Source organism: Schistocerca gregaria, chromosome X (assembly GCF_023897955.1).
Source record: "Schistocerca gregaria isolate iqSchGreg1 chromosome X, iqSchGreg1.2, whole genome shotgun sequence".
NCBI lineage: Eukaryota > Metazoa > Arthropoda > Insecta > Orthoptera > Acrididae > Schistocerca > Schistocerca gregaria.
The window spans coordinates 785,849,401-785,986,374 of record NC_064931.1 but is presented as its reverse complement, the minus strand read 5'-3'; the positions used below and the strand labels follow the sequence as shown (position 1 = coordinate 785,986,374).

The 136,974-nt window shown below is 38.8% G+C and overlaps 2 protein-coding genes and 2 non-coding genes across 5 annotated transcripts; all 4 read left to right on the top strand.

Moving 5' to 3' along the window:
• Positions 1 to 21,378: 21,378 nt before the first annotated feature.
• LOC126298537 (uncharacterized) lies at positions 21,379 to 127,697 on the top strand. Of its 2 annotated transcripts, none has more exons than XM_049989898.1 (3): positions 21,379 to 21,512; positions 124,319 to 124,417; positions 127,380 to 127,697. In XM_049989898.1, the coding sequence occupies exons 1-3, from the start codon at positions 21,489 to 21,491 to the stop codon at positions 127,671 to 127,673; spliced, it is 417 nt and encodes a 138-aa protein (XP_049845855.1). In that variant the 5' UTR covers positions 21,379 to 21,488; the 3' UTR covers positions 127,674 to 127,697. The 2 variants fall into 2 exon arrangements, with proteins under 2 accessions (XP_049845855.1, XP_049845854.1); XM_049989897.1 differs by lacking the exon at positions 21,379 to 21,512 and adding an exon at positions 124,107 to 124,240.
• LOC126298541 (uncharacterized) lies at positions 59,666 to 80,294 on the top strand. Its single transcript, XM_049989902.1, has 3 exons — positions 59,666 to 59,755; positions 59,835 to 59,930; positions 80,054 to 80,294. Exons 1-3 carry the CDS (start codon positions 59,732 to 59,734, stop codon positions 80,159 to 80,161), a joined length of 228 nt encoding a protein of 75 aa, XP_049845859.1. The 5' UTR covers positions 59,666 to 59,731; the 3' UTR covers positions 80,162 to 80,294.
• A 1,211-nt stretch (positions 127,698 to 128,908) lies between the features above and the next one.
• On the top strand, positions 128,909 to 128,980 carry Trnat-agu (transfer RNA threonine (anticodon AGU)). The gene has a single exon. It is a non-coding gene; the product is annotated as a tRNA-Thr (tRNA).
• Positions 128,981 to 129,250: 270 nt separating this feature from the next.
• Trnat-agu (transfer RNA threonine (anticodon AGU)) lies at positions 129,251 to 129,322 on the top strand. The gene has a single exon. It is a non-coding gene; the product is annotated as a tRNA-Thr (tRNA).
• The last annotated feature ends 7,652 nt before the right edge of the window (positions 129,323 to 136,974 follow it).

The window sequence follows — 136,974 nt, the reverse complement described above, 5'->3', positions numbered from 1 at the left end:
AGAAGTGAGAGGTGCTTCTGAGGTCACTGCATGATAAAGATAATATCTACAGAAGTTTGCCATGCCCAGAAAATGGAGTAGCTGTTTGAATGTATCCAGAATAGGTACAGACTGAATCGTATTTAGTTTGTGCTCTTAAGGTGTGATGCCAGAAGGTATAACCAAACAACCTGAGAATTCCATTTCTGTCTCCATGAGAACACGTCCTTGTTGATCTGTAACCCATTCTTTAAAACTCTATCAAAAATCATTTTTAGATGCCTGTCACGTTATGACGGAGGTTTTGAGAAAACTAGCATGTCATCCAAATATGAAACTCAGCAGGGCAGACCACAAAGTACTTCACTGATGAAGTGTTGTCACATCTGGGCAATATTCACAAGACCAAATGGCATCCTGATGTACTCAAATAGTCCTAATGGTGTAATGGTGGCTTTTTTCAGTATGTGTGCAGGTGCCACAGTAATATGGTGGTAGTCAGTCTTAAAATCAAACACCCTGAATATATGGGCACCTGCTCATGCCCCTGTAAAGTTCTCTATGTGAGGCACAGGGTAACAGTCTGGAGCTGTAAATGTATTCAGAGCATGGTAGTCGCAGCAAAGCTGCCAGGATCTGTCCTTTTTTCTGTTGGATAAATCTGTATGTCAATAAACAGTCTTACCATCCCTGTGAATCTGAGCTTTCCAGATGGAAACATCAGTGTTAAAATGGTGCAAAAAATCAGCACTGAGACTGGGCTCAGTGACATCACAAGTCAGGAAAGTCTGCTGAAATTGTTTCTTGACATTAAAATTCACCACTTCATTGTATTTGCAAAAAGTAGAAATTTTTGCCTTCCCCATGGGCCTTGCCATTGGTGGGGAGGCTTGAATGCCTCATGGATCCAGATGGCCGTACCGTAGGTGCAACCACAATGGAGGGGTATCTGTTGAGAGGTCAGACAAACATGTCGTTCCTGATGAGGGGCAGCGGTCTTTTCAGTAGTTTCAGGGGAAACAGTCTGGATGATTGACTGACCTGGCCTTGCAACATTAACCAAACGGCCTTGCTGTGCTGGTACTTTGAACAGCTGAAAGCAAGGGGAAACTACGGCCGTAATTTTTCCCAAGGCCATGCAGCTTTACTGTATGGATAAATGATGATGGCGTCCTCTTGGGTAAAATATTCCGGAGGTAAAATAGACCCCATTCGGATCACCGGGTGGGGACTACTCAAGAGGACGTCATTATCAGGAGAAAGAAAACTGGCATTCTATGGATCGGAGCTTGGAATGTCAGATCCCTTAACCGGGCAGGTAGATTAAAAAATTTAAAAAGGGAAATGGATAGTTTAAAGTAAGATATAGTGGGAATTAGTGAAGTTTGGTGGCAGGAGGAACAAGAATTTTGGTCAGCTGAATACAGGGTTATAAACACAAAATCAAATAGGGGTAATGCAGGAGTAGGTTTAATAATGAATAAAAAAATAGGAATGCAGGTAAGCTACTACAAACAGCATAGTGAACGCATTATTGTGACCAAGATAGACATGAAGCCCACACCTACTACAGTAGTACAAGTTTATATGCCAACTAGCTCTGCAGATGAGGAATAAATTGAAGAAATGTATGATGAGATAAAGGAAATTATTCAGGTAGTGAAGGGAGACAAAAAATTAATAGTCATGGGTGACTGGAATTCGGTAGTAGGAAAAGGGAGAGAAGGAAACATAGTACGTGAATATGGATTGGGCCTAAGAAATGAAAGAGGAAGCCGCCTGATAGAGTTTTGCGCAAAGAATAACTTAATCATAGCTAACACTTGGTTCAAGAATCATGAAAGAAAGTTGTATACATGGAAGAATCCTGGAGGCACTAGAAGGTATCAGATAAATTATATAATGGTAAGACAGAGATTTAGGAACCAGGTTTTAAATTGTAAGACATTTCCAGGGGCAGATGTGGACTCTGACCACAATCTATTGGTTATGAACTGTAGATTAAAACTGAAGAAACTGCAAAAAGGTGGCAATTTAAGGAGATGGGACCTGGATAAACTGAAAGAACCAGTGGTTGTAGAGAGTTTCAGGGAGAGCATACAGGAAGAATTGACAGGAATGGGGGAAAGAAGTACAGTAGAAGAAGAATGGGCAGCTCTGAGGGATGAGGTAGTGAAATCAGCAGAGGATCAAGTAAGTAAAAAAGACGAGGGCTAGTAGAACTCCTTGGGTAACAGAAGAAATATTGAACTTAATTGACGAAAGGAGAACATATAAAAATAGAGTAAATGAAGCAGGCAAAAAGGAATACAGACGTCTCAAAAATGAGATCGACAGGAAGTGCAAAATAGCTAAGCAGGGATGACTAGAGGACAAATGTAAGAATGTAGAGGCTTGCCTCACTAGGGGTAAGATAGATACTGCCTACAGGAAAATTAAAGAGACTCTTGGAGAAAAGAGAACCACTTGTATGAATATCAAGAGCTCAGACGGAAACCCAGTTCTAAGCAAAGAAGGGAAAGCAGAAAGGTGGAAGGAGTATATAGAGGGTCTATATAAGGGTGATGTACTTGAGGACATGTTATAGAAATGGAAGAGGATGTAGATGGAGATGAAATGGGAGATATGATACCGCTTGAAGAGTTTGACAGAGCACTGAAAGACCTGAGTCGAAACAAGGCCCTGGGAGTAGACAACATTCCATTAGAACTACTGATGGCTTTGGGAGAGCCAGTCCTGACAAAAGTCTACCATCTGGTGAGCAAGATGTATGAGACAGGCGAAATACCCTCAGACTTCAAGAAGAATATAATAATTCCAATCCCAAAGAAAGTAGGGGATGACAGATGTGAAACTTACCGAACTATCAGTTTAATAAGTCACAGCTGCAAAATACTAACGAGAATTCTTTACAGATGAATGGAAAAACTGGTAGAAGCCAACCTCAGGGAAGATAAGTTTGGATTCCGTAGAAATGCTGGAACACGTGAGGCAATACTAACCTTATGACTTATCTTAGAACAAAGATTAAGGAAACCTACGTTTCTAGCATTTGTAGACATAGAGAAAGTTTTTGTCAATGTTGACTGGAATACTCTCTTTCAAATTCTAAACATGGCAGGGGTAAAATACAGGGAGCGAAAGGCTATTTACAATTTGTACAGAAACCAGATGGCAGGGAAGCAGTGATTGGGAAGGGAGTGAGACAGGGTTGTAGCCTCTCCTCGATGTTATTCAATCTGTATATTGAGCAAGTAGTAAAGAAAACAAAAGAAAAATTCAGAGTAGGTATTAAAATCCATGGAGAAGAAATAAAACCTTTGAGGTTCGCTGATGACATTGTAATTCTATCAGAGACAGCAAAGGACTTGGAAGAGCAGTTGAACGGAATGGACAGTGTCTTGAAAGGAGGATATAAAATGAACATCAACAAAAGCAAAACGAGGATAATGGAATGTAGTCGAATTAAGTCGAGTGATGTTGAGGGCATTAGATTAGGAAATGAGACACTTAAATTAGTAAAGGAGTTTTGCTATTTGGGGAGCAAAATAACTGATGATGGTCGAAGTAGAGAGGATATAAAATGTAGACTGCCAATGGCAAGGAAAGCGTTTCTGAAGAAGAGACATTTGTTAACATCAAGTATTGATTTAAGTGTCAGGAAGTCGTTTCTGAATGTATTTGTATGGAGTGTAGCCATGTATGGAAGTGAAACATGGACGATAAATAGTTTGGGCAAGAAGAGAATAGAAGCTTTCTAAATGAGGTGCTACAGAAGAATGCTGAAGATTAGATGGGTAGATCACATAACTAATGAGGAAGTATTGAATAGAATTGGGGAGAAGAGGAATCTGTGGCACAACCTGACAAAAAGAAGGGACCGGTTAGTAGGACATGTTCTGAGGCATCAAGGGATCACAAATTTAGCATTGGAGGGCAGCGTGGAGGGTAAAAATCGTAGAGGGAGACCAAGAGATGAATACACTAAGCAGGTTCAGAAGGATGTGGGTTGCAATAAGTAGTGGGAGATGAAGAACCTTGCACAGGATAGGGTAGCATGGAGAGCTGCATCAAACCAGTCTCAGGACTGAAGACCACAACAACAACAAACAGGAATTTTTGAGTTATTATCTGCAATGGGACAGGAAGTAATTGATCAGTTTTCTAGTTTTGCGAGCAGAAATCTGACATCTGATCCGGAATTTATGAAATAAATTTGCAAAACACAAGTGTTCTTGGCATACAAGGGAGATAGCCCACCAAGACTGCTCATAACAGACCTTTGATTCAAGATGTCTTCTGTGAGTTGACACTATTTTTGTAGTATGATTGAACTGTTTCTGGGGAGAGCATTCAGATCATGCTGGAATGAGTGAATTCATTTGGATAGTGAGAGCTGTTGCCCTCCAATTGTGTCTGAAGTAACTAAACCTGTGTTGCCATTACCAGTTTGTGGTCCCCCAACTTCATCAACATGTAACAAAATTGGTCTGCTTTCAGCAACTTGGAATCCAAGTCCACAGTGTTATTTTAAATCAAAGAACTTTTTATAGCAAAAGGCCACTGGCTGTGCCACACTTGGTTTTACATGGCCTCAGTAACTTTAGATTCAGTGACTGGTGTCAGAACTCAAATGGTGATTTATAACAAACAACCTTGGCTTGTGTGATTTGTTAAACACTTAGGTCTCTTGATTTGCAGATGTGGCAAAGCATGTGGTCTTAAAGGTGTATGTACATGAACACAGAATGCTTGTAATGCTGTGTCTGACTGATAGCAAAAGAGGTTGAGTGTTTAAAGAACAACTTGTAGATTTTCATCACATACACCATGGGCAGCAAACAAAGAAGATATGATGCACTAATCAGTAAATATTCTATTCCCAAATGATGGATAACTGCATGTAATACAGTGCACTACACATAATTACCCATCATTTGGGAACAATGAAGGAATGGGAGTTAAAGCCACTTACTCTGTTTGCATAATATCTGCTCAGACATGTTGGCATCTGTTGTGGCATAGCATCTTCACAGTTAATGTGTTTCTCATGATCCATGGCTTTCTGCATAGTCACTACTTTTGGGAAACATCAATCAACAATGATAAAATATTCTCGGGTTGACTGCCAAGTCAATGTGTTGTTCTCCAGCAACGTTTCAGCAAGTTTCTTACTTGCCATCTTCAGGCGAAGTGTTGGATTCACGCCTTGTCCAGATCTTTATAGCCACTGGACCACAGGCTTGTCTGCATCCTTGGTGCCAGTCACGCCAATCAGGAGCGAGTGGAATTGGTGTGGCATCGCCTGGTGAGGGGGAGCTGTGGGTCCTCACATCACATCTTGGTGTGGCCTGTTTATTCCATTTGCTGCCACCGACCTGCCTCCATCGGTGCACTCTTCTCTTATTCTTGATAATGTTGTGTTCCATGCAGATGAATGGATACACCAAAATGCAGATTAGATGTGCTCTCAAGATGAGCAAGAAGAGGGAGGAGGAGGAGGAGGAGGAGGAGGAGGAGGAGGAGGACCTTCAGGAAGAAGAGAACAACAGTGGTCTGGCGTTCCTCCATACGCAGGGCCACCCTCAGCCAAGATTGCCAGGATACTGGAGAAGAACAAGATAAAAACGATCTTCCATCCTCCAGCAAAAATCAGAAATATGCTGGGCTAAATGAAGGACAACTTGGGTCTTAGCACAACAGGTGTCTATAGTATTTCCTATGAATGTGGGAAACAATATATTGGACAGATGCAGTGTTGCATAACACAAAGCATCTCTGAACATGTTAGAAGTGTTCAACTCAGACAAAAAGAAAAATCCGCAGTAGTGGAGCACATCCTCCGTGAAGAACATACATTTCAATTTAAAGACACCGAGAGACTGTGTAGAGCAAAAGGTTTCTGGGACTCTATTATTAAAGAGGCAGTGGAGATAACAGGTCAGTGATAACCTGGTCAATTGAGATAGTGGCTTCCAACTCAGCACCGCGTGGAACACAACATTATCAAGAATAAGAGAAGAGTGCACCAATTGAGACAGGTCAGTGGCAGCAGTTGGAATAAACAGGCCACATCGAGATGTGCCGCAAGGACCCAGCACTTGCGGCTGCCTCCCACCATGTGACGCCGTGCCAATTCCTCTCGCTCCTCATTGGCATGATCAGTGCCAAGGATGAAGAGAAGCCCATGGTCCAGTAGCTATAAAGATCCAGATGAGATGTGAAACCAACACTTTGCCTGAAGATAGCAAGTAAGAAACTAGCTCAAACGTTCCTGGAGAAAAGTGCATTGACTCGGCTTTCAAATCAAGAAGGTTTTATCATCGAGATTTGCTGAGAAAGCCTGCATTCTTATATATGAACCAACAAGTAAAGTAAGGACTCATTGATATTGAAGACACATACATTACTAGCACCAAATGAAAAATACGTTAAACAGTCCAACAGAAATTACTCAAATGAAATTTGCCAAGAAACAAGGTGGTGAGACAGAGAGTCTAAAAACAAAGATATTTTACACATGATTGTTTCTTAGACTGTTTTTGACTAATTGTGTCACCACATTCTTAGGTAGCTGCATTAAACTAGAAGAAAACTGGTTAAGATTCTGATGGTTCAAAAGTTTTCTTCCCTAACATTGGGCCAACAAGAGGAGGAGAGTAATAATCCAACTTTTTGACCAGAAATTTGGCTCTGTTCAAACAGAGTAACTTATGAGCAAGCAAAATGTTTCATCCTCACTTTTCTCAACACCATGAACAACAATAACAACATGGTCATAATGCTACACTATTTCAAAAATTATTTGCTGGCAGCAAATTCTTTGCCATCAGCTGTATTAGGTATAGGTGTACTATCTGTAGGTAACATGTGCAGCTTTTTTCTGGTGTGACTTAAACCTTGATCTCCCACTTATCATGAGTCATCACCCTAACCACTTCAGCTGCTGTGTACATACTCTGGACTGACCCAAGACTCCATAAATCACAATGTGTTCTTCCTATGAAAACATAGGCCCTGTATTTATCACCCAATGCATATCAGCACTATGAACTGGATCCCCAGACAGGGAGAATAAGACTATATGGAATCAATACCACTATTGCCATTGTTATATAGCCATCTAGGCTTGTAATACTTCACTTGCATGTCTGTAAGAATGGACATTATAATGTTGGTGAACATTAGGTGCTGAATATATGAGTATGGCATAAGATGTAGACTAGGTGAAGCATTGAGGCTTAAGTGAGTTCAGGGATAATGCACAGATAGCCGAAGTTGTTAAGGCAACTGCTCGTGATAGCTTATAAATCTGGATTCGAGTACTGGTTCAGCACAAATTTTTATATGCCAGTAATAGGTGGAACACCTATACCTAATACATCTGATGCTGAAGAATTCCCATTCAGTGCAGAAATTTAGAATTATCTCAGATTGCTGTGGATCATCAATAATGTCTGGTTCTTCAGACACCCAAGTAAGGCATTACAAGTGTAGACTGGTACATGACAATAATAACATTCATCATGATTCCTTGCAGTTTCATTCTCCCTGAGTGGGAATAAAGTTCATAATGTTGGCAAGCATTAGGTGATAAATATAGAGGACTATGGCATGGAATATACACAGAGTTATACATGGAGACTTAGGTCAGTGTGGGGAAAACACATGAATAGCTGAAATGATTATGGCAACCACTCGCGATAAGTGGGAAGTCCAGGTCTGAGTAATGGTCCATTACAAATTTTGATATGTCACTAATAGTTAGTATATCTATACCCAATACAGCTGATGTTAAAGAATTCAATTCAGCAAATTAATTTGGAGTTATCTCACACAGCTGCAGATTGTCTTGTATGTTCTTTCAGGTATGTATGTAAATTATTGCAAGCCTAGACTAGTATTCAATGATAACAGTGGTCTCGATTCCTTGTAGTCTCAATCTCTCTATGCAGCAATCAAATTCCTAATGTTGGTGAGCATTACATGATAAATATAGGGACTATTGTGTATGGGGGGCGCCACAATCAGGATTGCATACGACCGAGGCACACAGGGCCAACACCCGGCATCATGGTGTGGGGAGCGATCTCCTACACTGGCCGTACACCTCTGGTGATCGTCGAGGGGACACTGAATAGTGCACAGTACATCCAAACCGTCATCGAACCCATCGTTCTACCATTCCTAGACCGGCAAGAGAACTTGCTGTTCCAACAGGACATTGCACGTCTGCATGTATCCCGTGCCACCCAACGTGCTCTAGAAGGTGTAAGTCAACTACCCTGGCCAGCAAGATCTCCGGATCTGTCCCCCATTGAGCATGTTTGGGACTGGATGAAGCGTCATCTCACGCGGTCTGCACGTCCAGCACGAATGCTGGTCCAACTGAGGCGCCAGGTGGAAATGGCATGGCAAGCCGTTCCACAGGACTACATCCAGCATCTCTACGATCGTCTCCATGGGAGAATAGCAGCCTGCATTGCTGCGAAAGGTGGATATATACTGTACTAGTGCCGACATTGTGCATGCTCTGTTGCCTGTGTCTATGTGCCTGTGGTTCTGTCAGTGTGATCATGTGATGTATCTGACCCCAGGAATGTGTCAATAAAGTTTCCCCTTCCTGGGACAATGAATTCACGGTGTTCTTATTTCAATTTCCAGGAGTGTATTTTCAAATAATGATATGAATTTATCATGGACTAGATTAAATTTTAGCATTTGTTTCATTATAAATTTCATTCCAGGCTATTCCTTGTAAACTAGTCTTAAAATTATGTTCTCTGGAGCCATTAATTATTCTTATTGTTCTCCACTGAAGAGTATTCATACTGTAAGGCAGCATGTTGTTTATTACAACTAACTTTGTAGTACAGTCAGAGAGAGCATTTGTTACTGGATAAACAGCTATTTTCTTCCTTTGATCTCCACAAAAGAAAACATTATCAGCTAGGAATATTCTGTCTTTATACACCCATGTTGGAAAGTTAATTCCTGAGGTGGAATTGTAGGATCCAAATAAGGTTTTCAGATCATTTTTCTAATTCTAATAGTAAAAAATTCTTCAAGCCAGTAACTTATTTGTGAAGACACTCACTGTGGCAGCATACTGGTTATCAGTCACTAATATGGTGCAGTATCAAATGTATTTTAGGAATCTGAATTTAACAGTTCTTCTGTTTCTGCTGTCCACAAGATGAGGTGTATGAATAAAGCAAGTTGGATTATGCACTGAGATGACAAAACTCATGGGACAGCAATATGCACATATACAGATGGTGGTGGTATCACATACACAAGGTATAAAAGAGCAGCGCATTGGCAGAGCTCTCACATGTACTCAGGTCATTCATGTGAAAAGGTTTCCGATGTGATTGTGGCTGCACAGTGAAAATTAACAGATTCTGCACGTGGAATGGTAATTGGACTAGATGTACAATACATTACATTTAGGAAGTTGTTAGGGAATTCAATATACCAAGATACACAGCGCCAAGAGTGCACTGAGAATACAAAATTTTAGGCATTACATCTAACCACAGATTACACAGTGGCCAACAGCCTTCACTTAACAATCAAAAGCAGTGGCATTAAAAACGAGTTTTCAGTGCTAACAGACAAGCAGAACTGCATGAAATAACCACAGAAATCAATGTGTAATGTGAGATGAACATATCCATTAGGACAGTGCAGCAAAATGGGGCATTAATGGACTATGGAAGCAGATGAATCACATGAGTGCCTTTGCTGATAGCATCACATCACCTGCAGCGCCTCTGCTGGACACTAGATGATTGGAAAACCATGGCCTGGTCAGGTCAGTCCTGATTTCAGTTGGTAAGAGCTGATGGTAGGGTTCAAGTGTAGTGCACACCCCATGAAGCCATGGAGCCAAGTTGTCGAAAGGCACTGTGCAAGCTGGTGGTGGCTCCATAACAATAGGGGCTGTGTGTATATAAAATGGACTGAATCCTCTGGTACAATTAAACTGCTACTTGTCTGTAAATAATTATGTTAAGGAACCTGAAGACTATTTGCAGCCATTCATGGATTTCATGGTCCTAAATAATGATGTCATATGACCAGGCCACAGTTGTTTGCAGTTGGTTTGAAGAACATTCTGCTCAGTTTGAGAGAAATGTTTGTCCACCAAGATTGCCTGACATGAATCCCATTGAACATTTATGGATCATAATCAAGTAGTCAGTTTGTGCACAAAATCGTGCAGCAGCAACCCTTTCACAATTGTGAACAGCTATATATGCAGCCTGGCTAAACATTTCTGCAGGGGACTTCCAACAATTAGTTGAGTTGATGCCACATAGAGTTACTGCACTATTCCAGGCGAAAGATGGTTTGATGCTATATTAGGTGGCATCCCATGACTTCTGTCACCTCAGTGTACATGTGTGTTATTTTTTCTTAATCTATGCTGATTCCTTGGGGTAAGTTTAATTATTACCAGGAGTGTCATAATGTTTGAATATGAATTTGCTCTAGGATCTTGTTACAGAAAGGCACTAGTGATAGTGGTTTGCAGCTCTGGGCATCCATTCATGTACTCTTATTGTAAGCAGGAATGACCCTCACTCTTTTTTAGTCATGTTGGACCATTAGGGGTATGAGAGGTTTCTGACAAATACGAGGAAGGAAAGGGGCAAATTAACAGAATACTTAATATTAAGTCTAATAGTGCAATATATGTCATTAGTGATCTTCAGCAGAGGATAGAATATATAGTTTCCTCACACTGGGTCACTTTGATGTGGTTAAATATTGTATTGGATTATCAAGCAAACTTATTTTGCCCCACTTAAGCATTTATGTACTATGTCATATAATGTAATCTCTTTGTTTCGGCATATTAAAATTTCCTATGATTAATATTTCATTTAAAATCCTTTGACTGTACTGCAAATGACTTCTCTTTCATTTGCAAATATCACAAATATGATTAAGTTTAATTCTGAATGGTCATTCAATTTGGTTTTCCATTTCCAGTTAGAGTGATGTGAAAAAATGAATGTATTAATATATTCATCCCAGTATTTCTTTGACAATCTCTAGAATTGATATCTATGTGTCATTTATTTCCATGTAAATCTTTTAATAAGCATACACTCATGTCATTTAACTGTGTTTCATGATTAACTTTGGTTTAATGAAAATTTAATTGTCCTTCAAGTCTCAAAGATACTCACAGCAAAGATTAAAAAATAATTACGCAGATTGTTCTTTTCATCAAATAATCTTGGTATAAAAGGTAAATATGACAGGAAGGGGATACCCTGACACCAAAGGCTTGCACATATCAACTGTACAACCTTGTCACAAGGCCAAATAGGTTTAATCAAACTATAGCAGGCACTATGATAACACAGATTAGCAACAGTTTACAATAATTTATTAATATAAATTATATGTCATATTACTTGGATAAGGATGATGTCCGGCAATATAGCTTAAGAGTCACTTGTCCTGACCAACTTTTGAACACTTATCTTGTCCTGAATGCAGCGAACAATAACTAATATTGCTCGTAGAATGACCAGTTAGGCTCTTTAGGGTGATGACTGTAGACAAATCCTGATGTTGTCATGAGGCATGGTGCTAGTACTGCCAAACTAATTGTTGATACATTCTGAGTGGAGTTGTGCACCCATGTATCCAGCATTTCATGGATAGATGTTTACTTGGGAACTATTTGCATGACATAAGGTGAAGCATAAGATAGCCGATGTTCTGTGTGGCCTCTGTGGCATCTGACAATAACTATGTTATGCCTCTCTGTGAATGGCTGTGTCTTTTGGCTTCTGGCGAACATGGCATCCCTCCCCTGGGGGAAGCAGGGGGGCAGCTGATGATGTTTTCTTTATTAGCTTCATGCTTCCTAGTTTTTGCTGATGTGCTGTTTGTGATAAGTACACTGATGCTGCATCCAAGGAAAACCATACCTAAAACCTGGTCAAGGAATTGGTCAGTCAAGCTAATCTGCCATGTCAAGTCCATATATTCATCTGTAGGGTGAGACATGACGTCCACCTCCAGCTGGGTTTCCTCAGTTTACTGCAACTGAAACCCACTTCTAGCAGAGAAGATGGGGATGACTTCTGGCAGCAACTGCAGATCTCCATGATGGCTGGCTGCATTGGAGTCATGTAAGCCTGGTTAAGGAAACAGCCTAAGAAATCTGTCTATATATGCCTGTGTGTGGTGCAATTTCCTTTGGTTTCTGTGTCACATTGTTACACCATTATTAGTTTGGACTTTGGACGTTATGTTTCCAAGCTGTTACATTACTTTAGCTGGTATCCATGCTTTTCTCCATTTTTGTACATGGTAATATGTGCTTGACCATTGACTTTTAAAAGCTTTGTTGTTGACTGTTGTCAGTGCTCAGTCTGTGGATGCACAAGTGGCTTATAATTGACATCAGCATACAATATGGTCTCCATACAATATTTTACACTGGAAATTTTGCACCATGGGGAGTGGTTCTGTACTGGCAAAGAAAAATTAATAATGCATTATCATTACTGTACCACAATGTTAGCTTTATCATATGAGACATGAATGTCCATACAAAATGAGTCAAATTACTTCACGGTGAAACAGTGTCATTTTGAAATGAGGTCTGCCATAGCATTCACAGAAAAGTTTGCACTTCTGTGATGCAAATTGAGTATTACCGTCTGCAACTACTGATTTTTGCAACTGTTTGACTGAGGAAATACTTGCCAGAGTTTGCACTGTTTTCATAAAGGTTATAGACAGCATTTGTATCACATACTGATATTTAGAAAATGTGTCTACAACACTCAACCATTAACTTCCTAAAAGTGGCCCAACACAGTCTACGTGTAAATATGACCAGGGTTGAAGCCTGTGACCATGGAAAATATTGCCATGTGGCAACATAGTGGTATTTCTGGCACAAGTGGCATTTAGTCAGCGCCAAATTCATGTCTTTATCATTGTTTTTCCAATAGGAATACTCTCTGGTAACGTGTTTGATATGGACTGTACACCAGGGTCATTGACGTAGCATTTGAAACACTTTGTATTTGACACTTTAGGAATCACCACTCCTGTCTTTCCTGATACTGAATGTATCAGAATGACATGTTTGTGGACAGTGAGAGCATGTCTCATATGTCAGTATGATTTAATTTTTTGTTTAACTTTTTATCTGAAGGCCATTCCCATTGAATGTATTCTTTTAATTTGGATAACACAGGCTCCTTTGACACATGTTTTGGCATCAAGCTGACATTTTATGGAAATTTTCAACAGTGTATTGACTAATTATAGCCAAAATGAAGTATATCAAGAGAAGAATTGATATTTTTATCCTGCCAGATTCATAATATCGATAGAAAGTTTGCATTTGTATCTTGAGATGTAGTCCTGCAAATTATATCATAATCAAAGTTTCAGAAAAGTAGTGTTCATGGTCATAAGCACTGAGCTGTTCAGGGAGGAACATTACTATTGGGTCCAAATATAGCCACCAATGCCTTGTACTCACTAAACTTTTGATACCAAAAATAATAGAAAGAGATTCCTTTTCAGTTTCACTATAATTCTTCTAAGCAATCATTAGTGTTTTGGATGTGGACATGATCAACTTTTCTAAACCATGCTGCCTATATGACAAGTCTATCTGAGTTCATATTCAGAAGCATCAGTTAAAATTGTAGTAGGACTGTGTGTTGGGAAATATTCAACATCCAGTAAACTTTGCTTCAGTTTTTCTAATTTGCATTGGCCCTAATTGTTCTGGATTCATTTTGTTACTTTCCATAGTTGTGGTTCATGTATGGATATGATGCACAGAATGAATTTTATATAGTAATTAATTTGGCCTAGAATAGTGTGTAATTGGTAAAGATCTTTGGGAGCCAGAACATTCTTAATTACTTCAGTATGTTGTGGCCTAATGCCTTGTTGTGGCGGAATGTGCCCTAAATATTGAACTTATCATTGGAAAGATATGAAATTTTCCTTGATACACATTAAACTTGCTACTTGCAAGATCTAAGATATACATTTCCATGCCTGAGGCAGGATTTGAACCTGCGACCATAGCAGTAGCGTGGGATTCGAAACTGTGACCGTAGCGGTAGCGTGGTTCCAGACTGAAGTACCTACAACCGCTCAGCCATACTGTCAGCCAGAAATATTGTTCTTGTTTTTGTTGTTGAGGTCTTCAGTCCAGAGACTCATCTGATGAACCTCTCCATGATAATCTAACCTGGAAAAGCTTCTTTCACTCCAAGTAACTACTGCAAACTACAACATTCTGAATCTAGTTTGTGTATTCATCTCTTGGTCTCCCTTTACGATTTTTAGCCTCCATACTTCCCTCCAGTACTAAATTGGTGATCCCTTGATGACTCAAGACATGTCCCACGAACCAATCCTTCTTCTAGTCAAGCTGTGCCACAAATTCCTCTTCACAAATTCCTCTTCTCCCCAATTCTATTCAGTACCTCCTCATTAGTTATGTGACCTACCAATATGATCTTCAGCATTCTTCTGTAGCATCACATATTGAAAGCTTCAATTCTCTTTTTGCCTAAATTATTTATCATCCATGTTTCACTGCCATACATGGCTACACTCCATGCAAATACTTTCAGAAAAGACTTCCTGAAACTCAAATCTATGCTCGATGTTAACAAATTTCTGTTCTTCAGAAACGTTTTCCTTTCCATTGCCAGTCTACATTTTATATCCTCTCTACTTCAACCATCATCAGTTAATTTTCTCCCCAAATAGCTAAACACATCTACCACTTTAAATGTCTCACTTCCTTATCTAATTCACTCAGCATCACCTGATTTAATTCAACTACATTCCATTATCGTAGTTTTGCTTTTGTTGATGTTCATCTTATATCCTCCTTTCAAGACACTATCCATTCCCTTCAACTGCTTTTCCAGGTCCTCTGTTGTCTCTGACAGAATTACAATGTCATCGACAAATCTCAAAGTTTTTATTTCTTATCCTTGGATTTTAATACCTACTCCAAATTTTTCTCTTGTTTCCTGTGCTAATTGCTCAATATACAGATTGAATAACATCGGGGATAGGCTACAAACCTGTCTCCCACCCTTCTCAACCACTGCCTCCCTTTCATGCCCCACCTGGTGTCTGTAGATATTGTAGATAGCCTTTCGTTCCCTGTATTTTACCTCTCCCACTTTCAGAATTCGAAAGAGAGTATTCCAATCAACTCTGACAAAGCTTTCTCTAAGTCTACAAATGCTAGAAACATTGGTTTGCCTTTCCTTAAAAAATCTTCCAAGAAGCGTTGTAGGGTCAGTATTGCCTCACATGTTCCTACATTTCTATGGAATTCAAACTGATCTACCCTGAGCTTGGCTTCTTTGGGACTGGAATTATTATCTTCTTGAAGCCTGAATATATTTCACCTGTCTTGCACATCTTAGAGGTTTGTCATGGCTGGCTCTCCAAAGGCTATCAGTAGTTCTAACGGAATGTTGTCTACTGCCGGGCCTTATTTCTACTTAGGTCTTTCAGTGCTCTTTCAAATTCTTCTCGCAGTATCATATTTCCCATTTTGTCTTCATTTATGTCCTCTTCTATTTCCATACTATTGCCCTCAAGTACATCACCCTTGTACAGACCATCTATATATTTCTCCACCTTTCTGCTTTCCCTTCTTTTCTTTGGACTGCTTTTCCATCTAAGTTTTTGATATTCATACAGGTGATTCTCTTTTCATCAAAGATCACTTTAATTTTCCTGTAGGCTGCATCTATCTTACGCTCCATTATATATGCTTCTACATCCTTACATTTGTCCTCTAGCCACCCTTGCTTAGCCATTTTGCACTTCCTGTGGAGCTCATTCTTGAGACGTTTCTATTTCTTTTTCCCTACATCATTTACTGCATTTTTATATTTACTCTTTTCATCAATCAAATTCAGTGTATCTTCTGTTACACAAGGATATCTACTAGCCCTCGTCTTTTTACGTACTGGATCCTTTGGTGCCCTAACTATTTCATCTATCAAAGCTACCCATTCTTATTCTACTGTATTTCTTTCTGCTGTTCTGTCAATCATTCCCTGATGTTCTCTTTGAAACTCTCCACAACCTCTGGTTTAGTCAGTTTATCCAGGTCCCATCTCCTTAAATTCCTACCTCTTTACAATTTCTTCAGTTTTAATCTACAGTTCATAACCAATAAACTGTGGTCAGAGTCCACATCTGCCCCATGGAAATGGCATACAATTTAAAACCTGGTTTCTAAATTTCTGTCTTATCAGTGTATAATCTATCTGAAACCTTCTAGTGTCTTGTGGCCTATTCCACATATACAACTTCCTGTTATGGGTCATAAGCCAAGTGTCAGCTATGATTAAGTAATGCTCTGTGTAAAATTCTACCAGGGTGCTTGCTCTTTCATTCCTTACTGCCAGTCCATATTCACCTACTAAGTTTCCTTCTCTTCCTTTTCCTACTATCAAATTCTAGCGCCAGATGACTATTATATTTTCATCCCCTTCAGTATCTGAATAATTTCTCTTATCACATTATACAGTTCTTCAATCTCTTCATCATCTGTGGAGCGAGCTGGTATATAAACATGTACTACTGTGGTAGTCATGGGCTTCATGTCTATCTTGGCCACAATAATGCTTTCACTATACCATTTGCCGCATCTTACCTGCACTCCTATTTTCTTATTCATTATTAAACGTACTCCTGCATTACCCCTATTTGATTTTGTGTTTATAACCCTGTATTCACCTGACCAGAAGTCTTGTTCCCCCGCCACCAAACTTCACTAATTCCCATGATGTTTAACTTTAACCTATCCATTTCCCTTTTTAAATTTTCTTACCTAACTGTCTGATTAAGGGATCTAACATTCCACACTCTGGTCCATAGAAGAACCTTATTATGCGGAAAAAGGTCATCCACATAATGACAAGTCAAAAGAGGCGTACCACCTGTAGACCAAAATTCAAATAACTGAACATCCTATCAGTTCTGATTGCTTACTGCTGAATTGTTACATAATGATACCCTGATCTGAATTACCTGTAGTGAGATTCTTCCTCTCCAGTACATACAGAGCCCTTTTTCTCACCAAGTTTCACAGGGGGTAGGGGAGGGGTGTTGCTGGGGAGAGCTGAGGGATTTCCTAGAGGATTAGGTGTAATTAATTTATCGATTTAATTACTTAGTCAATTAATTTGATATCAAAGGTTCCTGTAGGCTTGTGGAGGAGGGAGGGGGGGGGGGGGAGGGTTTATCAAAAGGTCAAATTGTCTCCAACGATCATAAATCAATCAACAGAACAATAGGTTGAAGAGATGGGTCATAATTCAATCAAGTTTTCCCCTGAATGTATGCAACCAACACTAACAAAAAGCCTCAGCAAAGGCTTTGCCCCTTTACTTTTGTCGCCCATATGCTGCAATTCTGTGTACTGATGTGTCCTTGGAGATGGAAATACGCTTCATCTGTCTGTCCAATATTCCATGGCTATTCATTATCCATTTCCATGTGAGCAAGAAATTCAAGAGCAAACATTTGTCTGATTGGCAGGTCAGCATGAAGCAGCTCTTGAAACTAGGTAATTTTGTATGGATAGCAACACAGGATGTTATATAGAATTGTATGAACTGTGCTCACAGTTATTTCCAAAAGTTCAAGCAACTCCTGGTGCACTGCATGTATGTGCAGCTCCACTCAACCCCCCTCCCCCTACCCAAATGCTGTGGCCATGTCTTCTAATGGTGTCTAATCATTTTTTTCCTCATTCTGAGACATTGCACTTGAAAAGAAACCTGTCTTTTCGAACTTCATTATCATTTTCTCCAGACCCTTTGCAGACATTGGTCCAACGCCTTTTTTCATAGTCACCAGCAGCACTCAATCCTGCATTGATACAGTCAACGTGAAGCACCTCAGACACAAGCACAGGAACAGCCATGTATTTTGCATCTTTTATTTAGCGTATTCTGCCGCTTACAGTGCCATATAGTGGTGCTCCAAATCTGTTAACAACTGTCTGCAAATAACATTCAGAGTTGGGTGGATTCAGAACCGGTTTATCGGTAGTGAGAGCACTTGAAAACATTGTTTTCATTTTTATTTTTATCGTTGGAATCCAGGTTGTCCGAAAACATACTGGGTGTGGATTTCAAGAAGGCACTTTACTCTGTCAGACACATAATTCTGCTACAAAATCTACTGCTATGGTTTTAGAGACTCAGAGATGTCTTTAATGAGATCATACCTAAGTGAGAGAAACAAATTTTGCAGTCTAACAATATCAGATCAAATATTTCGATGGCACATGGTTTGTGCCGGCTGGTTCTGTATTTCGACATTTACTCTTCGAATTGTATATAGATGATTTTCCTAAAAGTTATAATTCGCATGTCCACACTCTATGGAGATTATAGATTACAGTACAGGTATTCCAGCTGTGCAAATCGTAGGAAAACTGAAGTATCATAGTAGGTATCGTCTCAGAGTGCTATTTTGAAGTCATTGAACTGTGTGTTAAAACTTAAATATTTTTTAAATTGATCTGTTACTGATGATAACAACGACTTTGCTCCTGCTAAATTTCTTGGTATTCGTCTCTCTAAAACCGTAAAGATGAAGCCTGCTATTCCTATCATGAACTACAGTAAAGTTAAAAATATTCATCATTTGTTAATGTGACGAGATTCAGTACATCCTCTGTACTGAAAATTAGTTTTGCTTCCGCATGTTGAGAGAATATCTTTCGATTAAAAATATTTATTACGTTTGGATCTTAGTGAAATAAATTTATTCACACAGATTAATTGTGCACAAAGATAAGGCAGTTTTATTTCACATAATCTATTCATGATCTACCGTTACATTTCGTGGCAAATCGGAAAATTTCAACAATGGGACTAGAAGCTGTTGCAATGTAGTACTTAAAAATATACGCCAACTGCTTTTCCGTCTTAGCTTTGATCCTAGTAATTGATCCCTTCGACCTTCCCTAATACCAAACGTTTATGCATGTTCGGACAACTTGGACACACTCTCTTTATCCTTACACCAATATATTATAATGAAGTATGTTCTTGTTGCTGTTACGGTTGATCCACACGGTAGCTCCCGAGCTATCGTATTGTTAACTTATGTGCATGGGCTTTAAGATAGGATGCTTCAGATATATCATGTATCTTGTTTGGTGATGAAGCCACATTTATGAATCATGACCAGGTAAACCGCTGAAACATCCACTGTTGGTCTGCTGACAATCCACGTTGGCTTCGTCCGGTGGAACGTCAGCGTCCATGGAGTGTAGGCTTGTGGTGTGGGATAGTGAACCATTAGACCTCTCTTCATAGACACCACAGTGAACGTGCAGAAGTATTGCAGCCTCCCAACAGACTTTCTTCCACGAATGCTATAAGACGTTCCTCTGCAGACTAGTTGCTACCTGTGGTACAAATATGATGGCTATCCAGCCGATACTGCACGAAATGCTACAGCATTTCTTCTCGAATTGTTTACAAGTCATTGGACTGGATGCAGCACACCTGTATCTTGGTCGACCCATTCCCCGGATATAACGCCTGTAGACTTTTTCTATGGGGAAAGCTGGAAAATGCTGTCTTCAATGACATACCAATTACACATGATGATATGCAAGACGTGTTACTGCAACCTACTTGAACATCTTCACTGAAATGCTAGCAGCAGACGTTCCATAGCCAGACTCTAAACACGTATTGTTGTTGCCGGTAGTCATTTTGAACACAATCTATCACGATCAGTTGTCTCGTTGCTGGTCAGAATCCACATAACTTGTGTATGCACTTGTGTGCTTCCATAGATATTGCACAAGTGTCAATGTGGGAACTTTTCAAAATGGGATATCTCGTAAACGACTCGCACTAAATCCTAAAACACAAACCACTGACAATCTAATTTACCCTACTTTTAGTTAGTTAATAGTAGGAGGCATTGTTCCATTTCAAAAAGGGTATGTTTGCACAAAAAATACAATTTCTAATTATTATTACAATTTACTGATTGGCTTACAATGTGAGTCATGATTCCCAATCCATTCTGTGAAAACCACACATGAATAGCACTTTCCATATCCGCAATATCGGCGGTGCTACGCTATTCACCCTGTATATCGAACTCGCGACTCGATGACTTATCACACCACTCTGGTGGCGCGAATGATAATAAATGATTTTGCTTTGGCAAGGTAACATAGTTTATCATGTGAATAGCAATGTGTGAAAGCGTTGCAGTTTCGACTACCGATCGTCTCACATGGCCAATCTAATGCTTCAGTTATTTATCCAGAAGATCATCATTTCAGTTTCTTGTTGGATAACAGATCATACGCTACAAGTGACAGCTTCTGATAAGCAACCGTCCACGAACACCTTGTACGACTACTACGATTTCTACCGAGAAGTCTGTTACGTCCTAATCACGAACTAGAGTGTTTTCCAGACGGTGGACAAAACAAGGTTGTCGAAACAGACGAATCACATATAGCTACTAGGAAATACCACAGGCCGATCGTTGAAAAATGATGCTGAACCTGTTTTGGGATTTGGCGGCGTTTAAAGAAAATCGCTGAAATGCTTTATAAGTCGAATTCATTCAAGGAGGAAGAGAACATTAGTCTCTGATACAGCACTTTAAACTGCCGGGCACGAAAGCGATAACAGAAAGCTTTAATTCATACAACACCATAAAGAAAGAAGGATTTCAACATGAATTTTTGAATCATTGTGTTGAATTTGAGTCATACGACGATCCGTCTGTTCACACACATCACATCGAACGCTTGTGGAAATCTGTGAAATCGTCGATAAAAAGAAACAGAAATCCTGTATTTCCACAACTTGAGATTGCGGGGAAATTTGTATCCTCTTGTTACTCTCCAAATATTTCTGACTGACATGGCGAGAGTGTACCCGAAAAGGAATACTGCGTGAAGAAGACGTGGCTTACGAGTAATGTAAGTAAAGTTACTGCTTTCATTTGTAATTAATTGCAACTTAGTAAAAGTTCGGCTTTTGCCGTTGCTCTAGTGAAGGCTGTAAAATGTATCCATAACTCGCACCAACAGAGTCACGTGGTCAATATTGAGTTGCACGTTCGATATATATCGTTACGGATCCGTGCGTTCGATAGGCAGTAATTGTTGAGAATTACCATGGGACACAACTGGGAACAATGACTCAAATGAGGTGTACAATTCACAGCTATTTTACATTTGCGTAAGGTACATTCTTTTCAACGCAGGATAAACGACTTTGACTTCTTACCAGATTCCAGAGATTATACAATTTATGCAATGTAATCGCAGATGACTGCTAGAACGATCTTTGGCGCAACAGTTGAAGCACTGCCTGTTATTTTTCTAACATACGGCTATAGAGGTGAGATTGGCGAACAAATTAAAGCATTGACCTAAAGCCAAAAGAAGGAGCTTATTGCATCTCATTATGGCGTCAAACTACGATGATTCGGTAAGAAACATGTACACTATAACTTTTAAGTGTAACTGTTTCAGTTTTTGGAGTTGATAATTGTCTCGTTTGTTGCAGACTGATCGCTTCATGCGGGAGTACGCTAAAATACAAGACAAATGCTTACGCGAGTGCATTCCCGCCACCAGATTGTATTCGGAGCTAAGACCCATAGAGGTAGGTACAAATAATGTATTTGGTAAGTTTTTTATGCATAAAAAGTTCTTAGTTTCAACATTTTTTCGATTTGCGTAATCAGTGATAGGATTGAAAGCAACATCATTATTTCTGCTGTCACAAACAGACATACTGCAGCACTGTTTTTATATGTACCAACGTTTGTCAACTGAATACGTTACTTAGTCACTTTAGTAATACCCACTGTGAGTTTTAATGGTTAATTATATACAACATATTCGGAACTGTTAAATGCATTAACATCAAGACAAAAAGGACTAGATAATTTCTAGCAATAAACGGAAGAGATCGAGAAATTAGTTTTATATCATAAAGCTCCTACTGAAAGTAATCTGATTTGGTGAAATGGCTAATCAATCGAAAAAATTATCTAATTCATAACCTTTCAAATAGGCATAATTCAGCATTTTGAGTTTGTGCTTGTATACCACCAGATAAAGCAATTCAGGTACGGTAAATAATTATCTTTGCTTTTGATCGTTTTCGGTATTTGCTGTGTTAACAACAGAGGATAAACGCCTCCAGTACCAGTAACGGAATCATTCTGTGTTATTTCTCTGTTTTCATGTATGAACACCGATCTTGCACTTCTCTTCACACAGGCATTCTGTACTACTTAGTTTTTTTCATGTATGAACAGCGATCTTACACTTCTGTTTTTGGAAAACATTTACAAACAAACATCTGTCAAGAATCTCAAAATCTCATGTGGTTGGGAGAAATTGTTGTTATTACACTGGATATGTAGGAATTCAGCATACAGTATCACTGGCAGTGAGAGAAAATGAAGATAAATAGTTTCCTTAATGAGAAATCACATTTATAAAATGTGCAAACACATATTTACTTAAATATATTCAATGTTTATTACCTTCACCCAGCGGTTGGTTTCTTGGGAACACTGAGGTTTTTCATTCTCACAATGAATAATACCTGAGATCCCATTTGTGCAGCTTACATATAGTTAATGTATTTGTGACACCATAGATAGCAGTTGCTTGATTTAGTTGTGATGGAATGTGAGGAATATACTTAGATATTCTCAATTAAATTGTTAATTCATCTCTTGGTAAAGGAATTTTTCACTTAAGTCTTAAAGGATGCCAAAGTTACAGGTCTATATCCCAACTAAACACATTTCCAAAAATATCTGAGAAATAGTTTTATTAGAACTGAAACACTTTATTGATAAATTTTATTTAATGTCAAATTTCCAGCATGATTTCATAAAACTAAAATAGAAGAACAGAGAAATACATGAAATCTCAGCACGACAATAAATTTTTACCATATAATAATTGGCAACGATTCTGTTTTGGTCTGTCAATAGGGTGGTGGTTCTTCTGGAATATCTGGAGTTCTTGCGGGGTTACATTTTATCTGGAAAAATCAGGGAAGCCTCAGGGATTTTCATTGATTTTTTTTACCTAGAACTGAAATTTAATTTTATTTTGTTTTATAAACCACAAATTTAATATATGTCACATTTCAAAGTGAGTTAATTATGTGCATATTATTCTACAGAAATTATATGTTTAAAAACTGCAGTCAAACTACTGCTTATGACTAGTGTATCTGAACTGTTTCCTTGCAATGGTCGCCTCTCCCCCTCAACATTATTTTATCAGGGACTTCTTAGAATGCCCTCTTGCTTCTCGTACCTAGAATTCTCAGGGAAATTATTTTTCAAGTTTTGAGTAGCCACTGTGTTCAAATGCTTTTATAACTGTGTTTCTTCAATTACTCCTAACTTAGTTTATGATGAAATAGTTCACTGGTGAATGTCTGGAAGTCAGTTTACAACAGCCATAATATTTTGACAAGCAAACATATTGCTGTCATTTGGTCCACTGATGAACTGAGGGCCTAGAAGCTGGTTTAGGCCTTATATATATTTGGCCTGTGTGAGCTCTTAGGTAATCAGTTCATCAGTGCACCTGATGATGGGAAAGTGGTTGCTTGCGGTAGCATTATTATTTATGTATACATAAGAAACCTTTTAAACAGAGATCAATAAGCTGAAATATAAACTGAAGAAACGTATACTAACAGTCATTATTATGTTGTATACCTATCTGGAACAATGCTACTTCAGTACTGTATGCCACAGTATCAATCCTGGGTACCATGTTTGTTTGATTATACACTCAGGACATGAACATAGCGCTTGTTCCCCAGAATATTAAACTATTTACTTATTCTGGTAATTGACACTGTCAAAACTGGCTACAGCCAAAAAATAAGTACATAAATAAAATAAACCATGATTTTCATCACTGACTGAATGGTTCAGCGAGAAGAATGTCTTTTAAAATGTACAGAAATCAATTCACACCAGTTACTGTTATATCCTTTGTAATAATTCACAGGCCCCTCATGTAACCCCTTTAGTAATAAAAATATGTCTTCGATTAGACAAATTTAATATGCATTGTTTATTTTATCACTAAAATACAATGCATCACATAAAATACTGTTCATTTTTTGTAAATAAAACAGTTGCAACACGTGTAGAAACTGTAAAAGACGTAGTCACAAAGTTTACCATGATATTTATGAATTTTATACCTATCAGTTTCATGACCACTGTTACCCAGCAGGATACGTCAGTCTGTTGGGCTGCAGTAATAATGACTTACAGATTTATGGTGACATAGTAACAAAATTCAGTTTTATTATGTGTGTTTACTGATAGCCAAATTAGGTAGAAACTATCGATGGAACTGGGTATTTTTGTCAGAAGTCACCTACACACCATCCAACACGACCCTACACACCATCCAACACATCTGACTCTTGTAACACGTATTTTATAACATTGTATAATAAAGTTATCAACATATTATTATGCAATATGAGAGTGAGTGGTTACAATGGCTGTGTTGTGTTTGGAAACAAGTTTTTGACAAATCTGGTATTATTGGTTATATATGTTTTCCAGATTCGCTGTATAAAATGCTTTGTGGTTAATGGCCTACGGGAAGCAGAGAAGGCAAAAATCAAAAAAATCGGGAGAATCAGAGAACAAATCTACATGGGGTGTGTCTTAATCACACTTCTGTTTGGAATAATGAGTAAACTGTATTCTCTGCAGTGTTTTTTTAAAAAAAGTGTACTACTAAAATTTGTTCCCAGAATTTTTGTGATGTAATTATCCTTATGCATAGACGTTTTAGCATTCTCGTAGAGAAAAAAGAATTGTTCCTTCAAAATATAACACCTTGGAAAATGTAACAATTATCAATAAATGTTACTTGATACGAGCCTAAAGTTGAACAGTTTACATTCATCTTTAAATCTAAAACCACATGTTAGCATACCTTCAGAGATAAGGTATCAGGTATCAGTTATAGGAAATTCTGATACTAATTATGAATAATTAATATAAGTGTGATAACTTGAAAGCAAAAATTTAAGCTGTGTAGCACTGATTCCCAAAATACGAAAACATTTATAGCTAATAAAGAATGAATAACATTTTAATTGTTTTCAGTTAGTTAGCATTTTGTGTATTTTGCAAGCACTGTGCCCTTATGAACACAAGACTCATACATTTTATAATGTAGAAATAATGTTCCATTTTTATATTTTTGTACAATTTTAGAATCCTCTTTATATCTTGGCCTTGACTCAGCCAGATAAATTCTTCTCATGTTGTGATATGGTCTTTTACGTTTAGCTTCAATTCTTTGGCAAACAGTGAAAAACTGTGTCCTTGTATGAAAATGGATTGATTTCTTTATACAGTCTTTTTCAGTGTAATTAATATGAGCAAATGTTTTTAGGTGAAATGAATTTATCTGTGGAATACAGTTATTTAAAGTTTGCTCCTACAATGCTTTCAGTACACTCACATTTTACAGGCACAAGTTTAGTTTAGTGTTCATGTAGGTGGAAGTCAGGAGGTGGTGGCTGATTTGTGCTAAGGGACCAAACAGCAAGGTCATTGGTCTCATCAGATTAAGAATGTATGTGGAATGTGGAAGGAAGTTGCTGTGCCTTTCCAAAGAAACCATCCTGGCCTTTGCATGAAGCAATTTAGGGAAAACATGCAAAAATCTAAACAAGGGTGGCCAGACACAGGTTTGAACTGTCATCCTCCTGAATGTGAGTCTAGTGAACTAACCATTGCACTACCTCGCTTGGTCAGGTCAGGAGGAAGTACATATGAATAACTTGAAATTTGAACAATGCATACATAATAAATAAGTCAATATGTTCAACTATTTAAATAAAGATGAGTACCTTTAAGAATCTTTAACCATTGACTGTAGAATGTATAATCAAGATGCCATTTTTCAATGTTTCTGCTCCAAGTCTTGGGTTGGAGGGTTTTACAAAATGCTGAAATACAGAAATATTTTATTTTCAATTAAAGGTATTGCAATAAGTTAATCTGGACATTAACCAATGAAGTTATTTTGATTAAACAATAGCAATACATTCCTTGAATGGCTTTTATACTAGGCTCTGTTTTTTACAGCTGATTTCTTGCTCTGTTCTTTTCTCTCCATTTGTTTTTAAAGACTGCCAAGAATTTTCTGGAGCCCAAGTTTTATATTTCAACTATGTCACCAAGAACCACACTATCATTCTAAAAATTCCATTATACAGTTCTGAACAAAGAACAACTAGGACCAGACACAGTAACATTGTATTATGAATGATCTGTATTCTGAGATTTCAATAATACCATTACATCAGTCAGTAGCAATATATTGAGAATTGCAAAATTTAGGGAAGAGAAAAGAACTTGCGGGCTAGGCTCTACTGAAGCTGGTGTTAGAAAATTTCAAACGTAATGAAGTTAGGGAGAATATCAAATGAGCTACACACTTGTCAGTAATAGCTGGTGATAAGTACTGGTGCTTACTTTTTCTTAAGAAACGCACCTGGAATGCTGGGTTGCCCAACAGTTGCAAAATAAAATGTTACATAGCTTCACATAAAAAAGAGTAATATTAATGAACATTTCATTAGATCTTTTGTAATAGTAAGTACAGTGTTACCACAAAAGTGACTTCTGAGTCACTTTTCAACAAAAACTTTTAGAGGTTAAGGGAGCTGTGAAGTTGTAAAAAACAACATTACTGCCACATCACTAGACAAATAAGGTCCTCATAGTTTTGAAAGAGAAACAGAGTTGTCATGTGTACAGCTTGCAGACTAGAGTGTTTATATAATAACAGATAACAGATCATCCTATGCCAAGATGTGTTTTTCCACAAAAATATAACGTTGGTTAGAGAAAAATAAGTTAAAGGAAAATCTTATGGTATTTTAATAAGTGACGGTTTTACACAAATTTTCTCTCAGAAGACACTAGCCATATAAGCTGCAAAAATTTTATGAACAGATAAAAACTTTGACCTAATGCTCAAATTTCCGACTAGAGTAACAAATCATAGTAATAGTTATCTTGACCAAGTTATAAGTAATAACAATTGCACAGTATCCTCAGAAAATTTAGGATTCTCAGACCACAATGCATTAATTATACAGGTCAATGTGCCGATGATCTTACGCCAACACAAAAAAAATGGTGTACAGATAGGAAAGTTCAATAAAAACAGCTGGCAAATTCTATATGTGGCTCAAACTGTATGCAGCAAACATACACATTCCTAGAAATCTTCTGCTATTATGTGAACTGTCACTTCCCCTACAAACATAAAGTATAAGCAGGGACAGAAAACTCTCCAACTGGATCACCGTAGGAACCATCAGATCATCTCAAAGGGAAACAGAACTTGTCTCCTGTAGCCAAACTAAACTTCACAGTATTGGAGAATATAAGAAATACCTACTTCATATAAGCAGATATTTAGGAATATAGTTAGTGAAGCCAAAAAGCCACAAAATGGTAACATCCTCAAACAACTCTAAAATAAAAGCAAATGCATATGACAAATCATTAATATGAACACTGGTAGAAGAAAATGACAACCAAGTGACATTAATGTAAAAGTAAATTGAAAACCATTCTTCAGTAAAAAAGAAATAGCAGGTGAATTCAATCACTACTTCACAAAAACAGTTAATAACCTGACCTGTCCACCTCATGAACAATCGTCTCTTAAAATTAGAATCTAATTTATGCCCTGACACACTATTCTTAATGCTATCATCAGAAACTGAGATAGAAAAAATAATTGACAGCAAAATAAAGAAAAAAGGTCGTCTACTGGACAAGACCAAATCTTTCCTTTGTAACTGCAGTAACCTTATCAGTAAATCATTGGCGCACATAATGAACCCCTCATTCTTGAATGGTAGTCATACGGGATGCAATAAATTAAAAATGAATGTGAAATCTCTTTTATTAAAACACTATTTTCACCATGCACAAATTTTTGGAATTTTCCCTGTTATAAAAAACAAAAGTGTATCAAAACAGTCATCACTTAAGCCATTTTCATGCACACCTTAAGTTATCTAGAAATAACAGTAAATGAATTAGAAAATGCTATTGTTTCAATAGATAAGTCATCCAGCCCACTCACACAGCACATAAGAAAAAAGATAAATTGAATGATATTATAGCTATTAGGATCTGTGTTATATAGGTAAAAATAACATTACCAATATCATAATGCCCATGTCTTCTATTTGCAAAGAGCATTTAATAAAATGTAGTGAAAATGCTGTATGATATTCACACTGTCTATGTTGTAATACAGTAGAGTCCCATAAATCCGAACTAATTGGGACTGGACCATGTTCAGATTACCGATTTGTTCAGATTAGCCGGAATTATGGTGACGAGCTTCTAGAATGAAGTATACCAAGCAAGTAAGTACGTGCACCACGGTAACAAATGGGAACAAGTGTGGAAACTATGGATCACTCTCACTCCCTGCCCTTGTTGTTGTGCATCGTTAAGACCTTTGTAGTGTCTGATGTCAGTGCACTGCCATTGGCTCGCAAAGTGCTTGGTTATGTTAGTTATCGATCGCTGGCACACGCAACAGTTGTATTGTAATCGTTCAGGTGTAGTGGTGTACGTATTTTCGTCATGAGTAAACGGAAACATACAACTTTAACTGTCAAAGAAAAACTGAATGCTTTGAAGCTGATAGACAATGGTGAGAATGTATCTAAATCGGCAACGGAACTGGTTATTGGTAAAGCAACAATCTGCGTTTGGAAGAAGAACCGAGTGAAGCTTGAACTGTCCTGTGCAACGACTTCAGGAAAAACACTCGAAATTCGGTAGACTACGAAACAGTCCAAGTACGATAAACTGGATGGAGCTCTTTTCCTTTGGTTTGGCAGGAAAGAGAAAGGGGAACTCCTTTGAATGGACAACTGGTTAATGTGTGGTGATGAGTCTTTTAGTGTGAGTACAGGTTGGTTGGGCAGATTCAAAGAACCTCGTGGAATCTATCAGCTAACAATTACTGGAGAGAAGCTTTCTTCTGACTGTGATGCATCCAAGGAATACTTGGGTAAGTTTGAAAAAATGTTAAGAGAGAGAAAGTATGCTCCCCAACAAATTTATAACGCTGACGCGACTGACCTTAATGTTAGGGCATTCTCAACAAAAACCTAGAATCAAAAACAGAAGACCATGCTCCTTGTTTTAAAACGTACAAAGATCGTGTGACTTTATTAGCGTGCAACAACACTGCTGATCCGCAAATCTGCTAGGCCTAGAGCTTTTAAGAACTGCAACATGAAGACTCTGCCCGTATATTATCGCAACCAGAAAAACGCATGGATGGATGGTAAGCTGTTCAAAGAATGGTTTCAAGGACAGTTTCCTCCCTCTGTTCGAAGGTTTTCTAAGGAACATAAGTTGCCTCCCCATGCAATCCTTTTGACTGATAAAGTACCATCTCACCCCAGCACTGAGGAATTATGACTGAGTTTTTGTCATCTAAAAAGTAGGGATATAATGGACGCTGTATTTTAGTAAGTTTGGCAGCTTTTCTTTCATTGTTATGCATTGTTCAAACCTCATGTTTTCTTGCCAATTTTTCTAATACATGTTTACTGTACTGTTTAAGTTAAAATAGTGTGTATGTACAGCAGTTTACCATACAGTTTCCCGCACTTAGACTAACATTTTTCATGTTCGGATTAACTGAACATTCAGATTACCAGGTTTGGGATAAGATGGACTGTGCTGCATATATTGTTGTACTGACCTATCCCATATCAGTTGTAAAAGCTACTGTACTAATTTCATCCGTAGGACAAATAACTATAAATAAGCATTTCTGTACTATTGCAAAAATGTGGATATATCTAATTAACAAATTGTCCAATATTTTACCCTTAATACAATGAAATTCTTATCCTCTTACAAATTTTGATTACATATGATGTTCAGATGTGGCTTTGTATCTGAGTAAGTGTTGGACTACAAATCCAAAGACTCAGATATCAAGACTTGTCGAGGCATAAGATTTCATGTTCGGAAATTTTGTTGTATATATGGGTAAAATGTGAATATATTGTTTTATATGCATATTACACTGAACTTAAAAAGTTTCGCATTTACTACCTTTGCGGGCCAGTTCTTAAGTTGGAAGTTCATGAACACATCCCACTTAATTAGAGAGTATGTGTAGTCAAGCTCCATGATGTTCAGATCGTGCGTAGTATTGTTGACTGATTTATGTCCTTTCTTAAAATGGTCACGTGTGCTTTAATGACAATGGTAAAGTAGAATTCTCCTAACGGCGCTGCAGATGCCATGTTAGCTGGAGTTCGATGCATCAGTCACTGTCTCATGTCTAGCAAGGAAATATAGGTGATTTCTCGTAAGAGCTCATATAAAAATGATAGTATGTGACTATTTTTTTAAAAAAAATTAATGTTTAACCCTTGAGCACACGCACTGCTTTACAGATTACCACATGTTTAGTTTTTTGCTAGTGGCAACACAGCTGTTTGTCAGAGATCACTGGCACGCTAACCATTCCTCTCTTCTAGTCTCGACTATCGATTATTGTAGTTCGTTTTTCTGTGTCACTTTCTGTATGCCTGTGTTTCCGAGAATCTGTTGCCTGAACTTTGTTGGTGTATACAGTACCCCACCCACAGTTACGCTCCTATAAATAAATGCGTATTTGTTACGTACACACAAATGTGGGTAGTTATTGGCTCCAGATCCGTAGTTTGAAAGAACTGATTACTTAGTTACTTGATCAGGGAGCTGCGCGGAGTGGCCCCGCGGTTACAGGCTCACAGGTCACTGATTGCGCGGCCCTTCCCACAGGAGGTTCGAGTCCTCCCTCGGGCATGGGCAGGTGTGTTGTTCTTAGCATACGTTAGTTTAAGTAGTGTGTGAGTCTATGGACCGATGACCTGAGCAGTTAGGTACCTTTGGGATTCACACACATTTGAACAATTGAACTACCAACGCGATATTTTTGTGGAAAAGCTTGTCTTGGCATAGGATGATCTGTTATCTGTTTTGTAGTTCTAGGCGCTACAGTCTGGAATCGCGCGACCGCTGCGGTCGCAGGTTCGAATCCTACCTCGGACATGGATGTGTGTGATGTCCTTAGGTTAGTTAGGTTTAAGTAGTTCTAAGTTCTAGCGCACTGATGACCTCAGTAGTTAAGTCCCATAGTGCTCAGAGCCATTTTTGAAATGACGTCGAAAAAATATCCATAAGTTGGTAGTGGTTGTCGGAGGTATTGGTTGAATCAGATCATGAATTGCGTGGCATTGGCGGTGGTGAATCCGACGAGGATGGGGAAGTAATTGAAGGCAGTGAGCATCGCAGTGGTTCTGAACAAGATGTCCTGTCTATTATTGAATGTGACAGTAAAGATTTGAGTGAATATGGAAATAGGAGTATTTTATTGACACAGATAACGTTACAAAGAGGAAACAAATACTTCAACCAGAGTAAACCTATAAATAAGATTACACCGTAGTGAAAGTGTTTCCTGGTCCTATTAGCAGTGCAGATGAACTGAGTAACGAAATTTCTGCTTTTCATAAAGTAATTAACAAGAGTATGACACATAATATTGTCATTCATAAGAAGTTGGATATACTGAAGAATAGTGAATTATCACAGGACTCTCGCAATAGAGCTGCAATGAAGACATCATGAACTGAAAATGTTGCTTTATTGAAATCTTAATATCTGTTTGGAATATAGGAAGCACATCATATTAACGCACTCAAGCTGTGGAACACAGATGGAACGGAAGTGCAAGTTCTAAGAGCATGTGTAAGTTACAAGAGATTTTGGTTTTTACTCCGATCCTTGTGATTTGGCCGCAAGAGCTGAAGAAGCTGCCATTTCTTGCAGCCTTTTGTTTTCAATTCAAGAAATTCATACAACCTATTGATCTATGTGATTATTGATAAGGAACTAGAGGTTTTCCGAGGGATCTGCAGTTTCATACAATATATTCCCAAAAAACCTGCAAAATATGGAAGTTTCTAAATATTTTTTACATGCAACTTGGTAGTATACTATGGAGAACAAGACGATGGCGCATATCAGACTTCAGACATGCCACGTGACGTAGCGATGCGTCTGATTCTTGACAGGAACATCACATTTGATAACTGGTACACCAGTTACCCTTTGGTAACAACTGTCCTCAAGAGCCAGCTCACGTTATCGGCACACTAGGAAAGGACAAAAGAATAATTGTTGAAATTCAGGTGTGCAAAAATCGAAAAGTTGGGTCATCAAGTTTCGGATTTCACTCTAACATCATACGAGTCCGTGCTAAAGCATACTGAATCCGTAATATTCCTATCCACGGTGCGAGGACTACAAATATTTGACGATAAAACAAACTATGAGACTTATCATATGAGGTCATCAGTCCCCTAGACTTAGAGCTACTTAAACCTAACTAACCTAAGGACATCACACACATCCATGCCCGAGGCAGCATTCGAACCTGTGACCATAGCAGCAGCGCGGTACCGGACTTCGTCTAGAACCGCTCGGATACCGCGGCCAGCGACGATAAAACAAGCAAGCCTGAAATAATATTAGACTACAACATGACAAGATGGGGTGTTGACAGTGTTGATCAGTTATGTGTGTCCATGAGCCTTACGATGTAGCAGTAATGTAGCGCACAACACGGAAAAAAATTAAGTAAACCTCAGGTGAAACACTTTGTATTAAGATCTGCTGAAACATTTTAAGTTTATCCTACAAAAAGTTCAAATAATCAAAAATGTGCACAAAAAATATACATTTAAAATACTCTGTAAGTATTCTCAAAATAAACACTATTTTTCCAAAGCCTGAGATCGTGTTATGTAAATTATGTTGTGGGGTATAATATACCCCCACGTATGCTCGACTAATGGAAATTTGGCGAGCCTGCTCGAAGGTTAAGCGTTACAAAACGCGCTGTGACTGTTGATGGCCGCAATTAGGCAGAATAAAGGTATTAAGAAGATTGAGCATAGTGACAATGTAGAACTGAGGGACCGAAAGTAGGATATTATTAGAGGTACCCAGGCAACTTACACACTCTCTGATACTCTTCTACCTCTGCTTCTATGCCCGAGTATGTCCTTCTATCTGTTGACCCAGACTTTTCTCACTGCCTGTCTGTATCTTCACGAAATTCTTATCTGTGAACGCCTTCCTCTAACTCGATGTTATGCATCCAACAATTGCAACAAAAGAGGAAAGACATTGTTATCAAGAAAGACATTTACGAACGTGTCTGACGCTTACGTCAGCATTGAACATGTTCTCTAATATTCACACACTACAACAGCGCTCCTCCTTAATCGTTTTTAACGCATAGAACAGGAAAAGCTAATGGCAGTAAAGCTGAGGATATGAAGAACATCCATAGAAAGAGATAGGAAGAAGCTTAATGCCCGTTTGACCTCGAAGATAGGAGGCCTCATGATCGGGCTCCCACCATATGATCGAGCCAAGACTTGCTGTTAAAGAGCATCTCTCTCACCCTGCATTCGGATGTGACGCCAGTGGCTAGTGCGAGGTCCGATGACATCCCAGTCACATGACACTCCATACTGTTCGATTTGCTATGGTGACAGGAATGCTTTCTTGTCACCCCAGAAGACATCTCAAATATAAATGTATGTAAATATTCACCTTTCTTTTACTTTAAAGGGGTTTTCCATGTTTTATATCTGCAGACAGGATTGGAGTTTTCACATAAATAAATATGCCCGCTATGTCACATTGGTTTGATATAATTACTAAACACGTTAACAACTGCAAACAGATCATAACGACATGACAACAGGAAGCTATGTTTTGCTAATGCCAGTGGCGTAGCGTGGTTGGAAAGGTTGGCGAGACTGCAATTGTTATAGGGAGACAAAATAGTACACTAAACAATAATTTAAAGAAATGAAACAAAACGCGTCAAATAAAACAACAACTACTACTACAGCTACTGCTACTACTACTACTACTACAACTACTACTACCACCGCCACAAATAAAAAAAAATAGTAACTTGTTCAAGAAACGATGACAAATTTGTATAACTCCAGCAGCAAGAGAAGAAGCACTTATACTTTCTTGTACACAAGTGCAATGCTCCTGTCTTTTCTTTCCACGAATAAGTCTATAACTCGGTCTACAAAGATCTGATCACTGGATAGCTCTCCAATTAATGTCTTTTCTATTGCTAACGTGCTCAAACACGAAAGCCGGATGTTGGACATTGAATTCCTTAAATAATTCTTCACTCGTTTAAGAGTACTCATGCTTCGTTCACTGCTTACTGAAGTTGCGGGTAGGGTCACAACCAAACGCAAGAACTTCGTTGTTTCTTCATAAACGGAGTCTAAATCATTGTTGACAATGTACTTTAAGAGGATTCTTGGAGATAAGTGTTTTTTCTCATCAGTCTATATGTTACACAGTTCATTTTCAAGTTGTTATTGTTTGAAAAAAGGGTACTGTTCTAATAATTGAAGCGGTTACAACTTTGGGAATTCTTTTTTATAGTTCGGGAAACACTTTTCGTTGAAAAGTTCAACAAACTGAAATTGGGGAAAGTCTGGAAACCTTATTTCCGTCTGAACAATTTGCAAATCCAGTATCTGTAGGTTAGTGCCCTGAGAGATGTCTTTTGACTGTCACAGAATAATAAGTTGCCATTCAAACACAAGCTGCATTTTATGCATTCATCAACGAATGATTTCGTTCTTAATTGTCGTAAGTTTCTGAAAACAGTTCTTATTTCGTCATGGCAAGCAGTTATACTGACAGATTTTGACTGAAGGACATTAAAGAGATGATCAACATAAACAAAGCACTCTCTGTAGAAGCAAAGCAAGTAGACAAACGTAGGATCATCCATCCGTCGTTTCATTCCCACAGCACAGCTCAAAGATTATGGGTCCCACTGAGAGTCTGTATCATCAAATATATAATTAAAAACACTATATATGCCTGAGAAATGACTAGATGTTTAAAATGCCCTGGAACGGAAGTTCCAGCGAGCGTTGCTTGCATGTGGCAGTTTAAATCCTGTCTCAGTTAGCAATACAGTTCGTTTTGATTATTTTCTGAAAAACGAATGGAATGCGGTAAGATCACTTACAAGCATGCGTATTTGTCGTATGATTTTAGAGGCATGTAACAATACCAAATGCAGTTGGTGTGCGTAACAATGAATAAACAGCGCATAGGGACAGAACTACTTCACCAATTGTTGTAGTCCTCTTCCTCTGCCTGCCATTACTGAAGCACCATCATATGTTTGACTAACCACTTTTCCTTCCACATTCCATTCTTTCAGTACTGCATGAATAATGTTTGACATGCCTTCAGCAGTTTTATCTCCAGAAACATCGTAAAATCGCACGAATCTTTCCTCAATTTTGTCTGCAATACAGTACCTGAATATTATACTCATTTGTCTCTTGCATGATACGTCTAATGTTTCATCAGCCTGAATCGAAATGAGATTGCAGCTCTGAATTTAGGTCTTATTTTCTCATTAACTGCCAGAGTTATCATTTCTATTACATCATTCAGTATATCTTGAGACGTTTCTTTAAAGGTTGAACACGATGACAGATGGTCTCGGATTAACTGCTCTCCTTGAGCTAGTAATTCCTACAATTACAATTAATAAAAATTCTATGTGGTATTCAGTTGCTGGCTCACTCATGTTGGCGACACAACGAAAATATGCACTAAAATCACACAAGAATGTCTATGGACACAAACCGCGCGACTGTTCACTTCCGTGGTAAAAGCCAGCATAGAAGCGGCAGAGACTAGTCTCGATACGTGCTAGCAAGTGCAGCGCACCGGCCTTCATGGTAGATGGGAAGTGGAGGGGATCCGAGAACTCTCAGGCGCACACAGCCAGGTAAGGGAATGGAGGCAGAGACAGAGCAGTCGAGTCTCAAGCAGGCAGATACACCAATACTCAGGATGCGGCGGTGCGGGCTACCAAACTGATGTCTTCGCACATTTAGTGCTCTTAGTAGAAAGTTGTTTATATTTTTGTTATTAATTACTATTGCATCTTTCTTAAGCACGAATACAGGGGAGACTAAGTCTCGAAGTCTCCCCTCACGCTACGCCACTGGTGAATAGTACTTAACGGTTGTAAAAAGTTTCAAGACAACGTAGTGCTAAATAACACCAACTGTGGTCGAAACAGAGGAAAAACGTCATTATAGAATTTCGTAATGAATGAGTTTTAATTTTAAGGGATTCGTTAGAGAAGGTAAACACGGATGAAGGTTTATTTCTGTATGCACCTGTAAGTTATTCTCCGAAACAGCGTGAATGTTAATAGTCATTAGGGAAACGTACTGGATTTTTGAGACGTTACTCGATCAGCTTAGGAAACCTCCGTGTTGGACGACCTACAGCGACCGCGGCAGGGTGGTCACCAGATTCGATGTAGATTGAAAACACTGCTTACCTATCTGGAATTGCAGGCCAAAACTCTCTACGCTCGTATGAGTAGATATCTATTTCGGGGCTTCCAAACCACCTGTAGTGTAAGCGACCAGAAAAATTTAGTTGGTTAGAGAAATTGTCGATCATAATCTTGTAATCGAATTATACAATTCTTATCATCTTCCTCTACACAACCGTTTACCTAGCAAGCAATTCCATGCGACACTAGACCATGCTTGCTTCGGGGCAGACGACCACAGTTATGGCAAGCGTATGCCTGCCGTTAACCAGCTTTGAAGCACAGTGCTTGTAACCTACGGTGGTCTGCTGAGGGAATTGAAACAGTATCGTACAGCTCTCAGTTATCGGCACCAACTGTAATCAATTTACCTCTCATTCAGAGGCCTGTTTATAGGACTGGAACTTGGCTGTTAACCACGACCATTCCAAGCAAACTTGCGAACAAACATATTAGTATACTGTAATACAATAATTTTACTTTATGAAACTTCGTGGCAGATTAAAACTGTGTGCCGAACCGAGACTCGAACTCGGGACCTTTGCCTTTCGCGAAAGGCAAAAGTCCCGAGTTCGAATCTCGGTCCAGCACACAGTTTTAATCTGCCAGGAAGTTTCATATCAGTGCAGACTCAGCTGCAGAGTGAAAACTCATTCTGGAATTTTACTTGAGCTGTCCATTTGAATTATCCTTTGTCTTTCTCATGGTTCATTTTGGTCCCCTGAGGGATCCTTCACCTCGAGCATTTGGGGCACTGCTCCCGTTGAATTGTGCTCATGATCACGATGGAGCTGCAAAACATGTCCTATTACTTCACTTTACATAGAGCAGCTTAAGAATGAGATACAGTGGGCATCACTGATGTTAGATATGTTATGAAGACAGTGACTGGTGAGCTCCAGATAACTGTAGCGTTTGTGTTAAACTTCAGTGTAAGCGAACTTCCAGCGTTCATCAAAGTAGGATTGTATTTGGAATTCACTGAAGCTGCTATCCTGATGGCAATTTCTGTTTTTTTTATACTAGTTTTGACCAATAAAAAATAACCTAACAGGTACATTATAGCAGAATATATTTAAACTGGCGATTCTACAACGTGATAAAGTCGTCCATGTAAAAACAGGTCGTTTTTCTCAACATGTTTGCCAGTCAAAGGTTTCCTTGATGGAAACCTATAGTCAAGAGGCACAGCATGTATTGTGGTTTCAAAATATTTTCAAATATAAATTCCAAGATAAAAAGCCACGAACCAATAAAAAATTATCAGAATGGGAAGGAAATCGGTAGATGTGATGTATATGTATAGAAAATAAATAAGGAAGTCAATAACGCCTTCGTCTATCTCTGGCCGTTATACAAGCAGTTATTCGCCTTGGCAATGACCAACGGAGTTGCTGGATTTCCTTCTGAGGGATGCCGTGCTAAATTATGTCCAATTGGCGTTTTATATCTTCAAAAACCCTAGCTGGAATGGAACCATGCACATAATGGTACAAACGTTTTCAGCTGGTTCGAATTCCGACGATGAGTTTGACAAGCACGAAGATAATCATTAGGAAATCTCACTGTGTGCGGGCGATATTATCTTGCTGGAATTGAAGCTCGGGGTGGTTTGTCATGATGGGAAACAAAATGGGGTGTCGAATATCGTCAACGTACCTCTGTGCTGTACGGGGCTGTGCGATAATGAAATGGCACTCTACATCATCAGTTACCAGGGTGTCTCCAGACATGTCTTTGCTGGTCATCACGGCCCAGTTCGAAGTGTTACGCTCCACTGAAGACTGTTCTTCTCCAGTCAATGAGATTCTAGGCTTAATATTCCCGACACCACTGCAAACAGACTTGATTCTGTACAGAGGCCAACGGTAGTCGGTGCAATGGCGTCATGAGCTCAGCCTCCTTTCTGTGAGTCCCCTATTAATAGTGAGCACTAGGTGCAAGTCGGATCTATGATAATGATGAATCCAGGGCTCTGGGTGCCTCTCTGACGATTGATCGGTGCTCTCGTTCTGTTCTCTCTCCAGGTCGACCCCTTCCTTCTTGACACTGTGTTCGGCCATGGTTCACCCATTCGTGCTAACATCATCAAGTAGTAGCATCGCTTCTATTCTTATGTCGAGCGATTCGCCGATTACACCAAGTGGCTTCTTTGAGCTTAGCTACAAATCCTCTCTCAAATGCTAACATCAGAGTATGTTATGCATATACCTGTCTGCGAGACGTAGTTACTGGCCAACAGGGTATGTAGGATGAGATTCGCGATGACTTTATGTCTTAGTATCGACATGACCTCTGTTTACTCTCATTGTCAGTTGCACGGTGAAATTGCGCTGCAATATCACACATTAATCCATCGACCGCCAAAGTTTACAATTTTGTATTTTCCGTTGATACCTGTATGACATCAATTTGTGACCAATTTGCATACGTCCTTCATGGTGCGCCGTTTTCTTTGACTTAGAGTGTATAAAATTGAAAAACACTGCCTAAAATTTACAGTGAAATTAAAAGTAATCTTGCTACATTAGCTTCCATTCGCCTGAGAGTATCTTACACATGTAATCCATTGAGATGTTTTAAATGTCAATGATACAGGTATGCCGCTGTCAAGCAATGTATGGTAAGTGTGGATACAATACTCACTAAGGAAGAAAGTCGTGTTTGTTGATAAACAACTAGAGCGTATATGAGTTTGTCATCACTGTTTGGAGAGGAAAATTCAAAAAACTTGAAGTATCTGAAGCGCCAAAGGCCTATACAACATTGCAAACACCACCCTCTTACAACTTATTTCGCTGCAGCAGTCAAAAAACGCACTCAGGAAATTAAGGCACAGACTCTAGCTAGTGGCGCCTCCACTAACATGGGCCACTATAAGTGCAGAAGCAACTCTGAAAAATTTTGACCTCCATTAGCCAGCTGCTAGTGACAGCAGAACGGAGAGTTATGATAGTTAATACTGAAACAAATTATAGGCCAAGCATACTTGCAACATCATTTCTTTATGATGGATCACATGACGACATAACAATTTACCACACATTACCAAATGTTAATCTGAGGTAGGTTGCGAGTCCCTCATGTTATTCCCCAATGGAGACTGAGGTTTACTAAATACAAATACTTGCTGTACACAGCACGAGGAAAGAATGCCCAAATAGTTAAGTTCCGCCTTCTGACCCTAGACGGGCCAATCCGGCCAGACCGACCGCTGTATCATCCTCAGACATTTGTGTCACTGGATGGGGTACAGAGTGGTTTGTTGTCAGCACCACGCTCTCCCGGTCGTTTCGGGTGTCTTGACCTTGAAGACTCTACTAATTGGTCGAATAGCTCCTCAAATGGCCTCACAAGGTTGAGTGTACTCCGTACCAGTCCTCCACCAATGAAAAAATTCCTGGCAGTACCAGGAATCAAATCTGGGTCCTCTGCATGGTAGTCAGCTGCACAGACCTAGCAGATATGGTGGGGGAATGAATGTGTAATACACTGCTACAAATACCTTGAACCACAGTTACCGATGTGAACCATGGCTGGATACAGTCCTGTAGTATCACTAAGAGACGTCAGTAATACAATTAGTAATAACGGAGTATCCACAAAGTATGTACAGTAGTGGAAATCAGCATAAATGCTAGGCTCCTACGAAAGTAGTAATACAATGTGAAAGCAAACATGTATCGAATTTATTAATAACGTAGTAGATACATGTAGGAAATAAACAATCATTACAGAATTACACAGTTACTTTCGTAACACAAGCTGCAAAATAAGGCTTTCGAATTTCTTGAATGGAAATTGTTATAAAGGTACTCGATGTCCTCCAACCCCTGTTCTTCCTATTTACCTCAAAAATTATCTACAGCATTAATTTTATTAGGGTTTGTAGATTTTACAAAGAAATTGTCGCCCACTATTCTCGTATCGCTGTTTTCAGCCCACATTCGGCCTCAGTTAGTTTCCATTGCTATAAACACGCCTTGCAAATATTCTCCAAAGGTTATCCACGTGGTTCAAATGTGGGCTACGTGAAGACCAGGGTAAAAATGGTTCAAATGGGTCTGAGCACTATGGGACTTAACATCTGAGGTCATCAGTCCCCTAGAACTTAAAACTACTTAAACCCAACTAACCTAAAGACGTCACACTCATCCATGCCCGAGGCAGGATTCGAACCTGCGACCGTAACGGTCGCGCGGTTCCAGACTGAAGCGCCTAGAACAGAGCAGCCACACTAGCCCGCAAGGCCAGGGTAAGACATTTATTTATTTATTTACACATCAAGTTCCGTGAGACCAAATTGAGGAGCAGTCCTCCAAGGTCGAGGAACGTGTCTGTACATGAAATTACAACATAAAAGTAATAACAAGTAAAAACAAAATGTTTATGAACCCAAAAAAGTCAAGCCATAAGTTAAAGTACACGCTTTGAACAGTATAACATAAGAATCAACATAATTTTTCAAGGAACTCCTCAACAGACTAGAAGGAGTGACCCATGAGGAAACTTTTCAGTTTTGATTTGAAAGAGCATGGATTACTGATAATATTTTTGAATGCTTGTGGTATCTTATTGAGAATGGATGCAACAGTATACTGCGCACCTTTCTACACAAGAGTTAAGGAAGTGCGATCCAAATGCAGGTTGGATTTCTGCCAAGTAGGTATTGAGTGAAAGCTGCTTATTATTGGGAATAAGCTGATATTATTAACAAGAAACGACAGTAAAGAATATATATATTGACAGACCAATGTCAAAATACCCAGACTAGTGAACAGGGTCGACAAGAGGTCCTTAAACTTACGCCACTTATTGCCTGAACCGTCCACATCTGAGCCAAAAATATCCTTTTATAATGGGAAAAGTTACCCCAAAATACAATACCATACATCACAAGCAAATGAAAATAAGAGAAGTAGACTAATGTCATGTTGACCTATCAATTACTTTAGGTACCAATCGAATAGTGAAAATTGCAGCCTTAAGTCTTTGAACAAAATCCTGAATGTGGGCTTTCCATGACAGTTTACTATCTATCTGAACACCTAGAAATTTGAATGTTCAGTTTCACTAATCATGAGCCCATTTTGTGAAATTAAAACGTCGGGTTTTGTTGAATTGTGTGCTAGAAACTGTAAAAACTGAGTCTTACTGTGATTTAGAGTTAGTTTATTTCCTACAAGCCATGAACTTATGTTATGAAATGCCCTATTTGAAACAGAGCCAATGCAGTACACAACATCCTTAACTAACAAGCTAGTATCATGAGCAAATAGAAATATTTTAGAGTTACCTGTAATACTAGATGGCATATCATTTATATAAATAAGGAACATGAGAGGCCCGGACACTGATCCCTGAGGCACACCCCATTTGACTAAACCCAATTCAGACATCACAACACAGCCATTCTCAACACTGTAAATAACTACATTTGCTGCGTGTTGTTAAGGTAAGTAGAGAGCCAGTTGGGATCTAGTCCCTGGATTCCGTAATGGTTCAACTTCTGGAGCAATATTTTGTGATCAATACAGTCAAACGCCTTAGTTAAATCAAAAAATATGCCTAGCTTTCGAAACACTTTGTTTTACCCCTTCAGTATCTCACAGGGAAAAGAGAATATAGCATTTTCAGTGGTTAACGACTTGTAAATCCGAACTGTACATTTGATATAAATTATGTGATATAAAATGATCAATTATCCTTACATACAAAGCCTTTTCAATAACTTTAGCGAACACTGATAACATAGAAATAGGTCTAAAATTGTCTACATTATCCCTTTCTCCCTTTTTATAAAGCAGCTTTAATACTGAGTGTTTTAATCGTTCAGGAAACTGAGCATTCCTAAAGGAAAAATTACAAATATGGCTAAGTACAGGGCTAACATGTGCAGCACAGCACTTTAATATTCTGCGAGGCACACCATCATACCCATGAGACTCCTTAGCCTTCAGTGGTTTAATTATTGACTCAGTGTCCCCCTTGTCTGTACCACACAGGAGCTTTTCAGACATCAATCTAGGAAAGGTATTTGCCAAGAGAGTTACATGATTCAGTGTACAAACTAATTTTTTGTTAATTTACCAGCAATGCCCAGAAAATGATTGTTATATACTGTAAATATATCTGATTTACCAGTAACAGAAATATTTTTACTACGAACTGACCTTAGATTGTAGACCTTCTGCTGTTGACCAGACACTTCCCTCACAACTGACCATGTAGTTATAATTTTATCCTCTTCTATTTGCGTACCACATACTCTTTGCCTTTCTAATAATATTTTAAGCACATTTGTAATGTGATACTGTAGCTTGATTGTGACTTCTCCTAACATTACAATAATTCCCACTTTTTTCTGCATGATATTCTTATCCCACTAGTCCGCCACCCAGGCTGCCTTTTACTGCTAGTATCCTGTTTAGAGTGTTTTAATGGAAATCAACTCTCAAAGAGCACCGGAAATGTGTTAAGGAAAGCATTATATTTGTCATCTATGTTATCAGCACTATAAACATCCTGCCACTCTTGTTCCTTCACGAGTTTTAAAAAATTCACTATTGTCGATGGATTAACTTTCCTTCATAGTCTGTAATTATATGTCACATTTGCTTGATTACTAAAGCCTTTTGGTGTTAACATTAGTGCATCATGATCTGAAAGGCTATTCACACTTTTACTAACAGAATGCCCATCTAGTAATGAAGAATGAATAAAAATATTGTCTATGACTGTACTACTGTTCTCCTGCCCCCTAGTTGGAAAGAACACAGTCTGCATCAGATCATATGAATAGCCAGTGTACACCAACATCGTTTTTCTTGCACAGTCGTATACAAAATTAATATTGAAGTCACCACATATAGTGTATTTCCGGTACTTCCTATGGAGCGAATCAACAACGCTCTCTAGCTTGAGCAGAAATATTCTGAAGTCAGAGTTAGATGACCTATAAACAACAAAAATTAGAAGTTGAGTTTCACTAAATTCAACTGCGCCTGCACGGCATTCAAATATCTTTTCAGCGCAGTGCTATGATACGTCTGTGAACTCAAATGGAATACTGATTTTTACATACATGGCCACTCCCCCACCCCGCAAGGAACTCGAAAAGTAGCCAGTGTGCACACATTCGATGGAGAACATCATCAGAAGGGGTATGGCATTGTCTCGTCAATTTCCTTGGTGACCATTGCTGCCTAACATGTTGTCAGATGGTGGGCCTCTGTCATCTGTCATATGTCCAGATGGCAGAAAAGAGGGTGTTGGTACAGCTACATGGTCAACAACCATGGGGTCAGAACAGATCAATTGCGTCTGCTGATGGCCATCGTCCATTGGCACAGCCTCTGGAGTGAGTGTAGGATAGAAAGGTAAAACCTCCATCGCATCAATGAGAGCACCTGAACCAGTCTTATGTATAAGACATTCAGAGTGGCGATGACCTTCCTGGTCACTTGTTCAAAGTGCACAGCTGGCCGTCAAAAATGATGACAACCTTGCAGCTGGCCATAAGGGAGCAGAGAGGAGTGTTTCCTCAGTGTAATTTTTATCTGTTGGACACCATTGAGGACGTGGCAGGTTTTGAATGATTTCCATGCTTCAGCAATGTGACTGACGATGTTTCTCTAAGGTTTAAAGATGGACACCACAACGTCTGATGGCACCTCAAATGGGAATTCTGAAACCCTCAAAGTTTAGAGACCAAAATCAGAGTGATCAACCACAACAGTCCCTTCGTGGCCTTCAGAATATTTAAACTTGAAATCATTATCGTGGCGCCGCACAACGTCTGCTCTTCATTCACCATTTTTATCTACACGATAATACTGAGGATCGAAAAATGAATTCCGAGAACATCATGTGACGGGAGACGCCTTTCGTTCCATATAAACCTTCCACTTCATATGCACTTGGTCGTTCATGATCCAAAAGAAAAGTGAAGAATATGACATGAATGAGAGGGTCCAGCAGCGCTGCCATACACAGGGCTATTGACAAGATCTAGATCCAGGGTGCTATTGTCGACCCCAGTAAGAACTTTCGAACTGGAGGGCCACTGTCTTTCAAAGACAAAGAGCAATAGCGCGAATTGGGCTGCAAAGATTATGGTATAGCGGATAGCGTTCCTGGTTGGTGTCATGCAGGTCGCCAGTTCAAACCAGTCATCTTTCAGCTGTGGTGAGGCGAGCACGCCTTGTTTGGGTCTTGCATGTTGAGCTTGTGAGCTAGCGTGCGTTTTTATACTTCCATGTGGCAGCTTGTCTTAGGGTCCAACTTCATGGCATTTTCCTACGCCCCTCCCGTTACAGCGTTTGCAGTCATCTGGCAGGTCTTCTGCTTCCTTGCACAAGAAGCTCCCATCCATCGTTGATCTGTACCACAGGACTGCAGTAGCGTTTCATACGGGGGACACAGATGATGCTTTTGTGCTTTTGTCTTTCTGATGAAGGGCTATAATCCTCGATTTCATATGTGATGTCCGACAAGCTACAAAGGATATGATATGGCACAAAGTAGCGCTTTTGTAACTTGTCTGATAGTACCACATTCTGCACAGGCCTAAAAATTCATATCTAGTCTCCATGGCAGTCTCACAGGGCAGTGCTTGGCGTTATAGCCCTTTTGTTCCTTTCCCTGTGCACGCAGCGTCCATATGTGAGCCAGATGCCTTGCTTTTTTGATACCGACGATATGGCATTACACATATTCTACATGCATCGTCTGGTTGAAACAGGAACAATGTATCCTCTGAAGTTTAAGTTTCAGTCTCTTGAGTGTAGAGCTGTTGTGTTTTGGTTCGCTTTGTTGTATGTGAATGTCCCAATTGGAGGTATTGTATCCCAATGTGTCTGTTAAACATCGAGTCCATATCTGCTATGTCTTATTGAAACATTCTCTGTGTTAATTCGTCTATGGGAGGTAGACAATTGTCATCCTGCGCGTCATTTTGTTACAAACGTTACTTCTGATACTAGACTCTGTGCTTTAAAATTGTGTTATCAACAAGGATCTTAGTAATTCCTGGAGCTTTGGCAGTCGACACCACCGTAGTGACAACGGTGATGAGGTGTTCGGCGCAGACAGAAATCCATCGATTCCAGGTTTTTGACTTTAGGAACCTCCCCAGGAGGTCGATTCGAATTTGCTGCAATGGCACAGCTGCAAGTGAAATTGGTACCCCAAATGCAATTGTGGCGAGGGCATACATCACTGGCTTTCCTTACAGTGAGTCACATAGTGTCTAAACGATTGGTACAGATCTGACCAGTGATGCCTGTGTCTGATTCTGTCTTGAGTTTTATCGAATACCAGGTAACCAGATTCTCGAACATCATGGAAATACTTCAGCCCATCTGGCCATAGATGAGATGGGATGATGTGTAACCATTTCTGCAACATTGGATCATAGTAATGCTCAGTTTAATAATTGGAATCTTTCTTTGGTCGGTGCCTGCTTCTTCAAGCCTCCTATCATGGGGTAGGGCTCGTCCTAAAGGTGAAGAGGGCCATGGACCATCAAAAATTTTGTGATATAATTTTTTTCAGTTTTGTATTAAACGGTTTAAGTTTGACATGATTGCTTAAAACGCCCTTTCATTTATTAAGTATGGAAGAGAAGCTGGAAATCAAGCAGTCAGAGAAATTTCTTCCAATGGCTCTTTAAAACGTCTTGATTAACAGTGAATTAAGGGAAACAAATATTATTTGGATCCTATTGTTTGTTATTTGATGGTGAAGGACTGTGGATAACAGTCGGCTGTAAGGATCTGAAGCTTTTAAGTGAACGAATTAAGAAACATAAAGAAATGGCTCTGAGTGTTATGGGACTTAAAATAGATGGTCATCAGTCCCCTAGAACTTAGAACTACTTAAACCTAACTAACCTAAGGACATCACACATCCATGCCCGAGGCAGGATTCGAACCTGCCACCGCAGCCGCCGCGCGGTTCCAGACTGTGGCGCCTAGAACCGCTCGGCCACGCCGGCCGGCTATACGATGGCGTCCCAGTAATGAGTGGCAGTAATTTTGGTGTACGGACTGATGCAGAGTACTTTCCCATACGGCAAATATGTCCACTGTTATGCACACCAAAGTAATTTGGTTATTCAGAATGCTTGTAGTAAAAACATAAAGTCTGTTGGATTGCTCTTCGCAAATATTTTTATATTTATAAAGTTTTTATCTTCATCGAATATGCGAATTGATTGGTTATGGAAACTCTGCAACAAGAGAATTCTTTCACTGTCTTCAACAAGAAGGAACTTCCTGTCTCGCATAGAAACTAATGTTCAAGACAACAAATGACACACTGGAATGTTTGATGAGATTGAGGAGGAAGATTCTATTATACAATAAGAAAAGCACTTGCTTTAAGATATTGATTTCGGAATCTAGACGTTTTATTGCGACATTATGAAACAAATTGATATTTTGTTAAAACAGTTCATATGCAGAGCGCAGATGCTGTTACTGTATATAATGCATTATGTCATTTGCAGTCAGCTGTTTCCGAAATACGAAACAACATTGAAACGTATCAAGTTTCTGAAGTTGAATGTTTTGCTCCTTCAACAAAACGTTCCACATATAGCACTGAACCTAATCTGACAGCAGATGCCAAAGAAGTGTGTGACATTGTGACCAATCAACTGAAAGGAAGATTCCAGAGCTCTCATGTACGCAGCAGTTTCGAAATTATTGATCCAAAAAGGCTTACTTATTTCAAAGAACATTTTCCAGACACTTTAGCCGGTAAGTCTGAATTAAGTTACTTTCCCTTTATTTTCCATGATAAACTGAAAAATGAAGCGTCACTTATTCACCGCAATGACACAATTAAAGGGATTACATCTGTTAGTGAGCTCTCACATTTCCTGTGAAACATTCCTATGAAAAATCGTTCTCTGAAGTGCACAAAACATAGTAAAGTACGCTAACAACACCTGTTTCTACGTGACAAGCAGGTCGCAATTTCAGCACTTTAAAATGAATTAAAATCTTGCTCGGGAACAATCTGGGTCAGTAAAGGTGGAACTCATTGGCTGTTTGTTCCATTCGTAAGAAGGAAGCTAGTGAACTTTTGAAACTTCAACAACAGAGTAATTTATATGTAACCAGGCAGAAGAACAGCAGTGCACATCTACTGTATAAGTAACCTGCCAGGAAGAGACCTCATTAGTTAACGTTCTAGTTGGGTAAAATACTCGTGAAACCACTCCTATCCAACATTTCCCTCAGCATTTTTGCCTCTGACCATAAGGAAAATCCAGAACGGTTCCTACATTGGGTCACTGGTGCATTCGTGAAAGGGAAGAGGTTACTTGCTTCCTCCCGGTGTTGAACTGTTTTTCATTTTACGCCACAATCAGACTAGAGAAACACGACGAGGATAAGTATGAACATCAGCAGAAGGAGAACTTGCGAATTTCGGTTTGAACACAAACAGCTCCAAACCCCTAAAGTTATTCAATAAAACGTTTCACCACTACATGGTAAACCCAGAACAGACCGACTAAAATATTACACACACACACACAAATGGTTAAGTTTACGTCTGTATACATTTTATTATTAGCTGCAGTATTTCGTGGATTATCTTTATAACAGCATATTTACCATATGTTCGAATATGTTTAAGCAGTACGTAGTAAATGAAGGTTATATAATGAACACTTCAGAACAAATCCATTATAAAATTTACTAACTTTTTATCTGTGCCCCACCAACGAAAATGAGTAAGAGCCGCACACTGGCTTCTATGGTTTTCAGAAATGCTGGATGTTCCCTCTATTCACCAGTGATGTCACTTAATGGAGCGACGACTAAGATCTTGTACTCGCTGCTGTGTTCGGTAAAAGGATCCTTCAACGTCAGTCAGTGTCCTCCTATTGACAATTGTTTTTGTATACCACTGTGACATTGCACTCCTAAAGCGACAGTGCCTATCTTCACAGTCGACCTGATGGGTACTTCAGGCTAGTCAGCCAACAAATAAAATCGTGGATCATGACATTAGTGAACGATTCGCCAAATAAATATGTTGTGAATTTGATGATGGCCCAAAGAAAGGAGGCACACTTTCACAGTTGAAGAGTAGTTCATCTTGGATTTTGAGAGTACTCTTGAAGCATACACTATAACCTTTTCTGAATTTGTACTAGAACTGTACCTGTTACATAACCACCACCATTAGTGTGAAGTTCTGTTCCAGCATTCTCGTCATACAACGCTAGAAATGAATGAGATTATAGCGTCTCCGTAAGGACAACGGAAGTATTTCTTGCGCAGTGTCCCAGGAAAATTTGGTATCTCCTTGTAGTTCTGGCAACAGAAGTGTTTTGGTACAGTAGTCTTATGTGAATCGTCAGAAATACGAGTACAGTCTGAGAATTTTTTTCAAGTCACGAATCACCTGAAGAGTTGGAAAACCTGTGACTGCTCTTATTTTCCTGTGGATTGAGACGGACTCCATTACCATTGACTGGGCGGCCCAAGATTTTCTTTATTTCTTGGGTGACGAAGAAATACTTTTTCGGTTTCATTCAGAGCTGTAATCTGAACGCACTTCTACACGGTTGTCAGTTTGGCTTACATGATTTTTTTAATGTTTTCGAAAAAATGACAGTGTTATCCAGATACCAAAGACATGTTGTTCATTTAAATTGTTGAAGCAGGTTATCCATTGTGCATTCAAACGTGGCTAGAGCGTAACTTGGTCCGTCTTTCCTCCAATCCATACTTAGAAGCACCCTAAAATTCGCCGCAGAATGGATAACACCCACCAACGTGTTCCTCAGGCTAGATCCTACTAGCGGTTCGATAGCAGCTTGCACCTCCCAGTCGTCTGTAATAGCAGCTGAGTACGATTCTTTATCGATGACACTAAGCTGGCCGTCCTATACTGGTCATATCTTTAGGGATGAGTTGTGGGCGCTTATGACAATTAGTAATTCGAAGTTCTACTTAACCACCTACAGTGGCCATCGTTGTCGCAGGAATATGGATTTCTTTTGTGTGCCTGAGTAGCTCTCTGCAATCGGCAAAAGTTTCACTGTTTAACACAGCATCTCGACTGATGTGCGCAACCCGTCTCGCTAATGATGGTGGGGTAACAACGTCTCCTTCCTCAAACAACCATACAGAGCGTTCTTTAATATGTATGTCTGTAGGAACAGCATCTTCAGTGTGTAGCAATGATTTTGTACAATTTGTGGCTGCTTATGACTCCTGGTAGAAGAAATTCCATCCGAGAATAACACTATGACTGCCTTTTGCTAACATGTTATTTTTGAAGAGCTGTAGTCTGTCATTGATAATAATTCTTACAATACAGGTCCCAGTCGTGTGTACACATATTCCGTTTGTGACCTTCAGCATATCACTTTCGTATCACAGAACACATTCTTCTTGAGCTGGCGATCATAAACATTCGACATTAGGGAAAAAGAAGTCCCTGAGTCGACTATCACTCAGACAGGTTAGGCACCGGTGAGAGTGCGTGACATTTTTGTAACTGTCGTCCATGGAGGATGGCGGCCTCGGTTGTGTAGATGGTTGTCTTTTTTAGTTTTGCTGAAGTCGGTGGTTAGGAGAGAGCTTTTTACTTCTGTAGAGCGAAAGACTCTACTGTGTTGGCGATCAACCTTGCCCAGGGTACAGGTCGGCTACAATCTTCTGCAGTTGACTGATGTGAATAGTAGTGTTGTGAAGGATGATGTGGTGGTGTGTTGAGGCTTATGGGCGCTCAACATCGAGGTGATCAGTTTGAAGGATGACAACATCTGGAGAAACAGTCGTCAATCACATGTGTTCCTTCTCTCCAGTAGCGTGCGACATGCTGAGGAGGTCCACAGTGCAAACATACTGGCGTAATGACCCTGTCTTCCAGATGTCTGTTCTCCTATTTGCTGTTATACTGAGCGGGGGGGATGGTTGTACCTGCTTTCGTCGGATGCCTATCGTCGTTTCACAGCTCTGGCATCAGTGCGAGTTGGCTGAGTTAATTCTTCATGACTTGCTCAACTGGTAACAGAGCTTGGTGCAAAGGACAAAAACATTGTTCTTCATCGTTCCTTGTTACGTCCTGACATTTATGGTTGCTATCTCTTGTATACACGGTCTGACATTTCTGGCGGCTATGAAATTTTGCATCTCTCTTCTTCCAACCTCTCCGTTCCATTTACTTGACTTTCTGGAACTACTTGAAGAATTCCTCTGTTGTTTTGATATATTTTACTGGAAGAGCTTGGTACATGTCTTCTGCGACTCCTTTCATCATGTGTGAGACATTTTTCAGTTCCTCTCACATTCAGATTCACAAAGTAGCTTGGGACCAAACATTATGTATGTATGACTGTGAAGTTTAAAATGTATGTGTGTGTGAATTCCTAAGGAGTGTAGTTTCATGACTATGTTGCGTCCTGTTCTTCAAATGTTCTTCTGCTAAACGGGTTTTCTGATGATTGTCATCAAATTCTTTCTTCAGTTTTGTCTGGAATTTGTCCCAGCTATTGGTATTCTCTTCAATGTTGTTGAACCACTGATGGGCTGTGCCATGCAAGTAAAAGTATGCTTTTGCCATGAACATGATGTCAACCTACCTGTTGTATTTGGCGACTCGGTCGAATACTTTTGGACATTTCATCAGGTACTGGCCATTTCTCCAGAAAACATTGATGGATGTTTGATGTGCAGCCAATTGACTGATGTTTTGAAATTCACTGGTCTCCAGAATATACGAACTGTGGGAGTGATGCACTGTTTGTATTCTGGGTCTTTCCTTCGTAGGCAGATAAGATTATATTAATACTTGTTCCATATATCATGAATACGACACTTCGTAATGATGTGGAACGTTGTCCGGTTAATGAAAGATGTCTGTAAAAGATATTAAATTACACAAAATATTGCATGACACTAATGTTTAAAGTTTTTTTTGTTTTTTTCCCTTAATTTATATCTAAAAATTCAGCCAGTGAGTAGAAGGAGTTGTCATCTAGAAATTCTTTTAATTTATTTTTAAATGTTAGTTGGCTATCTGTCAGGCTTTTGATGCTGTTTGGTAGGTGACCAAAGAATTTTGTGGCAGCATAATTTACCCCTTTCTGTGCCAAAGTCAAATTTAACCCTGAATAGTGAAGATCATCCTTTCTCCTAGTGTTATAGCTATGCACAGTGCTATTACTTTTGAACTGGGTTGGATTATTAACAACTAATTTCATAAGTGAATATATATATATACTGTGAGGTTACTGTGAGGATCCCTAGATCCTTAAATAGATGTCTGCAGGATGACCGTGAGTGGGCTCCAGCAATTATTCTGATTACACGTTTTTGGGCAATGAATACTTTTCTACTCAACGATGAATTACGCCAGAATATGATACCATACGAAAGCAGTGAATGAAAGTAGGCATAGTAAGCTAATTTACCGAGATTCTTATCACCAAAATTTGCAATAACCCTAATAGCATACTTAGCTGAACTGAGACGTTTCAGCAGACCATCAATGTGTTGCTTCCAGTTTAACCTTTCATCAATGGACACACCTCAAAATTTTGAAAATTCTGCCTTAGCTACAGACTTCTGTTCAAAGTCTATATTTATTACTGGAGTTGTGCCATTTACTGTACGGTACTATATATACTGTGTTTTATCAAAATTTAAAGAGAGTCCGTTTGCTGAGAACCACTTAATAATTTTGTGAAAAACATCATTAACAATTACATCACTTAGTTCTTGGTTTTTTGATTTTATTACAATACTTGTATCATCAGGTCTTTATGTCGCATACATGGAGCCACGTATCCAGCGTCTTCACCAGACAATGTCACGCTGTAACCACAATCAAGTCAAAATCCTAAAGCAGGGTCCTCAGCGAAGTACAACACCCAAAAGCGCGTGTATTACCGACACCAACTCACAGAATGAATAGAACTTAACTCCTGGTCGGATGGTATTGCCATTTATACGAATATTGAATATTTCAACATTCACATGCATAAGAAATTTCTAGAACCTTTTAGAGTTGATAAATAAAAAATAACAAATAATTACAGGTGGCCGGATTTGAACCGCCGACCCTTAAAACGCAAGTTAGCATCCGTAATCGCTACAGGCCACTGGATGCTATACAGATTGTGGAAAAACTCGGCACAATTTTTGAAGCCTCTCTATCGTTGTGTTAATCTTCTTTAAAATTTCTTCGTTGCATATACTACTTCAATAATTTTTTTCTATTCTGTAGTAGTAGTAGTAGTAGTAGTTTAATCATCCAGAGACAAAGTACATTGCATGGATTTCGTCAAAAAATACATAGTATATATATATATATATATATATATATATATATATATATATATATATATATATATATATATATATATATATATTCCTGGAAATTGAAATAAGAACACCGTGAATTCATTGTCCCAGGAAGGGGAAACTTTATTGACACATTCCTGGGGTCAGATACATCACATGATCACACTGACAGAACCACAGGCACATAGGCACAGGCAACAGAGCATGCACAATGTCGGCACTAGTACAGTGTATATCCACCTTTTGCAGCAATGCAGGCTGCTATTCTCCCATGGAGACGATCGTAGAGATGCTGGATGTAGTCCTGTGGAACGGCTTGCCATGCCATTTCCACCTGGCGCCTCAGTTGGACCAGCGTTCGTGCTGGACGTGCAGACCTCGTGAGACGACGCTTCATCCAGTCCCAAACATGCTCAATGGGGGACAGATCCGGAGATCTTGCTGGCCAGGGTAGTTGACTTACACCTTCTAGAGCACGTTGGGTGGCACGGCATACATGCGGACGTGCATTGTCCTGCTGGAACAGCAAGTTCCCTTGCCGGTCTAGGAATGGTAGAACGATGGGTTCGATGACGGTTTGGATGTACCGTGCACTATTCAGTGTCCCCTCGACGATCACCAGAGGTGTACGGCCAGTGTACGAGATCGCTCCCCACACCATGATGCCAGGTGTTGGCCCTGTGTGCCTCGGTCGTATGCAGTCCTGATTGTGGCGCTCACCTGCACGGCGCCAAACACGCATACGACTATCATTGGCACCAAGGCAGAAGCGACTCTCATCGCTGAAGACGACACGTCTCCATTCGTCCCTCCATTCACGCTTATCGCGACACCACTGAAGGCGGGCTGCACGATGTTGGGGCGTGAGCGGAAGACGGCCTAACGGTGTGCGGGACCGTAGCCCAGCTTCATGGAGACGGTTGCGAATGGTCCTCGCCGATACCCCAGGAGCAACAGTGTCCCTAATTTGCTGGGAAGTGGCGGTGCGGTCCCCTATGGCACTGCGTAGGATCCTACGGTCTTGGCGTGCATCCGTGCGTCGCTGCGGTCCGGTCCCAGGTCGACGGGCACGTGCACCTTCCGCCGACCACTGGCGACAACATCGATGTACCGTGCAGACCTCACGCCCCACGTGTTGAGCAATTCGGCGGTACGTCCACCCGGCCTCCCGCATGCCCACTATACGCCCTCGCTCAAAGTCCGTCAACTGCACATACGGTTCACGTCCACGCTGTCGCGGCATGCTACCAGTGTTAAAGACTGCGATGGAGCTCCGTATGCCACGGCAAACTGGCTGACACTGACGGCGGCGGTGCACAAATGCTGCGCAGCTAGCGCCATTCGACGGCCAACACCGTGGTTCCTGGTGTGTCCGCTGTGCCGTGCGTGTGATCATTGATTGTACAGCCCTCTCGCAGTGTCCGGAGCAAGTATGGTGGGTCTGACACACCGGTGTCAATGTGTTCTTTTTTCCATTTCCAGGAGTATATATATATATATAAAGCGAACTATATTATACAAAATACAGATGTGCATAGTGGACTACATAACATCAGACCACATTGAAATAGCACGTACAACACTGATTTTTTACATTGATGTATGAGAAAGGCCTTTTACATAGAATACAGAGTTGATATTTAGATATAACACATATAATTAAAGCACTTTTGTACATGTTATTTATTTACATCATAGCAACAGTCAGATAAAAATTACTATTGGCATAGAGTACATAAATATAGTTGTTTAGTATGAAGCTATTCCAGGTATTCTTTTACACTATAATAGCAGTTGGTCATTAAAAATTTGAATACTGCTTCTTTAAATGAAGACAATTTTTTTCATTTCTTTTATCTTTACCGGTATTTTGTTATACAATCTGCTTCCTTGTATGTTTGTTTGTTTCTGCGCCAAAGCCTTGTTAACTCTTTTTATATGAATGTCATTGCACTTTCTTGTGTTGTAATTATGTAGATCCGAGTTGGATTGGAAATTGTTAATATTTCTTCTTACATTAATTATACTTTTCTGTATATAGAGGCACGGTAGGGGTAGAATATTCAGCTGTTTAAATAATTGCTTTGAAGGAGTTAGCCTTGAACTGTTGGTAATTATTCTAACAGCTCGTTTTTGTAGAGTGAAGATGGTTTTGAGATTTTTCTTACTATCACCCCAGAAGGCGAGGCCATAGGTAATAGCAGAATGTATATAAGCAAAGTAAACAGTTCTGCTACATTCCCTACTACATACAAAACTAATAACACGTAAAGCAAAGCAAGCAGAGCTTAACTTATGCAACAGATTCAGGATATGGGATTTGCAGTCTAAATTTTCGTCTATATGTACACCTAAGAATTTTGTGGTAGCAACTCTCACAATTTCTTTATTTTATATTCTGAGATCCAGTTCAGAGTGTGACTTTGCTTTCCTGTAATGGATATAATTAGTTTTAGAGATATTTATGGTTAATTTGTTCACTTCAAACCAATTTTGCAAATATTCTATAACTCTGGTTGCAGATGTTGGCAATACCCGATTGATGTCAGTTACTACAACGTTTGAGTTATCCGCAAACAGGGTTATATGATTACCATTTAGTGGAATCTTGATATCGTTTATGTAAAGAAGAAATAGGAGAGGTCGTAGAACACTCCCCTGCGGTACCCCAACTGGCACAGTCTGAATATCCGATCTGTAAACAAAACTTTGGTTTTTACTGTTTGTTGTTGCAATGTCTACTACCTGTTTCCTATTATGGAGATATGACTGAAACCACTTTTTAGCTACTCCTCGTATACCGACATATTCTAATTTGTCTAGCAGGATATCATGTTGGACAGTATCAAATGCCTTTGAGAGGTCCAAATTAATTCCTATTGTACTGTTGTTCTTATCCAGCCCCGTTACAATATTTTCAATGAATTGGGTGATGGCTGACTCTGTACTCATTCCTTTGCGAAAGCCGTGTTTGTTTACAGACAATAGATTGAATTTCTCGAGGTAATTTGTAATTCTGTTTTTCATGACTGTCTCTATTACTTTTGAAAATACCGATAATAAAGCTATTGGTCTATAGTTTCCCACTTCATGTATATTGCCCTTTTTATACAATGGGTTTACTTTTGCAATTTTTAATCGTTGTGGAAAGACACCTTCTGAAAATGATATGTTTGTGATGTGTGTGAGTGGGTCTGATATGACACTAGCATATGTCATCATGACTGAGCAAGGTATCTCGTCAGTCCCTGAGGACATTTTATTCTTCATTGTTTTTATTATTCGATTAACTTCCAATTTATTCGTGGGAGGTAGCAATAATGAATTAACACTTTGTTCTTCTGGGATTGATGTTCTACTAATCTTAGAACAATTTTTACTGAGATTGATTGGACTATTTATGAAGTAGTCATTAATGCAATTTGCTAAAGTAAGATTTCTGACTAGCACACCTTGATCATCTTTTAAAACAAAGTCATCTGGATTTCTAACATTTTTGCTTGAGCCTATTTCTTTTTTTACTACATTCCATATAGCTTTCGATTTGTTTGCTGACCCAGCAATTACACTGTCATTATGCATTGTCTTGAGTTTTTTGATCATCTTCCTGTAAATTTTCTTGTATGTCTTAACATAATCTGTGAAGTGTTCATCTTTGTTATCTTTTTTGAGTTGACTGATATGTTTTAGTGTTTGACTAGATGCTCTAATAGCAGGTGTTATCCACTGGCTTGTGTTCCTAGGCATGACATTGATCTTTGTGAGCTTTTTTGGGAAACACGTCTCAAATAGGGACTTGAATGTACTAGAAGAAGCATTGAAAGATTCCTCGGTTGTTGTTTGTGCAAAGACATCTTCCCAGGTTTCATTAGCTAACAACTGGATGAAAGTATTCACTTTTTCTGTATAGAAGTGCCTTTTGTATCCCCACTTATATTTTACAGCCTTGGGGATAGAGTAATTTATGTATGTTAATACTGTATTGTGATCCGAAAGACCTAAGTTTACGTTTAGTGGCTCAGTGATACCATTCTCCATATTTGTGAAAATATTGTCTAAAAGAGAAGATGACAGTTCTGTTATTCTCGTGGCATCTGTAAAGAGTGGTTTCATGTGTAAGCTGCTGAGTATACTCCAAAGCTGTCTTTTTTCATCACTTTCAATTAACAGGTTAATATTAAAATCCCCACATAAAAATAATTTCACTGCATTACTATAAAAAGTGTTTAATGCTGCTTCTATTTTTTTGAAGAATATGTTTTTGTCACCCAGTGGAGATCTATATATTGTAATGACAACTAGTTTTTCACTCTTCTACTCAGTTTTTAACTCTATGGCACATGATTCAAAATGTTTTTCTATATTTAGATGGTCCAATTTTGTTTTCACTTTGAACTGCAGTCCTACTCTAGAGCAAATGCATACCCCTCCATTTTTAAAAACACTTCAGCAGTAATGTGATGCTAAATTAAACTTGCCTATATTTATGAGACTTAATTCACTAGCCTTGCACCAGTGTTCAGATAAACAAATACAAGAGACATCAGCAAGATTATTTAAAGCTACTTCTAGATCTAGTACTTTGTTTCTGAGGCATTGAATATTCAGACATATTATCCTGACTGTTTTGCAAGTATTTTTTTCTTTTGTCATTACCTGGTAATATGCTGCCTTTTCCATATTAGTTGTGACTTATCTGCAAATTTTCTTGCTGATTTGTCACAATCTTTTCCTTTTCTTTGTCTGAAGCCATAAAAAATCCTTATTTAATGATGTCGATGTACCTTGTCTTTGACTCCTCCTTAGGCAGTGTTGTGTTGCTGCAAATGTTGTTGATAGTTTTGTTGCTGCAGCTACTGTTGTTGTTGGTTCTGTTGCTGCTGCTGTTGTTGCTGCTGCTGTTTCTGTGGCCAGAGGTGGTGGTGGTGGTGGTGGTAGTGGTTGTGGTGCTGACAGGATTCTTCGTGCTGTTGCTGCCTTTGATTCTTTTATTGGCACTATTTCTGTTGATGGTGGATCTGTTGTTGTAGTATCTGTTGGTCTTGCTGTTGTTTCCGCCGAAGGTTTAGTTGCAGTTACTGATTGTGGTTTGACCATTTGTGGTAATTTTACTGCTGCTAATGGTGATGATTTTGTTGTTGCTGTTGCTTCTGTTGTTGTTGCTACTTGTGATGAACCTGCTATTATTGATTTTTGTGGTGTTACTGTTACTATCGTTATTGGTGCTGCAGGTGTTTGCTGGTGCCTTTTTATTTCATCCAATAGTTTTTGTGCTATAATTTTCTTCCCTAGGCCATTCAAGTGAAGGCCATGAGAAGTGTGAAATCTTGGACCAATGCCACTAATATCAACAACACAAACATTTTCAAATTGACTGCATATACTGGAAAAACTCTCATTAGCAGCACTAATCTCTTTGTTCACACAAGACCAGCGTGGCAGATCATAGGGATGTGAAATGTTGACAAAGAGAATGTTTGTATGAGACAAAAGAGCCAGATGCCTTAACAAATCTGTATTTGCAATTCGAGTGTTAGCAGACATAGGCGACATAAAAGTGAAAAAGCTTGCATACTTTGCCTACTTTCATTCCATAATGTCATATGGTATAATATTTTTGGGGTAACTCTTCAAGTCAAACAAAAGTTTTCAGAGTCCAAAAGCGTGTGATACTTATTATTTGTGGAGTAAACTCACGGACGTCTTGTAGAAACCTCTTCAAAGAACTGGGTATACTAACTACTGCCTCTCAGTATATTTACTCCTTAATGAAATTTGACGTAAATAATATATCTCTTTTTCCAACAAACAGCTCAGTTCATACATACAATACCAGAAACAAAAATGATCTGCACAAGGACTTAAAAGCACTTCCTTTACTTCGAAAAAGGGGCCTCTACTCAGGAACACTCATCTTCAATAATTTGCCAGCAAACATAAAAAACTTAGTTACAAATGGAGATCAGTTTAAAAGGAGCCTGAAAGACTTACTAGTGGCCAACTCCTTATACTCCATTGACAAATTATTTTAATAGAAACAAATGATGTGTTGTATATATTTATAGGTTGCATACTTAACTTGTGTTACTTTCTGCATCATCTCTTGTTTACTGCAACCCTCGTCAGAGACTATAAGTCCTAGATACTTTACTATAAGTCTAAGATATTCTACTTAGTAGATTATAGCCAAATTTAAACAGTGCAACGACAAACTGTTGTGGAATACGGTTTAAAAATTCACAGTAATTACATTTTTATCTCTGCGTGGCTCCAGCTTACGTTGATATAAAAATTTCAGTCATATACATACAAACTTGTCACACTCTCCTTTTAGCGAAATCATTAAGTTATAACGAAGTAAAGAACGTTGCAGCTATTTCTTCCTCGTAGACTAGGAAGAAAAATAGCTTTCGACAGACAAGCACGATTTTTAAACGACTGAGTTTCAGATTCAGATAACTAGTCGTATTTGTCTTCCGAACATTGTGAAACAGACTTTAGATGCAGACAGTGTCGAATTTGGGACACATTCACTGCAAGACACGAAACCTGAAATGATTCCAGTATCCAATAATGCATTTCCTTCCATTCACAGGAAATCTAAATTCATGTGTGGTTTTCAATTGCATTAGATCCTTGTTTCCGGTTTCTAAAACTTGATAAAAGCAAGAAAGTCGCTGGTGGCAGCTAGTGCGATCTTTGGCGCAACAAGTGTGACTGTGTCTTATTGTTTGTGTAATTACTCGAGTGAAGTTGGCGGAACTTACAACAGGAGAGATTTAACTTCAATACATATACTGTATTGCATATCATTATGGCTGGAAACAATGATGATTCAGTATGAAACCTGTACAATTTATTAATATACCGTAAACGTTTTAGTTTTTCCAGTTGATAGCTACTTCTTTTCTTTGTAGGTTGACCGCTTCATAAGAGAATACATCAGTATGCTGGAGAAGTGTTCCAAAAAGTGTATCCACAGTACTAATGTATCGGAACTGACCCGTATGGAGGTAAGGATTATTGATTTAACGATGATAAACGAGCTTCTTTCACAACAAAACCAACTTGCGCACCCTTTTCGATGAGCACAATGACTGATACTGCTTAAAGCGACATTATGCCAAACGCTATCTTAGAAAGATTACTACAGCACTGTTTTTAATGTTCACAACTTTTGTTAACCAACTTCGTTACTCCATCGCTTCAATAATCTGCAATGCGCAGCCAAACATATATGCAGTGTAGCGTATTCCGACGTCCTAGACGCCTCGGTTTTATCATGATAACATTCTGACTAGAGAATATTCCTTGCAGTAAAGGGAAGAGTTGCGAAATTTGCATTATTTATATATCTCGTAATTATTACTGCAAGTAACCTGTTTCGTTTAAATGGCTAAGGGAAAAATATCATTCATAATCTTCGAAGTGTGCGGAACTGCGAATTTGGAGAAGAGAAAAAAAAACTAATCCTCAAAACATGAGTACCGGTAGTACGATTCAAAAATATCTATCTCGTTAAAAATGGAACTGCAAACATCTCAGACTTGAATCTGCATTCGTATGCCACCATACAAAGTAACTGAGATAATTAATGATGATAGCTTTTAATTATTTTTGGTATGGTATTTCCTTTAATAAGTTTAGAGGTCAGGCATATTCAGTGATGCAGTGATGGTTGCGGCTCTGTAGTACATTGTGTCGTGTATCGACAGTTACCTTCCTCTTCCTCCTGTCAGAATCGTTTGACATAACAAATACCTGTAATCACAACTGAAAGTCTTAGAAATTTGGATGTTAACTGTGATTATCACACTGATTACATATTAATGAAATATAACATCAGTGTCTGTAGTGGAGTAATGATATAAATAAATTGCTGCATGAAAAATGACATCCAGGGAATGGGCAATGAAATGCTTAGTTTCTCCTCTGAATCATCATTCACCTATGGGTTGATTTCTTGGATCACTGAAGCTTGTACTTGCAATGGTAAATACATGTAATACCCTTTATGCAACTCATATGCTGGCAGTGTTTTTAATGAGAAAATCGACTGCTGTTGCAGCAAATATGTTATTAATCCTCAGGTAAATGATCATTTGTTTGTAAATGAGTCATGAAATTATCTCCACTACGTAAGACATTACACAACACAATGAAGTAAATACACAGTGAAGTAAATACAGTGGCCAAGCCTTTGTAAGAGATGGTCATATCCTTTTTCATTTTCATGTAAAAGGGAAATCCACAAAATAAGTAAGTGGGTCTATATATGAATGCCTGAAGTCTCTGTAGTGATCTCAAGTGAAGGAAAACATTTTAAGCAATAATAGTATATTACCACTGAGTACATTACAAATGGAGTACAGATAAACAAAGTTGAGGAAGGAAATTAGCTATACATTTGTTAAAGGAACCATCCTAGCATTACCTTCAAGTGATCTGGGCAAGCAATGGCCACATCAATTAAGATATAAAATAGTGATTCGGAGGCCCTCAAACCCTGAAATGCAATTCTATTTTCCTAATAAATACACCACTTCAGTCCCTCTTATGGTACGACTATTTTTTCACCCATGTGCAAAAGAAGATATTGAAATGTATCTTTTTGTTTGTGATTTGTGCCACAGCTGCTGATCAAGAATGAAGTGGAGAAAAAATTGATCTATCTTTAGGAATATTTTGCTCTATAACTTACCCATTACACACTTGCAGTAGCATAATAGTAGCAACAGACATTGGCAGGTGTCACTGTGTAAAGTCAAATGTAGAGTATTAGTTTAATGGACATGAATCTTAGCCCTTACTGAGGTGGGACGGTTTGAGTGCCTTAGTGATACAGAAATCCATACCATAGGTGCAACCACAGTGAAGAGGCATCTGAGTGATGACTAGACAAATATCTGGCTGCCGAAGAGGGGCAGCAGCCATTTTAGTAGTTGCAAGGGCAACAGTCTGGATGAGTGACTGATCTTTCCTTGTAATGGTAGCCAACATGACCTTGCTGTGCCAGTACTGTGAACAACTAAATGAAAGAGTAAACTGTAGTTGTCATTTTCCTTGAACACATTCAGCTTTTATATACAGTTAAATGATGTTGACATCCTATTGGGTAAAATATTCCAGAGGTAAACAGTCCCCCATTAGTGTCTCCATATGAGGACTACTCAAGATGATATCACCAGGAAAAACAAAGTTGGTAACATATGGATCAAAGTGCAGAATGATCTCTTAATCAAGTAGGTAGGCAAGATAATTTTAAAATGGAAATACACTACCGCTCATTAATTTCAGTACACCCAATAAATGACATTTAGTTCTCTGCAGATAAGGACTCATACTATGGGTGCAGTTGAGGAGGCAAAGGAATAGTGCAAAAGTTGTACACATGTCTTGGTTTTTGTTTGTGGTCATTGAGATACAACAGTGTTTAACAAACAATGTTGTGTACATAAATGTTATGTACCTCTCTGATATGTTTGTTTACCTATTTGCCGACAGATGCTGCATTTGGTGCACCTGTGTTGTTCCCTGCACTGATGTGATGCCTGCAGTGAATGGCAAGCATTGCTACGGCACATAACATGTGGCTCCTGCATGTCAGTTCGTTCATGACACTGAAGTGTGCAAATTGCTAGTATGGCTCCACTAGTGGAGATGTCCATAGAAAAATGTGCTGCAATTCTAGCACTTAGCCAAGTAGTTTAATCTATTCGTCAAGTTGCGAAAGAGTGTACTGTGTCTATAGGAGGAGTGCAATACACCCTTCACTGCCAGGAGACAACAGGTAGCAATAATGGCATACCACGACCAGGATAACCTCGTAACCCAGCAGTGTGTTCTACCTACAGTTAAACAGGATGGAGGTTCTATTATGGTTTGAGGATGTTTTGAGGGAGATAGAGTTAGCGACACTGTGAAAATAGAAGGATGTAGGGACCAGAAGCAGTACCACTGGATACTTCAGTATCATGCAATACAAAGTGGGTTGTTCTTAACAGGGAAAGGGTTCACCTTACAGCAGGATGATGACCCAAACTGGCATACTGTATTAACTACAATGCATCAAAAGAAGAACAGAAAGTACTGAATGATATGGTATGGCCATCCCAAAGCACCAATTGTAATCCCATAGAAATGGTCTGGGATGCAGTGGGCAGACATATTGGGGAAGTTAATATATCTAGCAAAGAACATCTCTGGAATATTGTTAAGGATGTGTGAAATCATATAGATTCACGATACCTACCTCGAGTTTGTGAGGCAGTCATTAAATCCATAGGAGGATACTCTGATGAAAGAATAGGACTTACAGTAAGGTGAGGATAGGTCTATAAATATGAAATCATACAGGGGTATTGCAGGAGTAGGACTAATCATCAGTAAGAAAATTCAAATGCACGTAAGCTACTATGAACAGCTTTGTGAATGCATTGTCATAATCAAGTCAGACACAAAGCCATAGCCTGCCACAGCAGTACAATTTTATATGCGAACAAAATATAAAGATGATGAAATGATGTGTGATGAGATAAAAGTTGTTATTCAGGTAGTCAGGGGTAATGAAAATTTAATTGTGATGGACACTGGGTCAGCCGTTGTGGCCGAACGGTTCTAGGCGCTTCAGTACGGAACCGCGCTGCTGCTGCTACAGTCACAGGTTCGAATCCTGCCTCAGGCATGGATGTGTATGATGTCCTTAGGTTAGTTAGGTTTAAGTAGTTCAAAGTCTAGGGGACTGATGACCTTAGATGTTAAGTCCCATAGTGCTCACAGCCATTTCCACCATTTGATGGGCACTGGTATTTGATAGCAGGAAATGGAGGAGGAGAAAAACCAAGAAGTGTACTTCAACCAGGGGAAAGGTAGACTTCTGAACAGAGAATAATTTAATCATTGCCAACACTTTGTTTAAGAATCGTGGAAGGATGTTATATAAATGTAACAGACATCAGGACACTGAAAGGTTTCAGATTCATTATACAGGGTGTTTCCATAAGAGTGTGCAAAAATGTAATAGAACATGGAGAATGCTCCACTGAACAATTTTAGGTTAGAAAACTGGGGTTGGAGAAGCCAATTTAAGGAGATAAGGAAGTAAACTTGTCTATTGCTTTGTCTAGCATTATATTTACAACTAACCTGCATACAAATTTACATGTACTGTAATCTTTATCTCCATGTACATTCTTTATTTCTTGCAAGGAAACAAGAATGATAAGCCTGATAAATAGAAAGTCATGATGCAGGATTTATTTACTTCACTTGTTCATAAGGTGGCTCCTTTGTATCATATTTACGTTGTCCCATGGCAGGACGTGCTATGAATCAATGACAGACCCATTCATTACTCAGTGCTATCCAGAGACGTACAGTACAATTTGATGGAGCAGTACTGTTACAGTTTTGCAGAACTCACTGACATGCACATTGTGTATGGGGAAGTACATTGCAATGGTCTCACTGCTGAAAGGCTGTACAGGGAATGATTTACTAATATGCATCATCTGTCATGATGAGCGTTTATTTCTCTTGATCAATGAATGTGGGAGACTAGTTAATTTGAGAGAAGAAACGAGGGACCTGGCAACATGAACAACACACACACCCAATATTTGAAGAGGAGTTGCTGGAACATGTTGCAGCAGACCCCACTACAATTACTCATTGTATTGCACATGAAATAAGCACTGCACATACAAGTGTGTGGCGAGTACTCCACGAACAACAATTACACCAGTATCACCCACAACAAATCCTGCAATGCTTGTCACTGACTTTGCACCAAGGGTTGCATCGTGTCAGTGATTGATCAAACAATGGATTGATCAACCAGATTTCCTCCAAATCATTAGTTTACTGATGAGGCCAGATCTGGTTGTGATGGAATTTTGAACAGCAGGAATAGTCATGTGCGGGATGAGGAAACCCTCATGCTGTAGTAGAATTACACCATAAAGTATATTTTGCTGTGAATATCTGTGCCGGCATTACAGACGACAATCTCATTGGGCCATATCTTCTATCTGACCATCTGAATGGGCACCTGTACTTGCGGTTCATGTGAAGAGTTCTATCTGAGTTATTGAAGAACATACCCTTGTCTGTTTGTGAGAGGATATGAATACAACATGACAGTGCACCTCTTCACTTCAGTATGGATGTCTGCAACAATCTCAATGCTGTATGTACTGGTCACTGGACTGGAAGGGGAGTTCATATCCCATGACCTGCAAGGTCACGCGACCTGAATCCTCTTGATTATTTCCTATAGGGGTACCTAAAGACACTAGTGTTTGAGACCCTAGTGGATACAGAGCTGGAATTAACTGCCAGAGCTGTAGCTGCCTGTGATGTGGTTCGAAACACACCAGGGATATTTGTCAGGGTACATCAGAATCTTGTTTGCTGGTGTCATGTTTGCATTGAGGTTGATGGCTGTCAGATTCAGCATATTTTGTAAGATACAGTACAAATGGTACATTCACTGTGTCAGTGATGGTATTTGCACTTAACTGAAACTAATGTAAATAAATATGATACAATAATGTTATTTTATTCCTAATGTTTCCTTAAGCTGGCTTCTCCAACCCCAAGTTCCATACCTCAAATTGTTCAATGGAACATCATTCATGTCCTGTTAAATTTTTGCACTCTTTACAAAAATACACTGCATAATAATAAGGCATAGCTTTCTATGTGAAATTTTAAGATGTTTGACATTTGTAGGGGCACATGTAGTCTCTAACGAAAATTGACTGGTTAACTTCTTAAAACTTAAGGGATTTCAAAAAGGTAGGACATTATGAAGATGCCTCATGGATAAGTTGAAAGAAACAGAGAGTATAGAGATTTTCAGAGTGTACATTAGGTGACATTTGACAGAAACAGCTGAAGGGAATTTAGTAGAAGATGAATGTGCACATCTGAGCGATGGAATATTGAATGCAGCAGAGGATCAGATAGATAAAAAGACAAGACCTCACAGAAACCTGTGGTTAACACAGGAGATACATATATAAACATAGTGACTGAAGCTGGCAAAATGGGGTACAGACACCTAAAAAATGAGACTGAGAGATAGCGCATAATGACAAAGCATGAATGGCTAGAGGACAAATACAAGTCTGTATAAGCATTATAAATAAGGAAAAAACAGACACCAGCTATTGGAAGATTAAATATACCTTTGTAGAAAAGAAAAGTAACTGTATGATTATCAAAAGTTCAGATTGCAAGCAAGTACTAAGCAAAAATGAAGAATTTTACAGAGCACTGAAATATCCAAGTCTCCTAGATTAGACAAAATTTCCTGAGAAGTACTGGGACCTTTAGGAAGCCAGCCATAGCCATAATAAAACTTCCACCTGGTATCCTAAATATATAAAATAAGTGAAATACCCTCATACTTCTAGAAGGATGTATTAATTCCACTTCCAAAGAAAGCAGATCCCATCACATATTAATATTACTGTACTATGAGTTTAATGAGTCATTGTGCCCAAATACTGACTTGAATTATTTACAGAGAAATGGATAAACTGGTAGAAGCTGACCTTAAGGAGATCAGTTTGGGATCCAGAGATACGTTGGAACACTACACTCTCTGAAATTCTGTTGGTACCATGCATAAAATACAAAGAGTGAAGGTTATATACGGCTTGTACAGAAACCAAACTGCATTTATAAGAGTTGAAGAGCACGAAAGAGAAGCAGTAGTGCAGAAAGGAATCAGACAGAGTTGTAGCATACCCCTTACATTATTCAGTGAGTACATTGAGTAAACCAGAAAGGAAACCAAAGACAAATTTAGAGAAGGAATTAAAGCTCAGGGAGAAGGAATAAAAAACTTGAATATAACTGCATAGACTTCTGCAACCAGTCAGTTGCCATAAGAGTTTACTGAGTATTGTATTTCATCATAATGTAAAAAAACTACAGTGGGGAGACCCAGAAGGCCACTGCAACCATTGCAGAAACAGTGTTCTCTCTACTATAATTTTTTACATTATGATGTGTTACAATACTCAGAAAACAGTTATGTCAAAAACCTCGAGGTTTTTTGAGGTCATTGTAGTTCTATCAGAGAAGACAGTGGGCTTGGAGAAACAGTTGAAATGAATGGATAGTGTTTTGAGAAGATGTTACAAAATAAGCATCAGCAAAAGTAAAACAAGGGAATGTAGTTGGATTAAATCGGGGCTAAGGAAATTAGATTAGGAGATAAGGCACTAAAAGTAGTAGATGAGTTTTGCTACTTGAGCAGTAAAGTAACTGATGATGAGGAAAAATAGACAGCAAATAAAACGGAGCAAGGAAAAAATTCTGAAAAAGAGGAATTTGTTAACAATGCATTTTATCTTATGGTTTAGGAAACGTTTCCTTAACGTATTTACCTCAAGTGTAGACTTGTATGGAAGTGAAATGTGGGTTATAAGCTGTTCACGTGAGAACAGAGACCTCCGAAATGTGGTGCTGCAGAAGAAAGCTGAAGATTAGATTTGTAGAACATGTTTCTATCGGGGAGATACTGCATCAGACTTTGAAGAGAAGATTTTCATGGCATAAATTAACTAAAAGGTGGGGTTGGTTGATAGGGCACAGCCTGGGGCATCAAGGAATAGCCAGTTTAGTAGTAGAGGGAAGTGTTGTAGGTAAAAAAGTATAGAGGGAGACCAACGCCTGAATACAGTAAGCAGGATCAAATAGATGTTGGTTGCAGTAGTTACACAGATATGAAGAACATTTCTCAAGATAGCCTAGGCTAAAGAACTGCATCAAACCAGTGTTCAGTCTGAAGATCACAACATGCAAATTTTTACTCATGAAGTAGAAATCTGTTGTCTTTTCACTCGACACTTCTCTTTGCATATTTTCTTAACTCTTCCTGGTTTCAGCACAACCTTCCACTCCAATGAAGGAATTGCTTTCAAACACCTGAAATCTTCAAAACTGACTTTTGTTAGTTTACCTAAGCAATTTGTTTCAATTGGTAATTGTTCAGTAGTTGTTAAGACCTTAATCTGTTGGTAGGTCTGCTGTATCAAGTGGTCTGAAGTTGGGCTCATCACCTAGTACAAGAATGCTAAAGAAATGAAACTGAAATTTCGGAAGGAAGAGGTTAATCAGATATTGGCTGTGGATAGTGTTTTTAGTTCCACCTGAGAAGGCTAGATGTAGGCTGTAGAATAACTATTCACAAGGTATCATCTGTGCTCGTATGTCTAAAGTAAAATGTGGAGTAGATCAAAACAACTGACACATGTTTCAGTGTAAACCATGTTGTAAAAACTTTTGATGGTGCTGAGCAACAGTGATACAGTAGTTTTTGACAGAATACACTGCTATTTGATTAGGTATTATATTTCCTCTGTAAAAGCTAGATTTCCACTTCAATGCCAATATTGAGTACAACATTCTGAGACCATGTGCATCATTTTGCTGTGCAGTGTGCATGATGTCAGATACACACTTCAGTGTTAGAAAATGTGTTGAACTGTTCATTTGACATCCTACACAGCAAGATAACACTAATGGTCTAAGAACTTGGTACTCAATAATGGCACAAAACCCACAATCTAGATTGTAGAGAAGAAAAAACACTGTAATATACAGATGCCAGTGTATTCATTCAAAAGTAATTTGTGTTGATGTTCATCCACAAAAGATGGCCTATCTTATACTGCTCACTTTGAGAGATGGTGCAGGAGGGAAAAGAGTTTTTTTTCATTCAGATGAGAGCCATTGTTAATTTTTCTGACTTAACAATAAAACTGATGATGGTACTAATAGCAATGATAGCATTAATTAAAATATTCTACATGAATATTTCACAATTTCATTTTAATGTTTAGTACTCCCCTGTACTTCAATCAATAATTATTTACTATTTTAAATTGGACAGGTGAACCATTAAAGCTTCCTCTGTATTCATTCCTCTTCCATTGGTCCCTTTGAATACTTTAACTACTGTCTAACGACCCATCTCTTTGAATTTTGTTTGACATAAGATCTATATTTCATAATATCTTTATTATTTTTCTTTGAATTTAGTTGTTCCTCTTTCTCTCACTATTTACTTTTACATGAAAAAGTTGTCATTTATTATTCATGTTGATTCTTCATGATGAGTTTGCTGTTTCTTGCCACATTCATGTTCATATTTGTTCTGTATTTCGCAGAAAATTCAGTCGAGGTTATAAATGATTTGCCATTAAATTCCTATGTTCCACCAGAAAGCCTGACTGGCTGTGAAGCGACATACAGCTGTGCTTCAATTTTTTTATCAACTTATAAAATTAGCACAATCATATATTCTGTGTGCAAACAAAGTATAACTTTTTCAAAACAGCATATTCACTTATATTGTGATATATGTTTGAAATGTGCCTCAAAGGTGCCAACAAAATTCTTCTGTGGGGTACAAAAGCATGGTACCCTGTGACATCACCCTAGTGTTCGACAACACATCAAATAGCAAGGTGTTGACCTATGTGGAAAAAAAAAAGAAAGAAACCACAACTCATAAGTTATTGCAAGGTTTAGTGTAAGTTAACATTGTTACTTTGACATTAAATGTCACCATAATTCTACATCTACATCCATACTCCGCAAGCCACCTGACAGTGTGTGGCCAACACCACTGTGGATGTCTCAAATGATGAGATAAATGCAATACTCCCTCTTAACTAACTAACTAAGTGTTGAACTAACTAACTTAAACACATTTCAGCACTTCTTTTGATGTCCGTGTGATGAAGGTCAGAACATTGATCCTGAACACTGAAATCACACTGTTTCACTATGTGTAGTCAAGGGAAACATTTCAGACACACCACACCTCAGAATCTGTAGAAAAATTCCTTGATAGGTGTCATAAAGGGTGTGAAACCACCCCTGTCCCTGGGCTGTCAATACTATACATTTAGCGGTCAAAACTTACAATTCACAGTGTAATGAGGAACAGGACAACATTCTTGACAATGTTCAACACTACTAACACTCCCCTAGATAATTCAGTCCTACGCTAAGGACATCATCTGGCATCAAGCTTGTTCGACACCCCTTGGTGCAGTCACCTGCCCTCAGGTGCTAGAGCAGCCGTGAGACACCATTGTCCAGAAAGGGTTTCAAAGTCTCTGACACGTGCATTTTTAATGTGCTTAACAATGATGCGTGGGTGGCACCAAGTGTGTTGTCAAACTGGGGATCCTTTAACATTTTACTGATGCACATGTCAATGTTGCATCGCTCCACGATCACACCACAGGAGGGCATGAAACAGGATGGCTGAAAACACATAAACACACTTTACTGCTTTGGATCACATTCAAATTTTGTTGAATGGTTTTGAACAGTTTCTGGTAGCTCCACCCTGTACAGCAGAGTGACTATTGTTGTCACACAACACACCAAAAGTGTCAGATTATGACTAGTCATGTTGCAGCCCCACAATGTCCTTAGAATTGGGTTGAATCTTTTGGGGGTGGGGAGAGACTCAGCAGTGTTGAACATTGTCAAGAACATTATCCTGTTGCTCATTGCACTGTGAACTGCCATTTTTGACTGTGAAATACATTGGAATCAATGCCTCAAGGAAATAGATAGTTTCATTGACACTGTTTATACCATGTCCTGATAGCTTTTCATGTCACTTTTCAGAAGTGGTGTGTCTGATATGTTTCCCTCAGCCACCCATATTAAAACCAAGTGATTTGAACGCTGAGTGTCATGTCTGCCATCACAGAAGTGTCAAAAGAAGTTAAACGTAAGTAAGAGGAGGTGTGATGAACCTCCCATTGTACATTCACAATTGTGTTGACACAGTTGTGGGGAAATTTGGTGCTAAGTGACATAAATAAACCACCTTTCTTCTCATGTGAACTTCTGAACTGTGGCCTTTTTTTCTCATGTGTCGTAACTTAGCTGTCTGAAGTATCGCTGAAGCTGAGGGTGACATCACTGGGTTCCATGCGTTGGGACCATTACAGAGGAGGCTTGTAGCACATTTCAGCCAAATTTCAAATTTTGGAAGATAGTTATGTGGTTTCAAAAACTTTTTTGTGCAGTATATATATATATATATATATATATATATATATATATATATATATATTAAAAACAAAGATTCCAAGACTTACCAAGCGGGAAAGCGCCGGCAGACAGGCACATGATTTTTAACCTTTGGGAGTAATGCCAAATGTCAGACAAGCCTCAGTAAATAAAATATGGGAGCGTAATCTGGCTAGGGTGTAGGCATGTTTGCGGAGGCCTGTCTGCCGGCGCTTTCCCGCTTGGTAAGTCTTGGAATCTTTGTTTTTAATATATTTTTCCCATGTGGAAGTTTCTTTCTATTATATATATATATATATATATATATATATATAGTCAGGAAAAGAAGAAAATACCTTTCTCTTTGACTAATGTCCTATATACTGAGATTTTTAAAAGAGTAGAGATAAACTAAATGATTTGCCTTTGTAAATATCGTCACACTTATTGCAGTGAGACTTTTGTGTAGTTTGCAAATATTGTTTAGAGTGGTAAGAGGAAGGTGATGGAGGTTAAAAATACTGTGGGTTGTAGGGGTTATAGATAAGGAGAAAGTTTTGACAGAGATCATCATGATGAGTCCATCTGGAGAAAAATGCAAAGAAGATAAATTAGGATTCTGAGAGTTTAAATTGCTTTATAGGTCTATTTTTCTCCAGACCTGTTCTGAACATCAGGTGCTGCCTGGAAATTTCCATTAGCTAAGTGGGTGGTGGTGGTGAAGTGATCTAAGGAACTCTTGAAATAATTACCTCTGTGCTGTGTAACTTCTACAGCTCCCAGATTGATCACATTTAACCTGGATTTTCATTTGTATGTTCTGATTAATATAAATGGACATACTATTTGTAATAAGACCAAAACATAACTTGGCTGCTTTTGCAGATGACTCTACAATTCATCTTGTCTTCAATGGTTTAATCTCTCATTTATTTGTTTCTTTCCATGCTCCTCTTGTTACTTTTCTATTCTCTTCATTTATTACTTTGTCCAAGACAGAATGAGGATAGTGGTAGTGGGAGGGTGTGTGTTGCACATGTCTTGACCCAAAGTGATCATCAAGTATGTAACTTATATACCAGGTCTGTTGGAATTCAGTATACTTGATTTGCACTTTTACCTATTCTGTTGGTAGCAGGAGTATTTTATGCAGCATAACTGTTACTTTTAATAATGAAAGTGGTAAAATAAGTTCTATGGAGAAATTGCTAATTACTGAAATGGTGCTGTGTGGGGTCAGGCATTTGTATTTGTGACTGACTGAAAGTTGTCTTAGAGTGCGCTGAGTATCAGGGTTATGTTTGCACATGGCCCAGGAGAGTTCTCCATGAATCAGATCACCAGCTACTGACTTTTAATGAAAAACATGGCTAGTCCATCAAGTATTGTACATAGACCTTTGTTTATCATTCAAAATATCAAAAGTCCAGTCACTATGAGAAATGAAGATGCACATTTTGTGTGAAAGGTGTAATAAGTATGATGCAGACAGAGGGTTTTTCAGTGCATGAGAGATTACATCATGGTAGGAGAGCTTCTAAGTGTAGCTCCAGGTGTATTTCATCAGAAAAAAAGATGGTAGAATTTTGATTTTATATTCATTTTATTTTACTTCACCTGTACTTCAGTTATTTTTTCACTCCTCTGTTTGTTCCTTTCCATGTTCCTTGTTGGTATTCTTCTGTTCTCTTCATTTCTATTTAATTCACTGCCAGCTATTTCTGTAAAGTATACCACCAATAAATTATGATTCATGCATAATTAGACCTACTGATAGAGGATTTACTTATCAATTGCCATATGTGTGAATATTGCGAGAAAACAGCTGCTCTGGAAATAAAAGACGCTGCACCTCCTCTAACAGATTCATATCACACAGAACATAAGTTGGCTCTGAGGCTTACATATATGTTCATTTATGATGTATCGAGATCACCAAATCAAAAACCAAACATTTCCATAACAACAAAGTCATCTGAGTCTCAGGGGTACCTTTTGCAGCAGTCCTCAGCAATGTCAGTATGCGATGGAACATCCTCTTGCTTGGATAAAGGCTTGAATCAATAACAGAATAACATAAATGAAATAATCAAGTCAGTCTTGGTTCAAATTGTCCTACTTTTCAATGGCAATTCGTAAGTCTCACAGATATGTGGATATTGTTGACATCCAAAAACACTTCATTTCAATCAGTCCTACACATGGTTGATTGGGTTCCATTCTTGGGAACAAGTAGGCTACTTGCATTTGATGATCAAAGGATTATGAAGAAATTTATTCATGAGAATGGTATGATGAGCTCACACGTTATCATTCATCTAGATGAAACTGCTACCAAAATGTTGGTGATATGGTCCTACTTCTGGTTATAGGATCTCGTCCCTGTGCTTTAGAGCAGTGAAGTTGGCCTCGACAACCATGAGAGATGCACAGTGGCCCCATGCAATGCCACTTGAGAACATCACTCCACAAACATCTTATTTCAGATGTAGGATACTGTGTTCAAGGTGTTCAATACTAAGAGGTTGTTTCCAAACACATGTAAAATTATCATGGTTCAAACAGGTCAGTTATTTCTCCTTAAACAACATCAGACACAAGTACTGGGGCATCCAGATTGCATGATCTCTTGTCACTCTGCACGTGAGTACATTGTTTTGTGGCGTGCAACATGTTGCTCATCATGGTCATTGGGAATGGAAATTCAAATTGTGCAATTGTCTCCTAACAGTATCACGCATAGATAACATCCTGTAGCCTCTTCAAATGCTGAATTCACTTCTGGAGCACTCCGCCTGCAGTTCCTTTGACTCAAAAGTTGTAGATATGGATGATACTGTACATCTGTCAAATGTGGATGGCTTATGTGGTGTAAGACCTTAAGGCAGCCTGTCAATTGGTACCAATTCCAGGTCTGTGCCACTTCACTTTGACTCCAGTGGAGCTGTCAAGTAACTTCCCTTGTTGGAAAGTCAATGGACCTGTGATTCTATGGACCTGATTGTAGGTCATCACTGTTCTTTTTGCCATGATGGATATTCATATTACTGTTCCACAGTTGTCTTTAATGTATCCCTACTAGTGCTTTGCTTTAACTGAAAAGCAGCAATCAATTTGAATGTGTCATTCTGCTTATAGGTAGTGCTCATGATAACTGTGTGTATATTTCTAAACAACAACAGAAATGCCTTTTCGATCAGTACAGGAACAATCACAGCAGCAACAAACCTGCAAAATTTTATTTAGATAATGGAAAACTGTTGTTGGTGTATATGTTCAGTTATTTCAGACAGTCATGATTTGTGTCTTTGATATGTACACAAATCCTGTTATACAATGACTGGTTTATAAGATCATATGAATGTTATTTTGACAATGATGTGTTATTTAGACAGATCAGACATTTTGTGACATTTGAATGTACACCTGAGAATTGCGATAAAACCAAAATCAGATGCTGCTACTTCCCGTGTGCTCATCAATGATACTAACTGAAACTAAATCAGATGCTTGTAGGTTTTAAGAAGCATATGAAGCCAAGCTACCTGCCACAGCTCCTACAGCTGTTGAAGAGTGTATTGTGGACAAATCATACAGCAAGCATGATGACTAAGGTGGACTGATATACTTTCAATTACACTGTAAGCCCACTTGTCATGTGGTTTCACAGGTGCTGAAGTAAGTTGTGACAGGAGATTTCAGGATGTGATATGTTGTTTTGAAATCCTGGTGGTGTTTTTCTACCTTTCAATACTTCTAACAATGGGGATATGTGTCTTATCCTAATTTGAGACCATACCCCCACGCACCCCATGGAATAGAACCACTGTAGATAAATGAATGTGATGGATATATTTCCAATTAATTGAGCTGAGTGTTCTTCATTGGATCTAGAAAATGACCCATCAACATTTTATTCTTCCATGAGCTGTAGCATATAAAGTGCAAAATGTGATTCATCAATGAAGACTAAACTACATCACACATATATATGCTTTCATCGGAGTAGCTCATGAACAATGAATGAAGCTTACCATTTCATGTAAATTAATGTTCTTGGTGCAAAAGCTGGTGATCATATCTTTTATTAGGTAAGTAAATCAATTCCTATGCCTATAGCGACAGTATGCTTCCTTATATTTCAGCTTTGCCAGTGATTGGCCACACATCTACCAGTTAATCATAATAAAGCAATGGAAAATCCAGGATGGAATAATGACAATAATATGTAAAGGATAGATTGCTATTCACCACATTGTGGAGATGTTGAGTCACAGACAGGAACAACAAAAAGACTGCTAAACAATAAGCATACAGCCATAAGGCCTTCTGACTTAGGCAACATACACACACCAATTCACACAAAGACAATTCACACACAAATGAACACTGTCTACACTGCAAAGGCCAGACTAAGTCTCAGCAGCCAGAGTCAGTGGTCATGTGTGTGTTAGTTGTGGTTCTGTGAATATGTGTGTGTATGTTGCCTAAAGCCAAAGAAGGCTTCTGCTAAGCAGCAGCTGACCATACTCCTTGGGGTGCAAAGTTCAGTGCCACCAGGCTGTCCATGGCAGCCTGTGAAGATGGTGGGCCTGCTCCAGATTTCCCTGGTTCCACTAACTGCAGGCAGGCCAGCCTGTAAGAGTACAGCAGAGGCAGGCTTCCCACTCAGTGCACTGTCAGCATCCTGTCTCTCAGCAGTGTATTGGTTATGCATTCCTTTATATCAGCTACAAAGACACCATGAGTTGACACCAAGCCGCACACACCAACGAAATACATCCATCTGTCTCAGCTCCAGCTTCATATAACAATAAAGAGTTTTACCATAATATGGCTGTCTTGCTGTGGCCACTCTCACATTTAATAGTTTCCCTTGCATGCAGACCAACTGAAGTACCTAAGTGGGTGAGCAGCAAATGTCATCCTGCCCGACCAAAACAACATTCCTCCACCTATCAGCAAAAGACCATGAAAGCAATCCATTACACTAATTACAAATTAATAAATAAATGTAATAATAAAAGGAAAGGCATTTGTAAGGTTTGAAATATATGTACCTAATTACAGGCCAGAATACTTGTTCAGTACATTTATAAAAGTAGTTGAGATATTGTTTCACAGGAGCGTGTAAGGCTTAATCACAAAATTGTCATTAATATCAACACTATGAAATGAAATGATCATATAACAGTGTTGGCCGGGAGGCACCAACCGGGGAAGTTTGGCTGTCAAGTGCAAATCTTATTTCAGTCAATGACACATTGGGCGACTTGTGTGCCGATAATGAGGATGAAACAATGATGAGGACAACACAACACCCAGGCCACGAGTGGAGAAAATCTCCAACCCGGCCAGGAATCAAACCTGGGCCCGCTGCATGGGAGGCAAGCATGTTAACACTTAGCTAAACAAGCAAACATCAACACACGAACATGGTTTTGTAAGACAAAATAACAAAACCACACCAATAAATGAACATATCAACAAATCAAATCTCATATCTAATCATGCAATATTGTCAGTTGTTGATATAAATGTAGCTAAAAAAGTTAACAAGTTCTTTCAACACTAAATGGATGATTCATTGAGAAGAATCCCATTTTAAATAAACAAAAATGAATTCACATCAGTTAGTTTCACCCTATCTGTAAAGCAACTACTATTAAAAATTTGGCTTTTATTTGAATAATTTTATTGTGTGATTTCTTAAGTCGTAAAATAAAACAGGTTAAAGTTACATCCTCTGCACTACACTGACTAAAACAGCTGCAACACCTGTACATGCTCTTTAAGAGCTGCTCTTTTTATAGACTTGTTACCAACTTAAGTCTATCAGTATTCTCGTCATTGGTACTGCAGTATTAATGACACACATTTATGGTGACCTATTTAAAAAGGCATATATATAAGGATAATTTTTGTGCAGCCTGTGCTTAATGATAGTTGCATCATTTAGAAATGATACATGATACTGGCTATATCAGTCAGATGCCCTCTGCACACACATACCAATGTAAGATGTATTTTAAAATTTTACAGTATGCAATATATGAATTCATTGTTTCATGGTGATATATACTGGTAAAATTCTCTCAAACTTGCAGCTGCATCAAGTGGTGGAAAATCCATAACCCTTCAACTGAGTACTCCTTGGCCATTGTCAAGTGGTGACTGTTATATTGTTGCTGCTGCAGATCATCATATAGCTGCCCTGCCTTCTGAATGGAAGCCATCTCAGATGCTGAAAACTTGCTGAAGGAACTTAGCTGCTTACAGAAAGTATTCAAGGGAAATGGTTACAAGCACCACATTTTGCAAGCCATCTTTCCAAAGACAACCTTGTGTTTTTGCCATTCTGATGCTCAGTAACTGGAAATATATGGCATACCCTAAAGAGGGGTAAATCAATTCAATCTTCAGAGCTTCAGTAAAAGTTTGGCTACTCAGGAGACCCATCAAAAATGATGTAGGCCTCTGGATTCCAACAGTACATGAAATATTACATGAGTGTGGATAGATTAATGTCAGACACACTGTGTGTACTATTGAAGAACACTGTGGTACCCTGAGAAATCAGTGGTAGGTGAGCACATTCTAAAAACATGACACTGCATTTCATTTGACGAGACACATTTTATTACACAGGCTAATAGCATTATAAAAAAGTGATCAAGATATAAACTTTGGAAAACATCCTCGATAAAGTTGACAGACTGCATTTAAGCATAGCAAGGGCATAGCCATCAGAAGGTTAATAAGAATATAAAAAAAAAGAGAGGAAGATTTATCTGTTTAGCAAGAGTAATAGAAGGCAGATTTCAGACTACCTAACAGATCAAAACGAAAATTTCTGTTCCGACACTTACAATTTTGAGTGTTTATGGAAAAAGTTCAAAGCAATCGTAAAATGCATTTTAGACAGGTATGTGCTGAGCAAAACTGTGAGGGGCGGGAAAAACCCACCGTGGTTCAACAACAAAGTTAGGAAACTACTGCGAAAGCAAAGAGAGCTTCACTCGAAGTGTAAACGCAGCCAAAACCTCTCTGACAAACAGAAGCTAAACGATGTGAAAGTTAGTGTAAGGAGGGCTATGAGTGAAGCGTTCAGTGAATTCGAAAGTAAAAATCTATGTACCGACTTGACAGAAAATCCTAGGAAGTTCTGGTCTGACGTTAAATCAGTAAGTGGCTCTAAACAGCATATTCAGACACTCTGGGATGTTGATGGCATTGAAACAGAGGCTGACACACTTAAAGCTGAAATACTAAACACCTTTTTCCAAAGCTGTTTCACAGAGGAAGACCGCATGGCAGTTCCTTCTCTAAATCCTCGCACAAGTGAAAAAGTGCCTGACATCAAAATAAGTGTCCAAGGAATAGAAAATCAACTGGATTCACTCAACAGAGGAAAGTCCACTGGACCTGATGGCATACCAATTCGATTCTACACAGAGTACGCGAAAGAACTTGCCCCCTTTCTAACAGCTGTGTACCGGAAGTCTCTAGAGGAACGAAAGGTTCCAAATGACTGGAAAACAGCACAGGTAGTCCCAGTCTTCAAGAAGGGTCGTCGAGCAGATTTGCAAAACTATAGACCCATATCTCTGACTTCGATCTGTTGTAGAATTTTAGAATATGTTTTTTGCTCGTGTATCATGTCGTTTTTGGAAACCCAGAATCTACTCTGTAGGAATCAGCATGGATTCCGGAAACAGTGATCATGTGAGACCCAACTCGCTTTATTTGTTCATGAGACCCAGAAAATATTAGATACAGGCTCCCAGATAGATGCTATTTTCCTTGACTTCCGGAAGGTGTTCGATACAGTTCTGCACTGTCGCCTGATAAATAAAGTAAGAGCCTACAGAATATCAGACCAGCTGTGTGGCTGGATTGAAGAGTTTTTAGCAAACAGAGCACAGCATGTTGTTATCAATGGAGAGATGTCTACAGACGTTAAAGTAACCTCTGGCGTGCCACAGGGGACTGTTATGGGACCATTGCTTTTCACAATATATGTAAATGACCTAGTAGATAGAGTCGGAAGTTCAATGCGGCTTTTCGCGGATAATGCTGTAGTATACAGAGAAGTTGCAGCATTAGAAAATTGTAGCAAAATGCTGGAAGATCTGCAGTGGATGGGCACTTGGTGCAGTGAGTGGAAACTGACCCTTAACATAGACAAATGTAATGTATTGCGAATACATAGAAAAAAGGATCCTTTATGGTATGATTATATGATAGTGGAACAAACACTGGTAGCAGTTACTTCTATAAAATATCTGGGAGTATGCATGCAGAACTATTTGAAGTGGAATGATCATTTAAAATTAATTGTTGGTAAGGCGGGTACCAGATTGAGATTCATTGGGAGAGTCCTTAGAAAATGTCATCATTCTGGGATCCATACCAGATTGGGCTGACGAAGGAGATAGAGAAGATACAAAGAAGAGTGGCGCGTTTTGTCACAGGGTTATTTGGTAACCGTGATAGTGTTACAGAGATGTTTAGCAAACTCAAGTGGCAGACTCTGCAAGAGAGGCTCTCTGCATCCCAGTGTAGCTTGCTCGCCAGGTTTCGAGAGGGTGCATTTCTGGATGAGATATCGAATATATTGCTTCCCCCTAATTATACCTCCCGAGGAGATCACAGATGTAAAATTAGAGAGATTCGAGGGTGCACGGAGGTTTTCAGACAGTTGTTCTTCCCACGAACCATATGCGACTAGAACATAAAAGGGAGGTAATGACAGTGGCACGTAAAGTGCCCACAACCACACACCATTGGGTGGCTTACGGAGTATAAATGTAGATGTAGAGGAAGGTTGAAGATTGCACCAGACATCACAAAAGACACCATGCCTTTATAAAGACACCAGCAACAATCAAAACTGATGATGACTGAATGCTGTAAGCTCATGGATTTTAAACCACTTGATGTGTCTGGAAGCTTGAGAGAATTAGTCTAAAGTTTGAGTGTATTTGTGTTCTGTGTGACATTGTCTGCTGATAATCTTAGTTCTGTGTTTGGAAACAAGGTTTTGACTAATGTGATACTGCTGGTTATATATGTTTTCCAGATCAATTGTGTTAAAAAATGCGTTGCAGACCAACTGAAAGAATCGGAGAAATCAACAACCAAGAAATCATGGGGGCCTAAGAAGGACTCAACATGTTGTATTTTGTAGAAAGTGTGGCATTAAATAAATAACTTTCTAGATTTTATTCTACTTCATTCTGTCACATGTCTGTATGGAAGTTTGAGCAGACAGTACCTTATGTAGTTTTTAAAAAATAAAAGAAACATATGCAGCCTGAGAATATGTGAATATATTTTCTCATTAGTTAGTAACATAAAATGGTTTATAAACTAATAATGCAGTTGTAAATGTAATATTTACAATAAATATTAATGTTGTACATCTTACTTTCATCCCAAAATCTACAACAGCAGTTATTCATTGTTGGTAATTCTGATAAATTAAAAATAAAGCTAAACATGATAATATGCATTTTGAGATAGCACCACAAATTTATCTGCCAGCCACTGCTTTGATTGGTGTCTCATTTCAGACAGTATTGAAAATGAACGAAGGTAACTTAAAGCAAATGTCTCATCAGTGAGAAGTCCATTAGAAATGAAGACACAAAGAAACAAATTCGACATAACAAGGGTAGGGCTTGATTTTTTTTGTATTTTTTTCAAAGGAACCTTCCTGATATTAGCAGAAATGGAATAAGAAGAATTATGGGTTACCGAAATCTGAGTGCTAAATGTGGGGTTTAACTTCAGTTCTCCTTTTAATGAATCCACTGCCTTAGCCACAGCAACACCTCTCTCAGCATCATATTATGGCCAACACACATTACATCTTAAAGTAAGGATTTAGTATAAACAATCTGTGTGGAGGTATTGAAAATTATTCAATTTTTTTTTTTCATTTACTTTTGGGGGGCGTGAACTGTATTTACACCTACATCTATATCCATACTCTGCAAACCACTGTTAAGTCCATTGTAGAGCATTTATCCCACTGGACCAGTTATTAGGGCTTTTTACTGTTCCATTCACATATGGAGAAGGAAGAATGGCTATTTAAATGCAGATGGTATCAGTCAACACATACATATGGGTGGATGTAATGCTTTGGAGGGCCATAAAATGGAATAATCACATAGGCTTACTTGTGGGTCAAGAAGCTAGCAGACGCCGATTTATTGGAAGAATACTAGGGAAATGCAATTACTCTATAGACTGCTCACAGATCACTCATGTGACCCAACTTAGAATATTGCTCAACTCTGTCAGACTCATACTTACTTGGACTAATAGGTGATAATGAACATATAAAGATAAGACCAGCATGAATGGCCACAGATTTCTTTGGTTAGCAAACGTGTGTTACAAAGATGTGGGAAGTACTGAACTGGAAGTCTCTTTATGAGGTATGTGAACTATCCCAAGAGAGCCTGCTTACAAAGATGCTGCACACATCTTGCATAAGGCTACTTTGTAGTAGCTAATTCGTCATGTTAAACATACCGTACTCATTCTTATGGTGCACCTATTTATATCTTATTTGCCTGAATCAATGGTTTTCATGTCCAGTAGATGAACTGCTAAGTGCTTAAACAATTTTACATCATTAAGTCACTATATCAAAGTTAGTATTTATTCCAACAGAATACTTTAATGATGTTCATTTTCAAAACAAGAAGGTCCACTGAAGTAGGAAGATTTTCACATGTTTCTAAAATACGGTATTATTAAATATCTAACAACAACATAATATACACAAATAATAAACATTATGTTTACACATCATGTAATTAAAGCATTTTAATTAGCCAATATGTTCATAGTATTCAAATGACATTCATACTTTTCTCTATTTTAATTACCAAGTTTTTGTGTTCACACTTATCTCCCCAGTTTTCATAAAGACCTACCATTTAATTTCCAGAAACCAAAATTTCAGCACCTGTTTGAATTATTTCTGTAATTAGTATGTATTCATAAGAGACGTATACAATTTTGAGTGCTGGTAGAGAAAGACTGAGTATCTAGGATGTTAACATTGAATTTTGGAAAGATTTTAATTATTGTTGTTGTTGGGATCTTCAATCCAGAGACTGTTTTGATGCAGCTCTCCATGCAACTCTATCCTGTGCAAGCTTCTTCATCTCTCAGTACCAACTGCAACTTACATCCTTCTGAATCTGTTTAGTGTATTCATCCCTTGGCCTACTACTACAATTTTTACCCTCCCTGATTCCCTCCAATAGTAAATTGGTAATCCCTTGGTGCCTTGAAACGTGTCCTACGAACCTGACCCTTCTTTTAGTCAGGCTGTGCCACGATTTCCTCTTCTCTCTAATTCTATTCAGCACCTCCTCATTATTTACAGGATCTGCCCATCTAATCTTCAGCATTCTTCTGTAGCACTACATTTTGAAAGCTTCTATTCTCTTTTTGCCTAACTATTTATCATCCATGTTTCACTTCCATACATGGCTACACTCCATACAAATACTTTCAGAAAAGACTTCCTGACACTTAAATCTATACTCGATGTTAACAAATTCCTTTTCTTGAGAAATTTTTTCCTTGCCATAGCCAGTCTACATTTTATATTCTCTCTACTTTGACCATCATCAGTTATTTTGCTCCCCAAATAGCAAAACCCATCTACTACTTTAAGTGTCTCATTTCCTAATCTAATTCCCTCAGCGTCACCTGACTTCATTCAACCATATTCCATTATCCTCGTTTTGCTTTTATTGATGTTCATCTTATATCCTCCTCTCAAGACACTGTCCATTCCATTCAGCTGCTCTTCCAAGTCCCTTGCTGTCTCTGACAGAATTACAATGTCATCGGCGAACCTCAATGTTTTTATTTCTTCTCCATGGATTTTAATACCTACTCCAAATTTTTCTTTTGTTTCCTGTACTGCTTGCTCAATAAACAGGTTGAATAACATTGGGGATAGACTACAACCCTGTCTCACTCCCTTCTCAACCACTGCTTCCCTTTCATGCCCCTCTACTCTTATAACTGCCATCTGGTTCCTATAAAAATTGTAAATAGCCTTTTGCTCCCAGTATTGTACCCCTAACACCTTCAGAATTTTAAAGAGAGTATTTCAGTCAACATTGTCAAAAGCTTTCTTCAAGTCTACAAATGCTAGAAATCTAGGTTTGCCTTTCTTAATGTATACTGTAAGATAAGTCGTAGGGTCAATACTGCCTCACATGTTCGTACATTTCTATGGAATCCAATATGATCTTAGTCAAGTTCGGCTTCTACTAATTTTCCCAGTCATCTGGAAAGAATTTGTATTAGTATTTTCTAGCCATTACTTATTAAACTGATAGTTGGGTAATTTTCACACCTGTCAACATCGGCATTCTTTGGGATTGTAATTATTATATTCTTCTTGAAGGCTGAGGTTATTTCACCTGCCTCATACATCTTGCTCACCAGATGGTAGAGTTTTGTCATGGCTGGCTCTTCCAAGGCTATCAGTAGCTCTAATGGAATGTTGTCTATTCCTGGGGCCTTTTTTTTACTTAGGTCTTTCAGCACTCTGTCAAATTCTTCACATAGTATCATATCCCGTCTTATCTTCAACTACGTCCTCTTCCGTTTGCATAATGTTGCCCTCAAGTATGTCACCCTTGTGTGGATCCTCTATGTACTGCTTCCATCTTTCCGCTTTCCTTTGTTTGCTCAGGACTGGTTTTCCATCTGAGCTTTTGATATTTGTACAGGTGATTCTCTGTTCTCCAATTTTTTTAATTCTTTTTAATTTTTCTGTATGCAGTATCTTTCTTAGCACTAGTGATATGCGTTACTACAACATAACATTTTTGAAAACTACAAAATTTAAGAAAGACATACCAAGTGGAATGCTTCTAACACCAATTTCAAAAAATTTTATCTTAGAAATGACAAAGTTAGAGATATGTGAATTAGTCTAGTTACTGATATGCCAATTAGTCAGGTAAGATATGGAGTGAAGAACATCAAGGTACACAAAATGCAGTTATAATTAAAATTTATTTGTTAATTCAAATTTGTTGCACACTTATTAATGTTAGCTAATGATGAATATTACTACTAGAAAAGTAATTACTAAAGTAGCTTGCCCAAATGATTCAGTGAGACATGATGCACTTAAAAAAAAAAAAAAAAAAAAAAAAAAAAAAAAAAAAAAAAAAAAAAAAAACAAAAAAAAAAAAAAAAAAAAAAAAAAAAAACTAAGATACAGTGTTGTTAGGACAAAGTTGAAATTTGTGTCATCAACCTGGTGGTTTACACAATATAATTATGATACATAACAAGATGAGTTTCTTGCAAATAATATACAGGTGGCTACCAGCACACATAGCAAGACCCATGTAGTTACTTGTATCAGTGGGGCACCTGTTTTAGTGTAGAATCAGGATTTCAAAGTAGTAAAAATAACAGAACAGCCCTACAAAATGTTTGACCTTTCCTAGCACTGGTCCTCAGAGGGCCCTCTGTGAGGTTTAATATCTTTCCTGTATGTAGGAGGTGAGAGACTTAATACATATGTAACATAGCACACAGAATGAAGAAATGTTGACCATCATTTTACAGGCATATCAAGAGAATGCAATACCTAAACAGATGTTTAAGTATATAGAGGGTATTAATAATATTTTGGGAACAATCAAAATTAGAAAATATCTGAAGGATGCTGCTATAAGAGATTCAGGTATACAAGACCAAGAAACATTCAGTCACAAAGTACTGTAGATGAAATGTGAGTAATGAGATGAGGGAAGTAAGGACTGGAACAGCCTGGTTGGAAGAACGGAAGAAAATGGACAGTGAGAAGATGAAAGAAGTGTGGTAACTGAGAAAATCTCACAATTCATGTGGTCCTCTAGCAGTTTATAGTAATCAGAAAGGTGCACAATACCTCTCACCTGATGCCAGACAAAGACTTACAAAGACTACAGCATGTTCTTATTCCTGCTTGCATAATTCTAAATGGGCAGCATCGTAGGAAATATTTTACAACTGTGTGACTACTAACGTATTTAGAGTATAAAATTATGCTGCTAAATTCACTTAATAATCCTTGTCATCTCACTGAAAAACTATGAATACTTCAAATATTATGTGTGATGTTAAGGTAACGATTTTAGTTTTCTTCAATAATTTCCTGTATCTAAGCTAGAGACTGTTGTTAACTTTAGTATTATGAATGATATGCCTTAGTAACCATTTTATAATGACAGAGTTCTATGGGCTTATGTCTTATCGTTGTAGTTGTACTAGTCCCATCACTGCATGAAAAGGTTGTGTCTTCTGTCAGTTCAAAACTCATTGAAGGACTTTTTCTTCCTTTATGGACTACAGTTATTTCAACTGTTTTTCCTTTTTTTGCACATTTTTCTCATCACCTTTTAGTGTTTCTCTGTTCTTTGTTCCATTCAAGTAGCTCCAGTGTTCTAGGGTCCTTCATGCAAGTGTTTGGATTCCAGTGATTTCATTATAAGTAGTGGCCATTCCTAACTATCTTGTGAAGTAATGTGGAGGTTGCCCTTATCCCTTTCAACACCTTTGCACCATACATTGTGCATCTTTAATTTGGTAAAGTAAATCAACAGCCTTTTTGTCAGTCTGTTGGTATTCATCCTTCAGATGTGGCCATATAAAGTTATTCTTCTTTTTATATTTTCAATATGTATACAAAATTCATTGTTATGTCATGTTTTCCACTTTATTTTTTTCCTTAACTGGCCCCATAATATTTTTTTACTATTTCCCTTTGTGTGATTTCCAAGGCTTCCATCACTGCTTTTTTGTTCAGAGTTACTGTAAATTACTGCTGAATGTAAAACTGCTGCTGACAAAATTTTTACAAGACTATGCGATCTTAACTGTAACACTAACCCTGTAAATATGTGTTATAGTGGTCATGAAACTCAGCTCCAGTCTATCAGACTAAACACCAACTGCACAACTCAACAAAGAGAGTTCAGTGATGACAACATCAGAGTAGTAAATTGCCAAGTGAAACATTGGAGGAAACTGAAATAGATAGCATATTTGACAGTTTCTGGTCACTGATAAGTTCAATGCATATTTTACTAATATAGCAAATCATTTACTCCAAAATTAGTATGAATACAGATGTGCTTGTCTACCAAATTATTTAAATGCTAGTCTGAAGTCTATGTTCCTTCAAGCAGTCACAGAGACAGGGATATAAGGCAAATAATAAGGTACTCAAAAACAAACACTGATGTGGGCTTGACAGCGTGCCAGATTAAGTATTAAAAAGTCCTCTGATTATGTAATAAAACCACTAATGCATTTAGCAAACACATCCTTATCGAATGGAACCTTTTCCAACAGCTAACATGAGTCCTATATTCAAAACTGGTGCACTGAAAATGTAAATAACTATTGGCCAGCTTCACAACTCAGTCTTTTCTACAAAATATTTCAAAGTCTTTTCCACAGCAGGCTTCGAAGCTACATATAATCATCTTCTTAACAACCTTACAACAACTAAACTATTATCCATATCACAATTCGGATTTCTAAAGGGTTCTGATATTAAAAAGCCTCTCTACACATACAGTTAGAATCACTTAATTTATTAGATTATAAATTACTGGCTGTTGGTACATTTTGTGGTGGGTCAAAGGAATTTGACTATGTAAATCACAATATCCTTTTAAGTAAATGAGAATATTACAGTGTAACAGGATTTACTGCAAAATAGTTCAAATCCTATATCTCTGACTGAAAACAAAGGGTATCAATGGGACAGAGAGGTGTATTAAGCTATCAGGCAACATCCAACTAGAAAGGAATAACATGTGATGTCCTCCAAAGTTCCATCTCAGGGCCATTACTTTTTCTTCTGCATATCATTGACCTCTCATCAGTAACATTACCAGTTGCTAAGATTGTTTCAATTGCAGATGACACAAACATTGTAATAAATAGAAAATTAAGTATAGCCTCAGATAAGTTTACTAATTACATTTTAAATGACATTAATAAATAGTTTCTAGCCAATTCTCTGTCACTAAAACTTGAAAAATTATATTACATGCAGTTCAGTGTGAACCTGATTGATGCCTGTATGTTATTAATATTATCACATAATATAAATTGCTTACAATCTGATTTCTGAACAAATTTTGTGCAGCAATGTGATCATTATAAATTTGTACTGTAAAACGCATTTTTTTAAATTTGATGATGTGTGGCTACAACAGCAATTTAATATTTGCTTAGACGTTTTATACCTACTTAATGTAAATAGGATTAAGGCAATTTGATATGGGACCTGTGGAAGCACATTAGCATATCTGATCATATTTTGTAAATACTTATCATGTATTCTTGTTTACTGTCATGTTCCACATCCCAGAAACCTCCTCACTATGGATCAATTGGAAAGAAAAGCACATCTAATCTAATCGAATCTACTTTACGGAACTCCTTTATTCATCACTAATAATATGAGTACACTCTGAGAAATCTTCTCAAATCAAGAATCTGTTGAGGAGTCTGAAAATCTGTGACTGCTCTTATTTTATTAGGGTTGGGATTGTCTCCATTGCTATTCACCATGTGCCCCAAGGTTTTCTATTTCTTGGCTGACAAACATATTCTTTCTAAGCCAGGCATAGACCTGTAGTCTTTACACATTTTAACAGATGGTCAATCAGCTTAGGAACCTTTTTTTTTATCTTTTTTTAAATGTCATCCTGATAGTAAAGATATGTTACCCATTTAATGTGTTGAAGAAGGTTTTCCATCCCTCATTAACAGATGACTGGTGTGTTGAATAGTCCAAATGGCTTGACTTTGAACTCCCATAGGCCATAATGAGGTATAAAGGCAATCTTTTCCTTGTCAACATCATCAACTGTGATTTGCCACTAGAGAGACTGGCTGTCCGTAACAGAGAAATACTTCACTCTTATCAAGCAGTCTGTAGTGTTAATAATATGTGACAGTGGGTAGACCCATTCCTTCATGATTTTCTCCAGTTGGCAGTAGCTGACACCAAAACCCCATGTGCCATACTTCTTCACAAAAACTGCAGAGGAGTACCGTGGACTCTGTGAATGTTCAGTGATGTCATCCTGCTGCATCTTCTCCACTTCATCCCGAATCACTCATCGTTCAGCCAGTGACACCCTCTATGAGTGCTGGTTAATTAGTGTATGATCCCCACTGTTGTTACGGTGATTTACCTTTTGCCATTTGGTCTCCGTACATGGAAACACCTGAAGTCTGCTAATCTACTGCAGAACAGGTAAAATCTGGCAATGTTGTTCCTTGGTCTGGCCAGATCCTATTTGCAGTTCGATAGTAGTTTACACCTCTCTGTGCCTTGTAATATTAGTGGGGAGTAGTGGAACAAGGCCAACATGAGCACATTTTTTTTTAGTTCGGGTTGCTACATCAGGTGCAGGTATGCACTCAGGGACAAACCTATTGTTCTCCTTTGACTGATACGCCGTTAACCCATTGTTCTCCTTTGATTGAGAGATCCTTAACCTATTGTTCTGCTAAAAGGATCCTTCTTTTTGATTGACAGGTCCTTAACCTATCATTCCCCCCTCCACTCACTCCTTCCCCCCCCCCTCCCCACACACACACCTCAGGAATACAATAACCCACCCCCTCCCCCTCACTGCTACAGTTACACTTTCAAGTCTACATTACTCAAATACCTACATGTCACTCTTATCAATCTGAATGACTACTTAATTAAATTGTTCAGTTAATTAACCCCTCCCCCTCTGTTAACCCCCTGATCTCCCCCTCCCTTCTCTCCCTGCCCTTCCCTATCTGGTTGTGGATTCACCTCTGAAGGTGATTGATGACCTCTACATTTAAACTCAATGGTCACAGTGATGGGTTAACTGATGACTCTGTGTTCCATTTCGACAGATGCCCCTTATTGCAGTCATGTACGTTTTGGTGCTAGCCATACCCAGAAGGTGGTGCCCTCCACCAAGACACTTTGCCCATCTCAAAAAAGCGATGTCAGTGAACCATTACACGGTAGCCAACAGTGTACCAGTGGACAGATAGAATGGAAAAGACACCATCGGTGTAGTGTAATAATAAACATCACAGTTAATAGTGTAAACAATTTTAGCAATTTTACAGTAATTTCAACACCGACCAATGATATGACAGCATGCTTCCCGGTTTCAGTATCATCGATAAACTGCCCCTCCTCTACTTTGTGAGCACTATTGCGAATGTAGACAGATGACTGTGCAGTATGTCCATTCATTGTTAATTCTCGCACATATACATCATGAAAGTATACCAGACAGTGACCTACAAATTTCTAACACCTCGAGCGTAATGCGTAATTTACTATCTGTCTCTATACCGATGGCAGTAATAGGCAACAGATAAACACATAGCAGTGGCACCCCCCCATGAACCATGGACCTTGCCGTTGGTGGGGAGGCTTGCGTGCCTCAGCGATACAGATGGCCGTACCGTAGGTGCAACCACAACGGAGGGGTATCTGTTGAGAGGCCAGACAAACGTGTGGTTCCTGAAGAGGGGCAGCAGCCTTTTCAGTAGTTGCAGGGGCAACAGTCTGGATGATTGACTGATCTGGCCTTGCAACATTAACCAAAACGGCGTTGCTGTGCTGGTACTGCGAACGGCTGAAAGCAAGGGGAAACTACAGCCGTAATTTTTCCCGAGGACATGCAGCTTTACTGTATGATTAAATGATGATGGCATCCTCTTGGGTAAAATATTCCAGAGGTAAAATAGTCCCCCATTCGGATCTCCGGGCGGGGACTACTCAGGAGGATGTCGTTATCAGGAGAAAGAAAACTGGCGTTCTACGGATCGGAGCGTGGAATGTCAGATCCCTTAATCGGGCAGGTAGGTTAGAAAATTTAAAAAGAGAAATGGATAGGTTAAAGTTAGATATAGTGGGAATTAGTGAAGTTCGGTGGCAGGAGGAACAAGACTTCTGCTCAGGTGATTACAGGGTTATAAACACAAAATCAAATAGGGGTAATGCAGGAGTAGGTTTAATAATGAATAGGAAAATAGGAATGCGGGTAAGCTACTACAAACAGCATAGTGAACGCATTATTGTGGCCAAGATAGATACGAAGCCCACACCTACTACAGTAGTACAAGTTTATATGCCAACTAGCTCTGCAGGTGACGAAGAAATTGAAGAAATGTACGATGAAATAAAAGAAATTATTCAGATAGTGAAGGGAGACGAAAATTTAATAGTAATGGGTGACTGGAATTCGAGTGTAGGAAAAGGGAGAGAAGGAAACATAGTAGGTGAATATGGATTGGGGCTAAGAAATGAAAGAGGAAGCCGCCAAGTAGAATTTTGTACAGAGCACAACTTAGTCATAGGTAACACTTGGTTTAAGAATCATGAAAGAAGGTTGTATACGTGGAAGAACCCTGGAGATACTAAAAGGTATCAGATAGATTATATAATGGTAAGACAGAGATTTAGGAACCAGGTTTTAAGTTGTAAGACATTTCCAGGGGCAGATGTGGACTCTGACCACAATCTATTGGTTATGACCTGTAGATTAAAACTGAAGAAAATGCAAAAATGTGGGAAATTAAGGAGATGGGACCTGGATAAACTGAAAGAACCAGAGGTTGTACAGAGTTTCAGGGAGAGCATAAGGGAACAATTGACAGGAATAGGGGAAAGAAATACAGTAGAAGAAGAATGGGCAGCTCTGAGGGATGAAGTAGTGAAGGCAGCAGAGGATAAAGTAGGTAAAAAGACGAGGGCTGCTAGAAATCCTTGGGTAACAGAAGAAATATTGAATTTAATTGATGAAAGGAGAAAATATAAAAATGCAGTAAATGAAGCAGGCAAAAATGAATACAAACGTCTCAAAAATGAGATCGACAGGAAGTGCAAAATGGCTAAACAGGGATGGCTAGAGGACAAATGTAAGGATGTAGAGGCTTATCTCACTAGGGGTAAGATAGATACTGCCTACAGGAAAATTAAAGAGACCTTTGGAGAGAAGAGAACCACGTGTATGAATATCAAGAGCTCAGATGGCAACCCAGTTCTAAGCAAAGAAGGGAAGGCAGAAAGGTGGCAGGAGTATATAGAAGCTTTATACAAGGGTGATGTACTTGAGGACAATATTATGGAAATGGAAGAGGATGTAGATGAAGACGAAATGGATGATACGATACTGCGTGAAGAGTTTGACAGAGCACTGAAAGACCTGAGTCGAAACAAGGCCCCCGGAGTAGACAACATTCCATTAGAACTACTGACGGCCTTGGGAGAGCCAGTCCTGACAAAACTCTACCAGCTGGTGAGCAAGATGTATGAGACAGGCGAAATACCCTCAGACTTCAAGAAGAATATAATAATTCCAATCCCAAAGAAAGCAGGTGCTGACAGATGTGAAAATTACCGAACTATCAGTTTAATAAGTCACAGCTGCAAAATACTAACGCGAATTCTTTACAGACGAATGGAAAAACTGGTAGATGCAGACCTCGGGGAGGATCAGTTTGGATTCCGTCGAAATGTTGGAACACGTGATGCAATACTGACCTTACGAGTTATCTTAGAAGCTAGATTAAGAAAAGGCAAACCTACGTTCCTAGCATTTGTAGACTTAGAGAAAGCTTTTGACAATGTTGACTGGAATACTCTTTTTCAAATTCTAAAGGTGGCAGGGGTAAAATACAGGGAGCGAAAGTCTATTTACAATTTGTACAGAAACCAGATGGCAGTCATAAGAGTCGAGGGGCATGAAAGGGAAGCAGTGGTTGGGAAAGGAGTGAGACAGGGTTGTAGCCTCTCCCCGATGTTATTCAATCTGTATATTGAGCAAGCAGTAAAGGAAACAAAAGAAAAATTCGGAGTAGGTATTAAAATTCATGGAGACGAAGTAAAAACTTTGAGGTTCGCCGATGACATTGTAATTCTGTCAGAGACGGCAAAGGACTTGGAAGAGCAGTTGAACGGAATGGACAGTGTCTTGAAAGGAGGATATAAGATGAACATCAACAAAAGCAAAACGAGGATAATGGAATGTAGTCCAATTAAATCGGGTGATGCTGAGGGAATTAGATTAGGAAATGAGACACTAAAAAGTAGTAAAGGAGTTTTGCTATTTAAGAAGTAAAATAACTGATGATGGTCGAAGTAGAGAGGATATAAAATGTAGACTGGCAATGGCAAGGAAAGCGTTTCTGAAGAAGAGAAATTTGTTAACATCGAATATAGATTTAAGTGTCAGGAAGTCATTTCTGAAAATATTTGTTTGGAGTGAGGCCATGTATGGAAGTGAAAAATGGACGATAACTAGTTTGGACAAGAAGAGAATAGAAGCTTTCGAAATGTGGTGCTACAGAAGAATACTGAAGATAAGGTGGATAGATCACGTAAATAATGAGGAGGTATTGAATAGGATTGGGGAGAAGAGAAGTTTGTGGGACAACTTGACTAGAAGAAGGGATCGGTTGGTAGGACATGTTTTGAGGCATCAAGGGATCACAAATTTAGCATTGGAGGGCAGTGTGGAGGGTAAAAATCGTAGAGGGAGACCGAGAGATGAGTACACTAAGCAGATTCAGAAGGATGTAGGTTGCAGTAGGTACTGGGAGATGAAGAAGCTTGCACAGGATAGAGTAGCATGGAGAGCTGCATCAAACCAGTCTCAGGACTGAACACCACAACAACAACAACAGTGGCATCCAACATGTGAAATTACACGTCATGTGGCCACTAACTATGTAAACATCACATCTGTCAAGCAGACATCTACACAGGGATTGTGGAGTCTCACAAACATCTTTCGCTAACTTAGAATCATTTTGGTTATGAAACTGAAGTCTCGATTTTATACCGCATGTAGACAGTGCCCTAAGTAGCAAACAGAACATGTGGTTGTATATGAGTCGAATGCAGGCTGTGTTATGCAGTTGACACTTCCTGATGGAACAGTGGAGAAAATGGTCAAATGACATGCATCATGTGTCTACCATTAAATCATCTCTTGTTACAGCTCCATCTCAATCGATCATTCTCTGTTAACCTTTAATGCAGATACATGTAAGATTAGAGGCAGATGCTTCTCTGTTTTCCTGGAAAGCGTCAAATACACTAATATAGTCAAATTGCATGTTACCTCAATAGACACACAGTAGAATGCTGACTCAAAGGAAAAAAAAAAGTGACTGTTTCCCTGGTTCCCTTCGCTTCCATGTCAATGTTTTCTATGATTTCTTCTACTGTCACTCACTTGTTCCCATGTACAAATTGTTCTGGACCAGCCAGAAAACACGCATGTACTTCCCCAGTTTTTCTGCATTTTGGTGTATATTCCCTCACTTTATATGTATTTTCCATCATCTTACACAATTCTATCGATTTTATGTCACTTCTGCCAATTCAATTGCTAGTAAATGTAGTACAGCTGCCAACACCTAGTGCAAATGCACTATTTTTCTGATCAGGTTGCATAGTATAGCACTGTACTCGATTGCATGCAGTCATCTCCACACACATATTGCACATTTGAAGTGTGTTTGCTATTTTTTCTGTATGTCTGTGTATGTGCTTGTGTCCCAGATGTAGTCTGTTACATCACCGAAATCGGTATTCGCGAGTGGAAATATCAATTTCTTCTATTTTTTTCCAATTTTCACGTAAATATCTCCACAATCGGGATAAGTTCCTAGTTAGTCAGTAGTTTACAGCACGCAGCACCCCACTTAAGTTTCTGGTTTCTAGAGAAATAATTTCCTGTCTATATCTTCAGAATTATGCTGTGCAAGTGATACTGCTGTGCAACCAATGTTGCTATATGGTTGATATTGAGAAGTATTGCGTAAATATTATAATATTCTCACAAACCATGTGAAAATACATGTGTTCTTGTAAGTCCAGTTTCTGGAGATGGGTGTAGAAAGCAAGCAAGTAGGCAGGCAAGTTGGGGCCAGAAACAGCAACACTTTTGGGCTGAGAGGAACCGAACCAGCCTTTGTACAACAGTCTTTGCGGTATATGTACGAGAGTCTGGCGATCACTGCTCAGTGTCCTATCATGAGGGAGGTATATATTCAGCACATCGATAGTTGTTAAGGGGAATGAAAGATTTTTTTTATGTGGAAAATTATGTGAGCTATAGATACTGAGATTCATTCCAGAACCACGGGCATCAAGAGGAGACATTTCCAGTACATTGCTCAGTGTCAGACTGCAGCAGCAATCCTAATATTTAATTGTAGGTACACTGATAAATATGTGGTTGGTTCCCAATATTCTTGTGCATCTGGCGATGGCAGTAGAAAGCACATCAGCAAGCCAGCAGGTGGGGGCCGGAAAAAGCATCTCAGCAAATGCCTTTGTTCTGAACTTTGAACACCAGTTCAGAGAGTCTGGAAAAGCTTCCAACTTATGACAGTTTGGCTCTTGGCTCCCCATGAATGGGTAAATAGTGAACTAATACCCAGTTTGCATTGAGTTGCCTTCGGAAATGCATGTGTCACATGTATACTCTGCAGAAATTTGTGAAAATTCAATATGATGTGTGTTTGCACTGGGAGTATTGATAGCATTTGAACTCCTACCACTCAGATCCTACTGTGGTGGGGGCTCGTCCACAGCTGGCTAGCCTCTCTCTGGCTGATACTCACTTCCGCCGCTGTGGTCATGGACAACGTTTATGTCCTCTGTCAGCGCTGCACTGTGTCACGGTGAGTATGTGGGATGTATTTTATGATCTGTAGACCAATTTTTCGGGATTTAACTGTCTATGTAATATAGCAGTCTGTACAAAATAGCTTTGCCACTGAAAGTCTCATCTGCAGGAAACAATGGCGGACGGTGCTCCCACACCAGCAGCAGCAACAGTTTGATGGTTAAATTCAGTGATGGACAGGTTGTCCCATTAGGATCATCAAGAAGAATGCATTTGGTGTTATTCAGGGCTATTTTTGTATACAAGTCTTGTTAGGATAAAAATTTCCATGTAGAGAAGCTGAGACATCACGAAACTTCCTACAATAACAACAAAAGAGACCATTAACTATTTCTGCGACACTTCACAAAATCCGAGAAGGGGCAGATAAGTAATGGACTGGCTGTCCTGTTAGGGTCGCAAGGAAGAGTGCATCCTGTCTGTGTTCTTCTGGGAAGCATTGCAAAAGATTTCAATAGTGGGTCTAGAGGGAGACTTGGCTGTTATTTACATAGACATGAGACATCAGTATAACATCCAGAACCTTTTAGTGCACCTGTGTGGGTTAGTCGCTATGCTGATCTCTCTCACTTGACAATTAGGCCTCCACTGCTCTTGCAGGTAAGTGTGGTGGCTGGGTAAACAGGTACGCAGCCGGAGTCACCTCGCATATGAGATGGCTGTCTCATTAGGATCACTATTGCGAATGCACCCTGTATTATTCTGGGAAGCATTGCAAGAGATTTATATAGTGCATTCAGAGGGAGACTTCTCTGTTATTTACAGAGACAAGTGATGTCAGTATAACATTGAGAACCTTTTAGCTGTGTCTGCTAGGGTGAGGTGCTATGCAAACATCTCTCATGGCGCTGGACCCGCAGCTAAGTGTCATTGTGCCATCACTGGTGCCTAAGTGAATGCGTGTTTGAACAGTTATTTCTCAGGTGTATGTATGAAAGAGATGCTGCCACCTCATCCTTACGGGATCTGAAGTGACACCTGCACATGATTTGGCAACTGACAGCCATGTCATCACTTCGCGGGGGGGCTGCTGGTGTATCCCGACTCTTGGCAGCATTTGCAGTGGTATTCTGTGCACTTCTGTGGGCAGGGCATGGCGGGCGGTGATTGCTTCGTGATTAAAAGATTTTTAACTGTAAATTACATATGATTGTGTTTCATGATGGTATTCCTTCCACAATTGGAGTAAAAATAAGGGCGATCAATTTAATTACTCCTTAAAAGATCTGCTCCTTTCCAAACAGCAGAGAATGATGAGTAAGAGAAATCCAACCTCTGCAAACTGATTTTTTTAATAAGTAAACAATATATCCTTGAATTTCCCTTTGTGAGATCCTTCCTCTACACCACAGTCACCAATTTCCAGGTATGGGGAGGGCAGGGAGAGAGGGGTGGGATGGTGGGTTTACCAGAGGGGAGGGGTTAATTAATTGATCAATTTAATTAAATAGTCATTCAAATTCATATGAGTGAGAGGGGGGCTACTCCAATAACTCAGAACTGCAAGTGTACCTGTAGCAGGCTGGGGGAGGGGGCGGGTTGTAGGTTTCCTGAGGGGGAGTGGGAGGGGTCGGGGAAACAACATGTTAAGGACTTATCAGTCCAAGGAGAACAATAGGTTAATGACCTGTCAATCAAAGAACAATAGATTTATCCCTGAGTGCATACCTGCCCCTGATGTAGGAAACCCACACTAATAAAACGTGATTGTGCCGCACTTTCCCACTACTGTAGGGTACGATTCTTCATCAATGAGATTAAGCTGCCCTTCCTATAGGCATTGTCTATTCCTATGCATGTACCTTTACTTCTAAGTTGTGGGTAGTCTCGACAATTAGTGACCCAAAGTTCTCCTTAACCACCTACAATGGTTATCGTTGTTGCTTTTGTGTGCCTAAGTAGCTTTTTGCAATAGACAAAAGTTTAATTGATTAACACAGCATCTCAGGTGACATCTGGAACTCATCGAATTGATAATGGTGGGGTAACAATGTCTTCTACAGTTAACTAACTTCCAGAGCATTGTTTGATATGTATATTTTTTGGAATAGTTTCTTCAGCCTGTAGCTCTGATTTTGCAATTTGTGACTGGTTATGATGCCTCCTAGAAAAAGTCCCATCCAAGAATAATATTATGACCACATTCCGGTAAAATTACCTATTCTAAGAGCTATAGGCTATCATTGATAGTTATTCTTGCAATACAGGTTCGAGTTGACTGTACATATTTCCCATTTTTGACATTCAGCACATTGCTTTGTATCACAAAACATAGTATTCTTGAGCTGGTAATGGTAAGCATTCGACGTTATGGGAAAAAGTGTCCCAGAGTCGACTAGAGTCTAGACGGGCTTGTCATTGATGAGATGGCTAGATGAGTGACTTTTACCTCTGTAGAGAAAATGGCTCAGATGAGTTGGGGAGCAACCTCCTCCAGGATACAGGTCGACTATAACCATCTGCAGTTGACTGGCATGAATGGTAGCGATGTGATGGATGACATCTTCCAGGAAAGCAGTCGTCAAACATTTGTGTACTTTCCCTGCAATAGTGTACGGTAGCACAGGGCAATCCACAGTGAAGACATACTGGTATGTTGTCCTCCATCCACCAAATATGTTCTTGTGCTGGCTTTTATACTAGATGGAGGAGATTGTTTACCTGTGTTTATCAGATGCTGTGTTGTCGTTTGACGGCTCTGGCATAAATCCGAGTCAGCTGAGTCCATTCTTCATGGCGTGCTCAACCAGTGTCAAAGAGTGATGCTAAGGATTGGTACACCTGTTCTTCAGTGTTCTCTATTACGTTCTGATGTATGCGGTCGGCAGTCTTAGCTGCTATCCTTGGTTTACTCAGTGCAATATTTCTGGTTGTCATAAAATTTTGCATCTCTCCCCTTGTAACTTGATGTATGAGAGAGGAGAGGTCACAGTGCTGGCACCACTTGATGAATTCCTCTTTTGTTGTGACACATTTCACGAGAAGAGGTTAGTACATGTCTTCTGTGACTGCTTTCATCATGTGTGACATTTGGTCTGCTCCTCTCAGTATTAGGATTCACAAAGTAGGATGGACCAAAACATTCTGTATGTATGGCTGTGTCATTTTGCCATGACACTGGGCCCTGTTCTTGAAATGTTCTTCTGCTAAGCAGACTTGCTGCTGATTGTCACAAATTTTCTTCTTCAGTTTTGCCTGGAATTTGTCCCAGCTACTGCCTTTCTCTTTATTGTTGTTGGACCACTGTTGGGCTGTACCGTCCAAGTAGAGGTATGCGTTTGCCAAACATGATGTCATTTCACATGTTTTATTTACCGACTCGAATGAATACTTTTAGCCATTTCATTGAGTTGTGAGTAGTGTTAGTGAAAAACACTGATGGATGTCTGATGTGCAGCTGACTTACTACTGTTTTGAAATCCATTGGTCTCCTGAATATACGGATTGAAGAAATGATGTACTGCTTGAATTTGGGTTCCTGCCTCTGTTGGCGACGGCCTTTACATTGCGTGATTGGAGCCACAGTAATGTTGATGTTCTATGATATCCAGTGTCTCCACCAAATAATGTTACACCATAACCACCAGCAAGTTACAACACACAAAAAAGTGTGTTTTACTGACACCAGTGCACAGACAGGTTAGTTCTGAATTCCTGGACAGAACATGGTTCTGTTTATACAAATGTTGAATGTTCCAGTATATACAGACATAAGAAATTTCGAGAATCTTCCAGAGGTGATAAATACTAATTAACAAATCTGGTGGTCGGGTTTCAACTTGCAGTCAATGCACGCATATAAGCATGGTTAACCTCTATGGTCCACTGAATGCAGCAGAATTCAATGCAAAATTTTGTATAACTCCTGTTAAGCATCTCGATCCTTGTAGAAATCTTCTTTCAAATTTCTTCATTGCATATCCACTTCCAATAAATTGTTTTTCTCTGTTCTGCTCAGTATCTCCCTCTGTTTATTTTCTTTGAATGTTGGCAACTTAACATGTTTTAGGTAATCCTTCATCCTCCAGTCTCATCACATACACAAGCCATTTAAGCACCATATTTCCCATTCTTCACTGATGTACATGGGAGTTTTCATTCTCTTTGTGATTTCTTTAGCTGGGATCTTCTTTCACTTTGAAACTCTATATGTGGAAGGTTGTTGTTGTTGCTGTTGTGGTCTTCAGTCCTGAGACTGGTTTGATGCAGCTCTCCACGCTAATCTATCCTGTGCAAGCTCCTTCATCTCCCAGTGCCTACTGCAACCTACATCCTTCTGAATCTGCTTAGTGTATTCATCTCTTGGTCTCCCTCCATGATGTTTACCATCCACACTACCCTCCAATGTTAGATTTGTGATCCCTTGATGCCTCAGGACATGTCCTACCAACCAATCCCTTCTTCTAGTCAAGTTGTGCCACAAACTTCTCTTTTCCCCAATCCTATTCAATACCTCCTCATTAGTTACGTGATCCACCCACCTAATCTTCAGAATTCTTCTGTACCACCACATTTAAAAAGCTTCTATTCTCTTCTTGTCCAAACTATTCATTGTCCATGTTTCACTCCCATACATGTTTATACTCCATACAAATACTTTCAGAAACGACTTCCTTACACTTCAATCTATACTCAATGTTAACAAATTTCTCTTCTTCAGAAACGCTTTCTTTGCCATTGCCAGTCTACATTTCATATCCTCTCTACTTCTATCATCATCAGTTATTTTGCTCCCCAAATAGCAAACCTCCTTTACTATTTTAAGTGTCTCATTTCCTAATCTAATTCCCTCAGCATCACCCGACTTAATTCGACTACATTCCAAAATCCTCATTTCTCTTTTGTTGATGTTCATCTTATACCCTCCTTTCAAGACACTTATTCTCTTGAAGAGATGCAGTAACTATCCTGAGAAAGCCTACTTATAAAGATATGTTGCGTAAGGCTTTCTAATAGTTAATTCACCATTTTAAACATACATTGCTCTTTCTTCTGGTATACATGTCTAATTTTTTGATGTTATTTGCCTGAATCAATGTATTTTGTGCCCAGTAGATGAACTGCCAAGTGCTTATACTATTTTACTTGTGGGTAACTCCTTCTATTCTGCCAAGGACTTCATTGAAAATTAAGGTGATTCCTGTTTTGTGTTGTTGATTGCATCTACACAAACTTATGGACTGTCCTTTTTTGCAGTTCATTAACATTTTCTTTATATATTATTACTTTTATGTTGTAATTCTATGTACTGCCACGTTCCATGACCTTGGAGATTTGCTCTTCAGTTTGGTCCTATGAAACCAGACTTGTAAAATAAAACAAACACTCATCCAGTTATGACATACATACACCATAATAACTGTTCACTGTTCAGTTACATACACGTTCATGGTTAAATGCTCAATATTTAATTCTGCTATCGTTATCATAACATTAACATATTCTCAATAATTCTGACAGTATTCCTGTGTGGTACATTTCACAAAATTTTAAACATAGTTCATGCTATTCACCAACCCTAACTGTAACGTGACTGCGACTGAGCCACCACTAACTCGCAACTGCTTCTTGCAGTTTGTGTTTGTCTATTTATAATCTCACTCTTTGGTAGGAATATGTCATTTCAAGGTTTTTAGGGATGTAGAAGAGTATGCTACATTAATTAATAATACAACAGTAAGAAATTGTAAAGGTAATGAGCCCAAATTTTAGGAGATTTTGCTTCCTGTACCCAATGTTTTGTATCTGCGTGTGTTACTGAAACACAAGGCACTACACTTTGATATCATACTTATACTGTATCTTCAAGTCCAGTAAAAATTCCCTTGCTTCTAAGAGAGGTGCAATTTATAATTTATCAAACAAAAGGTTAAACTTTTAGTACTTCCTGTAAGAGCCAAAATATGGGAAATCTGAAAACTTGATTGTGTTTGGAAAATTGTGGATCTCATTATTATCAGAACCAAATTTTAAATGTTAGTGTATAAAAATGGTCGGTACCTTGAAACTTGATCTTAATTAATCAGTAGCTTTTGGATTCTGGCCATGTGAACTAAACCTACCACTTTCTCAGAAACATGAGCAATTGGTCTACAATATTAACTATGTTGTTGGTCCTTAGGTTTCATTTTGACCCATGTGTTTGACTGCAGTAATGATGTAATAGTATCTTCAAATCCTGAAATTTTCTGAATAAATTTACTTTAAGTGAAAGAAGTACACATGTTCCTGGCTGGATGCAGTGTAATTAGAATAATAAAAAATAAAATCTCTTACCAGAAGTGAAAGTTGATAAATTCATGAGCTGTTATGGTGCATTCACAAGTCTGTATTTATGATAATGAAATAATGGTGGGTGTCCATAGCATGTTAACCCTGAAGCGGGCATTCAGCTTTTTGTAACACGAGCGGTGGCACGGCGCCCTTTATACACATTCAAAGAATACCTATGTCCGTGATACCAAGGTAAACATGAATGAGCAAAATCACAGTTTAATTGTAGTTTAATTAAACAATTGTAAAATTAACCTAATTGTACACAAGCTAAATCACTGTTTAACTAAAAAATTATAAAATAAACTTTAGTTTTATTACTTTGATGCCGTGTACAAGTATTACTCCGCAGTAATGACACACTACATCATATCACAGCCAAACTCTTATTAGATTGCTATTTATCTCATACACCACTGGCTAATTGTGGAATTGTGCCACTAGCTCAGAATCTTGGTTATTTTATTCCTTGGCTTGTACATTTTTCTTACCTAGCTCACTGTTTATTCATCTTACTGGTGATCACTTGGACATAGGACAATTGAGCACTGGGTTAGCTGAAGTGATAATGTACGTATAGATATGGGCTCACAGTTGTAAAGCAACAATGGAACGGTACACATTTGTGCTTGTTGCACTTTATACAAAGGTGCACCAGCTCAAGTGTTAAATGACTGGATTACACCAGCTTGGTTTCCTTATCTGTCCTGGTTGACAGAGATTTTGCTTTAATAATAGATTGGATGATCCAATGCAAAACTGTCTGACACCATTGATGATTTTTAACAGGCTGACATAAATATGTTAAAATTTGAGTTACTGCAAGTTCTTGATTAACCTGGTGAAATATCCTGAATTTTTTTTAGTAACTACATGCATATAATCTTGTTTGACATAAACACTGTAATTTTTCTAAGTATACAAAATAAGTCACTTTCTTCAAAACATACAGCATTTCAATCCTTGTATTACAAAAGCATATAAAGCAGTAAGTACTATCACATTTTAAGTCAAACGTTCATCACACAGAAACAGAAGAAAGACGGAGATAACATTTTATCAGAGCCTCAATGAGGGATGGTCATTTAACACTTTTTCGAGACATTTGAAATATATTTATAAGAAAAAGAACAAACTAGGATCCCATCAGAGCCTCAGCAAGGAATGTTCATGAAACATTTTTTGATACACTTGAAAAATTTACGCTCTCATACAAGACCTCCATAGGCAATGATTTACTGTCCCCAATTGGTGTCCTCTCTTCAGGTGTTACTTTTATGGGAATGGGATCGGTAATCAGGATATAGAAAACTTAATTCCCATATATGTTGTAGCTCGTACATATTTACACTTGACACTGTGTCCATAAAGAATGAAGTATAACAAAGAACTGACTAAAGTAAAGTTAAGATGGAGGCTCGACAGAGCACTTAGAGTTCACAGATATTAAGTTTCGTGGGCGACACCACACTTTCTTCCCTCATATTCGTTGCAACTGTTTCTGGTCAGGGCTAGTATCATGTAAACAAAGGTTTATTTTCTATCTATGATGTCATCTTAATGCAACTGCATATTCATTCAATATTATTGTAGAAAAATAATCACACAACATACACATGAATACAATTAGAATAATTAATGATCAAGAACTGTCTGAGACAATTTTTGAAATAATTTTTTATTTTAACCAGGACATAGTTACGTAATGAAATTTTACACCATCCAAACTTATTACTGGAAAAAATCTTTTTCTTTTCAACAAAGTTTATCACACAACATTGAATCATTTGAGCTGGAGGCTTGATCTTTATAAAATTTTAGTTTAACTGGTAATGGTCTGTTATCAATGTCCTGGTTTAGAGATTATTAACTAATGTATTTCAGTAACGAAAGTGTTTTACTGTGTCCATTGATCTCTTACAAAACATAATCTACTTTTATTTCCCTTCATTGAATATTCTTACTAATAGTAAATTAGTTACTTTATTATTTACTTTCTGCAGCTACATCTACAACCATATTCTGTAAACTACTGCAAAGTGCATTGCAGAGATCATGTCCCGTGGTACCAGTTATTAGGGTTTCTTCCTGTTCCATTCTTGTGTGGAGCACAGGAAGAATGATTGTTTGCATGCCTCTGCGTGTGCAGTAATTATTCTAATCTGGTCCTCACAATCCCTACTTGAGCAATTTGTAGGGCGTTGTAATATATTTCTCTAGTCATCATTTAAAGTCAGTTCTTGAAATACTGTTCAAGTGGCTCTGAGCACTATGGGACTTAACTTCTGAGGTCATCAGTCCCCTAGAACTTAGAACTACTTAAAACTAACTAACCTAAGGACATCACACACATCCATGCCCGAGGCAGTATTCGAACCTGCAACCGTAGCAGTCACGCGGTTCCAGACTGTAGGGCCTAGAACCGCTCGCCCACACCGGCCAGCGAAATATTGTTAGTAGGCTTTCTCAGAATAGTTAACATCTATCTTTAAGAGCTTGCCAGTTCAGTTTCTTCAGCTTCCCTGTAACACTTTCCCACTAGTCAAACAAACCTGTAACAGTTCCTGTGTGTATGGTCAATATCCCCTGTTAGTCCTACTTTGCCAAAGGTCCCAAAAACTCGAGCAATATTCTAGAATCAGTCGGTGGTTTGTGAGCACTCTCCTCAGTAAAATGATTAATCTTCCCCAGTATTCAAGCAATAAACCAAAGACTACCTTCTACTCTTACAACAAATGAGCATGTGTGATCATTCCATTTCATATCCCCAAAAAGTGTTACACACAGTAATTTTTATGAGTTTGCCAATTCCAACTGGGACTTGTTCATATTATAGGATAATACATTTTTTTTTCATTTTGTGAAGTGAATAATATAACATTTCTGAACATGTAAAGCAAGTTGTCAATCTTCCCACCACTTTGAAAAGAATATTTATCCACCTTCTTTCAGACTGTGCTTTGTTATAGGTTACTTCACAGTCTGCGAAAAGTCTGACACTATTATTAATATTATCCATGAGGTCATTAATATATGGTATGAACAGCTAGGGTCCCAACAAACATCACTTGGGAACGCTCGTTGTTACTGTATCTTCTGATAATTACTCTCCACACTGTGTCCTCTCTACCAATAAGTGCTCCGTCCAATCACAAATTTCACTTGATACTCCGCATGATCAAACTTTTGACACCATGTGCAGGTGTGGTACTGTGTCAGATGCTTTTTGGAAACCATGAAATACTGTACATATTTGACTGCCTTCATCCACAGCTCTCAGTATCACATGTGAGGAGAATGTAAGTTGGGATTCACACAATTGATGTGTTCAGAATCCATGCTGTTTGGCATGTAGGAGGTCATTTTGTTCAAGATACCTCATTCTCTTTGAACACAGAAGATGTTCAAAGATTTGGCAACAAATTGATGTCAAAGATGTTGGATGGTAGTTTTGTGGATCACTTCTACTACCCTTGTTGTAGACTGGTGTTACTTGTGCTCTCTTCCAACTACTGGGCATGGGCTTTTGTTTGAGGGATCTGTGATAGATTATAGTTAGAACAATGGGTAACTAAGCCAAAAATTCAGGTTACAAAAGACGAAGTACTGGTAATCTTAAAGTATATATTTAGCTCTATTCAGAAAGATGTCAGAAAACCAACCCTTCATTAATTCCAAAGTAATTAACAGTTTTCTCAAAAGTATTGTTTGTTTAACTATATATGTTAGTTTCATCATCTAAACAAATAATTTGGCCTAAACCTCGTAGTAGAAGAAACTGTTTAAAATAAGTAATTTTTCTACATATTCAGTTAATTAAGTGGGTTAAGTTTTAATCGTAATTTCTGTAAATTTAACTTTAAACAATGTGTAGTTTCAGCATCTATTATTGTCATGATATATAAGGTCCTGATTTTTGGTCATGAGATGGTCAGTCCACGGCCGAATTGCAGACTAGTAACCTGTGCTGGTTAGAACAACAACAATGCTCCAAATTCACTGTGAAACAAGTGTTAAACAATTAGGTCACATGTAAAAACAGTGACAGTGTCTGCTCCATACGTACCTGATTATTCTTCAAAAACTGTGAGCTATATGGGTAGGTTTTAATGCTCATATCTGTTCAACAGTAAACTATTATAGCAGTATGTGGATTTTTGCCTGCAAACTATTAATGAGGCTCATGAAAAGTTTAAACAATAGTGCACTGGCTATATAAATGTGTAATGTTGGGGGTTGTGCAAAGTGAAAATTATGGTACTGTGAAACACAACTGTCCACCTGTCAGCTACATGATTTACAGCAGTCTGTGTTGGAATCCACAACCCATTTTTTCAGCCAGTGTAGCAACACAATAAGTTGACACTGAGGACAACAAACAACAACAAATGAAGAGATAAAAACAGGTGGAATCACCACAAGTACAGATGTCATTATGAAATAAACTTTCATAATTGAAAAACTTCAGAAATGACTTCTACAGCTACAGTTTAACACACACTATAGCTCCATAAATATCAAAGCTGCATACTTATACAGTAGTGATAGCAACTAAGACAGTGATGTCATTTGGACATTAACACCACTTGGTGCATGTAGCATAGCATTATTCTACAAAATGTTAAATTAATTACTCCAAGATCTGAAATATTGTATCCAACTGTGTATTTCCACATGTAAACTGATAATGGCAATCACACCAAAATAGGACTATTGTAACAAAAAATATAATTGAACACAGAAGAATTATGTTGTCATAGCAATCAGTTTAATAAGCCATAGCTGCAGAATACTAACACGAATTCTTTACAGACGAATGGAAAAACTAGTAGAAGCCGACCTCGGGGAAGATCAATTTGGATTCCATAGAAATGTTGGACACATGAGGCAATACTGGCCCTACGACTTATCTTATAATAAAAATTAAGGAAAGGCAAACCTACGTTTCTAGCATTTGTAGACTTAGAGATATCATTTGACAATATTGACTGGAAACTCTCTTTCAAATTCTAAAGGTGGCAGGGGTAAAATACCGTGAGTGAAAGGCTATTTACAATTTGTACAGAAACCAGATGGCAGTTATAAGAGGCGAGGGGCATGAAAGGGAAGCAGTGGTTGGGAAGGGAGTGAGACAGGGTTGCAGTGTCTCCCCGATGTTATTCGATCTGTATATTGAGCAAGCAGTAAAGGAAACAAAAGAAAAATTTGGAGTAGGTATTAAAATCCATGGAGAAGAAATAAAAACTTTGAGGTTCGCCAATGACATTGTAATTCTGTCAGAGACAGCAAGGGATTTGGAAGAGCAGTTGAATGGAATGGACAGTGTCTTGAAAGGATGGTCGAAGTAGAGAGGATATAAAATGTAGACTAGCAATGGCAAGGAAAGCGTTTCTGCAGAAGGGAAATTTGTTAACATCGAGTATAGATTTAAGTGTCAGGAAGTCTTTTCTGAAAATATTTGTATGGAGTGTAGCCATGTATGGAAGTGAAACATGGACGATAAGTAGTTTAGACAAGAAGAGAATAGAAGCTTTCGAAATGTAGTGCTGCAGAAGAATGCTAAAGATTATATGGGTAGATCACATAACTAATGAGGAAGTATTGAATAGGATTGGGGAGAAAAGAAGTTTCTGGCACAACTTGACCAGAAGAAGGGATCGGTTAGTAGGACATGTTCTGAGGCATCAAGAGATCACCAATTTAGTATTGGAGGGCAGTGTGGAGGGTAAAAATCGTAGAGGGAGACCAAGAGATGAATACACTAAGCAGATTCAGAGGGATGTAGGTTGCAGTAGGTACTGGGAGATGAAGAAGCTTGCACAGGATAAAGTAGCATGGAGAGCTGCATCAAACCAGTCTCGGGACTAAAGACCACAACAACAACAACAACAACAGCATAATATATAAGGTCCTTACAAATATCACTAGTTGGAAGGTGAACATGATGCAATAAGACAACAACTGCCCAAGTGTTCACAAGCCAGTACATCACAGAAAACAGTCAGCATTAAAAACCAATCGAAAATTATTTTATTTATTGGTACAGTTTGACTGCATTTGGTAATAATGTTGCCATAGCTCATGTTTCTATATGGTGCCAGGGTTGGCATTAAATACAGAATTTTGCAGTACTTCTACCTCCTGGACTCAAGATATTGCTGGTGAGGCAGGTTGTTTATCTGAGAGTGGCAAGGAGGAAGTATTGGTCAGTTATGGAGTGGTGGGCAGGAAGTGCAGGTTTTTTGTGCTCCAGAGTTGCAGACATGGTCCAAAGCTGGTCAGGTGGGTGATATTAGAGCTGTGGGTTGCCTGTGTATGTTGTGGCTGCTAATAGTCCAGCAGGTCATAAGAAAGAAGAGCGTGAATGTAAACAATGTGGAAATAGCCATGCTATTCCTGTTGCTACGTGTTAAAAGCACTATATATGCACATTCTGTGAGGAATAGTACTGAGCTACAGTGACTTCAATGGAGAGCATTTGGGCTGTTTGTAGTGCTATCATTCATTGTTGTGGGTGGTATTTATGGAGTGGTGGGCAGGAAGTGCAGGTTTTTTGTGCTCCAGAGTTTCTTCTCAGGATTTGAGTAGTTAGACATCTAGACATATATGTAGATTACAGGCACGATTTGATTATTATCAAGATAGAATGAATGACTTGCTTGGTGTAGAGAAGCAACAGGCTCCAGAGTTATTGCGATATAATAATACTATTTGGGAGTGGTTTGAGAACTGTGATGATACAGTAAATGATTGACACACAAAAAGTAATTTGAGGCTACATAGTAATGAGAGGGGGCAAATGGTTCTGGATACTATGTTTGCTGAGTTACAGAAGGCCTTGAAGGACATGTTGAATCTGTGTGCCAATATGCTGGTACATTCAATGGATCACGTAGTCAAATTCCTATATTTCATGATAGAGTTTCAATGAAGAGCTCGTGCCCTGGATTTATCTGATTTATATGTCTTGAAGATAATGGTGGCAATGGTAAAAACAAGCTCCATTGGGAAATGTTGGAGGCTGTTCAACAAAAGGGAACTTGGGAATTATTTAGAAGTAGAATAACTAGGTTTGTTCCAGATCAAGAGCTACGGGAAGTGATTCATTATCAGTGCGGGAGGGAGCAATGCTTCATGGAACCATTAGTAGATTATGTAGCCTGGCTTAAAATGAGTGTAAGATTTAAATTAAATGGAAGGATAAGTAGTCAACCCACCTCTTGGATGGTATGAATGTCGACACTAGGCAAAGAGCTATTTTTGTCATGTACCTACAACAGTCACCTAGCTTGATAAATTAATATGGGAAATTCAGTCAAGGGAGTATCCTGATAATTGTAGGGGAAACTGCGCTGTGGATAATTTAGTCAGCAAAAGTAAGCAGACAAAAGTGATGCTTCAGAGAGAGTCACATCATGGAAATGAAGGGAATTGAGGCCAAATGGATAAAGGAATTTTAAATCTGGAAGTGTTGGAACACAAACAAAGCAGGTTAAATTGAGAGGGGTTGTATGGAAAAAGAATAAAAATGAAAGTTATGACAATTATTGCACCAAGGGCAGGGTAAACAAATAGTGCCATTAAGCATAGATCTGGCAGGCATTTACTGTTTGTTTGTGCTGCATTGAATAGTGAACTTAGTTTTATGGTGTTGGATTTAGGTAGTATTATTTCAGCCATTAATTATGAATGGTTTCTGAAGTACCAGGGAATTTGTAAACGGGGAAGACTGGTGACGGGAAAGGGGCACCACATGATTGTAGACAAATGTAGGTGAATGGTAAAGAGTAGTGTGTTAGTTGAAGTGATGGTGGGGGACTTATCATAAGATGACTGTAATAGAAAATTTTGCCACTGATTATAGTCTTGGTGCTGATTTTATTGATAAGGTAGGTTGGACCACAATTAACGCTGACAGGTACTGTGAGACTCTGAAACAACTCAAATTGGCAATTCAGAACTGGAGAAGAGGAATGTTGAGCAAAGGCAAACACATTCTGCATGAAAATGCTTGCCCACACATCACTCAGCAAACCATTTCCCTCCTGCAACAGTGTCAATGGAACATAATCACCCACCCACCCTTTAGTCCTGACTTGGCGCCCAGTGACTATCACCTGTTCCCTAGGTTAAAAGAACGTTTGGCCGGAAAGTGATTCAGCACTGACGACGAAGTGAAAGAAAAGGTTCATAACTTTCTGAACAGCATGGCGGTGAGCTGGTATGACATGAGCATACAAAAACTGCCACAGCATCTACAAAATTGTATCAACAGAAATGGTGATTATGTCAAAAAATTACTAAATGTTCAAGCTGTAAACTGATGTAAATCACTGTAGAAATAAACAGGTGTATGTACTTATAAAAAATAGGAGACCTTACTTTTGAGGTTACCCTCATACTTGGAACAACATACATTTCTATTAGAAACAAATAACAAAGCCCTCAACTGTGTGTTGGCTATGCCACACAAGACTGGGTACATTGCTAGATTGGTGACCAGAATCATGCATATTTGAACAGAATGATGATTGTCAAATGAAGGAGCCAGTAAGAGGGGAACAGGATCACATGATCAGTGCCACTTCAATCCTTCCGGATTCCTAGTTTCTTTCAGGATACTAAGGAGTTCCAAGATTGTGTCCCACACATTTGTCATCTTTAGCAAAGGATACACAATGGTGAAGTGATACAACCATATATACACTCCTGGAAATTGAAATAAGAACACCGTGAATTCATTGTCCCAGGAAGGGGAAACTTTATTGACACATTCCTGGGGTCAGATACATCACGTGATCACACTGACAGAACCACAGGCACATAGACACATGCAACAGAACATGCACAATGTCGGCTCCAGTACAGTGTATATCCACCTTTCGCAGCAATGCAGGCCGCTATTCACCCATGAAGACGATTGTAGAGATGCTGAATGTAGTCCTGTGGAACGGCTTGCCATGCCATTTCCACCTGGCGCCTCAGTTGGACCAGCATTTGTGCTGGACGTGCAGACCGCCTGAGACGACGCTACATCCAGTCCCAAAGATGCTCAATGGGGGACAGATCCGGAGATCTTGCTGGCCAGGGTAGTTGACTTACACCTTCTAGAGCACGTTGGGTGGCACGGGATACATACGGACGTGCATTGTCCTGTTGGAACAGCAAGTTCCCTTGCCGGTCTAGGAATGGTAGAACGATGGGTTCTATGACGGTTTGGATGTACCGTGCACTATTCAGTGTCCCCTCGACGATCACCAGAGGTGTACGGCCAGGGTAGGAGATCGCTCCCCACACCATGATGCCGGGTGTTGGCCCTGTGTGCCTCGGTCGTATGTAGTCCTGATTTTGGCGCTCACCTGCATGGCGCCAAACACGCATACGACCATCATTGGCACCAAGGCAGAAGCGACTCTCATCGCTGAAGACGACACGTCTCCATTCGTCCCTCCATTCACGCCTGTCGCGACACCACTGGAGGCGGGCTGCACGATGTTGGGGCGTGAGCGGAAGACGGCCTAACGGTGTGCGGGACCGTAGCCCAGCTTCATGGAGACGGTTGCGAATGGTCCTCGCCGATACCCCAGGAGCAACAGTGTCCCTAATTTGCTGGGAAGTGGCGGTGCGGTACCCTACGGCACTGCGTAGGATTCTACGGTCTTGGCGTTCATCCGTGCGTCGCCTCGGTCCGGTCCCAGGTCGACGGGCACGTGCACCTTCCGCCGACCACTGGCGACAACATCGATGTGCAGTGGAGACCTCACGTCCCACGTGTTGAGCAATTCGGCGGTACGTCCACCCGGCCTCCCGCATGCCCACTATACGCCCTCGCTCAAAGTCCGTCAACTGCACATACGGTTCACGTCCACACTGTCGCGGCATGCTACCAGTGTTAAAGACTGCGATGGAGCTCCGTATGCCACGGCAAACTGGCTGACACTGACGGCGGCGGTGCACAAATGCTGCGCAGCTAGCGCCATTCGACGCCCAACACTGCGGTTCCTGGTGTGTCCGCTGTGCCGTGCGTGTGATCATTGCTTGTACAGCCCTCTCGCAGTGTCCGGAGCAAGTATGGTGGGTCTGACACACCGGTGTCAGTGTGTTCTTTTTTCCATTTCCAGGAGTGTATTATGACATTGGGTGGTGTGTAGCAAATTTTGAGGTCCAGGCCATCCAGAAATAGCTCCTCCTGATAAACAGATCCCATTATAATTCGCGTATTACCATGGGTCCCCAGCAGGTGGCCACTTGGGGTGTATAAGACATGGGAGAAAATTAGACACCTGAAGTTTTTGACACTAGCAAACTCACATGAGCTGGTAGTATATGATAGTTAGCATCTGCCAGCGATTGTGGCCAAGCAGTTCTAAGCGTTTTAGTCCAGAACCACGCTGCTGCTACAGTCGCAGGTTCGAATCCTGCATCAATCATGGATGTATGAGATGTCCTTAGGTTAGTTAGGTTTAAGCTGTTCCAAGTCTAGGGGACTGATGACCTCAGATGTTAATTCCCATAGTGCTTAGAGCTGCCTGAACCATTTGAACATAGGCTGGATATAGACAACTATTTTAAGTATACAAATATTGGGTCACTGAGGCATATTTACTACAGTAAGTGACCTCAAAAAGTCATTCGTCTGCCTGGTAGTGCAGTAACCAGCAGGATGTATTCATAAGTTTGGATTTGTAGTGTCATTTGTCTTCATTGATACCTGTGTTCTCTTGAGGAAACACTATACTATTTCCCTCTGTCCTCATTTGGTGCTGCATACCTGAAGTGAGCTGTCATATGTGTGCTTCACTTCCACCTCCACTTAATACATAATCAAGCATTGTACCAAAGGTGGGATAGTGTGTTATGGGACAATGGCACACGCTTGCAAATGTAAAAGGATTTTTTACTCTGTGTTGTCAAGTATAGACTGGAACGTTTCATGCAGAATGAATGTGCAGTTATGCACTGGCCTTTGGTGCTGCAGGAACTATAGTTCGAAGACGGTGTTTGTATGCAGAACATTATCCAAACTGATGAATACCAAATCGGAGAACATTTGCTACTGTGGATCGTCATCTCCATCAGAGGGGCACCTCAGAGGGGGATTTCCATGCTTGAGGTCGACCACAGAATGTAAGCAGTCCTGGTTTTGATGAACGAGTACTACAGATATTTGACAACAATCCTTCAGATAGCCTACACCCTATTGCTAATTCTGTAAGTTGTGTTTCTAGCAGTTATATGTAAATTGAAGATGGAGAAGGGGAGAAAGGAAGGGAAAGGGAGGGAATCACTTTCAGGTGAATGAGGACTTTATAAGGAATCAGCAGTGACAGGTGAAAATGCTTATCGTATCAGGATTTGAGCTCGGGATCTCATGCTTACACAGCAAGTGTATTAACCACCGTACCATCTGGGACACAGTGTTATCTCAAACTGCACAGACTATCTCGGTTAGCCTCATGACCGTCTATACTCCCATTGAGAGTCACCTATCCGAAGTCCCTGTCCATTTCCCCAATGTTCACTCTGGTAGATTCCCACAGGACATCTGATATATTTGTGTATCTGCACAAAATATGGTGGACCAATCCACAGCTAGGCCAATAAATTATATGAATATGTGGCGTCTGTTCTTTCAGTTATATAACTGATTGACCTAGCTGGGCATTGGTTCTTGGACAGGCAATACCTCAGATGCTGAATTGGACATAATTGACCTGTTCACTAGCCTCTAAAATCCTGCAATCTCACACCACTTGGTTTATATCTTTGGAGCCATGTGAAGGCTTGTGTGTATCAGACTCCTGTAAACACTGTGGAAGAACTCATAGCCTGAGTTGCTGTTGCTGCAGAAGATGTCCAAAATGAAGCCAATGAAACATTACCCAATGTCTGCCATTCAATGGTTTGACAGCTTGTGTTATGCTGTTAAGTCAATGGCCAACACTTTCATGTATTTACTGCAATAATCACAATGTACAGGCAAAGTGAATGCACTTTGCCGTTGTCTAGGCGCACTAAGTATGAGCCAGAGACCCCATGTTCATATCATATACTTAAAGTACTTTCCTGTATCAAACCTATCATTGCACAAAAATTCTGCACTATTGTGTGTGTGTGTGTGTGTGTGTGTGTGTGTGTGTATTTTATCTCCACTCATACACCTTCTCATTACATTAAAGACCTACAGCCCTCTATATTGCATTTTACTTTTACTATGTTTGTATAACGTCTTTTTTTTATTTTTAACAATGTGTGCATGGGGTCATGTGTTTCCTATATATCCAGTGCTTATGCCACAAATTTCGAATACTCCGTCAGCATAAACACAGATATTCTTTACTACTGGGACATATCCAGATGTATCTAGGTTTTTCAATATGTCTTTTTCCATATTTTTTCATTTCCTCCTTTCTTCCATAGTTTCCACATTTCTCCATTTTTCGGATGTTTTTTCATATGTACCATTTTTCCATGTTTTGCACATTTTTGCTGTCTATATGTAAATGTACAAGGGCGTATATATGGTCTTTTTACATGCTATGCCAAGTTTCTTTAGTATCGAACTATGATACAGATCCTCACCCAGACAAAGTGTTAACAAGGTGTAAGTCTTCCTGATGTCAACCCACACAATACCAACTACTGAATGCAACTCTTACATACACCTTAAAACACATACACATGGATTGCTATGGAGGTGGAGTGTGTTATCTTATGCACAGATGTTTACCTACTAATTGTTACCAAATGTCACTCCATGACCAAATGACAATATTTGGTTATACACTGAAGCGTCAAATAAACAGGTATAAGCATGTGTATTCAAATACAGAGATATGTAAACAGGCAGAATACAGTTCTATGATCAACAATGCCTGTATAAGACAAGAAGTGTGTGGCGCAGTTGTTAGGTCAGTTACTGCAGCTACAATGGCAGATTATCAAGCTTTAAGTGAGTATGAACATAGTGTTATAGTCAGTGCACGGGCAGTAGGAAACAGCATCTTTGAGGTAGCGATGAAGTGGGGATTTTCCCATACGACCATTTTACGAGTGTAGTGTGAATATCAAGAAGCCAGTAAAACATCACATCTCCAACATCGCTGCAGCCAGAAACAGATCCTACAATAATGGGACCAGCGACGACTGAAGAAAATAGTTCAACGTGACAGAAGTGCAACCCTTACGCAAATTGCAGCAGATTTCAACGCTGGGCCATCAACAAGTGTCAGCGTGCTAACCATTCAATGAAACAACATCAGTATGGGCTTTCGGAGCTGTAGGTCCACTCATGTAACCTTGGTGACTGCACGACACAAAGCTTTATGACTCGCCTGGGCCTGTCGGCACTGACATTGGACTGTTGATGACTGGAAACATTCTGCCTGTTCAGACGGGTCCCGTTTCAAATTGTATCGAGTGGACAGATGTGTACGGGAATGGAGACAACCTCGTGAATCCATGGACTGCGCATGCCAGCAGTGGACCGTTCAAGCTGGTGGAGGCTCTGTAATGGTGTGGGGTATGTTCAGCTGGAATGATATGGGACCCCTGACATGTATAGACACGACTCTGAGAGGTGACTGGTACGTAAGGATCCTATCTGATTACCTGCGTCCATTCATGTCCACTGTGCATTCCGGCGGACTTGAGCAATTCCAGCACGACAGTGCTACACCCTATACGTCCAGAATTGCTGCAGAGTGGCTCCACAAACACTCTTATGAGCTTAAGCACTTCCACTGGCCACCAACCTCCCTGGACATGAACATTATTCAGCATATCTGGGATGCCTTGTAATGTGCTGTTCAGAAGAAACCTGCACCCATCATACTCTTACGGATTTATGGATAGCCCTGCAAGATTCTTGGTGTCAGTTCCTCCAGCACTACTTCAGACATTATTCGAGTCCATACCCTGTTGTGTTGCGGCGCTTCTGTGTGCTCGATATTAGGCAGGTGTAGTAGTTTCTTTGGTTCTTCACTGTACTTTCTTAAATGTTATTAAAACACAACCAATCCAACTAGTACCGTCAACGCTTAATATATTGATTGTTAATTGCTAAGGAACAGAGACTTTGTTGGACAGGAATAATCACAGGCAATGATGGACTATATGGAACACAGTACATACATAATAGAGGTGGAGTGGTGTACTTATAAATAAAAATGCTACAGGTTTTGCCATGTGGGAAAGCAGGACAGCCGATACAAATAATGTTCATGTTAGACACAGATCAGACTGTCAACACAGAAATTAATATCGGACTTTCACTGAGGAAATGCCTTTCTTGGGCACTAATGCACAGTTTATATTTATTATTCATTCTGGCCACCTAACTGTTGAAGATTCCTTGGTGATTGTTCCATTCCTCTCATAAGGTTGTTACCGGTGTTTGAAGGGTTAGGGGAGGGTTTTTGGTGAGAAACATGTCTGCCAAACATCACAAGCATGCTCTGTAGGATTTAGGTGCGGGAAGGACACAGGTTGTTCCATATGTTCAATATCTTGACTTTCTATTGTGTCTGACACTGCAGTAGTCCTGTGTCGGCATACATTGTCGTCCATAAAGAGAGTCAGGGCGTACTGCGCCCTGAAACAAACCAATGTGATCCAGAATAATTTTCATGAAATACTGCTGTGTTGTAACGGTACATCACCCCAGAATATGCAGTTGTGTTCGGCCATTATGCATAATGCTTGCCCACACTATAATGCCTGGGCCATACCGACGACATTCTGGGTGTTCTGTGGTGTGTAACGTCTTCGCATTTCTCCACACTAGCTGGTGGCCAGAATCACTTTGCTGCAGTAAAGTGGGATTCAATGAAGAACATCACTCTGGGCCATTGTTTCTGACCACAACCAATATGCTCCTTACACCTTCGAATTCTCTCTTGACAATGGCGGGATTGGTATAGGATACATTTATCTTTCTTCCAAGCATAAAAACCAGCCTGATTTAAATGCTGTTAAATGGTTCTGACAGAGACACATTTACCAGTAGTAGTTGCAAGGTCTGCAGCAATCCACCTAGGAACGAGATGTTTGTACCTAATTGACATTAGGGCTACATCCCTCTTGCGGTGTGGTGGTTCATCTGTGACCACTGGCATGCTTTCACATACCATTTCCACCTTCAGCAGCCTTTTCTAATCGTGAGGTAACACAGAAGGTCACACCAATTACTGTGACCACAGTAGTGATATCAAATTGCTCGTACAAGTTCGTAAGTACACAAATGATTTCGTGCAGAAATGTTGCCGTTCCACACAGTATATCATACTAATTCGTTTCACAACAGCTTTCTTCGAGCACCATACTGCATGAACTGTCGAATGCATATAGAGCTTTCAAGCACTGGATTCACTGAACTTAATATGTCCTACATTCTACACCTCCTTTTACTATAATTGGCTGGGTCATTGGTAGCAATCGTCAGTTGTTGGCAGTTGTTCCTCAGTAAGTGTCAGTTTTTCCTTAGCAGCTATCAAGCAGTGTATATGCTCTAAAGATACAAGGTGCAAATATTATTCGGAATACAGATCATCTCTAGGTATCAAAGGTAAGATTGAGGATTTATGTATGTAACAGATGGGTATAACAGTGTTCAATGGAATGACTTTATCCTGCTATAAACACACTCTTAACTCAGTTACACTGTTTTCTAATGTGTCAGTTTTCTCACTAGGGCATCCATCTGTTACATACATAAAGTACATTTTGGGTCTAAGCTTTGATAGCTGGAGTCGATCCATTGTTCAATCATTAATTCTATCTTGTATTGCTGCTTTTCTTCCTTTTCCAGAGTTACACTTCCAGCATATTTGCTTTGAAAATTTCGACTCTGTTATGCAGAATATGTAATATAGGAGCAGAAATACATTGTATTAAATTTCTATTAACTGTACTTATCTAATTCCTTGTGGCTTCATGCCTAAGGAATGCTTCTGTTGATGCTTCCCTGAAATTAAATGTTTTTTCTTTGATATGAACAAGGCATTTTAATATAACATTCAACAACTAAAATTTAGAAATTGTGATTTGTATAAAGTGTCAGTTTTTTTACATTCATGCATGTAGAAATAAAGTAAAAAAGCATTTAGTTTCTTAAATTGATAAAAATATTAGTACTAAGTAAAATGAGTGCCATTAATTTTATGGCTGTATTACTGTGAGAACATATCTTTCTTAGAAAAATAACAAATAAGCTTAAAAAGAGTTTTGATGTGTACTCTGATCCAACTAAAAATCTTTTCACTACTAGTCCAGTGCTTTAATCTTACACCAATGTGTTACACAGACAACTTCATTTTGTTTAATCTTTTCACAGTACACACTAACTGTAATGCCAACTTAGACTGCAGATGTGGCTGATCTGCTGAACTGCATAAGAAAGAGAAACATGAAAAACGTAAATGTATTCAGCATAGCGAGTGGTGACAACTCTGTGTTGCATAGCTGCATAACATTACTATGCAAATTACATTTCCTCCACATAGTTTTCTTGATTTTGAAACATCACAATAACTATGACCAGTGAAGCCAAGATATGTCTTGGAATAGTAACATGTAACACAAGGAATCAAATTTTGAAACAATTTATTTATGATTACTTAACAAAGATTGAGAATCTGACACTCTTCTTTTCAGTATTTTCGTGCAGAAAGCTAAAGTTTACAAAAGTACTAACTTCGGCAGTAGATACAGCTTAAATTTATTTGAATAAAAATATTTTTATAGTTGCACAACAGATGCAAAAATCACTACTTTTCTGTGGCTCCCTTGTCTCCCCTTCCTTTCCCTCCCATCTTTGTGGCCTACCTCCGGGCCCTCTCCCAAACCCTGTGCACCACATCATATGGCTAAGCTCTGCAGCCCAGACATCAGTGTGAGCATGTTGATCCCAACAAGCAGCTGTGATTGGCTGACACCAGCCCCTGCCACTCGAGTCACTGAAATGTCAATCACAAAGTAATGTTAATCCATGTATAACACTGTTGTTCCTCTCTAAAATATTAGAAGACTGAGACATTTCACCAAGTTGCCATCATACTTTCTGCTGATGATCATCCTGAATTAGTGCGGAACAGTAATTCATCACTAATCAAAATGTAGTGCTATTCATCAGCAGTCATGGCTGGTCATGGCACCACTCTAAATGTAGCCATTTGCATTGTGGTGTTAATGACAATTTACAGAAAGAATGGTAATTCCCTATTATGGCTGTTGATACTCTCTGGCCAATGGTGTGGGATGATGCAGAATGTTGCACTGAGTTCTTCTCAGATGGCAGGTACAGATGTGAAGTTGTTACAAAATGTCTGCTAGTGACTGGGTATGTGTGGATGGATATGTGTGTGTGTGTGCGAGTGTATACCTGTCCTTTTTTCCTTCTAAGGTAAGTCTTTGTGCTCCCAGGATTGGAATGACTCCTTACCCTCTCCCTTAAAACCCTCATCCTTTCGTGTTTCCCTCTCCTTCCCTCTTTCCTCATGAAGCAACCGTTGGTTGCGAAAGCTTGAATTTTGTGTGTATGTTTGTGTATCTATCAACATGCCATCACTTTCGTGTGGTAAGTCACATCATCGTTGTTTTTAGATATATTTTTCCCACGTGGAATGTTTCCCTCTATTATATTCAATATATCTTCTGTTACCTAAGGATTTCTACTAGCTCTCTTTTTACTTACTGGATCCTTTGATGCCTTCACTATTTCATCTATCAAAGCTATCCATTCTTCTTCTGCTGTATTTCTTTCCCTTGTTCTGTCAATCATTACCTGATGCTCTCTCTGAAACTCTCTACAACCTCTGGTTCTTTCAGTTTATCCAGGTCCCATATCCTTAAATTCCTACCTCTTTGCAGTTTTTTCAGTTTTAATTTACAGTTCATAACCAATAAACTGTGGTCAGAATCCACATCTGCCCCATGGAAATGTCATACTATTTAAATCCTGGTTCCTAAATCTCTGTGTTATCAGTATATAATCTATCTGAAACCTTCCAGTGTCTCATGGCCTTTTTCACATATACAACTTTCTGTTATGTCTCTAACCAAGTGACAGCTATGATTAAGTAATGCCCTGTGCAAAATTCTACCAGGTGGCTTCCTCTTTCATTCCTTACTGCCAGTCCATATTAACCTACAATTTTGCCTTCTCTTCCTTTTCCTACTATCGAATTCCAGCGCCCTATGACTATTAAATTTTCATCTCCCTTCACTATCTGAATAATTTCTCTTATCAGATCATACAGTTCTTCAATCTCTTCATCATCTGTGGAGCTAGCTTGTATATAAACTTTTACTACTGTGGTAGGCATGGGCTTCATGTCTATCTTGGCAACAATAATGCATTCACTATATCATTTGTAGCATCTTACCTGCACTCCTATTTCTTTATTCATTATTAAACCTACTCCTGCATTACCCCAATTTGATTTTGTGTTTATAACCCTGTATTCACCTGACCAGAAGTCTTGTTCCTCCTGCCACCAAACTTCACTAATTCCCATTATGTCCAACTTTAACCTATCCATTCCCCTTTTTAAATTTTCTAACCTGCCTGTCCAATTAAGGGATCTGACATTCCACACACTGGTCCATAGAAGATCCTTATTATGTGGAGAAAGGTCATCCACATAATGACAAGGCAAAAGAGGCGTACCACCTGTAGACCAAAATTCAAATAACTGAACATCCTATCAGTTCTGATTGCTTACTGCTGAATTGTTACATAATGATACCCTGATCTGAATTACTTGTAGTGAGATTCTTCCTCTCCAGCACATACAGAGCCCTTTTCTCTCCAATTTTCGGAGGGGGGAGGGGAGAGGTGTTGGTGGGGAGAGGTGAGGGATTTCCCAGAGGATTAGGTGTAATTAATTTATCGGTTTAATTACTTAGTCAATTAATTTGATATCTAAGGTATGCTTGTATCGGCATGGGTTTTTCCTGTAGGCGTGTGGAAGAGGAAGTGGGGTGAGGGGGTGGGGGTTCTGAAAATGTCAAATTATCCCCAATGATCATAAACCAATCAACAGAACAATAGGTTGAATAGAGGTGTCATAATTCAACCAAGTTTTCCCCTGAATGTATGCAACCAACACTAACAAAAAGCCTCAGCAAAGGCTTTGCCCCTTTACTTTTGTCGCCCATATGCTGCAATTCTGTGTACTTATGTGTCCTTGGAGATGGAAATACGCTTCATCTGTCTGTCCAATATTCCATGGCTATTCATTATCCATTTCCATGTGAGCAAGAAATTCTAGAGCAAACATTTGTCTGATTGGCAGGTCAGCATGAAGCAGCTCTTGAAACTACATAATTTTGTATGGATAGCAACACAGGATGTTATATAGAATTGTATGAACTGTGCTCACAGTTATTTCCAAAAGTTCAAGCAACTCCTGGTGCACTGCATGTATGTGCAGCTCCACTCAACCCCCAACCCCCTACCCAAATGCTGTGGCCATGTCTTCTAATGATGTCTAATCATTTTTTTCCTCATTCTGAGACATTGCACTTTTCGAACTTCATTATCATTTTCTCCAGACCCTTTGCAGACATTGGTCCAACGCCTTTTTTCATAGTCACCAGCAGCACTCAATCCTGCATTGATACAGTCAACGTGAAGCACCTCAGACACAAGCACAGGAACAGCCATGTATTTTGCATCTTTTATTTAGCGTATTCTGCCGCTTACAGTGTCATATAGTGGTGCTCCAAATCTGTTAACAACTGTCTGCAAATAACATTCAGAGTTGGGTGGATTCAGAACCGGTTTATCGGTAGTGAGAGCACTTGAAAACATTGTTTTCATTTTTATTTTTATCGTTGGAATCCAGGTTGTCCGAAAACATACTGGGTGTGGATTTCAAGAAGGCACTTTACTCTGTCAGACACATAATTCTGCTACAAAATCTACTGCTATGGTTTTAGAGACTCAGAGATGTCTTTAATGAGATCATACCTAAGTGAGAGAAACAAATTTTGCAGTCTAACAATATCAGATCAAATATTTCGAAGGCACATGGTTTGTGCCGGCTGGTTCTGTATTTCGACATTTACTCTTCGAATTGTATATAGATGATTTTCCTAAAAGTTATAATTCGCATGTCCACACTCTATGGAGATTATAGATTACAGTACAGGTATTCCAGCTGTGCAAATCGTAGGAAAACTGAAGTATCATAGTAGGTATCGTCTCAGAGTGCTATTTTGAAGTCATTGAACTGTGTGTTAAAATTTAAATATTTTTTAAATTGATCTGTTACTGATGATAACAATGACTTTGCTCCTGCTAAATTTCTTGGTATTCGTCTCTCTAAAACCGTAAAGATGAAACCTGCTATTCCTATCATGAACTACAGTAAAGTTAAAAATATTCATCATTTGTTAATTTGACGAGATTCAGTACATCCTCTGTACTGAAAATTAGTTTTGCTTCCGCATGTTGAGAGAATATCTTTCGATTAAAAATATTTATTACGTTTGGATCTTAGTGAAATAAATTTATTCACACAGATTAATTGTGCACAAAGATAAGGCAGTTTTATTTCACATAATCTATTCATGATCTACCGTTACATTTCGTGGCAAATCGGAAAATTTCAACAATGGGACTAGAAGCTGTTGCAATGTAGTACTTAAAAATATACGCCAACTGCTTTTCCGTCTTAGCTTTGATCCTAGTAATTGATCCCTTCGACCTTCCCTAATACCAAACGTTTATGCATGTTCGAACAACTTGGACACACTCTCTTTATCCTTACACCAATATATTATAATGAAGTATGTTCTTGTTGCTGTTACGGTTGATCCACACGGTAGCTCCCGAGCTATCGTATTGTTAACTTATGTGCATGGGCTTTAAGATAGGATGCTTCAGATATATCATGTATCTTGTTTGGTGATGAAGCCACATTTATGAATCATGACCAGGTAAACCGCTGAAACATCCACTGTTGGTCTGCTGACAATCCACGTTGGCTTCGTCCGGTGGAACGTCAGCGTCCATGGAGTGTAGGCTTGTGGTGTGGGATAGTGAACCATTAGAACTCTCTTCATAGACACCACAGTGAACGTGCAGAAGTATTGCAGCCTCCCAACAGACTTTCTTCCACGAATGCTATAAGACGTTCCTCTGCAGACTAGTTGCTACCTGTGGTACAAATATGATGGCTATCCAGCCGATACTGCACGAAATGCTACAGCATTTCTTCTAGAATTGTTTACAAGTCATTGGACTGGATGCAGCACACCTGTATCTTGGTCGACCCATTCCCCGGATATAACGCCTGTAGACTTTTTCTATGGCGAAAGCTGGAAAACGCTGTCTTCAATGACATACCAATTACACATGATGATATGCAAGACGTGTTACTGCAACCTACTTGAACATCTTCACTGAAATGCTAGCAGCAGACGTTCCATAGCCAGACTCTAAACACGTATTGTTGTTGCCGGTAGTCATTTTGAACACAGTCTATCACGATCAGTTGTCTCGTTGCTGGTCAGAATCCACATAACTTGTGTATGCACTTGTGTGCTACCATAGATATTGCACAAGTGTCAATGTGGGAACTTTTCAAAATGGGATATCTCGTAAACGACTCGCACTAAATCCTAAAACACAAACCACCGACAATCTAATTTACCCTACTTTTAGTTAGTTAATAGTAGGAGGCATTGTTCCATTTCAAAAAGGGTATGTTTGCACAAAAAATACAATTTCTAATTATTATTACAATTTATTGATTGGCTTACCATGCGAGTCATGATTCCCAATCCATTCTGTGAAAACCACACATGAATAGCACTTTCCATATCAGCAATATCGGCGGTGCTACGCTATTCACCCTGTATATCGAACTTGCGACTCGATGACTTATCACACTACTCTGGTGGCGCGAATGATAATAAATGATTTTGCTTAGGCAAGGTAACATAGTTTATCATGTGAATAGCAATGTGTGAAAGCGTTGCAGTTTCGACTACCGATCGTCTCACATGGTCAATCTAATGCTTCAGTTATGTATCCAGAAGATCATCATTTGAGTTTCTTGTTGGATAACAGATCATACGCTACAAGTGACAGCTTCTGATAAGCAACCGTCCACGAACACCTTGTACGACTACTACGATTTCTACCGAGAAGTCTGTTACGTCCTAATCACGAACTAGAGTGTTTTCCAGACGGTGGACAAAACAAGGTTGTCGAAACAGACGAATCACATATAGCTACTAGGAAATACCACAGGCCGATCGTTGAAAAATGATGCTGAACCTGTTTTGGGATTTGGCGGCGTTTAAAGAAAATCGCTGAAATGCTTTATAAGTCGAATTCATTCAAGGAGGAAGAGAACATTAGTCTCTGATACAGCATTTTAAACTGCCGGGCACGAAAGCGATAACAGAAAGCTTTAATTCATACAACACCATAAAGAAAGAAGGATTTAAACATGAATTTTTGAATCATTGTGTTGAATTTGAGTCATACGACGATCCGTCTGTTCACACACATCACATCGAACGCTTGTGGAAATCTGTGAAATCGTCGATAAAAAGAAACAGGAATCCTGTATTTCCACAACTTGAGATTGCGGGGAAACTTGTATCCTCTTGTTACTCTCCAAATATTTCTGACTGACATGGCGAGAGTGTACCCGAAAAGGAATACTGCGTGAAGAAGACGTGGCTTACGAGTAATGTAAGTAAAGTTACTGCTTTCATTTGTAATTAATTGCAACTTAGTAAAAGTTCGGCTTTTGCCGTTGCTCTAGTGAAGGCTGTAAAATGTATCCATAACTCGCACCAACAGAGTCACGTGGTCAATATTGAGTTGCACGTTCGATATATATCGTTACGGATCCGTGCGTTCGATAGGCAGTAATTGTTGAGAATTACCATGGGACACAACTGGGAACAATGACTCAAATGAGGTGTACAATTCACAGCTATTTTACATTTGCGTAAGGTACATTCTTTTCAACGCAGGATAAACGACTTTGACTTCTTACCAGATTCCAGAGATTATACAATTTATGCAATGTAATCGCAGATGACTGCTAGAACGATCTATGGCGCAACAGTTGAAGCACTGCCTGTTATTTTTCTAACATACGGCTATAGAGGTGAGATTGGCGAACAAATTAAAGCATTGACCTAAAGCCAAAAGAAGGAGCTTATTGCATCTCATTATGGCGTCAAACTACGATGATTCGGTAAGAAACATGTACACTATAACTTTTAAGTGTAACTGTTTCAGTTTTTGGAGTTGATAATTGTCTCGTTTGTTGCAGACTGATCGCTTCATGCGGGAGTACGCTAAAATACGAGACAAATGCTTACGCGAGTGCATTCCCGCCACCAGATTGTATTCGGAGCTAAGACCCATAGAGGTAGGTACAAATAATGTATTTGGTAAGTTTTTTATGCATAAAAAGTTCTTAGTTTCAAAATTTTTTTCGGGTTTGCGTAATCAGTGATAGGATTGAAAGCAACATCATTATTTCTGCTGTCACAAACAGACATACTGCAGCACTGTTTTTATATGTACCAACTTTTGTCAACTGAATACGTTACTTAGTCACTTTAGTAATACCCACTGTGAGTTTTAATGGTTAATTATATACAACATATTCGGAACTGTTAAATGCATTAACATCAAGACAAAAAGGACTAGATAATTTCTAGCAATAAATGGAAGAGATCGAGAAATTAGTTTTATATCATAAAGCTCCTCCTGAAAGTAATCTGATTTGGTGAAATGGCTAATCAAACGAAAAAATTATCTAATTCATAACCTTTCAAATAGGCATAATTCAGCAATTTGAGTTTGTGCTTGTATACCACCAGATAAAACAATTCAGGTACGGTAAATAATTATCTTTGCTTTTGATCGTTTTCGGTATTTGCTGTGTTAACAACAGAGGATAAACGCCTCCAGTACCAGTAACGGAATCATTCTGTGTTATTTCTCTGTTTTCATGTATGAACACCGATCTTGCACTTCTCTTCACACAGGCATTCTGTACTACTTAGTTTTTTTCATGTATGAACAGCGATCTTACACTTCTGTTTTTGGAAAACATTTACAAACAAACGTCTGTCAAGAATCTCAAAATCTCATGTGGTTGGGAGAAATTGTTGTTATTACACTGGATATGTAGGAATTCAGCATACAGTATCACTGGCTGCGAGAGAAAATGAAGATAAATAGTTTCCTTAATGAGAAATCACATTTATAAAATGTGCAAACACATATTTACTTAAATATATTCAATGTTTATTACCTTCACCGAGCGGTTGGTTTCTTGGGAACACTGAGGTTTTTCATTCTCACAATGAATAATACCTGAGATCCCATTTGTGCAGCTTACATATAGTTAATGTATTCATGACACCATAGATAGCAGTTGCTTGATTTAGTTGTGATGGAATGTGAGGAATATACTTAGATATTCTCAATTAAATAGTTAATTCATCTCTTGGTAAAGGAATTTTTCACTTCAGTCTTAAAGGATGCCAAAGTTACAGGTCTATATCCCAACTAAACACATTTCCAAAAAATATGAGAAATAGTTTTATTAGAACTGAAACACTTTATTGATAAATTTTATTTAATGTCAAATTTCCAGCATGATTTCATAAAACTAAAATAGAAGAACAGAGAAATACATGAAATCTCATCACGACAATAAATTTTTACCATATAATAATTGGCAACGATTCTGTTTTGGTCTGTCAATAGGGTGGTGGTTCTTCTGGAATATCTGGAGTTCTTGCGGGATTACATTTTATCTGGAAAAATCAGGGAAGCTTCAGGGATTTTCATTGAGTTTTTTTACCTACAACTGAAATTTAATTTTATTTTGTTTTATAAACCACAAATTTAATATATGTCACATTTCAAAGTGAGTTAATTATGTGCATATTATTCTACAGAAATTATATGTTTAAAAACTGCAGTCAAACTACTGCTTATGACTAGTGTATCTGAACTGTTTCCTTGAAATGGCCCCTCTCCCCCTCAACATTATTTTATCAGGGATTTCGTAGAATGCCCCCTTGCTTCTCGTACCTGGAATTCTCAGGGAAATTATTTTTCAAGTTTTGAGTAGCCACTGTGTTCAAATGCTTTTATAACTGTGTTTCTTCAATTACTCCTAACTTAGTTTATGATGAAATAGTACACTGGTGAATGTCTGGGAGTCAGTTTACAACAGCCATAATATTTTGACAAGCAAACATATTGCTGTCATTTGGTCCACTGATGAACTGAGGGCCTAGAAGCTGGTTTAGGCCTTATATATATTTGGCCTGTGTGAGCTCTTAGGTAATCAGTTCATCAGTGCACCTGATGATGGGAAAGTGGTTGCTTGCGGTAGCATTATTATTTATGTATACATAAGAAACCTTTTAAACAGAGATCAATAAGCTGAAATATAAACTGAAGAAACGTATACTAACAGTCATTATTATGTTGTATACCTATCTGGAACAATGCTACTTCAGTACCGTATGCCACAGGATCAATCCTGGGTACCATGTTTGTTTGATTATACACTCAGGACAGGAACATAGCGCTTGTTCCCCAGAATATTAAACTATTTACTTATTCTGGTAATTGACACTGTCAAAACTGGCTACAGCCATAAAATAAGTACATAAATAAAATAAACCATGATTTTCATCACTGACTGAATGGTTCAGCGAGAAGAATGTCTTTTAAAATGTACAGAAATCAATTCAAACCAGTTACTGTTATATCCTTTGTAATAATTCACAGGCCCCTCATGTAACCCCTTTAGTAATAAAAATATGTCTTTGATTAGACAAATTTAATATGCATTGTTTATTTTATCACTAAAATACAATGCATCACATAAAATACTGTTCATTTTTTGTAAATAAAACAGTTGCAACACATGTAGAAACTGTAAAAGACGTAGTCACAAAGTTTACCATGATATTTATGAATTTTATACCTATCAGTTTCATGACCACTGTTACCCAGCAGGATACGTCAGTCTGTTGGGCTGCAGTAATAATGACTTACAGATTTATGGTGACATAGTAACAAAATTCAGTTTTATTATGTGTGTTTACTGATAGCCAAATTAGGTAGAAACTATCCATGGAACTGGGTATTTTTGTCAGAAGTCACCTACACACCATCCAACACGACCCTACACAGAATCCAACACATCTGACTCTTGTAACACGTATTTTATAACATTGTATAATAAAGTTATCAACATATTATTACGCAATATGAGAGTGAGTGGTTACAATGGCTGTGTTGTGTTTGGAAACAAGTTTTTGACAAATCTGGTATTATTGGTTATATATGTTTTCCAGATTCGTTGTATAAAATACTTTGTGGTTAATGGCCTACGGGAAGCAGAGAAGGCAAAAATCAAAAAAATCGGGAGAATCAGAGAACAAATCTACATGGGGTGTGTCTTAATCACACTTCTGTTTGGAATAATGTGTAAACTGTATTCTCTGCAGTGTTTTTTTAAAAAAAAGTGTACTACTAAAATTTGTTCCCAGAATTTTTGTGACGTAATTATCCTTATGCATAGACGTTTTAGCATTCTCGTAGAGAAAAAAGAATTGTTCCTTCAAAATATAACACCTTGGAAAATGTAACAATTATCAATAAATGTTACTTGATATGAGCCTAAAGTTGAACAGTTTACATTCATCTTTAAATCTAAAACCACATGTTAGCATAACTTCAGAGATAAGGTATCAGGTATCAGTTATAGGAAATTCTGATACTAATTATGAATAATTAATATAAGTGTGATAACTTGAAAGGAAAATTTAAGCTGTGTAGCACTGATTCCCAAAATACGAAAACATTTATAGCTAATAAAGAATGAATAACATTTTAATTGTTTTCAGTTAGTTGGCATTTTGTGTATTTTGCAAGCACTGTGCCCTTATGAACACAAGACTCATACATTTTATAATGTAGAAATAATGTTTCATTTTTATATTTTTGTACAATTTTAGAATCCTCTTTATATCTTGGCCTTGACTCAGCCAGATAAATTCTTCTCATGTTGTGATATGGTCTTTTACGTTTAGCTTCAATTCTTTGGCAAACAGTGAAAAACCGTGTCCTTGTATGAAAATGGATTGATTTCTTTATACAGTCTTTTTCAGTGTAATTATTATGAGCAAATGTTTTTAGGTGAAATGAATTTATCTGTGGAATACAGTTATTTAAAGTTTGCTCCTACAATGCTTTCAGTACACTCACATTTTACAGGCACAAGTTTAGTTTAGTGTTCATGTAGGTGGAAGTCAGGAGGTGGTGGCTGATTTGTGGTAAGGGACCAAACAGCAAGGTCATTGGTCTCATCAGATTAAGAATGGATGTGGAATGTGGAAGGAAGTTTCTGTGCCTTTCCAAAGAAACCATTCTGGCCTTTGCATGAAGCAATTTAGGGAAAACATGCAAAAATCTAAACAAGGGTGGCCAGACACAGGTCTGAACTGTCATCCTCCTGAATGTGAGTCTAGTGAACTAACCATTGCACTACCTCACTTGGTCAGGTCAGGAGGTAGTACATATGAATAACTTGAAATTTGAACAATGCATACATAATAAATAAGTCAATATGTTCAACTATTTAGATATTTGATCATTATCGTGAGATAATAACGAGACGGGAGTCTCAAAGGACACATTTAATTATAAGATCTAAGAAGATCACCATATGGTACAGCAGACGTCCCGCTACGTACAATGCTGGGTAGCTCGCCAATACCGGCGAGCCCTGGCAATAGTGACGATATTAAGGGAAAATGAATTAAAGTTTGTGTTGGGGAGGGAACTCGACCTAGGTAGTTCGTGCAGCTTTGTTTGCCATAGTGCCTCGGTGGTGTAGTGGTAGCATATCTGCCTAGTAAGCAAGAAGACCTGGGTTCGAGTCCCGGCCGCGGCACAAATTTTAATTGATTTAGTCTGCTTCGATCATATTTGATCATTATCGTGAGATAATAACGAGACGGGAGTCTCAAAGGACACATTTAATTATAAGATCTAAGAAGATCACCATATGGTACAGCAGACGTCCCGCTACGTACAATGCTGGGTAGCTCGCCAATACCGGCGAGCCCTGGCAATAGTGACGATATTAAGGGAAAATGAATTAAAGTTTGTGTTGGGGAGGGAACTCGACCTAGGTAGTTCGTGCAGCTTTGTTTGCCATAGTGCCTCGGTGGTGTAGTGGTAGCATATCTGCCTAGTAAGCAAGAAGACCTGGGTTCGAGTCCCGGCCGCGGCACAAATTTTAATTGATTTAGTCTGCTTCGATCATATTTGATCATTATCGTGAGATAATAACGAGACGGGAGTCTCAAAGGACACATTTAATTATAAGATCTAAGAAGATCACCATATGGTACAGCAGACGTCCCGCTACGTACAATGCTGGGTAGCTCGCCAATACCGGCGAGCCCTGGCAATAGTGACGATATTAAGGGAAAATGAATTAAAGTTTGTGTTGGGGAGGGAACTCGACCTAAGTAGTTCGTGCAGCTATGTCTGCCATAGTGCCTCGGTGGTGTAGTGGTAGCATATCTGCCTAGTAACCAAGAAGACCAGGGTTCGAGTCCCGGCCGCGGCACAAATTTTAATTGATTTAGTCTGCTTCGATCATATTTGATCATTATCGTATTTAAATACAGATGAGTACCTTTAAGAATCTTTAACCATTGACTGTAGAATGTATAATCAAGATGCCATTTTTCAATGTTTCTGCTCCAAGTCTTGGGTTGGAGGGTTTTACAAAATGCTGAAATACAGAAATATTTTGTTTTCAATTAAAGGTATTGCAATAAGTTAATCTGGACATTAACCAATGAAGTTATTTTGATTAAACAATAGCAATACATTCCTTGAATGGCTTTTATGCTAGGCTCTGTGTTTTACTGCTGATTTCTTGCTCTGTTCTTTTCTCTTCATTTGTTTTTAAAGACTGCCAAGAATTTTCTGGAGCCCAAGTTTTATATTTCAACTATGTCACCAAGAACCACACTATCATTCTAAAAATTCCATTATACAGTTCTGAACAAAGAACAACTAGGACCAGACACAGTAACATTGTATTATGAATGATCTGTATTCTGAGATTTGAATAATACCATTACATCAGTCAGTAGCAATATTTTGAGAATTGCAAAATTTAGGGAAGAGAAATGAACTTGCGGGCTAGGCTCTACTGAAGCTGCTGTTAGAAAATTTCAAACGTAATGAAGTTAGGGAGAATATCAAATGAGCTACACATTTATCAGTAATAGCTGGTGATAAGTACTGGTGCTTACTTTTTCTTAAGAAACGCACCTGGAATGCTGGGTTGCCCAACAGTTGCAAAATAAAATGTTACATAGCTTCACATAATAAAGAGTAATATTAATGAACATTTCATTAGATCTTTTGAAATAGTAAGTACTGTGTTACCACAAAAGTGACTTCTGAGTCACTTTTCAACAAAAACTTTTAGAGGTTAAGGGAGCTGTGAAGTTGTAAAAAACAACATCACTAGACAAATAAGGTCCTCATAATTTTGAAAGAGAAACAGAGTTGTCATGTGTACAGCTTGCAGACTAGAGTGTTTATATAATAACAGATAACAGATCATCCTATGCCAAGATGTGTTTTTCCACAAAAATATAACGTTGGTTAGAGAAAAATAAGTTAAAGGAAAATCTTATGGTATTTTAATAAGTGACGGTTTTACACAAATTTTCTCTCAGAAGACACTAGCCATATAAGCTGCAAAAATTTTATGAACAGATAAAAACTTTGACCTAATGCTCAAATTTCCGACTAGAGTAACAAACCATAGTAATAGTTATCTTGACCAAGTTATAAGTAATAACAATTGCACAGTATCCTCAGAAAATTTAGGATTCTCAGACCACAATGCATTAATTATACAGGTCAATGTGCCGATGATCATACGCCAACACAAAAAAAATGGTGTACAGATAGGAAAGTTCAATAAAAACAGCTGGCAAATTCTATATGTGGCTCAAACTGTATGCAGCAAATATACACATTCCTAGAAATCTTCTGCTATAATGTGAACTGTCACTTCCCCTACAAACATAAAGTATAAGCAGGGACAGAAAACTCTCCAACTGGATCACCGTAGGAACCATCAGATCATCTCAAAGGGAAACAGAACTTGTCTCCTGTAGCCAAACTAAACTTCACAGTATTGGAGAATATAAGAAATACCTACTTCATATAAGCAGATATTTAGGAATATAGTTAGTGAAGCCAAAAAGCCACAAAATGGTAACATCCTCAAACAACTCTAAAATAAAAGCAAATGCATATGACAAATCATTAATATGAACACTGGTAGAAGAAAATGACAACCAAGTGACATTAATGTAAAAGTAAACTGAAAACGATTCTTCAGTAAAAAAGAAATAGCAGGTGAATTCAATCACTACTTCACAAAAACAGTTAATAACCTGACCTGTCCACCTCAAGAACAATCGATTCTTAAAATTAGAAGCCAATTTATGCCCTGACACACTATTCTTAATGCTATCATCAGAAACTGAGATAGAAAAAATAATTGACAGCAAAATAAAGAAAAAAGGTCGTCTACTGGACAAGACCAAATCTTTCCTTTGTAACTGCAGTAACCTTATCAGTAAATCATTGGCGCACATAATGAACCCCTCATTCTTGAATGGTAGTCATACGGGAAGCAATAAATTAAAAATGAATGTGAAATCTCTTTTATTAAAACACTATTTTCACCATGCACAAATTTTTGGAATTTTCCCTGTTATAAAAAACAAAAGTATATCACAACAGTCATCACTTAAGCCATTTTCATGCACACCTTAAGTTATCTAGAAATAACAGTAAATGAATTAGAAAATGCTACTGTTTCAATAGATAAGTCATCCAGCCCACTCACACAGCACATAAGAAAAAAGATAAATTGAATGATATTATAGCTATTAGGATCTGTGTATATAGGTAAAAATAACATTACCAATATCATAATGCCCATGTCTTCTATTTGCAAAGAGCATTTAATAAAATTTAGTGAAAATGCTGTATGATATTCACACTGTCTATGTTGTAATACAGTAGAGTCCCATAAATCCGAACTAATTGGGACTGGACCATGTTCGGATTACCGATTTGTTCAGATTAGCCGGAATTATGGTGACGAGCTTCTAGAATGAAGTATACCAAGCAAGTAAGTACGTACACCACGGTAACAAATGGGAACAAGTGTGGATACTATGGATCACTCTCACTCCCTGCCCTTGTTGTTGTGCATCGTTAAGACCTTTGTAGTGTCTGATGTCAGTGCACTGCCATTGGCTCGCAAAGTGCTTGGTTATGTTAGTTATCGATCGCTGGCACACGCAACAGTTGTATTGTAATCGTTCAGGTGTAGTGGTGTACGTATTTTCGTCATGAGTAAACGGAAACATACAACTTTAACTGTCAAAGAAAAACTGAATGCTTTGAAGCTGATAGACAATGGTGAGAATGTATCTAAATCAGCAACGGAACTGGTTATTGGTAAAGCAACAATCTGCGATTGGAAGAAGAACCGAGTGAAGCTTGAACTGTCCTGTGCAACGACTTCAGGAAAAACACTCGAAATTCGGTAGACTACGAAACAGTCCAAGTACGATAAACTGGATGGAGCTCTTTTCCTTTGGTTTGGCAGGAAAGAGAAAGGGGAACTCCTTTGAATGGACAACTGGTTAATGTGTGGTGATGAGTCTTTTAGTGTGAGTACAGGTTGGTTGGGCAGATTCAAAGAACCTCGTGGAATCTATCAGCTAACAATTACTGGAGAGAAGCTTTCTTCTGACTGTGATGCATCCAAGGAATACTTGGGTAAGTTTGAAAAAATGTTAAGAGAGAGAAAGTATGCTCCCCAACAAATTTATAACGCTGACGCGACTGACCTTAATGTTAGGGCATTCTCAACAAAAACCTAGAATCAAAAACAGAAGACCATGCTCCTTGTTTTAAAACGTACAAAGATCGTGTGACTTTATTAGCGTGCAACAACACTGCTGATCCGCAAATCTGCTAGGCCTAGAGCTTTTAAGAACTGCAACATGAAGACTCTGCCCGTATATTATCGCAACCAGAAAAACGCATGGATGGATGGTAAGCTGTTCAAAGAATGGTTTCAAGGACAGTTTCCTCCCTCTGTTCGAAGGTTTTCTAAGGAACATAAGTTGCCTCCCCATGCAATCCTTTTGACTGATAAAGTGCCATCTCACCCCAGCCTGAGGAATTATGACTGAGTTTTTGTCATCTAAAAAGTAGGGATATAATGGACGCTGTATTTTAGTAAGTTTGGCAGCTTTTCTTTCATTGTTATGCATTGTTTAAACCTCATGTTTTCTTGCCAATTTTTCTAATACATGTTTACTGTACTGTTTAAATTAAAATAGTGTGTATGTACAGCAGTTTACCATACAGTTTCCCGCACTTAGACTAACATTTTTCATGTTCAGATTAACTGAACATTCAGATTACCAGGTTTGGGATAAGATGGACTGTGCTGTATATATTGTTGTACTGACCTATCCGATATCAGTTATACAAGCTACTGTACTAGTTTCATCCGTAGGACAAATAACAATAAATAAGTATTTCTGTACTACTACAAAAATGTGGATATATCTAATTAACAAATTGTCCAATATTTTACCCTTAATACAATGAAATTCTTATCCTCTTACAAATTTTGATTACATATGATGTTCAGATGTGGCTTTGTATCTGAGTAAGTGTTGGACTACAAATCCAAAGACTCAGATATCAAGATTTGTCGAGGCATAAGATTTCATGTTCGGAAATTTTGTTGTATATATGGGTAAAATGTGAATATACTGTTTTATATGCATATTACACTGAACTTAAAAAGTTTCGCATTTACTACCTTCGCGGGCCAGTTCTTAAGTTGGAAGTTCATGAACACATCCCACTTAATTAGAGAGTATGTGTAGTCAAGCTCCATGATGTTCAGATCGTGCGTAGTATTGTTGACTGATTTATGTCCTTTCTTAAAATGGTCACGTGTGCTTTAATGACAATGGTAAAGTAGAATTCTACTAACGGCGCTGCAGATGCCATGTTAGCTGGAGTTCGATGCATCAGTCACTGTCTCATGTCTAGCAAGGAAATATAGGTGATTTCTCGTAAGAGCTCATATAAAAATGATAGTATGTGACTATTTTTTTTTTAAAAAAATTAATGTTTAACCCTTGAGCACACGCACTGCTTTACAGATTACCACATGTTTAGTTTTTTGCTAGTGGCAACACAGCTGTTTGTCAGAGATCACTGGCACGCTAACCATTCCTCTCTTCTAGTCTCGACTATCGATTATTGTAGTTCGTTTTTCTGTGTCACTTTCTGTATGCCTGTGTTTCCGAGAATCTGTTGCCTGAACTTTGTTGGTGTATACAGTACCCCACCCACAGTTACGCTCCTATAAATAAATGCGTATTTGTTACGTACACACAAATGTGGGTAGTTATTGGCTCCAGATCCATAGTTTGAAAGAATTGATTACTTAGTTACTCGATCAGGGAGCTGCGCGGAGTGGCCCCGCGGTTACAGGCTCACAGGTCACTGATTGCGCGGCCCTTCCCACAGGAGGTTCGAGTCCTCCCTCGGGCATGGGCAGGTGTGTTGTTCTTAGCATACGTTAGTTTAAGTAGTGTGTGAGTCTATGGACCGATGACTTGAGCAGTTTGGTACCTTTGGGATTCACACACATTTGAACAATTGAACTACCAACGCGATATTTTTGTGGAAAAGCTTGTCTTGGCATAGGATGATCTGTTATCTGTTTTGTAGTTCTAGGCGCTACAGTCTGGAATCGCGAGACCGCTGCGGTCGCAGGTTCGAATCCTACCTCGGACATGGATGTGTGTGATGTCCTTAGGTTAGTTAGGTTTAAGTAGTTCTAAGTTCTAGCGCACTGATGACCTCAGTAGTTAAGTCCCATAGTGCTCAGAGCCATTTTTGAAATGACGTCGAAAGAAATATCCATAAGTTGGTAGTGGTTGTCGGAGGTATTGGTTGAATCAGATCATGAATTGCGTGGCATTGGCGGTGGTGAATCCGACGAGGATGGGGAAGTAATTGAAGGCAGTGAGCATCGCAGTGGTTCTGAACAAGATGTCCTGTCTATTATTGAATGTGACAGTAAAGATTTGAGTGAATATGGAAATAGGAGTATTTTATTGACACAGATAACGTTACAAAGAGGAAACAAATACTTCAACCAGAGTAAACCTATAAATAAGATTACACCGTAGTGAAAGTGTTTCCTGGTCCTATTAGCAGTGCAGATGAACTGAGTAACGAAATTTCTGCTTTTCATAAAGTAATTAACAAGAGTATGACACATAATATTGTCATTCATAAGAAGTTGGATATACTGAAGAATAGTGAATTATCACAGGACTCTCGCAATAGAGCTGCAATGAAGACATCATGAACTGAAAGTGTTGCTTTATTGAAATCTTAATATCTGTTTGGAATATAGGAAGCACATCACATTAACGCACTCAAGCTGTGGAACACAGATGGAACGGAAGTGCAAGTTCTAAGAGCATGTGTAAGTTACAAGAGATTTTGGTTTTTACTCCGATCCTTGTGATTTGGCCGCAAGAGCTGAAGAAGCTGCCATTTCTTGCAGCCTTTTGTTTTCAATTCAAGAAATTCATACAACCTATTGATCTATGTGATTATTGATAAGGAACTAGAGGTTTTCCGAGGGATCTGCATTTTCATACAATATATTCCCAAAAAACCTGCAAAATATGGAAGTTTCTAAATATTTTTTACATGCAACTTGGTAGTATACTATGGAGAACAAGACGATGGCGCATATCAGACTTCAGACATGCCACGTGACGTAGCGATGCGTCTGATTCTTGACAGGAACATCACATTTGATAACTGGTACACCAGTTACCCTTTGGTAACAACTGTCCTCAAGAGCCAGCTCACGTTATCGGCACACTAGGAAAGGACAAAAGAATAATTGTTGAAATTCAGGTGTGCAAAAATCGAAAAGTTGGGTCATCAAGTTTCGGATTTCACTCTAACATCATACGAGTCCGTGCTAAAGCATACTGAATCCGTAATATTCCTATCCACGGTGCGAGGACTACAAATATTTGACGATAAAACAAACTATGAGACTTATCATATGAGGTCATCAGTCCCCTAGACTTAGAGCTACTTAAACCTAACTAACCTAAGGACATCACACACATCCATGCCCGAGGCAGCATTCGAACCTGTGACCATAGCAGCAGCGCGGTACCGGACTTCGTCTAGAACCGCTCGGATACCGCGGCCAGCGACGATAAAACAAGCAAGCCTGAAATAATATTAGACTACAACATGACAAGATGGGGTGTTGACAGTGTTGATCAGTTATGTGTGTCCATGAGCCTTACGATGTAGCAGTAATGTAGCGCACAACACGGAAAAGAATTAAGTAAACCTCAGGTGAAACACTTTGTATTAAGATCTGCTGAAACATTTTAAGTTTATCCTACAAAAAGTTCAAATAATCAAAAATGTGCACAAAAAATATACATTTAAAATACTCTGTAAGTATTCTCAAAATAAACACTATTTTTCCAAAGCCTGAGATCGTGTTATGTAAATTATGTTGTGGGGTATAATATACCCCCACGTATGCTCGACTAATGGAAATTTGGGGAGCCTGCTCGAAGGTTAAGCGTTACAAAACGCGCTGTGACTGTTGATGGCCGCAATTAGGCAGAATAAAGGTATTAGGAAGATTGAGCATAGTGACAATGTAGAACTGAGGGACCGAAAGTAGGATATTATTAGAGGTACCCAGGCAACTTACACACTCTCTGATACTCTTCTACCTCTGCT

Bases quoted from the DNA above. Each gene is read 5' to 3' on its own strand.
- LOC126298537 (XM_049989898.1), top strand. From the start codon at position 21,489: ATGGCGTCAAACTACGATGATTCG. The intron at 21,513-124,318 runs GTAAGAAACATG...CGTTTGTTGCAG, and splicing joins CGTCAAACTACGATGATTCG to ACTGATCGCTTCATGCGGGA. The intron at 124,418-127,379 runs GTAGGTACAAAT...TATGTTTTCCAG, and splicing joins CGGAGCTAAGACCCATAGAG to ATTCGTTGTATAAAATACTT.
- LOC126298541 (XM_049989902.1), top strand. From the start codon at position 59,732: ATGGCTGGAAACAATGATGATTCA. The intron at 59,756-59,834 runs GTATGAAACCTG...TTTTCTTTGTAG, and splicing joins CTGGAAACAATGATGATTCA to GTTGACCGCTTCATAAGAGA. The intron at 59,931-80,053 runs GTAAGGATTATT...TATGTTTTCCAG, and splicing joins CGGAACTGACCCGTATGGAG to ATCAATTGTGTTAAAAAATG.